Genomic DNA, 123,993 nt, shown 5'->3' on the forward strand with positions numbered 1-123,993 from the left:
TGACGGAGCTCATAGACTTATTGGGGGCTATCGATACAAATCCCACAACACGTCACAAGCCACACCGGGAAAGTAGAAGTTCTTACATAATTAAAACGCCATGCAACGAAGTTAGATTATATATACTGAAATCAGGTAGTCCGTCCGTCGGTGCACATATAATTGTTATGAACGGGTTTACCGTTCACTGTCACGGCCTTTTACTCTTTACGGCCACTGCGTCTCAATTTCACCGAGCGTTCCTTACTACTCGTGGGCACAGGTACTTGGGGTAAGAAATTATATATTGTATATATATACTATATAGCCTCGTATTCCATAAAGTATATATATACAATATATAATTTCTTACCTCAAGTACCTGTGCTCGTGGGTCGTATGCCCAGCTATCGCACATCCTTCTTACTACTTATACATGTAAATCTCAGGAGAATGACACCCGACACACAAACGCCTACTCTCACCTTACGAACTACACTTCTTTTTTTCTGCTTGTACGACTCTCGCCTACGGCAAACAACGCTCAGTGCATGTTCTTACTACGACCAAAAACATCTTTTTACATGTGCACCAAACACCTACCATGTTCTCATTCATCTTCGCTAGCCAAGGCTTCTGATTACGTTACACTCCACGAGTGGCTAGCAAAGATGGTTCTCATTGCGGTCGTCAACTTTCAAATGCAGTAAATACTGCTTGATGTGCCGCTTTCTCTCTCCCATTAGTAGATATTTAGGGCCAAATTAAGCTTACAAAGGCGAACCCAACAAAGTTGTCTTTATTATTCCTTCTTCCCAGCATTTGAGTTCAGCTCAGGTGTGCATTGCGCATCAAGAAGAATCTGTTGTCCTTGAATCAGAAAGAAGTGCAGAAGGATTTCTGGATTTTGCGTTGTCATCTTCTATGGTGGTTGGAGTGAAAGCCATAGAGGAATTTGACTTGAATTCGTTTCTCTTAACGTCGCACAGTGAGAAACTGCTGCGAACGTGTCATAACCTCAGTAAACAGCGCTTGAAAGTATTAAAACCAAGGTGTGACATTCTTCTTTTTCTTCTGCCTCTGGTTCTGCTCGGGAACAAACATTAACACTACTCAACATGGTTTTGAGAGACCCTCTTCAGCTCGGCCCATGTCATACTGGCTGCCTTCATTTCAGCGTCTGTGCTCCCTCGACAGCGTCTGTGCTCCCTCGACAGGTCTGTCTGGTTCTGCCAGCTTTCCTTCTTCCTTAGGGGTTCCAGTCCAATACCTGCCCAGTGACGATTGCCGGAGCTTTACGCATTGTGTGGCCAATCAACCCCTATTTTCCCTTCTTGATGTCTTCTCCGACCGGTGTTTGTTTAGTTCTATTCCAAAGGTCCTCGTTAAAGATGACCTCTGCTCACCTTATATTTAAGATATTGCGCAGGCATCTGTTTACGAATGATTGTAGTTTGTTCATGTTGGTTTTGGTTGTACGCCAAGTCTCCGAGCCATAAAGAAGGACTTATTTGACATTGGTGTTAACAATTCTAATCTTGTTGTGAGGTGAGATGGCTGAAGATTTCCAGATGGGTTGAAGGGTTTTGAAAACGTATATCTCGCTTTGTTGATGCGGCTCTTAATGTCCTCGTCTGCTCCGCCGTCCTTGCTTACTATGCTGCCCAGATAGAGAATTTCTCTACTTCTTTAACACCCTCCTGCTGAAGTCGGACTGGGTCTCGCTGTTGGTTGTTAATGCGTAGGATCTCTGTCTTTCAAGTGTTGATTCTGAGGCCGGTCTTCTTGGCTTCCACCGAGACTCGCTCTAGCTTTTCTTCAGCATGTTTTTGTCTGTGGAGAGGAGGCCGATATTGTCTGCAAAGTCAAGGTCTTCTAGCTGTTTGCTGAGTGTCCACTGGATTCCGGTCTTCTGGCCTGCTGCATTGATCAAGTCTACCACCACAAGAAAAATTGTCGGTGACAATAGGTATCTTTGGCGTACGCCTGTCTGTACCTGGAAGGGGTCGGACAATTTTCCCTGAGTATAACTTGGCAGATGGCGTCCTAATACAATTGCTGGATGATAGCGATGTATTTTGGGGGAAAGCTGTAGTGCTGCATCAGTTTCCAGATTACCTCCGTGTCCACACTGTCAAATGCCTTCTGGAAATCCACAAAGACGGTGTACAAGGGAGTCTGCTACTCGAGTGACTGCTTAATGATGATTCTCATCGTGGCGATGTGGTCCGTGCAGGATCTGTCTTGACTGAGGCCTGCCTGTTGGTCTTGCCTAGAGCAGCATTGAGTCTCTCCAAAACTTTTCCATGTATGGATTATATAAGGAGCATAATTCCTCTCTAGTTGGTACACAGTGATATGTCGTCCTTCTTCGGAAGTTTCACAAAGAAGCCTTTCTTCCAGTCTTCTGGCACTGTTTCTGCCAATGTTTGGTATTATATCCCCAAAATTACGAAGACATCTCCCCATATTGCCGAGGTTAAGGTTTGGCATTTGGGGTAACGGAAATGAAAATAACGTATAAAATTCATTTGTTAATTGAATTGTTTGATGTAAACCTTGGATAACTTCCCAACTAAGAGCCAGGTTCATTATCAGAGATCTACTTTGTCCTCGATATTTGGTCCCAAATGACCTTTGACCCAGTGACCTTGACCTTTGGTCAGTCGACTTTTGTTTCCTTATTTAATAACATCATGTTCATCAGTGAAACGATACAAAACTGGAGCTTGACCTCTGACCTGGTAACCCTGACCTTTGGTCAGTTAACTCTTTGTTTAATTCTGACCAACATTGCTTCAGAGTCACACAAGGGCCCAATGGGCCCGAATCACTCACTTGCTATCCAGTGATCCTTTTCATACAAATATATAATTAAGAACAGGTGTATCAACGACCATATATAAGATCTCGGGGCCTGGCAGTTATTTGAAAAAGTGTGTTTTTTAAATATTTTGGCCAATTTAACTCTTTCAAACTTAAATGATGATCAAGGCCATTCATTTGAACAAACTTACTAGCCTTCATCAAAGAACGCTAAAGGTCTCTGGACATTTCAGTTATTGAAAAAAAGTCATGGAAATATTTCAGCATATTTGACTGCTCTCACCTTGAAAGGTCAATGTAATTCATTTGAACAAACTTGGAAGCCCTTCACCCCAGCATGCTTCATACCCAATATCAACTCCCTGGGACTCTTTGTTATGGAGAATTCGTTTAAAGATTTCAGCCTATTAGCTCCCTGTGACCTTGAATGAAGGCCAAGGTCATTCATTTGAACAAAATTAGTAGCCCTTCACCCCAGCATGCTACAGACCCAATATCAACTCCCTGAGACTCTTGGTTATTGAGAAGAATTCGTTTAAAGATTTCAGCCTACTTGATCACGGCATAAGCTCATCACTTGCCCTTTCGGCAGGTGAGCTAACAAAATGGTCATCCACAAAAGGAAACAACATTTAACCTTGACTTTTGGATGTAAAGATCTTGACCTTAGACCTTGAAGTTCAATCTCTGTTTTTGTACACTGAACATTTTGTCCAAATTGCATGTAAATCAGTCAATTAATATTAAAGTTATCAGCTGGGAACAAAATTTATTGACAGACAGAGTATTAACTATAGGGCACCTGTATCTCCAACGAGCAAAATATTACAACATATAACAAGGATCTTCTTAAGATTTCAACAACATTTATTTAGACAGTAAGGAAACAGACCGGCTGTTACCAATAAATAAGATTGTAAGAATACATTACTACATCATTCTTTTACCATACATACAGTACCAGCCTATTACATTGTACATGTACAATACATACATTGTATATATACATACAGTAATAATTCTACCCTATTACACTATATTACATACAGTAATAATTCCACCCTATTACACTGTATATATACATACAGTAATAATTCCACCCTATTACACTGTATATATACATACAGTAATAATTCCACCCTTTTACACTGTATTACATACAGTAATAATTCCACCCTATTACACTGTATATATAGATACAGTAATAATTCCACCCTATTACACTGTATATATAGATACAGTAATAATTCCACCCTATTACACTGTATACATACATACAGTAATAATTCCACCCTATTACACTGTATATATACATACAGTAATAATTCCACCCTATTACACTGTATATATAGATACAGTAATAATTCCACCCTATTACACTGTATATATACATACAGTAATAATTCCACCCTATTACACTGTTTATATAAATACAGTAATAATTCCACCCTATTCCACTGTATATATAGATACAGTAATAATTCCACCCTATTACACTGTATATATAGATACAGTAATAATTCCACCCTATTCCACTGTATATATAGATACAGTAATAATTCCACCCTATTACACTGTATATATACATACCGTAATAATTCCACCCTATTCCACTGTATATATACATAGTAATAATTCCACCCTGTTACACTGTATACATAATTCCACCCTATTACACATTATACAATACTGACACTGATACGGTTGATATTATAATTTTAAACAAGAACTTTTAAATACAAAGTTGATAATTCATGGTAAGCCATCATTAAGTGTTCACCTATAGCCAACTCATCACCAATCAGATAATCAAAGAAGAGATGATCACAAATTAACGAGCATGAGGTAAATGTGGTTCGTCAAATATGACTGATGAATTAATGTCATCTATATATCTTATTGAATCTACAGCAGTATGCAGATGAATATATGAGAACTTTAAGTAAGGTACTGTTTTAAAAATTCATTTCTACCTTCAGAACTCCTTATATTGCAAAAAAAACGTTTCAGATGTATAGCTGGATCTAGAAACACGAGTTTAATTAATAAAACGGTTCAGTAAATTTGTAAACATTTAACACAATATCTCTTTGATTTATTCTGGAAGATATTTTTTCTCCCTGTTGAAATTTGATTTATTCTGAAAGATAATTTTTCTCTCTCTTGAAATGTGTTGTTATGGTAGGGTAATTGTTTTAAACTAAATTCATGTGGGAATCCATCTGGTAGTAGACTACAGTTAGTATAGCTTGTCCATGGGTAATTTTTTGTTGATGAGCAGATAACTCCTGTATTTTGCAGAAAAAAAAATGCACACTATAATTGGTATATTAATTCTGAAGTAGTATATAAAGGCTTTGCATTTGTTAAAAAAATGGATTAAAGATTAGATGTGTTTTTAGACAGGAAATTTAGTTTTAATTGTAGCAAAAAATGGTGTGCAAGATAGTCGAAAATCCAAACATGTGTCAAAACAAAATTAATTATATCTTTACAATTTTCGTTTTGCATCTCAATATTCAGGGAAATTTACATTTAATATATTTTAAGAATAATCAAAAAAATTTCAACAAAAACAAAGTAAACAATTTACTAATTAACAAAAACTAATGGGCAAATTCATGTTTTTTTTAGTTCTCAGAAGTGCACTTCATGACTCATGCTGCAGATTAAAGCAAAATGCAATGAAAATATATCTGGAATTACAGAAAGAAATTGGTTAAAAAATCTAGTTCTATATTTTCATGTGTTTATAATAACCAATGAAACAAACAACCAACAAGTTCTGCTAAAAAGCTTTTGTTTAAATTTAAATATAATGAGTTGAATTTTTTGGACATTTTTCTAACAATACTGCAGATAAAACACACCTTGAACTTGAAGCCATTGGTACTTTTTTTTGTAATATGTAGTAGATGAAGCAAGGAAAACAAGATACTTAACAAGAGGCCAAGGGCCTCGTAGCTCTCTGGACGTTGATACAGTAACGTGCCAATTTTAGTTGTTTTTTTTTTTTTTTAATTTTGCTATATATTCTTTGTATTTTTAACTTTTTCAATGAATTTTCCTGACTTTGTGTATTGATCGTTTTAAATGAAATTTTGTACTCTTATAGAGAATTGTTTCCTGTTTCATCTCATAATATTTTCACTGTTTTCCGATGTATATGACTAGAGAAATCATATATATTTTTTACAATACCTAATTTTTTGAACGCCATTTTGACGTTATTTTAGTAACGTCATATAGAGAAATGGCGTCACACGGAAATTATCAGTGTAGACAATTCTGTATTGCTCCATAAATACTCAACGGAAAAATAAATAAATATTATGAGAAGAAACTATGGACATTTCTTCATAACATGACGAAATATTGTCAAAATTCGTTCACATAGTAATGTTTCATATCAGTGTGTTTGCCAGGGACGTATACGTATACCTCGCGAGACACTCTGTACACTGTAGCAGACGACATAATGTGTATAAAGTAACACGCATAGCAGCATTTTTTTTGCAGCGGCACAGGGATACGTGTGTTGCAGCACATTACTATACACACATTACAGTGGGTTGATATAGGAACTTTGCCTCATAACTCCTCAGAATAACGTTCGGCATGTCCCTGTGACACCGAATATGTCCAAAATGACACCGTAAATTGACGATTACTCGAAAATGAAAACATTTAACAACTCAAATTTCTTGTCAAATCTAGTTCGTGTCGACCCCAATCATGTGTCTTGAAATCCATTCTGACAGTCCCACTGTTTCTGATATCCTCTGTCCACAAAATTTTAATAATTCTACTTCCGGCAAAAACATGAGAATGACTGCGTAAGCTCTCCTGGACTCCGTCCAGAGAGCTAAAAAGTAAAGCTACACAAGGGAGATAACTCATATGGCAAAACTTTTGAAAACATTCAGGTTTGTATTTCATTAAGTAAATCCAATGTTTGTTTGGTGTTTAGGTGCCTACAGTAACTTCAATATCACCTTTGTCAGACAAATAACTGGTAAAGTGTATACAAACTACAAATTAACATTTTTATACCATATTATACTTATCCTGCAATTTAAGCTCAACAAGCCAATTTGGCAAATTACAGCCCTCCATTGGATGTGAAATTATATGCAAAGAACGGAAGATGCTGAATTCATAAAAGTATACACGGAGTAATTTAATATGTCGAATTGTACATCAAAGTGAAAACACCTCACCAAGAGTTCAAAGTATGAAGATCCAGTGAAAAGTAGTGCAGAAGATAGAGCTTGGACGAACTTTTTCTTTTAAGTAGGTCAACGGTCAAAATGAAGTAGCGACCTATTTTTTTTATACATAACACACCAACTCACCTATGTGAACCAATATCCTAAGTATGAAGTTTCAGTGACAGGTAGTGTAGGAGATAGAGTTGGTTTATTTTTGTTTAACGTCCTATTAAGAGCCAGGGTCATTTAAGGACGTGCCAGGTTTTGAGGTGGAGGAAAGCTGGAGTACCCGGAGAAAAACCACCAGCTTAAGGAGATAGAGCCTGGACAAGATAAAGAAGAACACAACACTATAGTCCCCCCCCCCCCCCCCCCCCCCCCTTTCCCAGTGGGGGACCAATAACCGTCAATTCTTCAAGGACTTTTACAAAGCATTTCTACAGCCATAACTAACCTGTTAAACAGTAGCTCTGCATACTAGGTATTTGGTTTGTTCCTCTAGTTTTCATTCATTTGATGTTTTACATCACCCAAGTAAATTCTCATCTATTCCCATTCTACATCACAAGATATTTTCTTTCTATGTAAGACCTAGGATTCCTCTGCTAGGGTTGGGAATAATTGTTTTAGAACATTAACGATACAAATTACCATTAATAAGTGATTTTATCATTTTGTTTTTAAGAAATTGCTTGTGCCATCTTTAAATTACCTTATTAACAGAGAATGCATAACCTTTAACGTTCTTTCAAATGTTAGAAATGTGTTCAGTGATTATGATATTTTAATATTTCAATAACTGAGTTCATGCCAAGAGAGGCAGAGAAGATTCAGAATATCTACTGACCCCCAGTTTCTGAGATCTGATTGGTCAATGTTCGCCCTTTGAACTGTATAATCCCTGATGAGGTGTCCATGTCAGAAGCGATATTTGTAGTATCCTCCTCCATCTGAATACTTTCCTCTGCCCCGTCCTCTACACCATCCTCTATACAGTTATCAGTATTGTTTCTGTATGACACCCTCCATAATGTCCGCTATCTCTTCAGACTTTACCATACTATTTAACGAGGAGTCTTGGTTTGAGCATGTACGAGTCCTCTTCTTGGTCATTTCTGAAACAGACAAACATGAAACTTTTATGTTATTAAGTCAACATTAGAAGAATATCCACTGAATTTCAGGTTCATAATATATAGACAAATCTATACATTGAAGTAAATCTTGATTCTCTGACACTTCCGGATGCTAACAAGAAATCCAAGAAGAATCTTGGCACCACGTGCACCAATGAATGATCTTCATAGGTTCTATGTAAGACTGATCATTTCTCTACTTTAATATCTAGGAAAGATATAAGAAGAACTTTCTGTGAATTAGAAATAGGAATACTAAACTTCAACTGTCAGCCATTTTATCTGGAACAGACTCAGAATTACATGGGTACAATAAGGAACAAAGGGGGAACTACATGTGAAGTTTGAGAAAAACTCTTTCAGTACTTCTCAAGAAATAGCCAAGACAAACTTCAACTGTCAAAACTCAAGATGGCATCCTGTTGGCCATTTTGTTTCTTAATGGGCAAGTTCAGGGACCAAGAGGAGTATACCTGTAAAGTTTGAGAAAAATCCATCCAGTTCTTTTCAAAAGATAGTCATATCAAACTTCAACTATCACAAATCCAAGATGGCAACCTTTTATCTTGTTGGCCATATTTGTTTTCCAGATTAAAATAAAAATTACAAGGACCTGATCTGAGACTAAGGGGAGCCTACCAGTAATGTTTGAGAAAAATCCCTCCAGTACTTTTCAAGAAATATCAATAATAAACTTCTACTGTTAAAATCCAAGATCGCCACCTGTTGGCTATTTTGTTTTCCCAATCAGACTAAAAACTAATGGGCACAATTAGGGATCAAGCATAACCCACATATGAAGCTGGAGGGATACCCTTCCAATACTTGTGATAACAAGGATTGTTTACTGACAGACAACAGACCACAGACGAAGGGCTTTTGAATTGACCACCATTTTAAGACAGTGAGCTATTCAAGACAATGCTTTTTTCAAGTCCTAATTTCAGTCAAAGTTTGTGTGTTAAAGTGATAAATACGGTATTTAACGTCACTCGTCACATTTTGGTAATGGTACATGCATTATTATCTGTATACTGATGCCAATACATAATATGAATTCATCAGTCTACATATAAGGTTGGATGTATGTATTCAGGATTTAGTCAGAATTATGATACATCAGCCCTGTACATTAGCCTACATGACCAGATATACGGAGACTTACTCTGTGTTAGATGTTGTAGTTTTGGTTTTCAGCGTCCTAATGATGATATCCCTATGTCTGGTCTGCATGTGTCGTATGAGTGTGGCCTCCTTCACAAACTGGCGGCTACAGTGACCACAGGTCAACATAGACGTCTGTAGATGGATATTTCTCATATGCCTGTTCAGATCACCTGTCAGAAATCAATATTGTAGTTATGTATATATATCATGCTTACTGTAAATAAGATTTGCAATCTTTACTAAAATTATAGAAATTACATTCATATAGCTATGAATACAATGTGATCAGTATAATTTTGAATCTAATATTTCATGCCTTGCATTTTCAAAGCGAAACAGAGCCAACACAGATATTAAAGATTAGCAGCCAGGATATACTGTTGAAGTAGTCATACCGGATGTTGATAACCACCCCTTACCTGACTGGTAGAAATTTTTGGAGCAGTAAACACATTTGAATGTTTTCTCCTTCTTATGGAACCGCATGTGAACCACCAGGTCACTCCTCCGTATGTAGCCTTCAACACAAGGAACTAGTGAAAACATTTACAACAGTAACACACAGATTAGGGGTCAGATAATATTGTTACCAATTTTCTGGATTAGAACCTCACATTTCTTAACATTTTGATTCAAAAATTCTAAATCTGTTCACTTTGTCCCCAAAATTCTATGATCAACCTTGTTTTTATCAACCTTGTTTTTCTAATTTAAATTCAAAAGTATCTAAATTTAAATTTAACTTAAATTAAGTTCATTTACATCTAAATATCTATGATTTTTTTATCGAAAAAGCCAATTATCTTTAGGTAAGCATAAATGTTGTACTGCAGTTTTTAAATTCAATTAGGTTACTGGTCTCTGAGAATGGTTGACAATTGCAAGTCCTAGTAATTAATTTCAACTACACTGACCTCTTCCACATTCATTACACCTAAATGGCTGCTCATTTGTGTGTATCAACATGTGTCGCTTCATGTCACACCGCTGGAGGAACAGTCGCCCACATTCCTGACACTTGTAGCGGTAGTCATCCTGTCAATAAACATCAAATTAAACAACATGAGGGAAGATATATCAAACTTATTCAATAAAAGTTGCGAAATTAGCTGTGAAATTCAAATTGCTACATTCTAATTTAACTATCCACACACCAACCGCATTGCAGGTGTAGCACTATGAATACACACATTAACAGTAACTATATCTATTCGCCCCAATGATAATTTTTCTGATGTCAATTGTTGTTTTTGATATACCGTAATCATTTTGCAAAAAATGACTCACAGCAATTTGTCATTTTTTGAGAATGAATAAATATAATAATGAAATTGGCATAATTTCTGATCCTCCTACATACCTTAGTATTTACAGTGTGTATCATTCTGTGTCGAGTGTAGTTGTCTAATCCTCCTACATACCTTAGTATTTACAGTGTGAATCATTCTGTGTCGAGTGTAGTTGTCTAATCCTCCTACATACCTTAGTATTTACAGTGTGTATCATTCGGTGTCGAGTGTAGTTGCCATAACGATTGAAGGAGGCGCTACAGAGATCACATCTGTACTCATTTCTAGTACCACCTTGTATAACAGGTGTCTGATCTATAACTGACGTGTCCTTCAACTGTTTCATCTCCACTTGAGGTATAATCTTCACTGCATCATCTGTAGTCTGTGAATTCTCTCCTGCTGAATGACCATCACTCACTCCACCATGCATGGTACCTTGACCTTGGCATGATGCAAGAGATGAATCAAGATTCACCTTGACTGGATTCAACTGCATGATCTTACCGACATCTAACTTGTTTTGAACTTGCACAGGTAGAGATGATGAGTTTGTTGTTTGCACATTATTTGCCTTACTAGGTAATTTAGCTGAAATATTTGGTTCTAATATAGACACATATTTCACCTGTGAAGAGTTCCCAGTAGGGGTGGACTGGACTGTGGATGTCTGGATTTCTTCTGTACTCAAGGTGTCAGCATCTGTTGAACATACTATTGGAGCTGTTACTGTCTCTTGGGGAGAATTTGAACCTCCTGGAACATTTTTATTATTTGGTGATTTATTTCCCTGTAAGGTTGAAGACCCTAATCCATTTTTCATTTCTACAATCAAATGTCATTGATATCGTTTTACCATATATTACAATTTTTGTGTTTTTTCGTCCTGCGATTTTTAAACTGTCTGTTTTGTTTTTGTCTTGTTCCTGGTTACCTTCCTCAGAACGAACTGTTTCTCTATTTTCCTCTTCTTGTTTTTCTCCATCCTTCACAGAATGCATCTGCTGGCCACTTCCTGTTGTATTGACACTGAGCAAGGAATCATGTATAGTTTTGGGCACTTCCTGGGCTGGAAGCTGATTGGATAGAGAGGTCTGAACAGGCATGTTGGTACTGGCTGTCGCTGAAGATGTACAACTACTGGGTCTGGGAACAATCTTTTTTAGCAAATGATCAGAGGTATTCAAATTTGAAGAAGTTGCACAAGATGGCTGCAATGTTGCTGCAGTGTTTGCATACAAGGAGTTACCTGCACTAAGAGAAGCCACAGATGACTGAGTCAAGGACATATTTCCCTGTAGCTGACTAGCAACAGGCTGCAAGACCAAAAGATTTCCTAGTAAAAACGCTGACGTTGAACTCGACTGCAGGTTTATAAGTTCTTGAACAGTCTTGGTAGCATCCGTTGAGCACTGGTTAGAACTAATTGGTAACTTCTGGTTGTCTGTGTTGGACAGACCAAGAACTTGGTGACTACCCTGTTGAACCAAGTTTAATGGTATTATTTTAGGATTGTTGGTCTGTTGCGGCCCTAGCTGAAGAAATTGTCCATTCTTCTGATTAGCAGACAGAAGCTGTGCTACAGTGGAATCACTATTAGTTGGTCTCGCTGATGTCAGAACTTGAAGCTGCTGTAGATTTCCTATAGGAACAACCTGTACTGCCTGGAGATTGGGTAAGATTGAGGCGAGTGGTAGAGCAGGGATGCTATTGATATTGGCACGTGATGGAGTCATCTGTTGCTTTAGGTCTGGATTACCTTCCAGAGCAGCATTCAGTATGCTGTAGCCCTCACTGTTCTCCTCCGTAGCTCCGTCACTTGTGATGTCTGTGACGGAATTTTCAATGGGAAAATCTGCAGCAGATACTAAATCATTCGCAGGACCCAGATCAAGCTTGAAATCTGCTGCAGACAGATGTTTGTCATTGCTGTCATGATCTGTACATGCCCTTGAAGGAGGTGACACCTGATCGAGCACCAGTAAATGATGAACTGCTTCAGTATTTGCACCTAAGTTAAGCTTATCAGACAATTCTGTACTTGAAGACACAAAATCATTCTCCTCAAGATTTGCAGTCTCTGACAAACTTGCACCCGAGGACACAAAGTCACTCTCTTCAAGATTAGATGTCTCAGCAAAATGCAACTCCATCCCGCAGTTGATATCCATGTTTCAGAATATTTCAATCAGCTTCCCTTAATTAACTGTAAAGTTGGACTTGAGTTCATGCCACTCCAAGGTCATCTGTAAAAGAAAGTGAATTTTATTTTTAAATATTTATTATAATATTGCATCTGCACAAATACATCAAACCAAAGGTTGTTTCTAGATGTAGCAAAGGTAATGTTCATGCACTAAGTTTCACATTTCTTTCATCTAGTCCAGTGTTACTTTTTTCTTCTCTCTGCCCAAACCAGACGTTTTCTTACATGCATAATGAGTCAAATGACTAAACCAAATGGAAATCAAGACTTAGCAATAATCAGAATTGACAATTAAGCTGCAGTTCATCCTCAAATAAGAATCCTGTTTAATTTGTGGGGCCTTGTTCCCACAACAATATATACCAGGTAATATTTGGGACATAGATTGGGCCATTTGCAATGTTGCATTACAATAACAGCAGCTTCATCCAAGGATGCTTCGAAATCACACAATGCCGTTTCCATATCAATTGGGTTTTATTTTGCAAAAGTATATATAATCAAGCAGTCCTGAACTGTGATGTGTGAGATTCCTAGAATGATTTATTAGGTGAAGCCTGGAAAAGGTTACAACAACAATTTTGTATTTCTGACTTTTTTCCTGTGGTAACCGATAAATATGTGTACCTAGCTAAAGTGAAATCTTACAAATAACAAGAGGCTGAAGGGCCTTAACTGTCATCTGACTCTAAAGACCCTTGTACTATTGTAGCATACATACTCAATAGCAGGTATAGTGGCACTGTAATGGTCGAGATTATCTCTGGATTATTTCAGGTAAGTTTCAGCTCAATAGCACTGGTGCAACTTGAGAAGAAATGGCGGTTATAGTGGCCATCTTTGATTTTGGATCGGCCCGAAAAATAACAACACTTGGTCGGGATCATCTAGATCTCAGGATCATTTCTGGCAAGTTTCAGCTCAATCCCACTGGTGGAACTTGAGAAGAAGTTAGAAATGTGAAAAGGACGGACGAAGCATGATAGGGTCAGATGACCTAACAAAAGCCAAAACAAAGGCACTATCATGACATGTGCCAAGTTTTGTAGAAAGTAGCTGAAAATTATTCAAGTAGCAGGGCCAGAAAAGCTACCAAACAGTATAATTTGCAATTTGTCTCTCGATTTATTATCTGAAGTTATTGTACAAGTTATTTCTCAAGCACTATTTCTTTGATGTGTGTTTCCCCCTCACTGGACAGAAAAACTATTTGATTATATCTCTATTTTTGGCTTAAACCTTGTTAATGACAAATATGTCTACTTACAGTACTAGTTTATGCATTAATCATCCCATTTAAATGCTCTAATCACTATAAGAAAGCATCTGAATAATTAATTATCAAAAAGAAATTCCCAGGTGCATTCCATGGCTGTGTTGACCCAGTTTAGGTAAAAACGAAACACGAATTTGCGTTTTTTATGAAACGAATGCTAGTAACAAACAAGGGCCCAATGGGCCCAAATCGCTCACCTGCAATGCAGTGATCTTTTCATATATGGATCCTGCAGTTATTTGAAAGCATGCTACAGGACCAATATAATAATGTCTCTCTGCACTTTGGCTTTTCACTAAAAGTCATTTAAAGATTTAAGCATACTTGATTGACGTGACCTTGAATGCGAGTCAGGGTCATTCATTTGAACAAACTTGGTAGCCCTTTACCCCAGCATGCTACAGATCCAATATTAACTCCATGGGACTCTTGGTTATTGAGAAGAAGTCGTTTCAAGATTTTAGCCTTTTTGACTCCTGTGACCTTGAATGAAGGTCAAGGTCATTCATTTCAACAAACTTGGTAGCCCTTTACCCAAGCATGCTACAGACCTAATATCAACTCCCTGGGACTCTTGGTTATTGAAAAGAAGTCGTTTAAAGATTTTAGCCTTTTTGACTCCTGTGACCTTGAATGAAGATCAAGGTCATTCATTTGAACAAACTTGTGAGCCCTTCACCCCAGCATGCTACAGGCCAAATATTAGGTCTCTGGCACTGTTGGTAATTGAGAAGAAGTTGTTAAAATGTTTTAGCCTTTTTGACCGCTGTGACCTTGAATGAAGGTCAAGGTCATTCAATTGAACAAACTTGGTAACCCTTTACCGCAGCATGCTACAGACCCAATATCAACTCCCTGGGACTCTTGGTTATTGAGAAGAAATTGTTTTAAAATGTTAGCTTTTTGACTCCAGTGACCTTGAATGAAGGTCAAGGTCATTCATTTGAACAAACTTGGTAGCCCTTTACCCCAGCATGCTAGAGGCCAAATATTAGGTCTCTGGGACTGTTGGTTATTGAGAAGAAGTCGTTTTAAAGATTTTAGCCTTTTTGACTCCTGTGACCTTGAATGAAGGTCAAGGTCATTCATTTGAACAAATTTGGTAGCCCTTTACCGCAGCATGCTACAAACCCAATATCAACTCCCTGGGACTCTTGGTTATTGAGAAGAAGTCGTTTAAAGATTTCAGCCTTTTTGACTCCTGTGACCTTGAATGAAAATCAAGGTCATTCATTTGAACAAACTTGGGAGCCCTTCACCCCAGCATGCTACAGGCCAAATATTAGGTCTCTGGGACTCTTGGTTATTGAGAAGAAGTTGTTTAAAGATTTTAGCCTTTTTGACTCCTGTGACCTTGAATGAAGGTCAAGGTCATTCATTTGAACAAACTTGGTAGCCCTTTACCCCAGCATGCTACAGACCCAATATCAACTCCCTGGGACTCTTGGTTATTGAGAAGAAGTCATTTAAAGATTTTAGCCTTTTTGACTCCTGTGACCTTGAATGAAGGTCAAGGTCATTCACTTGAACAAACTTGGGAGCCCTTCACCCTAGCATGCTACAGACCCAATATCAACTCCCTGGGCCTCTTGGTTATTGAGAAGAAGTCATTTAAAGATTTTAGCCTTTTTGACTCCTGTGACCTTGAATGAAGGTCAAGGTCATTCATTTGAACAAACTTGGGAGCCCTTCACCCTAGCATGCTGCAGGCCAAATATTAGGTCTCTGGATCTGTTGGTTATTGAGAAGAAGTCGTTTAAAGATTTTAGCCTTTTTGACTCCTGTGACCTTGAATGAAGGTCAAGGTCATTCATTTGAACAAACTTGGTAGCCCTTCACCCCAGCATGCTACAGACCCAATATCAAGTCCCTGGGTCTTTTGGCCATTTAGAAGAAGTCGTTTAATTTTTTGTAGCATATTTGACCCCTGTGACCTTGAATGAAAGTCAAGGTCATTCATTTGAACAAACTTGGTAGCCCTTCACCCCAGCATGCTACAGACCTAATATCAACTCCCTGGGACTCTTGGTTATTGAGAAGAAGTCGTTTAAAGATTTTAGCCTTTTTGACCCCTGTGACCTTGAATGAAGGTCAACGTTATTCATTTGAACAAACTTGGTAGCCCTTCACCCCAGCATGCTACAGGCCCAATATTAGGTCTCAGGGCCTTTTGGTTATTGAGAAGAAGTTGCTTGAATGGAAAAGTTGACGCCGGACGGACGGACGACGGACGCCGCGCCACGGCATAAGCTCACTTGCCCTTCGGGCAGGTGAGCTAAAAAGAAAGCATTCCTGTTTTATTTCAAATACATGTATGGAAGTTTGCATTCTGTTTTTATATTAACCTTTTTGTATATCTTTAGTGAAGAGTGATGATGATCTGTCATCTTAAAGTTGGAAGAGGAAAAAATAATTATTTATCCATTTTTGTGTTTAAGATTTTGTATTTGATTGATAGTGAGGACTTATTCCTTTGACTAAATTGATTATTTATGCAACATATAACATTGTTCAGAGCAATAAAAATAAGAGTCTGAGAATAATCAAAGATGAAGTTTCACCAATAGCAAATGACGCAAAGTACTAAAGCACTATAGCCTTATATAAGTACAAAGTTTTGTAGAGATGGAGTGAACCATTTTCAAGTTGTAGCCCAGAAAATCGGTAGACAGATGGACGCTCTAGTCTAGCTGATTTAATTATTCCCAGCAAATGCGTTTCACAGTATAAAAAGAATATTTATGATCACATAACAACATTTTCAAGTTGTAGCCCAGAAAATCTGTTGACGGATGGACGCTCTAGTCTGATTTAATTATTCCCAGCAAGCATGTTTCAAAGTGGATAAAAAGTATATTTATTACATAACTTGGATATTCTGTCATATCAATTAATATCAGAAGACACATACATGTGTTATAACACGATCATAATGTCATAGAAAATACATGAAACATGTTGTGGTGAAAGTCATGTGACTGATTTGGTGGTGGAAAATTACCGTAGTCAAAATTAGCCAGTCTTGCATGGAAATAAATTTAAACTCATTAGATAATTGATATGTCCTAAAGGTAAGAGGGGGGGGGGGGGGGGGGGGGGGGGGGGGGAATGAGATCGAAAATATGATGAGGAGGTTGGCATCCAGCTCTGGACAAAAAACCATAACAGAGACTGTCACAATGACGTGTCGTATACTTACAGTCTCAGAATGATCATGATGTGACCATCAATTTCATATGCATGTGACAAATGGGGAAAACAATAAAGACAGCAAATTAGGTTTTTTTATTGTATCCGCACAGACTTTTTTTTAGATTGAGGAGTTTTCAATATGCGGAGAACAGAGAATGATATCTTAAATCCACTGTGAAAAGACAAGATTGAAAAAATTAACAGTGCTTTATAGGCATCAATTATTTTATCCCACAGGGTGGGGCCTTGAATTTTGTGACAAGGAACATTATTTTCAATTGTCACAATTATTTGTTTTTAAAATTTACAATTGCGAAACAATAAGGGGGATATGGTCTTGATCATGAGATCCTCCACAGTTTCAACAGAAAGTATTTTTTTCGGCAAAGACAAGGGTTATTTCTTTTAAATATCGACCTTCTGGATCCCCTTGCCCTCAGCAATTAAATGGATGGTGTCTTTTTACTAGAAAGGATGGAAAGCATAATAGGGAGAGAAAAGAGGATGAGGGAGGCAGGAAAGAGGAATGACCTAAGAAGGGGAGAGGCTGTGGTTTATTTTTGTTTAACGTCGTATTAACAGCCAGGGTCATTTATAAGGACACCTTAACCACTGACTTGGCCACCGCGGGGAGAGAGGCGACAGAAATTAAGGGGATATTTGAGGATTTGATTGGGAGAGTTAACCGGGAGAACATTTCTTGTTTTTATTATTCTTTTTTCTTTGAATTGGGAGGTTCGGAGGGAAGGATACACTTCAGTTACGGGAGAGATATGATAAAGCCTATCATACCAGAGACATATATACAGATGTATATATGTCTCTGATCATACTCACTAAAAATCGGAAACAATTTTTTGTTTGTATCATTGTTATTTGTATTTGTTACTCATTAATTGTAAACATCTTTTTTAATGTCACTGAGGATTTGAGTTCTGAATATGACAAGTTAAACTATAGCAGTCACAATCCTTTTCATAAGTTGTTGAAATTTAAAAAAAAAATAAATAAATAAATTACAAGGAAAATATTTTTTCTGGAGAAATGTGTGTCCACAGCTAAAGACACAATCCCAATCCCCCGGGCCTCCTTTTCATTCATTTTTTTTCCCAGAGTGGTAGCCATACCGGGTCCGTCCCCCGCCCCTCGGATCCGCGCCTTGTCATTTTTTGTCCCTTTAATTGCGACATCCTTTTTTTAGTTAGGCCTATAATCCAAACACTGATGTGTATTAGATTTTTTTTTCTAAATGGGCTTGTTTTGCATTTAAACCCTTTGTCATTTTTTCCACATTCTTTCGTGCAATCACAATTCTCTATTGAAAATTTATAATGTTTAGCGACAAGTCCCTGTGTTAAGGGCAGACCCAGTAAGACTCACTACATCGCCAGTCTTGGTAACCGATACAGAGTAAGCTTAGCGATTGTCGGCAGCGTTTTCCGTCCGACATTGAGATAAAAAGGTTACAAAGCATTCATACAAATCGTTCCTTATTAACATACCAGTTCTTATATTATACCATCAATACCACAGCATGGCATCATTATCTTTCCACGTGGGTGACTCCACAGCAGGAACTGGACAGTCTGACAGGTGCATGGCTTTGTTTATGTTTCAACTTCGCGGAGATGGTGTTTGACAGCCGTCCCGGCCATGGCACAGAAATTGAATCGCGTAGGAATATAAATTTTCACATAATTACATTTTCAAATGTGTATTCATTTCCCATAATGATTCATCTTAACAGATGAAACATTTTAATTTATTAATTTTGATGCATTGGTGTACATCCACACTTATTTATTATATATTTTTATTGCCATTTTCTTAAAACTATATACCATAGCGGCTTATTTTATGTAAATTAGTGTGAGGAGGTTTATTAGACTTGCTATAGTCCATTAAATGGAGCTATACGGGCACGCACCTGTCACAAGAATAACTCGTTTACTATAAAGCTCGGAGTAGCCTAGTGTTTTGACAACAGAAAGTAAATTGATGAATTAAACAAAGAAAGAATAGACAAAATTATAGACGAATAATCATTGAAGATTTACTGTTGTAGATAATCCTCTTCATCATACAGTTGTGATTTGACTCATGAACTCGTCCCTGGACTATTCCAAGTCACTAAGTAATTGTAAATTATATGCAACACCTTTATTACTGACAAATCAGCATCATTAATTGTTTATTTAATGATTCTATTACCAAAATAAGTCCGTGATGCAATAGTATTCCAGTAATGTACGAGTTATCTCCCTTATACCAAATCCAAAGGCAATGTGCGTGTAACACTACTGATGATACATTTGCATATATAATAGGTCTCTGCTCGGTATTAAAAAATATATCCATGATGTTAATAGCGCTTGACTTGGACTGCCGTCTCGTTTTCAAATTCTTATTCAAAGTTTACCTGACTGTATCGCTAAAAATTGATGTGTACATGATTGTGAACATCATTTCTTTAATAGACTTTGAGGAGTAAAATGACATCTTCCGAATTTAACTAATTATACGTCATATTTTTCTATCAATTGCCCATGTTTCGCCCGCGAAAGCAGCTCTGATCGAGACACATTCTCACCGAAAAAGAAAGAAAGAAAAAAAAAAGGATATTAACATGCATGCATGGCATGAGCTGGCTGAAAAAAATATCATATGAAAATGTCAATTTTTTTTTTAATTTTGTGATCGGGTTGCGAGATGGACTTTCACCAATGTAAGCGGTCGGGGTTCGATCCCATGGTGTGGGTGTTTTCCACAGCTACTGTCACCCAAATCCCTACTAGTCATAAATCATAAAATCTCAGGAACTGCTGTCAAGTTGCAACGGGGCTCTAGTTTTTTAATTGCATGTTATTTTCCCCAAAAACTCCTAGATTTCGAAGGGGCCGCGGTGGCCGAGTGGTTAAGGTGTCCCGACACGTTAACACTAACCGACCACCTCTGGGTAGCGAGTTCGAAACCTACGTGGGGCAGTTGCCAGGTACTGACCGTAGGCCGGTGGTTTTTCTCCGGGTACTCCGGCTTTCCTCCACCTCCAAACCTGGCACGTCCTTTAATGGCCCTGGCTGTTCATAGGACGTTAACCAAAAACAAACAAACAATCCTAGATTTCGAGAAAATAGCATGGCAATGTATATCATTTCTTGTAGCAACAGAGCTAATGACAAATATCACCCATGCCAATTTTCATGATAATGTACGGGTTCATTATTTCCCGACCGTGTCATATCCCCTTAAATCATATTAATGTTGCAGCCTATCCATGTAAAAAACTTTTACAACTGTTAATTACAGAAAATTCTAACAAATCGTGTAACCTAGGAGCTATATATGTTATCAAAAGTATTCGTCACTATATTTATAGATCTGCTGTCATTGAACAGATTTCTCAGAACTATGTTTTTTTTTACTTACCTGAGTCAGATATATATATATATATACTTAGTTATATAATCTCTGCCTGCTAAATTATATATACTTAGTTATATAATCTCTGCCTGCTAAATTATATATACATATCACCTGTAATCACTTGTAATTACGACGATAAAGAAATTTGAACTGGTGTCAATAACTTTCCCTATAATTACCGACACGTTTTCTTATAATTAACTTCGTTACATCTTTATAACTTTGCCATTTGCAGCATATCAAATAATGATTCACATTCCGTCTGACCTAATTTAGTTACATTTTTTGATGAATCGACATTATTCGTTGATGTTGGGGCTATGAATGACAAACAAGGCGATTTGTCAATGAAATGTTCATCACAAATATCCGCTGGTCATTTTTCGGTGTGGTCATAGCGCCTACATGTTTACATGTATATGAAGTGACCGCTACCCATGGCCCGGGGTCCTTGTCGTAATTTGTGGCTTAAATATAATATGTGGCCTGTCCTTAGCTGACACTCCATAGGGACTGCACAAAATCCCAACACCGCAATTACTACATATACTGCATATAATAATCACATATATATATATATATTATGGAGTACATATATGTGTCCCATACAGTTGAAAACTTGTGTCAAGTACCTGTGTGGTACTACAAAGCACAGTAAGCAAGAAATGGCCGCTATTGTAGTTAGATATAGGTGTAAACTGAAGATGAAGTTATCTTAATTAGAAGGTCGTACGAAAAAGAAAAAAAAAAATAAGTGAAAGTACCAATTAGGAATTCAGTAAAAGTATGCTATATCAGAATAAATGAGCTAAAAGGCAGCATACAACTATTTTCCTTTTATCACGATTTGTCGAAAAAAAAATGAAAAAAAGGTTTTCAATCAATATTTTCATTATAGAAGGCCACATACTTTTATAAATATCGTAATTGGATATTGGATAATTAACTTCATGAGGTTTGAGAGTAATCAGTTAGAGAGCTGTCCCAGTAAATCCAACTCAAATCTATCACCGGCTGTAATATGTGACACGGATAATGATTTATCGCCGGCTGTAAAATGTGACACGGTTAATGACTGTATTTTCAGCTATGTGCGTTTTGATATTTTTGTGTACACGTAATCACCCGGGAGAGATACCGTACATCTTTTAATACACAGTACAAATTAATGACGGCCAGTTTCTAAATTCCAAAGTACAAAACGGCTAGTTCCCAAGGACTAAACCCCAAACATCACATAGTATCCATAAGCACATGTCCTTCGTTAATTCAATTAGGGCGACATTCTATCTATCTGTCACTCAAATTTTATTCATATCGACTGTATACTCGCATCTGGTAACAGCCCTCGGAGGACTAAAACCCAAATATCAAAGTATATATGATATGCTACATTCATACACACCCCTCCCTCCTTGTGTAAAAACACACAAATGTCAAAGTATATATGCTTCATCGTACCCTCCGAGGGTAAAAACACTAATATTAAAGTATATATGCTACACCGTACCCCCCCCCCCCCCCCCCCCTATCCCGAGGGTAAAAACGCTAATATCAAAGTATATATGCTACACCATACCCTCAGAGGGTAAAAACACTAATATCAAAGTATATATACTACACCATACCCTCAGAGAGTAGCTTTGAGACTTTATTTTATTTCTCTTCACATATTTAGATGTACAGGGAAAAAACATATTTACAACAATGTATAGTCCGAACAGTTTGACCTGTCGTGTTGAACTTTGATTAGCATATTGATTACAGACGAGTCTAAAGTCATTAAGGGGGAATATATGCTTTTGTATATATATGTATATATACATGTATATCTGTTAGTTGTTTATAATGTAACAAACCTTATCATCAGCTGCATCATTTGTATTTATACTGGTCTAGATTTTGTGTTAAAACTGTTAAAATGTGAACAATTGATCACATATTGTTACTTGAATATGTGTAAACCAGGCATCAAAAATAAATTATACAATCCCTGTGTTGTCAATATGAAATTGTAATAAAAACGAATGGTCCAAAACAGCACCCTGTTGGACACAGTAGTATTCCTAATCATTATGTTTTGTTAACACACCTGTGCACAAATGGAACTACCTACTTTGAATATTCCACGAAAAGGTCAACGCGACAGGTCATTCTGGTTTGACTATACAAACAAAGCAAATAAGATGCATATGGAAAACAAATTTTAGATACTTTAATTTGGAAACATAATTTTGATAAATTTACATAAATTTCTTAACTTTTTGATTTTTTTTTTGTGTTCATTAATTCTGAAAATTTAATATCATTTGGCAATTCATATACATACTTATCAAAATATCGTTTTCTTTCTGTAATTAAAATAAAAAGACTTTTCAATAGATAGTGGTATTCATCACCGATGTCGTAAATTATAATAAGGACAAATTTTGGTATTCAATGTTATTCCATCTCCCAGTTTCCATTATTAATTTATGTTTACAAGTTCGAAGTTTATTAAAAGCACTAATATCAAAGTATATATGCTACATGGTTGCTTTTCGAGAGCCAAAATAAAAACTAACATCAAACTATACTTGCATGTTCCGGATGCTGATTTACGCATACAGCATTGATACCCGTGAAAAAAAAATTAAAATCAGCATATCAAAGAATTAATATAGGATGGGCTACATGTACCTCTCGGAACCAAAACAGAACTACTGTTACAAGTGTTGACGGATCTTGGTAATGTAGAGGTTAAATTCGTCTGAGTGCAGTCATAAGTTTTACAACATCCAGATAAAAAACATGGTTTATTCCAGAAAGTGTTTGCCGTAGCATGGTCTCAAAACCTCCAGGGTGGATTTTCAAATAAAAATCGCAAGTTATTGATACAGGAAGGAATGAAGAGATTTTTTTTCTTAATCGTCGATTGACAAACCGAATGTGTCCTACGAGCGTAATGACTACCTTGTTATGACGTCACGACAGTAAGAAACTTGTTGTATAAGTTACCACAGAGAACTTTAGCCCCAGACGTTCATGGAGCCGGAGGCAGGACACAGTTCAACCAATAATGTTCAGGTACATCGGAGTAAGCCAAGTCCTCATTTCCGGGTGGAATGGCGTAAACTGAAAATGGCGATTAATCATTGGACAATATTCCACCGATCAATCATTTTCCTGGCCTACCTGACAGGTGAGAGTGCCTTCCTTGCACGAGAAGTCTGAAGTCACCTAGTGGAAATGTTCAACTGACATCATAGGTGTTGGGTGTTGCTTCAGAAACTCTACGTGTACAAAGCCGTATAAAAGGTATGTGTTGACTAGCTTCATTCATTTCGAAATTGTGACTTTTCGACGAGGATAAACCGTTAACTTTTCCCAAGGTAGGGGTTTTTCATTTACCAGCATTGGATTAACATCTTAACATGGACATTTAGAACTGTGTATTACATAATTTTGAATTATATATAGTACCACAGGTGATATTTATACTTATGTCTCCCGTGACACGAAGGAAATATATACTCCTCATGTTAGAAGTATTGGAACTGACCAAGATAGTAACTAATATTCGTCAAAGGCTCAAAATAAGGCATTCGATTTAAATCTCTCTTTGTTAGGAATATCTGGACTTTATTTGACATTTTACATATAAACATTTGTTCAGATATACATGTATTTAAACATATAGAAGTTTTTATAGAAGTTTTTGCCTGAATCATATCAGTATTCATAGTGATATCACACACGTACCTTTATAAGATGTGTGTATTTGAAGGACAGTTCAAAGAGGATTTTAACAAAAACTTCTTAGGCAGACTGCGCCTATGTAATCAATATCATGGATTCACCAGTATAAAAAGGTTCCTTAACGATCGTATGCGTATTCGAACTATTCATATTAAGAATATGTTTAAATAGACTGATCCTGACATCTGTGGAATCTATAAAAGCAAATATATGTCTTGGATATTCACTAAAATTTGACGGCATCCACCATTTTATCAACACAAACAGATCCGTGTCGATCCCCAATGGTCATAAGAATTAATTGGTTAGATTTGGAGAACGGCAACCTCCGCAAAAATAAACATGAAAATTATTTTGGATTTCGTCACCATAAAAAGCTTTTCTACACATTTTGATTTTTATATTTCACGTGCTTTTAACTAATTTAATCTTACAAACGTGTTGACAATGATAACAAGTGTTCATGCCTGGTATCTCGTATCAATTAACAACTCACAATTAGGAATTGATATGGAATTGTTCGATTCTAGAATATGGCGGATTTATAACTGCGATGCAGATTTAATTTCTTTTTAGCCGCGGGGCAGTGGTGACTGTCGGTCACATGATTAATCGTAAGGGACCTGTCAAGTCAAATATAACGGACAAACATCCAAATTTCGAAATAGCAACACGAATAAAATCAAGCGAAACGAAACACATTGGTTTATATAACTCGATCGTATAGAGATTTTAATTGTCAGTGTAACCCATAGATAACTAGTCTTAGAATCTCTGGTCTACATTAAATTACCAAAAATAGATATTCATTATCTTAAAGATATACATCTATTAGATTATGAAACATATTTTTCGGCATAGCCGTATAATATTCTTTTGGCCCCGGATATGACGCGACAGGTGGCGTTACTAGTCAAGATGAAGTAAGTGATTGGTCAATGTAGCGGTAGATGCAAAATGTAGATATGCAGTTAAAAACGAAACAAAGTTAATATTGAATTCAAGCTGAAAAAGTGGGTGTATCTTTTCAAATGACACATTAATAAAATTATATTCCTGATTCAAATGCAGTCTTATTATTACCAAATATGATTCAAACCGATATCATTTTGTTATCCGTGCTGAAATGCATTAGTTCGTTTATTTATTTCAACAGCAGATTTACATTATAATCACCAGCATTAAAACTATGCCGTTTATCTTTTTTAAAGATATTTCTTGTTTTTAATTGAGATATAATTTATAAGCAATAGAGATATACATACATGTACCCCATACAAGTCTGTTTCGATAATGATATATAGTTGTCTTAGAGATATGCCTTCTTCATTTAATGATATCCCCGGTTCTTTTCTTCTGTAAATACAGCGATCTAGTTCGTATTCGATGTTTTAAACCAGTCAGGCACTGTAATAGGCATTAAGTATGATCTATTGGAGTAAAAGAGAGCGAGGCGAATCACTTCAGAAAATCTGGAAAAAACTATTTCAAATATTTTTTCTTCATAATTGACGTACACGCGCCAAAGCTACCATAATCTATTTCAATATTCACGTCGAAGTACATTTCACAGCGATAAACAAAATTGTTACATAAACCAGAGATCTATATATACATGTACTATATAAGTTATATAAGTCTCTGCATAAACACATCCGGCCGTTACCGTGAAGTTTACTGGGTAGACATGAAGGTGAAAAGAAAATCCGTCCCATTTTTCTGTCATGGCGAATTCTCTTATCTCATAGGGACATTTCAGTTAACAGTGTAATTATTGATAGCCGACGTTTAATAACCTTTACCCCATTTTCCCCACAGATAAAAGACATCATGCAGATCCTCGTATTATTGGTGGTCGTTCTGGTCCAGATGGCCGCTGGACAGAACACCGGAAGTGATCCTTTCGCCATGTTCAACGCCAACAGCTTCACCGCAGGAACACAAAACACATTTGATCAGCCAACTTCGCCAGACTCTCCTTCAGCAAATACATTCGGTCAGCAACCAGCCCCGAATCAGTTTGGTCAGCCACCGCCTAGTAATGGTCAACAACAGCCTGCGGCCACACAGTTTGGTCAGCAGAATCAATTTGGCCAGCAGCCCACCGGTACCCAACCCAGCAATCAATTCAATGGCAACAATCCCACCATGGCTTTCCAACAACCCCAGTTCGGCCAGCAAGCAGAACCACGTTCGGAAACCAGCCTAATAACAATATGAACCAAATTGGTGGCCAGCCAGGCAATTTCAACGCCATGGGCAACAACGGAATGAACCCGGCGGGCAACAACGGTATGAACCCGGCCAGCAATGGTATGAACCCGGCTAATAATGGTATGAACCCGGGCAACAACCAACAACAGCTCACACCCGACCAGGCTTTCTTGGCTGGGGGACAATGGAACCAGCAACAACCACAGCAAAATGGTAAGATATCTACTTCTGTAAGCTAGAGAGGTATGACGTACATGGGTCTGATTTGACGTAAACACTTTCGGGGGTTCTTGTGCGGTATATTTCTCGTTCTTTTCCAATGACACATCAATTCATTTATCGCATTTATTTTTAAGATGAACTTATGTTGAGTCATGTTAGGAACGCGGAGAGGAGGTGTACATTTCGACAGAAAGATCGAAATCGTAAATTGAAATGTTATTTTCTTATCTTATAGGTAGAACAATGTTCTCCAGTTTCGACCCAAATAACCCTGTTCCATTCCAACAACGAGGAACCGCACAGAACGGTTTCGCTGGACCACAACAAGGTCCCCAGAGCTTTGTGAGTTTTGGGACATCTGGGAATGATATGAATACTTTCCAAGATAATAATCTTCCTGTCGGAGAAGTAGACAACATCCGGTTTGGGATTGGACCAAATCAACAGCCTTTCCGTATGGACGTCGGATCAGTGAACTTTGGTCAGAACCCGCAACAACCTAGCGCATCTGCTAACAGCTTTTCGCCATTCACCCCCTTCACTGACCAATCGGCATTTGGCGGTATGCCAGGAGGTGCCATGGGTGGAATGCCCGGGGGCGCCAGGGGAGGAATGCCCGGGGGTGCCATTGGAGGTATGCCAGGGGGTGCCATTGGAGGAATGCCCGGGGGTGCCATGGGAGGAATGCCTGGCGGTGTCATGGGAGGCATGCCGATGGGAGGTATGCCAGGCGGTTTTGACACTGGTTTTGGTGGATTCGGAGGTCCGGCATCCCAAGGTTTTGGATCATTTCTTCCACCACCCCCACCTTCCAGCGGAGGAATATTCAGCAGACTGTTTGGAGGAGGTGCAGGCGGAGGCGGTGGCTTTTTCTCGAGTAGTAAGTAGTGTTGTTGGTTTCTTATATACATTCATCCTCTTACTGCGAAAAGGGTTTTATTTAAAATTTTCGCATAGTTTCGAACAGTAGACATGAATCGTGGAAATAAGGAACAAAACCATCATTTTCTCTATTGGATTTTCCTTAGGAACTGCATCGTTTTTTGTTTTTGTTGTTTTTTTGTTGTTGTTATTTTTGCGGATTTCTTCCTCTATCTGAAATAACATGTAGCGAAAATAAAATCCCTTGAAAGTAACGACTTTTACAGTAACCATGTATACTGACCATCTCTAATCGTTTCTATTTCCAGTTTTCGGGAAAAAGAAGTAAGAGGTATACAAGAGAGCAGATACTTGCTGGACGAGAATTCTGCCCTGTCGCCGTCACTTCTTCTGTGGACTCGTTTATGAAATAAATTAATTATTTAAATTCGGGAAACCAGGAATGACAATGTGAATTAAAATCTTTATAAATTTTCTAAATTTCAAAATTAAAATTTATGAAGATAACAAATTTGATTGAATATAGTAATATAGATTTGAGTCGATAAAGTAATGCACTTACACAAAAACGGTTTGAAGATGAAGTTATATCGCTAGTCCCTGTGACGTATTTAATACCTCATCAGGCTATTTGAATATAAAACTTAAACTTTGTTGACATTTAAACATTTTCTGATAAAACTAGTCAAACATTACTCATTTCTGATGAATCCTGTCAAACTTTACACATTTCTGATGAATCTAGTCAAACTGTACACATTTCTAATAAATCTAGTCAAACTTCAAACACTTCTGATAAATGTAGTAAAACTTTACACATTTCTGATAAATCTAGTCAAACTTTACACATTTCTGATAAATCCTGTCAATCTTTACACATTTCTGATAAATCTAGTCAAACTTTACATATTTCTGATAAATCTAGTCAAACTTTACACATTTCTAATAAATCTAGTCAAACTTTACACACCTCTAATACATCAAGTCAAACTTTAAAGTGTCCTTACTTGAAGCAGTTATCGTCGCTAAAGCCTGATATTATAAATCGTTTTGATAATAATTACCTATCGAGCGCTGTGATAAACCGATTTAAAGTCCCGTAAAGTTAGTATTTTCCAGTTGTGACATGGTTGCCATGGCAATATGAATCATTTGAAGATGAATACACATCGTACAAGTCTCTTGCATACAAGGAATATAAATGTATTATGCGTTCTCGTTAAACTGTAACTGGAAAAAATTGTTGTGTATTTTGTTGTAATAAAATGTTTAAACGTTTCACACTCAATGTGATGTATTTTTGAATTCTGCACGAATTAATATGATCCTCAGAACGGTTTCTCACGAGCCCATTATGACTTAGATTCGTAATTGGCGAGGCTTTATTGGAATATATTGCCAAATGTAGATAGCCTCTATCAGATGGTGATTATCGCATATGCCAATTGTTTTACAAATGATCCTCACCGGAAGTTGCTGACTGCAAGAGAACAGGGTTTATATACATAGCATAGTAACACAAATGACGAAGGAAGACAACTTTTTGACTCGTGCCCTTACCGGGCCTCGAACTCATGATCTACGGCACCCAATCGCCGAGTCAGAAATACCCGCAGCTTATACCGCTGCGCCACATCGGCGCTCTTAAGAAAGAACGTTTCAATGGCGTAGTGATGGTCGGCCCGATACCCTGACATGATCATTGTGGAAGTCGTCTATAAGATGATGTAAATACCTGGATCGCAATGTATTTACATACATGGATACGAATTGTACATATATTATATATATTTATCTCGGTACAACTACGACAGGAAATTCAAATCTATATCTGATACATCGTGCTAATAAATAGATATATAACATAGTAACACAAATGACGAAGGAAGACAACTTTTTGACTCGTACCCTGACCGGATATCGAACTCACGATAACCCGGGTAACACTGGATCCTTGCAAAGTTTTGTCTGCAGGATACAAATTACTTGAAATGTTAATTTGGTGCAAAGAAGTAATTCTAACAGTGTGGAAAATGAGGAAAATGTCAAATTTTCGAGACAAATACGGTCATAGCCATCGCTTTCGGCCCACGCCAGCCGAAGGTTTCATGATGGTCGTTATTTCAACTTGTACTACCAAAAATACTAGTCTTACTGTATCTAATTGTATTTTCTAGTACTGTTTGTATATCGTGTGATTGTATTTGTATTCTCTGTGTCTTGATAAAGGGGCGGATTGCCTCGAAAATTTGACAATTTTAGAATTACTTCTTTGCCCCATATATACATTATAATTATATACAATAGTCATGACGGTTCCCCAAAACGTGACAAATCGCGCGCGAGAGGGAGATAACTGGATTATGACAAACACATAAATTGTGATGATGAAATTCATTAAACTTTTGACGAAAAACGTCTAAAACATATTGACTTCTTCTACATGTAGGACGGCGGTAACTTAATTTGTTAAATGTTTTAACTTCAGGTGAGAAGGTTTATGAACGGTCTCCGATATATGCACGTGCAAAACGTTATAAATTTACGAGTAAGGGCTTATAAACGGTCTCTATAGAAGACGATGATATCTGCACGTGTAACTCTGTTATTAATTTTCGTTTAAAGTTTTACGAATAGTCTCTAGAGAACGGAAATAACAACACGTGTAAATATTTCAATTTTACGTGCGAAAAATTACAATTTCACGCGCGAAAAATTACAATTTCACGTGCAAAGGGATACTTACCCTAATCCTGCCCAAAGATCAAGGCCGTACTATTTGTGCAAAGTGTTGATTTTTGGTTTTGATGTGCGTTACCCCAATGACTTGTTGAATGAAAGAGGGCATAACAGACCACCATGTTACACTCCAAACTTGTATTAATCTAATACATATACCCAATCTAATTGTTCTTTTGCCATTACTTTCTACATTTTCTTCATATTAAAAAAAAATAGCTTTTCTGCCCATGATTTGAAATATTATATTATCAAAGTGCTTCTATCCTATTTATAAAATCGTGATTGAGGGGTCTTTAAACACACAATACAGTACTATTCTCACAATGAGAGATAGGTGTGTAGGTGCGGGTTGTGAAGTTATCTTTAGGAGAGACCTCAAAACCAAGAAATCTGCTAGAAACATAACAAAGTAGAGTCTTTCATTAGTTTGCGTTTCTCCTCTCTGGATTATACAGATTGTTAAGCCTGGATAGGTTGGACAAGAACAGTTTCTAGAAATTCTTTCATATTGTTCGTCCTCTATTGACGCTGGTATTTACACTCCAAACCACGAGGATGCACTTCTGTTTTTCTGGGTAAAAGTGAAAACGGACATATGGAAACAGTATTCAACTCTTTTTAACATGTCAGTTCCAGTATATCGGAAACATTTCATTCCAAAGTAAAAGCAACACACATAACTATCGTTCCGTTGTTCTTTGGACGCAACATCTTTCAGGTTAGAGAAAATATTCTGGACCACATCACAGCGGTCTCCAAAGCAATTTTTGGCAAGCGGGCGACTGTCATACTTGACATTACATATATCTTTATTCCTAAGAGTTCTGATCAAAAGCTCCAGAGAATCTCCCACTGTGGCCAGAAGTGGAACTCTTTTATGTTCACGAGCCTGCCTGACGGTTACCTTCTGGACACAGTAGGACCTTTTCTTGGAACGATAATGATGCGAAGATTACCAAAAACATCATGGATAGTTTCTCCTGGCTGGAGAAAAGACATCAATATTGATGGAGAGTTTTGGGATGTTTTGCCAGATTTGAAGTCACGTGGTTTGAAAATAAAGATTACATCTCATCTAAACCCCGGGCAGACTCAACATGACGACCTACAAGCTAACATTGATAGATCCGTAACTAAACCCAGGGCCTAGTTGTTCAAAAGGTGATCAGGCTAATCACAGTTAAACAACAATATTAAAATCATTTCTGGTAAAACTTATTTGACAAAATTTTCTTAAACTATAACACCTACCAGTCTCTTCATACCTGCTGATTTTGAAGAATATACACACATATGATTTGAAGTAAAGGAGAAATGACATTTTCACTAATCAGGTGATTAAGCTAATCGCTTTTTTGAACAACTTGGCCCGGATGGATAGTGGACTCATATCCCGGACGCTTCAAGCATTGGCTGTTTTTCAAAACGCAACTTGCCTCCAACTACACGTATTTCATTAATGTCATCCAGGCACTCTTTAGAAGACGACCGCGGTAACTTTACGTGCAAATATAAATGGCATCTGGAGGTTGGAGATAATTTACGGACTTTTGTGTACTAGGTGCATGTTTGCGGTGAGTATATGTGTTATGTAGTTAGCTGCGGTATGTTTGTGTTTGTCTCCTTGTGATAGCGCAGAGCTGATGCCGACTTTATAGTGCTACCTCACTGAAACATACTGTCCATGGACACACAGAAGGACACACCACACAGTCGCATTTTACTGAAGACGGCTGAACCAGTCGTCCCACTCCCCAAACTTTAAGCAGGAGTTGGAATTGCCATTTAAGAGACTGGTAGGTCTCAGCTAGGGGACACAACCCAAAGCCTTCCTCACAAAAGCGAACACTCAACTAAACACCAAATGTGAGGTAGTGTCAAGGGAGACATTAGGAAAAAGAAAGTCAGAACTCCAGATTTAAATGGCCTTCTCAGAAAGTCCCTGGTATATTGAGGAGCAGGCACACTTATAATGAAAGAAAACAATTCTTAAATACGTATCAATTTATGTAGATTTATTTTCATTAATGAAACATGCAACCTATTTCATTATAAATGTGAAAATAAATAAAACATGATATATCTATAATCAAGCAATCAATCATATACCGGTATATATATAAACAGATCATTTAAATCTGAAAACAAAATCTGTTAAAGTAAATCTGCTGTCAAGCATATAGACAGATGATATGACAATATTATACTTTAAATGATGTGTGGATGATTTTTTTTCTGTCATGAAGATATTGTCCAGAGTTTAATACTGTACGGGTGAAGAGCCTGCTGTCTAACAGGCCAGTGTAGAGTTTGGTAATCTATAGTATACATATTTAACTTTATCAAACATTTTAAATAAGGTATGTATGACAGACCAAGGGAAACCATTTTATGTGTTACATTCTATAACATAATAAAACAAAAGGCCCATGGGTCCTAACAGTCACCTTATATATTTCTGTCAATTTGACCCCTTTTTGCCCTTCCCATCAGCCCCTGGGAGGTCAGTCAAGGTCAATATGCATATATGCACCATCAAACTGCCATCCCATACTGGTAATTCTAACCAGTTTGAATTATTTCCAACAGAAATCAAAGAAATAACGTTCAAAAAAGTGATTTTCTGATTTAAGCTGTAGTAAATTTTACTCCAACCCCAGGGAAATGAAATTCACAATTTTGATAAAACATCTTAGACTTTTCCATCTAAAATGAATATATGATTCTATTGTAGCTAGGTCTTCAAAGATTTTAACTTTAAGTCAATCTGACCCATTTTGGCCCATCAGCCCCTGGGAGTCAGGGCTAACATTTGCAAACCATCAAACTGCCATCCCATGCCGATAATCCTAATAACAGTATTTCCAATGGCAATTCTAGAAATGATACTCAACTATTTTGGTTAACCTTTAGCTATGGAAGGTTTCTGCAAACTTTGATTGAAATTGATACAGGGGTCTCAGAGAATCCCTAAATGTGAATTGTTTACAGACAGACAAAAGGCAATTGCAGAAGGTCATCTCAGGGGAGATAAAAAATGTCACCATGTCAATAAAAATGTGGGAATTTATAATTATGTATAATCTTTGACAGTGTATTTGTATGATGCCACGCTTAATAACAAGACTGAGACGTGTTCAAGAGGAGCCGCGACACCCGTCATTTAGGGCGTCGGCAACGTAACCTCAAGTGAAGATCCAAGGCGAGTGGTTCGACAACCCTTAGCCCAAGTTTCCTCTGGCTCTGACACCATGTCTGGTGTAGGATGGTGTAGGGGCCAGAGGAAACTCGGGCTAGACGCCCCTTACCAGTGTCGGTTTGTGTTTCTTGGGAAGCTAAAAAATGGGCCAGTCTGTGCTCTCATGGCTATGACCTAGGGCAAGACACTTTACCCTAAATTTTTACTAGGATAAAGAGTAAATTTGGTCGGGACTGACGAAGTACTTTGAGTTAAGTGGGGTATTAGAGTTTTCCGAGTTAGAGTTAACGAAGTTCCACTGTAATTCAAAAAGATTACCAGGTAGTAGAGGATTCTCAGAGGACAAGGCTTATGATGGATAATGTCAGACCAAGGTACTCCAGAAATGCTTTTTAAAATTAAAATCACAAGACGATAAACGTGCAAGCCGTTTAATTCACTACTTCACGGCTCCTTTAGGAGGAATGTTCAAGTTTAGTTTTAAATTGAAAATGACCTCATTTTACAACACCGTTCTTCTTGGAAGCTATGAAAGAATGAATGGCCATAGGCATTTATCTGTGAATAAGTCATCATCATTAACATTATACATGTAGAAATATTTTTGGTGTCTAAAATGTAATATTAAATTTGGATTGATTTTTTAAGATTAGTGAAATATTTGAAAGTTTGAAATAAAATCTAGGCCTTTAGGAATAATTCAGATTGGCTGAAACTTAACTTTTAAAACAAAATATACTCTCAAGGTCAATATACATGTACAGCACAAATCACAGCTTTAAAAATGTAAGGCTTTTGTATATGTAGCATACAAAAGTTACCTTCTTTCTACATAGCTTCTCACTTTCTACTTTTTCTTATCTTTCAATATTTTCCCCAAGTTTTTTATAGAATTTTTTATATTCACTTTTTCCTTCCTCGGATGTTTACCTATTTGTGATGCTGGTACACTATAAGTTACATCAATGTCAAGTTTCTTACTAAGTTTTTTCAAACGTTTTTCTGAAATTCCTCCTTTTTTCAAAAATGTGATCATTCCTGATATAGATTGTGACTGATTGGTTGAGTTTTCATCTGTACTTAATGGCAGTTCTGTCTCTTCAATTTCAAGTTTTTCATGTTTCAATTTATCAGACTTATCAGTTAGTTCTCTTCTTTCTAGAGGATGTGTTTCAAGTTGTATTTTCTCAGCGTTATTTAATTTTCTCAGCAAACACAAAACTAATCCATCTTCAATCCAAATCTCAAGCTCTTTTTGGATCGCAAGGACTCTCTTATCGCCCTGGTAGATGTCTGGATAGTATTTGCTGAAAAAAGAAAGAGAAAAAAAGTTTAATATGTACTGTATGTATAAATATTAACTTTGGACAGTCTGTGATATCATAAAAACTTATTTTTAGTTTTTGTTTTTGGTAAGATTCTGCATGTTATTGTATTTATTCTAAAGACCTGCAGGGTTAGGCAGTTATTGTCTTACCTACCTATACAGGTAATCTGTGATTGTCATACCTACCTGTACAGGTAATCTGTGATTGTCATACCTACCTGTACAGGTAATCTGTTATTGTCATACCTACCTATACAGGTAATCTGTTATTGTCATACCTACCTGTACAGGTAATCTGTGATTGTCATACTTACCTATACAGATAATCTGTGATTGTCATACCTACCTGTACAGGTAATCTGTGATTGTCTTACCTACCTGTACAGGTAATCTGTGATTGTCATACCTACCTGTACAGGTAATCTGTTATTGTCATACCTACCTGTACAGGTAATCTGTGATTGTCATACCTACCTATACAGGTAATTTGTGATTGTCATACCTACCTATACAGGTAATCTGTGATTGTCATACCTACCTATACAGGTAATCTGTGATTGTCATACCTACCTATACAGGTAATCTGTTATTGTCATACCTACCTGTACAGGTAATCTGTGATTGTCATACTTACCTATACAGATAATCTGTGATTGTCATACCTACCTGTACAGGTAATCTGTGATTGTCTTACCTACCTGTACAGGTAATCTGTGATTGTCATACCTACCTGTACAGGTAATCTGTTATTGTCATACCTACCTGTACAGGTAATCTGTGATTGTCATACCTACCTATACAGGTATTTGTGATTGTCATACCTACCTATACAGGTAATCTGTGATTGTCATACCTACCTATACAGGTAATCTGTGATTGTCATACCTACCTATACAGGTAATCTGTGATTGTCATACCTACCTATACAGGTAATCTGTGATTGTCATACCTACCTGTACAGGTAATTTTTGTTATCCCTAGTCTATTGTGTTTTGTTCCTACCTGAACCATAAATAATTATCAAGGCAGCCGAAGATGCTCTCCAGGTCCCTGAGAGCTGAAGGAGTTTTTGGCATCTTGAGTGGCCAACCTAGAAGATTAGTTAGCCAGGTCAGACTGATAGGTTCCTCATTGTAGTGCTTCTTGGCACACTGTGGAATAAACACATATTGTTAAAAAAACGAATGTCTTTAAACAACAATGATTTATAACCTGCTGATACACAAATACAGTAACAATTATGTACTGGCTATAAAACACTGTTTTAGATATACTTCAGATAACAAATCAGGTAATTGTATCCATTTCTCTGGGGAAAAGATACATAATATAAGTTTGGAGCATTAAATGGGCATAACTGCAAGAAAACCACCGATTCAGAAAAACAAGAGGCCCAGAGTACCTGTATTGTCACTTTGTGAGTTCAATAATACAGGCTTGCGGCATATAAAATATTTTAACAATTAATTCCACATCACATAAGTACTAGTGGAAGATTCTGTTTATCACAGTACTTGTATTGACGACAACATAAGTAAAAACCTTCACTATATCAGTCAGACAAATTATAATTTGGATGGTACATTCTTTTCTCTGAAGAGACAATCGTGCAACATCACAGATTTATTGTGACATCATAAAGTGTTTGTGATATCCAGTATAGTGTTATTACTCATATGTCATACAATATTAATGACACAGTGGTGTGAAATGCTAGAACGGGTTAGTTACTTGATAAACTTTATTGACAGTGAACCAATATCATGTTTTCCTGTTTTCCTGTTCAGTTTTGGCCTATCACTAGAGTCCTATTGAACATAAATTGCTCAAAAAATATTTTTTGAGACATAAGTATGATATCACTGTATTAGCTGTCAAAAGACATTCATAAACAGAAATTCAGAGATCGTATGTTTGAACTGTCGTTATGATCCTATAACACTCCTTGCCAGAAGACCAAACTCAAAGCTCTGGACATCGCTGGAGCTGCGACATTGTTAGATTGTTACTGGATATGACAGTGCTGGAATATTATTGTATTTCAGTCCAGGCCTGGTTATAAACCCAGCCATACCTACTGCAGTTCATCGAAATGCTAGTTTCCTTCTGGACCAATGACAGGATTAATATATTGTCATGTGACCTACCTCTACAAACACTTCACATTGCAGTTCGTTTTCAATATCAATTGGTGCGGTTGAGTAGTGGAAGCGATCCCTCATGGGCAGACCGATGTCGTCGATCATGCCCGCTAGTACCTTCATCTGATGTAACTCACACATAAAGAAGTTTTTCTCGTCATGTTTAGCCATCTCTTCAAACGTATTCTAGAAAACAAGATGTCACAACCTCACAGCTTTCATGTGCTACTGTAAACGTGGAAATTTACGCGAGGGGGAAATTTACTCTAATCACACGGAGGCCTTTCGATTGCAAAAATTTCCCCCACGCGTATTATTTTGATATCAATTTGCGTAATCTTGAACTACAAACGAATGTGGATCGATCGCGAAAATTACCCAACACTTATAGTTTACACATGGAAATTGCGAAATTAACCCCCTCGCAAAAATAACCACTTTTACAGTATATTGATGAATGAAAATGAAAAATATGAAAATAACCTTTATTTATCGTCGTGTACATGGAAACAAGCAACATAGCCCTGTAGAGCTTTTATTACGACGCCGCTGAGGGAACAAATATTGTTTTGAATGTTGGAGGAAAACCCACGGGCCATCGGTGGGGAAACAACAAACCGAACAGACATCATCCCTGCCAACAGCATGGCTCGAACAACGTTCTAGGGAGAGTGGTCTGATGCTCACGCATGACTGCACCGACGACGGTCAGTTCAATACGATCATGGCTACCGAGGCACCAATGAAGAATTAAGACAACATAATCGTGATGCATTTTTTAAAGTTCCTAGTATATAATAATATTTGCTCAAGATCAACTCAGGATAAATACGATTGTGTATCTTCCACTATAAAAATTGAACTTGAGAACAATTAAAATTGATCTGATTTGAAGCAATTATCACACCAGCTGCAAACAAACTGAAAGTACTTCGATCTACTGCCAACACATTATAACAGGTGTTGTTATTTGAGAAAAGATTATCTGTTTGGTAATATAAGAGTGTTAGAAACTAATTTTATTATTACTTATCAATAAAACCTCAAAGTTGTATTTTAAGTTTTGTAATGTGAGGTCAACATTTTTTAATGCCTTTTTTTAAAATCAATATAAAATTTTTTCTGATATTCCAAGTTCAGTTCATTCACTGGAACCCGCCAGAGTAAATCTGACTTGGTTACCAAAGCCCGGGTATAATTTCCAGTTGATAATAAGTAAGAATTAACACATTAAAACATTATGTACTGGAGTGTCTAACACTGCCCCTGACTTACCAACAGTTCTTCCAGAGTGGCATTAGGTAGCTGATAGGAGAACATCTCCATCTGTTCTGTGGTGGGTTTCAGCCCAGCAGACTACGGAGACAAAAAATGAGTTCTTAAAGTTTTGATGATTGGACATCTACTCCCTTCCAGTTACCAAGTGACGACATTTTCAAACTTTATTTCAGCATACAATTCATTTAACTACATCAACCAATACTGAAGTTAGAATTGATGTCATGGTCCTATTTCAATGCCATGGTGTTGATTTGAACAAAGTTCAATCTTCATAAAGCTACAATATAGTTTGCTTCTTTTCAATAGTAGATTCAGAGGTGACAATTCCCCATCATATCAAGCCATTTTAGCGATTTCACCAAAACCCAATTAATACATGGTATAGTAGGAACGGTACTGACAAGGTTTCAGACAAGGCCATTCCTAAATAACTAGACTTTCCCTCTCCAAATTTGAGGGAGTATAAAAAAAGGCACACAACGAAGTTCCATTCTGGGCAAGTTCTCAAGTTTTGTATAAATAATCTGTAACACAATAGAAACAAGAATTTTTGACAGATTAAGGGGGACAGACTATGAGACAATGGACAGGTGACATCACACCATGACATAATGATAGCTGTGACAGACAATGGACAGGTGACATCACACCATGACAGATGATAGCTGTAACAATGGACAGGTGACATCACACCATGATAATGGACAGGTGACATCACATCATGACATAATGATAGCTGTAACAATGGACAGGTGACATCACACCACGACAATGGACAGGTGACATCACACCATGACATAATGATAGCTGTAACAATGGACAGGTGACATCACACCATGACAGATGATAGCTGTAACAATGGACAGGTGACATCACACCATGACAATGGACAGGTGACATCACACCACGACATTATGATAGTTGTAATAGACAATGGACAGGTGACATCACACCATGACATAATGATAGCTGTAACAATGGACATGTGACATCACACCATGACATAATGATAGCTGTAACAATGGACAGGTGACATCACACCATGACAATGGACAGGTGACATCACACCATGACATAATGATAGCTGTAACAGACAATGGACAGGTCACATCACACCATGACATAATGATAGCAGTAACAATGGACAGGTGACATCACACCATGACAATGGACAGGTGACATCACACCATGACAATGGACAGGTGACATCACACCATGACATAATGATAGCTGTAACAATGGACAGGTGACATCACACCATGACATAATCAGTGTTCCAGCTAAGTCGGGTTAGCAGGGCGCGACGCCCTGCCCCTAATTCAAAGTTAGAAATGCGCCCCGCCCCTTTTCCTGAAGTACTGCCCTTTTTCTAAGTGTCATTGATGCTCATTTTGCCTCGTATATTCTATATCCGATTTGCTGAAGCCATGCAATATACAGTCAGTCACTAATTGGCCTCCTGTGACACTAGTCCCCTTACCTGTGGACCCTTATCCACGGGGGTCGATCCACAGTACTGACGCTGCCCGAGGCAGATCGGTCAGCTGGGGATCGAGCTGGTGTTTTAATAGATTCATTTAACCGTGACGAGTCGATAGGATCGGTTGGTAATCCAATTAAATCATAATCACGAAGGCTTTTTGAAGATGGACACAGTAATGATAATGGATGGAAATTAAATGTTGTTTTACTTATGTAAACAACTTTTGACAAGACCGAAAAGAGCCGCACGTTTGTCGTTAAGTTATCCCATGAGCACGTGTGCATATATTGGCGATCGATCTATATATATCTTTAAAATTTTCTTCACATGACAACACAAAATCCTTCTGGTTTTTACCAAGCAACTTTTAAGTAGATATCTAAATGATCATGAGACCACTTTCCAGTGATTTTCCAGTGATCCAAATTAGCTTTCGGTTGATTTTTTTGATGAAGTTTGGCGGGACGCCGGAAATGGTTCGTTGTAAATGCAGATGTCGCAAATTCCTTGTTGGATTGACGGATTTCTATACAAAATGTTTATTTTTCATAAATAAATAAAGGACACGTAAAAATATCTGCTTATGTGAATAATGGTTGCAAAAGTTTAGTTTATATTGTGTTATTTTCGTATCTGAAATGCCCACTCAGCATTAACTGCGGGTCATGTGATAGCCAAGTGATTACATTTCTGCAACACGCGGGACTGTTTGTTTACGAGAGCAACGGAACAAATGTTTGATCAGAAACTTGCGAATCATGATCGGCCCCAATTTGCTTACCATTTCTTATAATTAATTCAAGAAAATGTGAACTTGCTATAATTTCCTGATTTTAGTTTACCGTTATTTCTAAAGTGAAAGTAGAAATTTACCGCCGCTTACAAGATACATCATAGTTATATTCAGATAGATATTCTATTAAATAATAGAATTTCTTTTAATTAATCATTTTTTTCTCGTATATGCTTTACCAACTTTTCTCTTTTGCTCCATCATATTTTCACCTACAATTAGTCGTCTTACAATCACAACGGACAGACCAGAGACCTATATTAATTAGTTAGTATATAGGTCTCTGGTCAGACTAGCTTCTGGTTGAAAATATCGCTCTGTTGACTATAACTGATAGTAACATTTTGATTGAACGTAATTATCATATATGGATTCTCTCAATACACCCTTAAATTGAAATAATGCTAATATCAATTTATTTTTGAATTACTCTAGGTCATAACTTTTACCATCCAAATTTAAAACAATATTTGAAGAATAAAGAGAAGAAAGAAGATATCCTTTTTACACACAAACGAAATAATAATAAAAAAAATCAACAGATTTCTATTTGTCTCCTATGAATTAGGTCACATGTAATACATGGATGTACTTGAATTGTCCTGTAAAATAAGGTAGAAGATAGATAGGCCCGGAAAAAATGTCGCGCACAAAAATGCCCCTTTTTTAGGCAGCGCCCTGCCCTTTTCAAATCCTAGCTGGAACACTGATAATGATAGCCGTAACAATGGACAGGTGACATCACACCATGACAATGGACAGGTGACATCACACCATGACAATGGACAGGTGACATCACACCATGACATAATGATAGTTGTAACAATGGACAGGTGACATCACACCATGACAATGGACAGGTGACATCACACCATGACAATGGACAGGTGACATCACACCATGACAATGGACAGGTGACATCACACCATGACAATGGACAGCTGACATCACACCATGACATAATGATAGCTGTAACAATGGACAGGTGACATCACACCATGACAATGGACAGGTGACATCACACCATGACATAATGATAGCTGTAACAATGGATAGGTGACATCACACCATGACAATGGACAGGTGACATCACACCATGATAATGGACAGGTGACATCACATCATGACATAATGATAGCTGTAACGATGGACAGGTGACATCACACCACGACAATGGACAGGTGACATCACACCATGACATAATGATAGCTGTAACAATGGACAGGTGACATCACACCATGACAACAGACAGGTGACATCACACCATGACATAATGATAGCTGTAACAATGGACAGGTGACATCACACCATGACATAATGATAGCTGTAACAGACAATGGACAGGTGACATCACACCATGACATAATGATAGCTGTAACAATGGACAGGTGACATCACACCATGACAATGGACAGGTGACATCACACCATGACATAATGATAGCTGTAACAGACAATGGACAGGTGACATCACACCATGACAATGGACAGGTGACATCACACCATGACAATGGACAGGTGACATCACACCATGACATAATGATAGCTGTAACAGGCACTGGAGAGTATGTTACCTGTATAGGTGGGACTTTTGCCCCGACTGTATTGTGTAGTAAAGGTATATCAGATTTGAGGAAGGTCGTCACCTCTCCGTCGGGATAAATGGTCTTAAATCTGCCGGCGCGTCCTGCTATATGTTTGGCCATGGAGGCACTGATGGCCCGGAATGCTGTTTGGCCATTTTTTATCGATACCTTTTTATGTAATTGGTGGAATACAATTCTTCTGATGTTCCTAAACAAAGAGAAAACAAAACAAGGGCATGTGTAACTATTTAAAGAGAGCTTGGCTGTATTACCTGCCTACAAGGCTTTTCATTCTTATCATCAACAAAATCACATTTAACCCTTTCAACCCTAAGAAATTTTGTTGGACAAGATGATTAATTAGTCTATCAATGTAAAGAATGAAAACAGAAGTACCCTCTTCTATTTATCACATTACTACTATTTATGAGAATATAAGCAAAAATCTTCAAATTATGTTTCTATATAAGATAGACGAAATCCTGCTTGGATGGGACATTTCCGTCTACCCAGACAACCTTGCGACATCACATATTGATTAAAACGTCACAATAGTGTTATTATACATGTGTCTTATGATATTTATGACATAGCAGTATGACGTGGCAGAACAGGCCAGTTACGGGACAAACAAATTAACTTATGAAGCTTTATAATCACATCTAGCGGTAAAGGTGGATCACATCCGCTCTAGAAATTACTACTTACAGATTGACACCCATTCCTACAGCATCTGTCGCGACCAAAACTTTACACGGGTCCAGAGGGTCATTGAATTTGTTGGCCATGGCAATCTTTGTTGCTATCAAAATAATAAGGATGATAATTGTTTTTATACATAAAGACAATGACCCTGACCTTGACCTTGGCACTCTGAAACATAGAATTGCTTTGAGATATCCCCATACTCATCGTCGGAAACCCACGGTTGATTGCACTTCGCTACGCTTTTAACCCACGGTATATTGCACTACGCTACGCTTCACTAAGCATAGCATAGTGCAATCACCTGTGGGTTTCTGATGATGCCGCATGCTTGACCATTACATGTATGATTATGAAGTCTGATAAAAATCCATTTTAAAAATGAAGTTGGTAGAGTGATGGGTAAAGTTAAGCAAACAAAACACCATATCCCTCCATGACATCATCACAAGGGGATAATCAAAGTGTGTTATAGGGCGAACTTGATTCTAGCTTGCCGTCAGTGCCGTTTGCCGGTTTTGAGCTTGCCGTCGGCACGTACATTCAAGCAAAGCGGCTCATTTGCAATATGGTCGACATAGACCAAAACATATTTTTTTTTATTTTATACATTTATATATGAATAAACTATTTCAAAAGCATTGTAAACATCGAATGCTGCAGAACATTCAAAATCAGCTTATTTTGCAATATATATATGACTAAAATAGCCCGACCAGATCAAAATAAGTTGAAATTCTTAAACTTCTCACTTAATCTAATCTTTCGGTTGAACACGTCGCCATCTTGTTTGCCGGTGTGCCTGTGGTTTCAAACCGGCAGGAATTTACGCCGATCGGCACGTGCCGAAATTGCTCGCACATATTCGGGACATAATCAAGTAATTTTACTGCCTTCCCACCTTGCCGCTGACACATCGGCACGTCAGAATCAAGTTCACCCATAGACAGCAAGACAATCGTAGTATGCTTGTGGAGATTAAATACACTTGTGGAGATTAAATACACTGATAAATGTTATGTATAAAGGCGGGCCATGTACAGATATGTTTACCTGGAGGTAGATGTCCGTAGATGATGGCGGTTTGGATTCCTAGTTTGTTAAGTATAGTCGACACTTTAAATATACTCTCCTTGCTAAAACAAATAATGCAGTCTCCAGGCAGGATATTTTCCCATCTCTCTGAAACATATATTGAACTGTTACAACATTATCATCTCAATGATGTGGACAAATATAAAATCCTTGTAAGTTGTTTAGCTTTATTTTGTTTAACGTCCTATTAACAGCCAGGGTCATTTAAGGACGTGACAGATTTTGAAGGTGGAGGAAAGCCGGAGTACCCGGAGAAAAACCACCGGCCTACGGTCAGAACCTGACAACTGCCCCAAATGGGTTTCGAACTTGCAACCAAGAGGTGGAGGGCTAGTGATAAAGTGTTGGGACACCTTAGCCACTTGGCCACAGCGGCCCCACTAAAATCCATGTGTACGTCAGTAGAGGGCTACAACAATTTTTACAGATCACTTCAAGGTCTAACCGAATCTATAACTTACCCACAGCCTCATCCAGGATCTTCAACGACGTTAATCTTTCATATTCTTTAACCTACAAATATGTAATTAAGAATCATCTTTGATAACTCCTATTGAATTAAATTGTCAGAAATGAATATTATTTGTGATCGTCAAAATGTCTGATATATATATGTAGTAAGTTTGTGTGTAACAGGTTATCTGTGTGCCATTTTTTCCATACTGCATTACCATTGATGAATTTTTGTTAATGCAGAAACAGAAGTGTATCTTAGTGAAAAGGGAAACGATAAGATTGTTGATTTAGTGTGCTTACCTCTACGTTATCACCGGTCAACTTAGCCAGGTTTTTTATTAGAGGAATTGCAGATTCCTCCCCACAAAGGTGGATTTCATCAGCATTCAAACCAAGGAAAGCTCTCGTCCATGCCCACCCTCGATCAATATCTCGTATCAATTGGACCTCGTCGATCACCGCTACATTGTCTGGAACAAAACAATAAAAAGGCTACATATATGTATTGGTATTTATATTAAAACATGTCAATAGATGAATTAATTTCATTATTTTAAACGTTTTTAAGGAGTATATTGCATATAACTTGTTCGTTACATGTCGGGGATGCATAACTTATTCGTTTGGTAAAGGCCACAACATTTAAAAGAATTGAATTGAATCAAATGTAGTTCCACAACAACAGCTAAACTGATCATGTAGGGGATAAATTCTAGTACTGAATTTCTTTTTAGCCAAACTGTATTGGAAATATGATGCTGGTTTAGCATCCTGAGTTTACAAAGTTCCATGTAACTGTACACATATACCAGGCATAACAATGAAAAGACAAAGCTTCAAGCAAGGTTTGAGAAAAGAGCTTTATCCATTTTTTATGATTTGAAGTATCTTTACTATTTTGTGATGCACCACACCACTCTACACCGGTTTTACTTACAGTGATCTTCGACGATGGCCATTTCTACAGTACAAACCATGTGACTTCCAGGTTTGTTGCTCTCGTTAGCAAATGTAATGAGTTCACCTGTTCTCAAGTCACATGGGATACCCTAGAAAATAAAAGTCATTGATTACAAGCAAAATATCATAAATTATACATGACATCTAATTATACAACACGAAGGATGCATGCATTTGAGTATACCTAAAATATTCAATGTGTATGATTAAAATAATTAATTGATTGAAAATGTTCATCATATAGGAATCCAAACATTGTCATCCTGAATAACAGTCAGCTAATTGTTTTAACAGGAATATTTGACCTTGACCTTTAACCTGATGACCTGGTCGTACAGCTAAATGAAAGAAGTATAAGGCTGGCGTTTTTCATTCCTTAGTTATGCATACTTTACACTGTGCACAAACAGGTACTGACATTTATACTGGAAAACTTGTTATATCTAATATCAAATTTGTATATTGTAAGTTTAATTGCATTAGTAGCAAAATTATTGTTATTAATGACATACTGAACAGTAGCAGAGTTATAATCCTGATTTAACAGACTGATACCCGTTATCCAATGATATACCCTCAAACTACTGGGCAGGTGAGGTAAAAATTACTCATTTACTGTCATGAATCCATTATCTTTCCCATCAGTTTTTATAAAAATGAATCATATAAATAATCAATAATTCCTAACGATTACCAGAAAAAGTTTGGAATTTCCATCATATTTACAAAGAATACATACCTGATCATTGGATCTGTTGCATATTTCAATGGCCAGCAAACGTAACGGACAACAATATATAGCTGACTCAGCTTCTAAAAACTTGTTCATAGCCTGGTGGGTTTTACCACTATTGGTTGGGCCGGTATGTATGATGATGTTACGAGTCTTTTTTCTTGCATCTGGATACCTGTGTTTATATACATATCTAATTACATCAGGTGAAAATCACATTCTAACTTAATTACCAGGTATTTTTCCTTTGACCCCCTACTTTTCCTGTACCCTCTACTAAATTAGATCTTTTCCTGTACCCTCTACTAAAATAGACTTTTCCTGTACCCTCTACTAAAATAGACTTTTCCTGTACCCTCTACTAAAATAGACTTTTCCTGTACCCTCTACTGAAATAGACTTTTCCTGTACCCTCTACTAAAATAGACTTTTCCTGTACCCACTACTGCAATAGACTTGTCCCTGTGACCCCCTAATGAAATAGACATTTTTATGACCCCTACTGAAATAGACTTTTCCTGTGACCTCTAGACTGTCCTTTGACCTCTAGATTGTCCTTTGTCCTCTCGATTGTCCCCTCCAACTTCTACTGAAGTAGTCTGTCTTTTGACCCCTACTGAAGAAGATGTTCCTTCGACCCCTACTTAAGTAGACTGTTCCTTTAACCCCTACTGAAGTAGACTCCTTTGACCCCTACTGAAGTAGACTGTTCCTTTAACCCCTACTGAAGTAGACTCCTTTGACCCCTACTGAAGTAGACTGTTCCTTTGACCCCTACTGAAGTAGACCCCTACTGAGGTAGACCGTCCTGGTTACTTTCTTTAGGTTGAGGATACAGAAGACTGTATGACAAAAGGTGATCTGATCTATACTTTCATTCAGTGATAACAAGTAATTAAGGGTAATCCCACTGTCGTCATTTATAACATTAGACACGACTTGTATCATTACTTACCATTTTGCTGGAGAAGTGAGGTCTGCGATGCTTTTCAGCTCATCCATACAACCAAGGTGTGGGTATAATTCAAGTGAGAATTTTAGAAAGTGTGGAAAAAGACTGACTACATCTCCTGTCAACAAAACGTCACATACAAGAAACATGAGATTTTCAAAAGAAGAGTTTTTTTCTTAGTGAGCTCTGAACAGAATTGGGAATGTTTAACATGTTATTAAAGGAATAAAAAATTTCTCAATACACAGGGTCAATTATGGGCCCATTCTCGATAGAAAAGCCAAAAGCCTTTTTTATCCCCATCCAAACATTATTATTCATGAAATTATGAATGTTGCTTTTCCATGCACAAATTTTTGAGAGTCGGCTCTAGCTTCAGTGAAGCATGTGGGCAAAACTAGATATAATTCAACCTATTAATTATGATTAAATTAATTTTGTTGTGGTACCTTTCCTAAATTCAAAGTCCTTAGTGTACTCCATTCCCAAAGTATGGAAAAAAGCGCTGAACAAATATAGCAAACAAGTAGAAAGAATACTTGAACATATATATTGAATATCATCTAGTAAGATTCAGTTAGAATTGTAATTTAAACTTTATGTACCTGATCCGTCGATGAGATCCAGCAGTAATAGGTGAAGATCGGGAGACAGCTTCTCGTTCAAACACATGGCACTGAAAGACCGATGTGTCACCCTGTACATCCCATCTGGAATGAGAAGCATATAACAGTACTTCAGAAAGATATGATTAATATTTATAAGTCATCACTATGTTATTTTACAGTTTTAAAGTAAGATCAGATTTGCTAATGAAAAGCGTAAAAACTTTTAACAGTATAAATTTAACAGATTAATTTGAAATATTAACTTACAGATGATATTTACAGTAAAGATATTTTTATCATGTATCATCCATCAACCTTAAGCTTTGAATCATTTTCATTTTTACAAAATTTGTGTTGTTTTGTAACAGTAGAAGGCCGTGTATATATAGCTACCCACACTTCAATTTGGACTAATGTATCATACTTGTCGGTCATCCTTATGATTATCTATTGAGGGAGACAACTCCTGTTTTTTTATCCTCATTTTTTAATTATTAGTAAAACTTATTTATTGTTCGTACAGTATAAAATTCAATAATCCAGCAATTGCAATGCAGTAAAAAATATTCAGTTCTGAGGTATTAGCTTGTCAAAAGGAAATCAATATATTTTCTTTTGTCAGAAAATTTGAATATGCTTGACATTTAATCTGTTTCGATTTTGCTTTACTAATTTCAATACTTTACCTCCGGAGGGCAAGTCAGCATCAGCCACATTTGTCTTTTGCATCAATTGCAAGCTCAACAGTACAATGCTGTCACAATTGATTCATGTCCAATTTTGTGCCAAAATTTGTACCCAGAGGAGTGGGCACTTTTGCCTCATTTTGCCCATGTGTGTAGCCAATGGAAGTCAATTCATGATCAATATGCTTTCATTTATGACGTACTAACAATACTTACTTTCTATATAATTGTGGGTCTGCAATTTTGTGCAAATGAATGCTTGCTGACAATGTGAAGTTAAAAGTATATTTGGGCATCCCAAGGATATTTTAGTATCAACCATTCAATCCAAATTTAAATACAGCTGCTCCGTACTTGTCTGTTTGAAGCGTAATAAAGCCAAGAGTAATGAAACTACAACAGTATAATTCATCTAATACAATATTGAAAATGAACTGTGTTCTTAGTTAATATATTACATCAAACTTACAAGCAATGTCGTGTTCTACACATAACTTCCAGACTTCAGAATTAGAGGTAAATTGTGCCAGGATCTTTTTCAGAGCATCTGAAATACAATGTACAGATAATTAGTGATAGGGGAGGCCATCGGCCAAATAACAAGAGGCCCAATAGGGTAGAAGTAACGCAATGATCACACAATTAACCAAACTCGTCTGTTGATAAAAGACTTGGTAATTTTAATAGGCTGATCATTGCGAGCTCGAGCTTCCTATGGAATTTTCAAACGCGCGAAAATATCCACTTTTTCAGTAAGTTGTTTAATGTACAGTATTTGTCCCATTGCAAGTTGTTTTAGAGTTTATAGTTAGGCTGATGTATTTATTTGATTGTATGAACACATGTTCTAGGAGGATGTACAGTTAATAAGAAAAACGTGTGGTGTATTGTGTTGCATTTGGGTGAAATAATGATGTTGTTGCATTTTTCAGGATGAAACATAAACAATTTTGGGGAAGAAATTGTCCAGTGAAGTGAGGTCATACCACCTTGTGTATATATTGTAAATTATTAATATAATTGTAAATTATTCATATAATTGTAAATTATTCATATAATTGTAAATTATTCATATATATACAACGATAAAAGTATTCTTTCATAAATGGTACCGTGAAGCAGAATACACTGTAACTAAATCCCATTCAATGGCAATTTTGTCATAACCTATAAAACATAATTATATATATACTATTCAGTATATTAAATTGTAGCTACATCTGAAGTAACCGTACAATGTTCTTGTAGACTAACCCTGGTCAAGCTCTTCCAAGTCACCTAGGCCTTTTTCACGTTCATCCTCCGTCCATTCAATTGGGCTACTTGTTGGATAAAGTTGGGGAATTTTGTAAGGTTTACGGCTGACGTTTGGCCTAGTGTCGGATTGAGGTTTTCTTATTTCGTTGCCATTTTCAGCACCTCTAGACGTCCCTGTTTTGTAAGTTGAACATACAAAAGCATATTTCCTTTTACACCAAGTTGTCGTCAGCTGTTTAGAAACAGATAAAGTTCGAAGTGTCGCCATTGTTCTTCCAAAAGGTTTTGTTTTAGTATTTTGTTTTGACACTCCTACACGCGATCGTTTGAAAGTTCAACGAAAATATGACTTTCACCTCGTGCGAGGCTACAGGTCGCCTCCATCTTTGTTTTGGTTGTCACTTAAAACAAAACGGAATCCGGGGTCTAAGTTCCGGCGTTGTTAACAAAATTAATATTGTTTGCATATTTTAAATTCCATACTCCTAGATAAAATCACATCATAAGAAAATATCAAAACAAATAAAATATTTCATGAATTAAAAACCTCCGCAATATTTGTGAAAACCTTTTCATTACAGTACATATTTATTCCAAAAACACAAATTTTTCATTCTAGTCTAGTCAAAGAGCTTATTTCAGGTCTCTTTAAATAGGTTTTCATAACATATGAGGCATAACGATAATCTATATCTATCTTATACGTTGTAGTAGCCGTTTCCGGTTTTACGGTAGAGAGATTCAGAGGGTGGACTTAGGATTGGTGTGTGAATGCGTTCATGAAAGCCTCCAATGATGGGGCACACACTATTTCATTGTCCATATGGTTCCAGTCTATCTGTACAAAGAATGAATTGTATTGGTCATAGTTGTGTGTTGGTATTGTAAGTGTTTTAGGATTTTTTATGACATTGCTTTCATTATGTTCGAAGACATGTACAATAGTTTTCAAAATACCTACAGTATAGCTTTGATACTTAATTCTCTTTGGCCGTTGCCTTGTTAAGTACGGATGGTAACCTTCTCTCAACTATTTTGTATATGAAGGCCACTCTTTTGTTGCACATGCTAAGTCTGAATAGTTGGGAGTTTCAGGTCCTATAGAATCCGGGCACGGTATCCATCCTCCCCGGTCCTATATACATTGTACGTGTAGCTATTGATGGTGATCTGGCTGCCAGCCGCTGGACTCTATCAAGTTTGTCAATTTCTTTTTTGGTGTACCGGGGATATATGTTGTTTTCTTGCACAAGGATGGACAGTGTTTCACGTTTCTATTTAGGAAGCCAAGTGTTTAACTAGCTTTTTTGTAATGTTTAAAATGTGGGTGTTCCATTTCAAATCATCCGAGATAGTTAGTCCGAGGTATGGGTTTGTTTTCACTTGTTCTAATATGTGTCCATTCAAATTATAGAATTTATGGGTTTTCTCCTTGATGTTCAGGATGTAGCATTTTTTGGTGTTGAATTTCATACTCAAATTTATTGCCCATTGTTTTAGATTATACAAGTCTTCTTGTAGTAGTTGGTGGCCACTAGCTTACACTCACGGCTAGGTCCGCTAGTCGTTGATGCAACCTAGGAATAAAGGGATCCGAGTACTGCCCCTTGACATACTCCACAATGTACAGACGTCTTGCGAGAATTCTCCTTCAAGGGCCACTCTCATCTGACACTTTGCCAAGAAGGTAGAGAGTCAGTTGTAAAGAGTTCCTTTTATGGCGAGGTCAATTTTTTTTATTATAAGATTTCGGGGCCTTTCATTGTTACCGCTAGTTGTGTTTCACAGGAGAACTATGAACGAAATCCGTTATTTAACCATGTTTTTTTTTCTAGATGATTCAACATGTGCTTATATATGATGTGTTCTTACAGTTTCCATGGCAACGATGTTAGTGATACGGGTCTGTAGTTTTCTGCTTCGTGGCGGTCCCCTTTTTGAAGATGCAGGAGATGTTTGCACTGAACCACTCCCCAATGACAATGATCCCGTGTTTACAAAGCTTTGGCATATTGCTGCTAGGCCAGGAGAGATTTGTTCAGTCCTTTAAGATCCTGTTTGGAATATTATCGGGTCCAGATGCTTTGTGTAGGGTTTACTTTCCGGAGTAGTTTTGTTAGGCCATCTTTTGTAATGATTATGTTACCGATTCCAGATGTTGCTTTTTTGGTTGTTTGGTGTGCATTTTGTTCAGTTTCTTCTCTGGTGAACACTGATTTGAATTGTTTTATCAGATTCTCTGCTTTCCCTTTACTATCTGTTGTTAAGGTGCCTTTATGCTTTGGCGGGGAAACTCCATCCAATGTTGTCTTGTCGCTTTGACTGTATGTATTACCAGAATGGCTTGTTGATTTTGTTTTCCAGACCTTCTATGATAGTTTGCTTGATGTGATTCCATTCTGCTTCTCCTAAGTTGTCATTTGTATTCTTTTCGTACGTATCTATAATTATCTTTTATTTTAACATAAACTTTAACATCATCTGACATGTTTGGCTATGAACCTAACTTTAAAATATGTCTACTGTATGTGGATATAAGTGTTACTTTAGATCCCTTCATGTTGTTAAGAATCGTAATTGACAGTCTATGTAAGCATAGCTCATAGGTCATAGTATTTGACGTCCATGTAAGCTTGTGGCTTCTGTTGACGCATCTTCATGGTTGTACACTCATTTGCAGGTTGCGCAGAGGACACGTATACAACTTTTATATATATACATTAGTAGCAAGAAGGTAAAAACTTTACTGGATGATTGACCCAATGCTTATTGAACCTAGATTTAAAAGTATTAAGGGACGGGGAATCTACTACTGGTGTGGGAAGTTGATTCAATGTATTTACAATCCTATTTTTAAAAGCTTGGCCCCTAATATTAGTGTTGTACCTAATCTTTTTCAGTTTTTTTGGAATTCCCTCTAGTATTGAGGTTATCAAGTGTATGAATTACTTGTTGGTTAGATATGTCCAAATTGTTAATCAGTTTATAGGTTTGAACCATGTCTGCTCTTAATCTCTTATATTCAAGTGATGGAAGTCCCAGATGACGCAGGCGTTCTGGATATGAGAGATCTTTTAGTGATGGAACTAATTTTGTGGCCCTTCTCTGGATGTTTTCTAGTGACATTTTGTCTTTCTTTAACATAGGAGACCATGTAGTGATATTTGTTTCTAAATAGGGGCATACTAGTGACTTGAAAAGGTTCAGAAACATTTCTACATTTATACAACTAAAGGTCTTGAATATTAGGCCAAAATTTCTGTTTGCCTTTTTGACTACTGTGTTTACTTGCTCACTGAATTTTAAATTTTTGTTTACAAGTACACCGAGATCTCTTTCGCATGTTACTAGATCTATTTCATGTCTAACACCTAGTTGTGTTGTTTCATATTTATTTTCGTTTTTTTCTTGGCCCAAAAATAGTCGCAGATGCTTGCACTTATCCGAGTTTAGCTCCATTAGCCACTTATCTGTCCATTCACAGACTTTATCGATATCACTCTGCATGGAGAGATGTTCCATTATCACCTTGAATTGATGGTTTAAACAGCTTGGCATCGTCGGCGAACATTTTGATCTTGTTGCATAGTGAATCCTGTACGTCGTTGATATATATTAGAAAAAGTAAGGGCCCCAGTACACACCCTTGTGGAACTCCACTGGTAACCTTTCTGGTGGTTGAGTGCTGTCCGCTTACAATTACTTCCTGCGTCATATCCTTGACGAAATCTTGTATCCACTCCAAAAGTTCTCCTTTAATACCGTACACTTCTACTTTTGTTAACAGCCTTTTATATGGGACCTTGTCCAAAGCTTTTTTTAAAATCTAGATAAATGGCATCAATTTGTTGGTTTTTGTCCAGGGCTTCTGTCCAGTCTTCCAAAGTTTCTAAAAGTTGTGTTGTACAAGATCGCCCACTTCTGAATCCGTGTTGGTTAGTCGATAGTAGTTTGTTGTCTTCAAGATGTTTTACAATTTCATCTCTGATAATTGATTGTAGAAGTTTACCAACGACTGATGTTAAGCTGATGGGTCTATAATTTCCTGGATTTTTTTACTACCTTTTTTGAAAATTGGTGTGACTAATGCATGTTTCCATTCAGCTGGCAATTTCCGTGCTTGTATTGACTTCCAAAAAATAATTTCCAATGGTTTGATAATCTCATTAGCTGTTTCTTTGATAAGGCGGGGATGAATTTGGTCTGCGCCTGGAGATTTGTTGGCTTTAAGTTTATTTACGGCTTTTCGTATTTTGTTTCCTGTGATGACAAGGGAACTGATGGTGTTTTGTGTCCGGGTGAGAAATTCAGGAGGTTTGTTTGGGCCTTCGTCGACAAATACACTGGCAAATTGATAATTCAGAGTCTCTGCCTTTTCTTTGTCATTAGTTGTCAATTCTCCATTTGTTTTTTCTAGCTGTGTAACTTTATCTTTTGTTTTTGCTCTTTTGCGGACGTAATTCCAGAATAATTTGGGATCGGACTTGATTTTACTGGCCATTTGCTTTTCGTAGTGATGCTGTTGGCTTCTGATCGCTTTGGTTGCTTTGTTCCTAGCATCTTTATACTTTTTGAAGTTTTCAGGAGATTTGAAATGTTGATATTTTTTCCAAAGAGTTCTTTTTTTTTCTTATCACTTCTAGCGTTGTTCTGTCTAGCACATGGGTACCTTTCATGTTGCCTGGTCGTTCTTTGCTCACTGGTATATGGTGTTCAGTAACTATTGATAATGTATCAGCAAAATTTTCCAGGCTTCATCCAGGCCCATGTTGTCCATAACATCCCAAGTTACTGCTCGGAGATTGTGGCGTATAGCATTGTAGTTTCCTCTGTTATAATTTTTCTTTGAGTTTGGGGGTGGTGGTTCTTCACTAAAACAGGTGAGTTTAAAACATAATGACAGATGGTCACTGGGACCGAGGCCGGCATTGTACGAGATGTTTTCTATCATATTTTCCTCGTTGGTAAAAACAAGGTCGAGTAATGAGAAGCATCTGTTGTTTTGAATTATTTTTGTAAGGCGATGGCTTCGTATAACTTGTAATTACTTGTACAAAATGTTATCCTATTTTCCAAGTTAGTAAATAAAATATTAGTTATTAAAAATTTCGTTCTCTAGTTACAAATGGAAATCAAATGAAAATAAAATCAAAAGCCCGAGACGTCACAAAGGCAAAAATTACATTTGAATCTGCTCCGTAGGCTTTGTTTTGGCCTAATCAAATGGTCAAAATTATGAAAAATGCGGAAGTTTTATTGATTTTGTCTAAATTAGTGTAAGTAGGGAGTCTCCCTCCTATAAAAATTATGTTCAACATAAATCAATATCACTACATGGAAACTGAACAGAATTTTTAATGATGTATAACTGTGCTTGAAAACTAACTTTTATAACCGCCTATATACTGTACCGCAACGACTTCGACAGCTGCTTCAGTTTGTACCGGACAAAGTGAATTTTTGGTCTGGAAGAATTATTTTTGTTTTATTTTAAGTAACAGAAAATACACGTGCAACCCACCTTTATTTTGCCTATATTAAGTTGGTTTCCGAGTACGTATTCGGAAATCAATTCAATAAAGGCAATATAAAGGTGCATGGTTACTTCAGAGACATATCATAAAAAATGTTTTTTTTTTAAATAAATCATGTAAAAATACCCGTTATTTAATGTACGATGATTAAAGATATAAGCTTTTTGTTTATGACGATCGGTATATTAATATAATTCTATAAATATCCATAACGGTGTCATTGTGAAATATATTCCGGGTATTACACATCGTAGTACGGGTTATAATATTGTATGACGTTACCTTGAGGTCTCTCAAACGCTTAAATGAAAGGGTGGGAAATCAGTATCAAAGCGTCTTCAAAATCGAGATTTATTGTTGTCTTTTGCCATGGCATTTCGTAACATCGTGGTATAATTTTGGAACATACTTTTAGCGTATTTAAATATGTTGGATAGAGGCCAACTTTCGCATATTGTCTGCTATTATTATAACGATTACTCAATCGGATTCTATATAAGCTTTGAGGATGAGTCGAATCCACCACAAATCAAATATGACGAGAAAAAGTTTGAGACCGAAAGGTGAAGAAAAAGAAGACCGAGACGAGCACGGGAGCTCTCTCGACTGTCTGCCCGACGATGTATTGTACGTTATCCTGCTGAAACTGGATATACAATCTCTAGGTAGAGTATGTCGCACGTGCCGAAGACTGCGGAGCTTGGCGGAAGCGGATTTTGTGTGGACCAGACATGGAGAACAGAATACTTTGATTCAAGAGTCAAGCTGGTGTGATCAGAAACAGAAAATTGTGTATGTTTTTTTTTTCTGTTACAGTGTTCAACAGACAAACATTTGTTTGTGTGTGTGTTGTTTTTTTACTTTGTTTTGTTTGTTATTTAAAGGGGCATTCCTTGGTTCGAATAAAGTTTAGATCGTCAAAATGAAACTTACTGGAAAATATAATCTTTACATTAATAAGTTTAAGGCAGTTTTACTCTCAAGGTAAATCAGAGTTCTTCGAACATAAAGTCCTGAAAATTCTTAATTCGACCCGAAGTATCACTAATTAGTAATTACCACAAAGACATACAATATTTGTATACGAATTTTCGATGGAGATCCCAACCTAATTATACAATATACAAGTATAAAGATAGCAATATTTTACCTTCTGAGGGTCATATAGGGGACTCTATACTTCCTTAATTTCAATTTAAGTTACAGAAGGTACTTTTAAACCCATATATCAACCAATTGCAAGCAACAAAATAGAATTATGCTGGAATTCACTAATACATCCTTTCAGCTTAAATGTTTTGGGAAAACTGGAGAAAAAAAAACAAAAATCTCTCTGAGAAAAAAATGCAATTTTCACTGTAATATGATGTGATAATAATTGTTACCATATTGTTCTTTTACTACAGGTCAAAACATACTGAATGTTCATATAAGGAAAAGATACGTCTCTCATATAATTGGGAAGCTGGAGTTTTCCAGAGCACAGTGATTACACAGAATCCTGTAAAGTAAGTACCATATATATTATGTATGATAATATCTCCCATTAGTCCAAGTTTCTTCTGGCCCTAACACCAGACTGGGCCATTCTTTTCTGACATATCAAAGTCTTGCGTAGGGCCCAATACATCAAACCTTTATCTGTCAGGATGATTGTGCAAGCTATTTTCGTATAAAGGCCAGAGGAAATTCGGGCTAATATTTTATTATCTTTCGATGAATTCATAGGACCAGAATGTAAAAAAAAAAAAACACAAAAAAAAACAACAAATTTTCAGATGTGTTTTAAGACTTAATCAAACAATTAAACCAGAAAAAGTCATCAGTTTACTTGTGTTTCCTGTATTTGTCTCTTTCATTAATTATACATCAAGCAAATAAACAGTATTCTAGTCATGAGGATTCTTCAAAAAGAGCCACCTTGCTTTGGACTTTTGAAATAAGTCAATATTCATGGTGGAGAAAATGGTAAAGACTGTCCAAAATTCCTTTTCAAAAACTTAAAAACATACAGATCACCATTGTTGCACGTTAGCTAGGAGAAAAAAAATCATCAAGGAATGTTTTTATCTGACATTAAGTGTATACCTGGAAGAGGTAGGGCCGATGATGGAAAATGATAAAAAATGAGTTGAAAAAAAAAAAAAAAATTATGACGATACTTTGAAGACGCAATTAATCATAAATTTCTGGAGGTGTTCTTAAATCTTCGGCTTGGCGTATTTTTGTAATGTAATATTTTTAATGGTTTATTCTCTGTTTATTTACAAGTGATTAAGGAGATTTAGAAATGTTAACAACTGTTTAATATTTTTTTTTTTGTGTTCAGTATCAAAAATATTGATAACAAAGGCTAAGATGTGTAATAAATGTACTTGAGATGTACATAAATTTTATACAAAAGGGCAATAACTTCTGTGCTAAATTTAGAAAACAGATTATAATCAATAATCAATCAATTTCGAGTTTCCAATTATCGATTCTGAAAGTGAAACCTATTCCTATCAGGAATACCTGGTTATAAGCTCACCCATGTCCATATCAGTTTAGTAGAATTATTATTCCATTGTCTTGAATTTCAATAAGCCCAGCATTTACTTTGAGTGACGTTTTTTTGCGATGGGCCCTTGGACTTATTACAGAATGAATACAATAGAGATTCCTGTGGTAGTGTTTTTAATCACTGATGGTTGGTACTGTTTTGACTGTTAGACAGATGCCATGGCTGCGGTTTGACGAGACAGGACTGTGGGTATCTTCTGAGCAGCACATCAAATGTTTCAGCACCAGGCGACACCGAGGCCCCAAGCACCACCTTCATACACTTGGCGGAGTAAAACATGATGTAACACACTTCACACTTCAGGGGGAGTCTGTCATAGCAGGTTGTAGGTGTGTGTTCATCAAATAGCTTAATAAGTAGTTTGCTGGTCAACATATCGTCATCTTAATTAAACTTTGTAAAGGAGCAATATGCTGTGACTTGTATTGTCTCTGTCGCGTAACTGATGGAACATACACATGCTTCCTTAGCTGAATTCCTAGATAGTGTGTCCAATATCTGGGACCTTCCTTAGCTGAATTCCTAGATAGTGTGTCCAATATCTGGGACCTTCCTTAGCTGAGTGGGTAGAGCTGTAGAGTGTGTAGATTATCATATCCGATATCTAGGGCCTGTTCAGTCATGCAGACAAATTAAATCAGTTTGTCAATTTTCAATCATAACTTTATATCCAGGCTTAAATCTTGATGGAACTTCAGATATAAATGCAGACAGGCCTTGAAAGTCTTTTCCATGACTTGTCCAAAAGCTAAGAGAATATAAAACCTCTAGGTCCATCATTATTTCATAAACAAACAACTCTTGGTCCAACTAGTTTTTAAAAATGTTTTTACAATGATAAATGAAAATGGCCCTGGGTTTGAAGAAATTGTCATGAATGTATTTCCTTGTGTATTCCTTTCACACAGCAGTTGTGTGAAGACCCAGATTACTTAGTAAGGATTCAAAAGTTTTTAGCCTGTGAACATGTAAACTCATTATAGTTTTTGTATTTACAGCGATGGTAGTATAGTTAGGTGGAATAAGACATCAGAGAAACCCACATTCACATACAAAGTCCACGATGACCACATACATAAGGTGGATGTCAGAGAAAACCTTATCTTCTCGGGCTCTGCAGATAACACAATCAGAGTAAGTAAGAGTTATCCCCCCTGGATTGTCAGATAGAGCCCTATCTTTCATATAGTTGTATACAGAGCCCCAATCGATTTGCACTCTTCTCCTTCTTGAATATTACTTCCGGTGACTTGATTTGTAGCTCTTCTGCTTCTGGAAGATCTTCTTCCTCTTTCATCTTGAAGCTGGAAGATTTATCTTTCAAGATGGAGGCGACCATGTTTTAAGTGTGTGAGTGATGAGTTTCACTAGAGATGGATTTATAACACATACATGCACATGTTTGTGTCATAGTGTTTGAGAAAACTTAAAAACTTGTTTGTTTTGGGTTATATTCTTCCGGTTAACTCAATTTACATATAACGGAATTTGATCTTCTTAGAAGGCTTCTCTTCCGAGAAGAGTGCAAATCGAGTGGGGCTCTGGACCGATGTACAAATTAAATTTACATACACCACAATGGTGTTATAAAATCATTCTTTCATCTTACCTTTGTATGAATTTACTCATTAAAAGAAATAATTAGATATTGAATATTTAGGATACACTTTGTATATGATACCATTTAATATATGAAATTCAAACAGATCTAGCAACAGGAAAAAACATTTTCATTACATACAAATTCTGCCCCACAGATCACAGACACAGACCAATTGGCAGCAAAATCCAGAGTTGTGAAAGTGATTGAAGTAGAGGAGCGAGTGTGGTCAGTGGCCGTGTCTCCAGATGGCAGGTCAGTATCGAAACATTTCTCAAGGAAACAATTATATTTCAGTTATTCCATACAAATACATCTGGGTTTTTCTCCGGGTACTCCGGCTTTCCTCCACCTCCAAAACCTGGCACGTCTTTAAATGACCCTGGCTGTTAATAGGACGTTAAACAAGATAAGCCCTACAATGTGATTCAGCAATGCATCAATGAATTATATCACCTCTCTTACAGATATTCTATACCATTTCCTGAAACATAGCTAATACATAACAGTAAATATGAAAGTTAGAATTAGTTATTTTGCTATTACACTCCTAATTGGCCATGCGAGTGATTCAGGCCCTGTGTGCCTCTTGTTTATTAAATGAAATTACTAGGATATTGATGTTGGATTACACCTGGGTAAATCATAATTAACTTGATTTGTCAGAGCTAGTTCCCTTATACAAACATTTGAATATCATGTATATTGAGCACTACTTCAAATTTTGATTATGAATGACAGATTTTTATTTCAAATTGTGACAGAAATGGTCTTGAAAATCTAAATATTAAAAAATGATATGTTGCCACTCCAAATAACCATGTCATGAAAGTTGGATACAGATTTGTCCAGCAATATAAAGAAAGAAATGATTTTGTTTCCAGATGGTGTGTGGGTGGCACGGCCGCTAGTACAGATGAGACACCACCTTTGATAGTTTGGGATGTGGAGAGGTGAGTTCGTTAATGAATGATTACTTTGTGTGTGTGATTTATCAGCCCATGAATAGCCAGCATCATTTACAGGCAGAGTCTCTATGTAGTAGCTGGTGCCTACCTCACGGACCAACATGCTGTAGACCTATTATATATTATCGTATATATTGCTCAAACACATTACTACAATAGCAGGATAGTCTGTAATCTCTTAAGTTAAGCGATCCCCTCCTACCCCATATGAAAGTCAACCAATGATAAATTAAAATATTGATGCTAATTTTGATTTGGCAGGATAAATGTGGCCAACTTTCCTATAGAGGGGTCACTTTACCATTCAGGGGATCAAACCACAGTCTGTATCTACATTTTTTTCCATGCTTTTCAAACACGTGATGTAACATCTCAAAATTATGAATATCTTAAGTAAAACGTTCTTTCTTTCTTTTCTTTTTAAGTTTGACTAAGTTTTGTAACCTTGGAACACAGCATAAGAAAGGTGCCGGAGTGTTTGACATGAAGTTTGAGTCCCCGAACCTCCTTCTCACAAGTGGCTACGACACAGTTATACGACTATGGGACATGAGAACTCATACTTGGTGAGTATGACACGGTTATACACTTTGGGACATGAGAACTCATACTTGGTGAGTAAAGAATTATATAATATATTATATGCTTCATATTTTTATAGTTAATTGTGAAAAAAATCTTTATACCCCGTGCCACAGATAGAGAGAGGGGAATATACTATGATTAGGGTGCCTGGTGTCCTAGACAGTCCATCTGTCGGTTGGTGGTAGTTTGTCTGGAGCAAAAACACTCCTTACAATTTTTTATAAACTTTGGTACACATGATCTTTACCCTTTTAAGGCAATTGTGATTTTTTTTTCAGAATGCTATGCATGCCCCTTAATGCTATCAACACACAAACACAATTTATATCATTTATTCATAACATTTTCACAACATATCTTTAGTTTTGTAGATGTACCCAAGACTCGCGTAAATGACAATGTGTCTGTTTTGATAATATATACAGGGAGTTATGCCCCCTTCCACTGAAATCTTCTGGCTATTCCTACTTCTAACAGTCCAACATTTCAATAATAAATTTGTCCACAGAAGCTAAGTCAGTAGGAAGTTCAAGCCCCTTGATTATAAATATTTTGAATTTTGTATTTACAGTGTATGTACTGCATTTTGAATATTATATTTACAGCATTTACAGTATATGTACTGTATTTTGAATTTTATATTTACAATATATGTACTGTATTTTGAATTTTGTATTTACAGCGTATGTACTGTATTTTGAATTTTGTATTTACAGCATTAGACTATTTTGGATTTTGTATTTACAGCGTATGTAATTGGGTGGAGCCCTTTGATTATGCAAACTACTGTATCCAGTCGGACAACAACATGGCCATGTTCACGGGTACGGCTCGCAGCAGTATGACGCGGCTTTGGGACAAACGAAAGTCAAAACCTGTTGGCGTAAGTTATCAGACAAATAGTATATGTATATATTTCTGTTATACCTGTATATACCTAAATGTGAAGCATTAAAAAAAATCAAACATTATACAGTAATTATCTTTGACTGAGGTGTATATTGATATTTATTAACCCAAAGATTGTGCTATAAACATATACAAAACATTGATCCTTTGGGATATTTTCGCAGTACTTTTTGATAAATTTCTTAGGATCTTTTAGGACACATTGTCAGTCATACACTTGTATTCCTTTGGGATATTTGTACAATTTTTTTGGTAAATTTAATTAATTCTGTTTGGATATGCTGTCATAACTTGCATTCCTTTTTAAGATTTTAGGACATTTTGTTTTATCCTTGGGATATCAATACATTATTTTCTAGTAAGCTTGTGTTCTTTAGGATGTTTTAGATATACATGTATGTATGTGTTGTATTTGACAGATATACCACCCACCTGGCCGGAGACGAGATAGTCCAGTGTACTCAATCGCTTATGACACTTCAAAACTGTTTGTAGCTCTCGACCTCAGCATCCACATGCTGGATTTCTCTGTGAACCGATGAGGAAGTCATCAAAGTGATTTCTCTGTGAACCGATGAGGAATTCATCAAACTGATTTCTCTGTGAACCGATGAGGAAGTCATCAAACTGATTTCTCTGTGAACCGATGAGGAAGTCATCAAACTGATTTCTCTGTGAACCGATGAGGAAGTCATCAAACCGATTTCTCTGTGAACTGATGCTGAAGTCATCAAACCAATTTCTCTGTGAACCGATGAGAAAGTCATCAAAGTGATTTCTCTGTGAACCGATGAGAAAGTCATCAAAGTGATATTGTTCAGAGGTACACCATAATACAAGCCAGACTACTGTGAACTGATGACCTCAAATTGATATTCCGTAGCTACATCACACATGCCAGAGATTTCAGTTCAGGTAAACTGATTAAGAGGGCTTCTATCTGACATTTCATAGGTACAAGACATAATCTCAGACGTTGAAACCGAATCCTTGGAGAAAAGTATATAACGGAGCAAATATAGAGTGTATGTGTCATTTTTTGAAAACTCTGAATTTAAAATTACCGTAGACAAGATTTCAGAAATCGTATGCGCCAAAACATAGAAAATTAAAGAAATTTGTGAGTTTTGGTGGGTAATTTTGGAAAATATGGGGCAAATGGCCCCATGACCCCCTCCAGAGTTAACTCTGATTATGTCATTGTATTTTTTGTTTGCCATGCATGATGTCATTGTATTGTTGACGTGACCTCATTGTATTGTTGCAAGCACATGCTATCTGTGATACCCAAGTAGTTGACAGAGAAATCTTCAACAGGTCAAACAAGAGACAAATCTGTAAATGATATTTTTGTCAGTGTTATCTTTGTGAAGCGAGAATGTCAGCTTGTATCCTCTGGTAAATTATACTTTAATATTTATGAAATCTGTTAATAAATTATTTTACTGACTTACCTTTGTTTTGTTTTTTTCAGTATTACATATTTTTTATAGTTTACAGTGTGACAGAGTATTATAGTATTGTATTTTCCTGTCTCTGATTTGAAAGAGTTATTGCCCTTTATAGGTAACCTGAGACAAGTTCTCAAGGAACATGATTTAATAGAGTTATTGCCCTTTTTAGGTTACCTGAGACAAGGTCTCAAGTGACATGATTTAAAAGAGTTACATGTATTACCCTTTTAAGGTTACCTGATACAAGGTCTCAAGTGACATGATTTAAAAGAGTTATTACCCTTTTAAGGTTACCTGAGACAAGGTCTCAAGTGACATGATTTAAAAGAGTTATTGCCCTTTTTAGGTTACCTGAGACAAGGTCCCAAGGGACATGATTTGAAACAGTTATTGCCCTTTTTAGGTTACCTGAGACAAGGTCTCAAGGGACATGATTTAAAATTGTTATTGCCCTTTTTAGGTTACCTGAGACGAGGTCTCATGTGACAGGTCTATTCAAATTTCTCTTTTCTGTCATCCTACTGTGTCTGTCTGTAAACAATCTACATTTGTGACTTCTCAATTACCAAGAAGCCTAGTAGCATGCTGGAATGAAGGTTATAGCTACCAACTTTGTTCAAATGAATGACCTTGACATACTTTTAAGGTCAAATGATTCAAATGTGTTCATATGTTTAAACAATTTCTCAATAACCATGTTGCTCAGGGTAATAGTATAAGGCTACTAGGGATAATGGGATGAAGGGCTTCCAAGTTTGTACAAAGTAATGACCTTGACCTACATTCAAGGTCAAAAGGACCAAGTGTGTTAAAATAATTAGATGTCTCCTTCCCAATTAAGTCAAGAAACTTAGGGTCATGGCATTGGATTAGCATGCAGGCATGGATGAATAGCAATAACAAAATTGTTTAAAAGAATAAACTTGACATACTTTCAAGGTCACAGGAATGAAATATATTAAAATCTTTAAAAAACAGTTTCTTCTGAATAACAAGAGGCCCAGGGTCATGATACTGGGCCAATAACATGCTTTGATTTACTATCAAGGTCATACGGGTCAAATATGTTAAATCCCTGCTTAAAAGCAAAACATCATTTTTCAGTATAGTTCAGAGCTCTGGAGAGAGATAAGGTCCAATGACCTCTTGTAATCCTCTGTTAAGATTTCTCTCAGATTTTAATCAATTTTCGACATCTTGGTTCCCTAGCTATTAGGAATGATCTGTGTTGCATTACAGGGTGTCATGCAAAAATGAAAATTTTACGTAATTTCCGGTCTCTCACTGCATTCATAGTTGAAACCTCACAAGTTGGATATACAAGTTCTCCATTAAAACACAATACACAAATTAAATTTACAACAAAGATGTCCTAAACTGTCCGGGAGCATTGTCATCTTTAGAGCCCCACCTTAGTAAGGCGGTATTATATAGTAACAATTTGTGTTTCTGTGTGTGTGTCCATCCATCCATCCACCTGTCCATCCATCCACCTGTCCATCCATCCACCTGTCCATCCATCCACCTGTCCATCCATCCACCTGTCCCTCCAGGATGACATTGTGTTTCTGTGTGTGTGTTCATCCATCCATCCATCCATCCATCCATCCATCCATCTTTCTGTCCATCCAAGATGACATCGTGTATACAATATTTCATGAATCCCTTGACAGGTTTAGTATATTATTACACCATCGGTAACAGTATGATTCTACAGCTGATTAGATTTTGGTGGTTATTGAGCAAGGTTAAAGGTCAAAGGCCACACTTCACCTCTACACATTTAAACCACAGTAACAAAAATCTCCTAAAAGCGGTTTATTCATTAAAAAAAAATGTTTGAATTCTCATTATCTGCAGGAGTTAATGTATTGTAACTAAATGCTCGCATTTTGGAAATTTTCTTCCATCTTGTTCTGACAACTTGTTAAATACGAGCAGTGTACAAGACGTTAGGTTTGTAAAAAACCGTATTAGTATTGACTGATAAAACATGTACAAGGTAAATTCTGTTACCAACTTAAAGTATTGTATTCTTCAGGTACCTCGAAATTCACACTGTACTGTTAATCACCTATATTTCGCGTGGGATTTATTTTCGCGTTAATACTCGAAGAGAGTCAATCGCGAATTAAAATCCTTCGCGATGATGGGTGTCCAAGCTATGGTTTAACGATATAGGAGGCTTGCAGAGTCCTTCGTGAATTAAAAGTCATTTCTAGATCAGCGTTCGCTAAATAATGTATTCGCGAATATGTCTGAAGAGGTAAGTACGCGAAATAAAGTATTCGCGAAATTTAAGTGACTTGCAGTATTTAGAAGTAGGAGTTCAGTTCTTTTCACTGAACACATCCAAAAGTAATATTGGAGAAGAACGCCATGTGCTCATAATTTACAATAAATACAAACACATAGACCTATATCTTTAAATAATCTTCCACGCACTTCCAAAGACTACCATGCACGTTCACGCATAATCACACACTACCACGCATTTCCACGGACCGCCATGAACTTTCACGCATAATCACGCACTACCATCAATTCAATTTGATAACCACGGAGGAAAACAGTTGTTCTTAAAGGCAACTTAATTCTGCTATTAGCGCATTTGCTTTTGAAATACATTTAAATTATAATACTGCAAATGCAGAAGTTTGAATTTACTGGGAAGGAGGCTGACTAAGCGAAAATTTAACGCGCGAAAATATCCAATTTTACAGTAAATGGCTTGGCACAAAATCCCAACCCACCGTCCGTACATGTATTCATATCATCATGTTGGCTGGATTGGGGCCTTCGTTCTGTAAAATTTAATGTATCAATATGACTTGAAGGGTTCTGCTATTAGTTCTTGTCAAGGAGAGACAAAACAAAATAATAATGATAAAGATAATAGCAATAACAATGAAAAAAGACAAAACAAAATATCGATCGGCAATGAAATAAAAACTATATTCATTGAATGAATGCTGCAAATCACTGTTTGTACAAAGCATATCACAGGCTTCCTAGATGCAGTGATTAAAAATTGAGTTCTCGATATGTCTAAAAGATTTAATTTTAACAAGTGCATAGTTATATGGCATCTTATCTTATCATGGAAATCATATTAAATATTCAGTGGCGTAGGAAGCGGGGGGGCAGGGGGGGGGGGGGGCAATTGCCCCCCACTTTTTTCAGTGGGGGGCAAACATATCTTTTTGCCCCCCCCACTATTTGACATCCAAAATCTAAAAAAGGGGAAAAAACACGAATTTATATATTCATTTCGATAAATATCTGTATATTTTCGAACCGATAATGTTTTCTTGAAGGCAACGATAAAAACTGTATCTTGTACATCCGGAACATTCCGACCTTTATACTAGTATATCAATCCTCAGACCTGTGTGTCGGTCGTCTGCAATAGCCTGGTAAGTCAATATTTATATCTTAATACGAAATTTTGCTTAACTTCATCACATAGATTCAATAAGTTGATGGTAATTTGTGAAGTTAATTGAGTTCATAATGAGAACAAGACAGGTTGAGTTCATAATGAGAACAAGACAGAAACACAACATGAATAAAAATGCGCGGTTTTAACGTGAATAGAGTGATACTAATTACCGACAGGTACGAGGAAATACAAAAAAAAATTAGGCTCGCACCTACGGCGCTCGCTTTATCACTAAATTACTGCACCCCCCTTTCGATTGCTGATCCACAGGGGGGCTTCGCCACCCTGGGACCCGCTGGGCGGCCCCCAGACCTCTCGCAAAAAGGGGAAAAAAATCGGTTCGCGCCTACGGCGCTCGCATGATCACTTAATTACTGGACCCCCCCTTTCGAAAACTCCTGGATCCGCGCCTGATCCCGAATTATTGGAAATGTGCTATATTCATTTTCCGCGGAGGGCTTAGACCCCCTTGAACCCCCTATCAGGGCGCTGCCCTGGACCCGCTGGGCGGCCCCTCAGACCCCTCGTAAAAAAAAAAAAAAAAAAAAATCGGCTCGCGCCTACGGCGCTCGCATTATTACTAAATTACTGGACCACCCGCCCTTTCGAAAATCCTGGCCGGGCCTGGTGATTCATGATTTGCGTAAATAACTTATTTTGTACTACATCAATTATCAAAATTATCATGGGATGTTGAAATGATAATTATTGCCTAATTTTGCGGAAATGGCATACGATTTGTATAGTGCGTAAAATTTAGGGTTAAAAAAAATTTTGCCCCCCACTTTTTGACGACTTCCTACGCCACTGATATTGTAATCCCATTCGATAGCGGGATCCAGTTCTGAATTATTATCAGTCATTTACAGACATGCGCTCTCAACATTTGAAAAGATAATACCTCTTGTCCATGTAGATAATTATTTTGATCTACCTGTATAATCAAGAAGCGTTAATCATAATTTGAGCCTCCGTTTCGGCGCAATTTTCATCATGCAATTTTCCCGCCACTTTGAATTCCGAACGTCAGTAATATCGAGTTACAGATGCTGGTCTCCAGACTGTTAGTGTTGACATTATCGATTGTTCGCGACAAACAAGAAGGCTTATATATAGTAGCCATGGCGACCACGGGGATTTGATCAGCGAGTCTGTTTCTATATCTAGCGAATAAATGGAGAGTTATAAGACAGACAGGCAGGTGACAGCAAATTACAGGTAGAAGCAAACAGCTCATGGATTTTGATTCCGAACTCTGTGAAAACCATTTAGGTAAGTTTCATATTCCGTTGACTTGGATTATCGAATCTGCAATCGCCTTGTCATCATGTAAGACACTTTCGTTTTCATATTGTCACAATGTTATATAACACTCGAAGTTGGATTTATAAGCAGGCGTGTATCAGCTGCGTGAATGATTTTTGTGACGTCTTTACAAGATAGCATACCGCACCTGTGATAGTAAAATAAAAATTAATTCAAATACAAAATGTAATTCTGCCTTAAAATCGATAAAACGAGGCAAACTATGAACTAAAATATAGATTTGAATTGAAAACCTTGGAAAAATACGAAAATACAAAAATGCAAAATTAAAACCAGGTGCTACGGAGGAATTAACGTCTTGTGATTTATTGCCGACGCCCGCCATACAAATCTAGTCTAATCCTGGTTAAGTCATATTTTTAATATGAGAACAATGGTGTGACAACAGAACTGCGAGGCATGTCACCAAGAATCAAATACGTCTGACTTAATATCGCGTAAGGGAATAAAATTATTCCAGATACAATCATAATATCGGCCATGAAACTTTCCAATGGTTGATACCCAGGTCTAAACAATGGTATGACAGATCTATGACGTCATATCACAAAAATTACACGTTACCGAGTATGTCACGTCACATCAGATTACACGAAACACATGGGCTGCGGTTGCCGAGTGGTTGAGGTGTCCCGACACTTTAACGCTAGTTTATCACTAGCCCTCCACCTCTGGGTTGCGAGTTCGAAACCTACGTGGGGCATTTGCCAGGTACTGACCGTAGGCCGGTGGTTTTTCTCCGGGTACTCCGGCTTTCCTTCACCTCCAAAACCTGGCACGTCCTTAAACGACCCTGTATGTTAATAAAAAACAAACAAACACGAAACACTATATTCCTATGTACTTTCCATTCGTCGTTCGGGAGTCAAAAACGCTGTCACTGCAAAACACAAACTGTAGAAGGAAAAAAAACTGTATTTTCACTGAAACTCTAAAGTAAGATGGCATGTGATTTATAGCAAAAATGTTGTTTTCATACTGTTACTGTTATTTAGGTACCAGGTAGTGCTGATATCGAAGCAATGAACAGCGATTTTAATGTTGTTATAGTCGGTATGACAGCACGATGTAATGGTGGGCAAATGCCATGGAACCCGTTAGGGTTCCCATGCTACATTTGCCCACCATACATCTTGCTGCCATATCGACTATAACAACATTAAAACGACTGTTCATCATATACACTTGTATTTACATTTTTCTTGTCTTACCATTTTCGTCAACTTAACCGATGCATCTAATGGCCAATGAAAATTCGTGTTTTTGATCACATGATGAAAATGCAACTTTCCACTGGCTGATATATACAAACTTTTGAAAGGTGATGCAGCAGGGCAGGAAGACGGGTCAGGAAGACACGCAAAACTTTATTTTCATAAAAAGTGTAGCTACAAGGTTTTGACTTCCGAACGACGATATGTAGATGATTTCGGTTGTAAGCCAAGTATTTTCCAAAGTATAGCTTGTCGAACGAGTATTGGAGTTTGTTTGTTTTTTTTTTTTTTGTTTAGATCAAATACACGTCATATAGAAGTCTCTTTGATTTTAATAAAGTTTTTAAAGTGGTTTATGAAACGAACCACACAAGTGAGTACCACTTCAAGTGTGAAATCAGTCACAGATGTGCCCAATCAGGTCTATACGGCTTCTAGAACTCACTAGTGATGTATACAGCTGTTTTGTCCTTGTAAGATTCAGTGATGTTAGGGACATCATACAATTATTTAGTCCTAGAAGGACTTACCAGTGATGTGGGGGACATCATACAGCTGTTCAGCCATTCTAAGACTCATCAGTGATGTTAGGGACACCATATAGCTGTTCTGTCATTCCAGAATTCGTCAGTGATGTTAGGGATATCATACAGCTGTGTTGTCCTTTCAGGACACACGGTACTTATATATACGATGCGTCTTTTTCTTGTACATTTCGTCATTTATTTCATTACATATATGCTAAGATACTGATATAATCATCGTTCGGACATATATTTCATCAATAGAAATCATGCATGTTTCTGATGTCCGAACGAAGGAATGTCCCTTTAAAAGGTCTATGCGTATAAGCAGTATAATATGTTGGGATAAGCGTAAAAACACTTAATTTGGCGCAGTCAAATTTTAGCGAATTTCCAAATTTTAACAGATTAATGCAGTGATGATTTTTTTTAAAGAAACGTTTTCTTCAGATTGGAAAGTACGGTTTATGTAAAGATTTTTGTTACAATACTAATTAATGTTTATACGTGACGTCTTCATGACTAGTTATATATTCAATATAATAAATTCCCGGGTTGTGTTCACTTACAGTCTGTGCATACGAGATATATAAAGACTAAAGGCATTCGTTATCCTAACACTTCGAAGATGTTTTGTGATGTAATTCATGAAAATGTTTTCGATAATGTTCGCTAGGATGCTTTGTGATTTAATTTCACTACCCCGTATTTCACATTGAGAACGTTAAATTACAGGGTTTGGCTAACATTGTATTACATGAAATGTGTCGCCGGCAAGGCATGGAAAGCTTATCATTCCGAAACGCCTGGTCCCTATTTTACGGACATTTCCAACTTCAGGGAATCCAGATGTCCCATAGAAAGTCATAACAGAATTTTTAAAAGGATTTTTTTTCTTAAATTGTGATTGCCCCCGTTACGTCAATAATCGACAAACATAAATTCTTGTCTAGAACGTTTGCAATGTATTACAATACCAATTCTTCTGGTTCTCACAAAGATTTGTACTCTTGCGACCTGGACCACAAGGTCAAAGCATGTTCGTGCCAAGTTCCCGTGACGATGACCGCCATATTGAAACCCTCCAGGGATCAGTCCACTTGTTTCTGCTGAGCAGGGAATATATTGAGAACCAATAAATGTCTACTGCGCCATCTGGCGTCGAAATAGACTTCCGCATTCATCTTTGGGATTCATGCTAGCTGGTTTTCTGCCTTTTTTTTCTAAACGTGCTTCATTAATACATATTCACAGAAGGTTGGCTGTTTGTTGGTTAGTTTGAACTGTTAAAGCGGCTAATTAACACATTTTAGTTATAATTACGATGGTTGTTCGGAAATGGAAAAGTCTGATACAGGCGATAATTGTTGTTTCATTCGTGATAGGGGGCATTAGACGAGATGACGTCATTAATGGTCTACTCGGGACAATGTTCTCGCTTGATTATGTGGGTACAATATGTACATCCAGTGTTTGAGAACCTGCTACAAATTTACATCGTAAGTGACCTATCTATCTATCTATCACATCCGATCTCTGATCGGCTGGTCGATAAGTTTCCAGCAAATATTGGCGTTGATAGCGAGACTCAGGTGACCTGGACGTAGAATTGATTTCATAGGACAATGCTAATTTATCATCATTTACGGATTTTTTTAATGTTTCGAATTTGTTTATTATAACATCTCACGACTTCTGAATCATCTGTCTGTTTGCAGCCAAACTGGATATTATGGGGCGCCGTTTACGATTTATTCCCATTTAGTGATATCACAGTGAAGTTTGAAAATATATCACTTAGTCGTTTAAGGGACATCACTATATGAAGGGGCCGTGGTGGCCGGGTGGTTAAGGTGTCCCGACACTTTATCACTAGCCCTCCACCTCTTGGTTGCGAGTTCGAAACCTACTTTGGGCTGTTAACTGGTACTGACCGTAGGTCGGTGGTTTTTCTCCGCCTCCAAATTATGAAACGTCCTGAAATGACCCTGGCTGTCAATAGGACGTTAAACAAATTGTACGACACCAAACTAATCACTAAATGAGAATTAAAAGTAAAATGGCGCCCCATATACATTAATTAGCCCCCGAGCTCTATATGGTTTCTGTTTGTATATGTGTTTGCCAGTTTAAGTTAGAAGGTAACTGATTTTTCATTGATTTTTGAATAGGAAACCAATCAATGTCACGTTCTCAAAAAGAGAACAGGGGTAGTGTCAGACATGAAAAGAGTGCCCACGAAAATATAAAAACACCCCGAATAATTTATGAGTTTACAGTTATTGACCTCTGTATAACATTTGATTTACACAGTAATCACGTTTAATTCTCTGATCTCTTCCAGTATTTACCGCCAAACAAATTAGTATTATACAGTAGTTGAACGCCAGATGGCCTGATCTTTGACGATCATTCTAATTAAATCTATATCCTCATCGGTAACGTAAGTGACACGTGAGGACATTAATGATTAATTAATGGTTTTATGACACACCATCCAGTACTTAACCCCAGAGCCAGGGAACCAAGTACGACACAAACGGCTTTATCGGTAAGCGTTTACGAGCTCTTGTTTAAATATATAATTACGCTGTGGAATGGATTTGTGTTCATTAAATACACGACAAAACTAAAAGTGTCGTTTTTTCCTTCAAAAAGAAACGTTGTCGCCGTAAAAAGCGAAAACGCGCCACTTTTAGTCTCTAAAAGAGATATTTTGTTCATGAAAAATGTGCCAGTTTAGCTTTTATCGCGGAAAAACAGCAATTTTGTCTTTGTCGCCGCGAAAAATTGACGTTTAGCCCAGTAAAATGCACTAGCGACCTGTTTTAGAGTGTATAAAGGTCTAGAAATTCACTCAAGACTTGTGAAAAAAATGAACCTTTTTTCACTTTATCGCAGAGAAACAGCACCCTTTGTGTTTGTCGTCGCGAAAAATTCACCAGCGACCTGTTTTAGAGTTTACAAAGTTCCAGAAATTTACTCCGAGACTTGCATCATATACTAATACCTGGGAGGTTTTCCAAATAGACACGGAGTTAAACAATGCTATGAATTAATAAATGTTTTATAAAAACGTCCTATGGTCTATAACAATGCGTGTGTTGAGGTGTGTGTAACAGGCTAACTGTGAACAAGGTGTCCGGCTATAGATCACAACCAATTAGCTTATTATATATGCGCCAGGCGATTTGATCGTTTAGCAGGAACTGCTTGTAGATTTTAGAAAATGGTTTGTGGATTTTTGTATTGGTAGTTTATATTGGAGGTACTTTTCATGTCGGCCGATCGAGAGAGATCTTTTCTAACTGTTGTTAGGCCTCGCCATGGTAAGTATTTTTTTTATATATATAATTCAAATCTTGTGTGTTATGATATAAGAATATCTCCTTTCACAGTTATAGATATCGGGATCTTTCTAGACACCTCTATACAGGTTCAGACAATTACAATGGCGACATTAGTTACAAAACTACTGAAAACTCCTTCTCATTATTATTTGATCCAAATGACTCAAAATCATCCGTCATTTGTCTCTCCCTTTTAGATTACCAAATGTTCTCTCCGTCCCCAATCGCTGTATCTGCCATTTCCTACAGATGTGTTCATCGTCTTCCTATAATATTCACATCCTTTTCCTCCTCTGAACCCCTCCTCCACCATTCTCGTTATCCATATAAGTTTCCTCCCTTTTCCTCCCCTGAACCTCTCCTCCACCCGTTCTCGTTATCCCTATAATTTTCCTCCCTTTTCCTCCCCTGAACCCCTCCCCACCCGTTCTTGTTAACCCTATAATTTTCCCTAAATCACTCACTCACTCTTTCTCACACGACAAATCTCTACTCATCCAGAACTCACACCGTCTGTCACTTCTGATCTACACTATTCTTCCCTCACTCCGTCTGTCACTTCTGTTCTACGCTATTCTTCCTTCACTCCGTCTGTCACTCCTGTTCTACACTATTCTTCCCTCACTCCGTCTGTCACTTCTGTTATACACTATTCTTCCCTCACTCCGTCTGTCACTTCTGTTCTACACTATTCTTCCCTCACTCCGTCTATCACTCCTGTTCTACACTATTCTTCCCTCACTCCGTCTGTCACTCCTGTTCTACACTATTCTTCCCTCACCCCGTCTGTCACTTCTGTTCTAAACTAATCTTCCCTCACTCCGTCTGTCACTTCTGATCTACACTATTCTTCCCTCACTCAGTCTGTCACTTCTGTTCTACACTATTCTTCCCTCACTCCGTCTGTCACTTCTGTTCTACACTATTCTTCCCTCACTCCGTCTATCACTTCTGTTCTACACTATTCTTCCCTCACTCCGTCTGTCACTTCTGTTCTACACTATTCTTCCCTCACTCCGTCTGTCACTTCTGTTCTACACTATTCTTCCCTCACTCCGTCTGTCACTTCTGTTCTACACTATTCTTCCCTCACTCCGTCTGTCACTTCTGTTCTACACTATTCTTCCCTCACTCCGTCTATCACTTCTGTTTCTACACTATTCTTCCCTCACTCCGTCTGTCACTTCTGTTCTACACTATTCTTCCCTCACTCCGTCTGTCACTTCTGTTCTACACTATTCTTCCCTCACTCCGTCTATCACTTCTGTTCTACACTATTCTTCCCTCACTCCGTCTGTCACTTCTGTTCTACACTATTCTTCCCTCACTCCGTCTGTCACTTCTGTTCTACACTATCTTCCCTCACTCCGTCTGCCACTTCTGTTCTACACTATTCTTCCCTCACTCAGTCTATCACTTCTGTTCTACACTATTCTTCCCTCACTCCGTCTATCACTCCTGTTCTACACTATTCTTCCCTCACTCCGTCTGTCACTTCTGTTCTACACTATTCTTCCCTCACTCCGTCTATCACTTCTGTTCTACATTATTCTTCCCTAACTCCGTCTGTCACTTCTGTTCTACACTATTCTTCCCTCACTTCGTCTGTCACTTTTGTTCTACACTATTTTCCCCTCACTCCGTCTATCACTTCTGTTCTACACTATTCTTCCCTCACCCCGTCTGTCACTTCTGTTTTACATTATTCTTCCCTAACTCCGTCTATCACTTCTGTTCTACACTATTATTCCCTTACTCCGTCTATCACTCCTGTTCTACACTATTCTTCCCTCACTCCGTCTGTCACTTCTGTTCTACACTATTCTTCCCTCACTCCGTCTGTCACTTCTGTTCTACACTATTCCTCCCTCACTCCGTCTGTCACTTCTGTTCTACACTATTCTTCCCTCACTCCGTCTGTCACTTCTGTTCTACACTATTCTTCCCTCACTCCGTCTGTCACTTCTGTTCTACACTATTCTTTCCCTCACTCCGTCTATCACTTCTGTTCTACACTATTCCTCCCTCACTCCGTCTGTCACTTCTGTTCTACACTATTCTTCCCTCACTTCGTCTGTCACTTCTGTTCTACACTATTCTTCCCTCACTTCGTCTGTCACTTATGTTCCACACTATCCTTCCCTCACTCCGTCTATTACTTCTGTTCTACACTATTCCTCCCTTACTCCGTCTATCACTTCTGTTCTACACTATTCTTCCCTCACTCCGTCTATCACTTCTGTTCTACACTATCTTCCCTCACTTCGTCTGTCCCTTCTGTTCTACACTATTCTTCCCTAACTCCGTCTATCACTTCTGTTCTACACTCTCCTTCCCTCACTCCGTCTGTCACTTCTGTTCTACACTATTCTTCTCTCACTCCGTCTATCACTTCTGTTCTACACTATCCTTCCCTCACTCCGTCTATTACTTCTGTTCTACACTATTCTTCCCTCACTCAGTCTGTCACTTCTGTTCTACACTATTCTTCCCTCCCCCCGTCTGTAACTTCTGTTCTACACTATTCTTCCCTCACTCCGTCTGTCACTTCTGTTCTACACACTCCTTCCCTCACTCCGTCTATCACTTCTGTTCTACACTATCCTTCCCTCACTTCGTCTGTCACTTCTGTTCTACACTATTCTTCCCTCACTCCGTCTGTCATTTCTGTTCTACACTATTCTTCCCTCACTCCGTCTATCACTTCTGTTCTACACTATTCTTCCCTCACTCCGTCTGTCACTCCTGTTCTACACTATCCTTCCTTCACTGCGTCTATCACTTCTGTTCTACACTATTCTTCCCTCACTCCGTCTGTCACTTCTGTTCTACACTATTCTTCCGTCTTTATACAATCATCATTTACCCCTATTCTGATCAAATGTCTCTAAGAGAACAATGCCCACTATTTACCTAGTTGACAGGTATATACATACTCAATACGTACGCCTACGACTTTCAATCAATGACGTTTTCAGATTGCTTTACGCCAATATTCAAATGTCAGTCTAAACTTGAAATAAATTTACTATTGATAGGGTTGCCATCTTGGCAGTGTTAGGGTATACTGTTTCACAGAATATGATCAGGGAACAAAAGAAAATTGGAGAGTTCATTTTACTGAACAAATATCCTCCCACGCACCAATGACAAAACATCTCTTTTAAATTACTTTTATCTAAATTATTTGTTCTATCGCCGGTCGGATTTTTATTCAAGTCACCCAACATGTACATGTGCGTCCGCGGTCAAACCCATCGTTGTCACTATTTCTTGAGAATTACTGGAGGGATATTTCTCTATGTGATGGTTCCCCTTGATACGTCCTTGTGCCGATTCAATTTTGAGTCTGTTCAGGAAAATAAAATGGCCGACAGACGGCCATCTTGTATTTTGACATTTGCAAATGCATGTAGTAATCGTCTATTTCTTGAGAGGTCCCCTAGTCCCTAGTTGTGGCAATTTAATTTTCAGTCCTGATTGGGAGAACAAAATGGCCGGTAGTTTGCCATCTTGGATTTCAAAAGTTGAGATTTGTTAATGATATATTTCAGAAAGTTCTTCTTAGAATTAATTTGTAGGTTTTCCGTGTTATCAAATGATTAGGAGGAACAAGGAAAAGAAGGGGGGGGGGGGGGTGGGGGGGGGGGGGGGGGGGGGGGGGGCATACAGAAAAGATCAGTATTTCACAGGAGCGATACCGACAATTCAGTGGTGGGAGCAAAGATATCTCATGAATCTCTTGTTTTAAAAGCCTACTCTGAATTTCTTCTGAAAGCTCAAACTCGGGAAGCAAGTATCATCGGACCACAGGCACATGAAACCTCTTTACATATATAACTACATTGCCCCTCTCTCATATACTCAAGAAGAACCTCGATTTCCCTTCGATTGTATCGTATGCCTGTATCATTGCACAATTGAACCAAAGGTTTGAAAGTACTTGTAGTAGCTGGTGGCTACCTCACTGCGTACGGGAGGTCCGTCGCATGCCACCCAGAGCAATTATCGTAAAGTGTCTTGCAGAAGGACATAACCACGTTAGCGCAGACTGATCCGTTTATCAGCTTCTCGAGAAAAACAAACCGTTGCGGGTTGTGACTCGAACCACGCACCACAGATCTTCACCTGAGGTTACGTAGGCCAACGTCTTCAGCGGCTGAACTATCGCGGGCTAAAGTAGGTCAATGTTATTCAGTATCGAACCATAGGCACTTGCATGTGGTAACTAACACCATCCTCGGTATGTATACAATATAAAGTACTTATCGAGGATAAGTTTAACTCTGGTGTTAATTACCACATGCAAGTGCCTATGTTATAACCTTAAAGGGGCATTTATTCGTTTGAATAAAGTTTAGGTCGTCAAAATTAAACTTACTGTGAAATATGCATTTTTCCGAGTAGTAAAAATAATAATCTTTACATTAAAACGGGAGTTTTATTCTCAAGATAAACCAAAGTTATCGTATATTAAGTCCTGAAAATTCTTAATTCGACCCGAAATATCACTAATTACCACAAAGACAGGCGGTATTTTGATACGATACATATTTTTCTTGTACATTTCGGTGTTAATTTCATTACTTGTAGGCACACACACTCATATTATCATCGTTCGGACATAGAGTACATCAACAGATATTGTGCATGTTTGTGATGTCCGAACGAAGGAATGCTCCTTTAAAAAAAACACCCACGTTCAGCCTGGATGAAGACATTCGAATCTATTAAATGATTTGTATCAAATCTACATAATTTAAACTCGATAAGGTAATTCAGGAAATGTGACAGGGAGTAGTTCGAATAATTCTGACTATCTATCTGGTTTAATATACTACTACAGGCGCATAAAGCAATATACAGAATAAATAGGAATTCAAGATTCAATATTGATTTATTCACTCGGTCACGCGTATAGCGTGAAACAAGAGGTCGGTTTACAAAGTAGATAATGGGTCATGACTGACAAAGATATTACATGCATGATGTAGTGATGCCGTACGAGATAAATCTAGTATCATATTTTATGAATTGAATTAGATTGCTGCCGTTCAATTAAGCAATACTGATACTTCTAGAAAGCTATAACAGCATAAGAGAGGCGATTGAAATATCTCGTTGAAACAGAGGAATAGTAAATAAATAATAATAAATAAATAATAAATAAATAAATAAATAAAGTCCTTAAAACACCGAATCAAAGGTTTCACTAAATGCATAGAGGAATTCGAACCCAATGCGGTCCTTAGTTTTTTAAGCAAGATTGGGTGAAAAACGCTTCCTTTGGGGGTATGGCGATTTTTGACCCGGATAGATGGATTTAAACTACTACTGGTTTGAAGCATGGCTATTCTAATGTCGATCAAACTGGTGAAATTCAAGCCAATCTTTTGAGTAATCAAGTTTTATTTTCAATCAAGCGACTATCAAAAAAGGCCACGTGTGTCATTATAACTTTCAGTCAGTTCTAAATTTTGGGGTTAATTCGAAATCCAAAATGGTCTGAATTACTCGCTGTCCACCGATTCCTTTTATCATTGTTATTTACAAGTGAGTTTAATTCAAGCCTTTGTGTCAATACGAAATCGATATAAAAATGTATGAACGTCTAGTCTAGAAACTTGTATTGAGGTTAGACCGTTTCTCGGACAGTATAAATAAAGGATGTGTCGACCTGCTTATGACATCACCAAATAAAACAAAATAGCTTTAAATGTCCATTCAGACCTGATTAAACACACGCATGCCTTGTTCGGCGTTATGAAGTCTTATTACCATTGACCAATCGTGGCTCGACGAGGCGTGAAGTAGGTTCAAAGCTCTGTCAGCTTAACGAGAAGCTACAAAAAAACTTCCAAATACCAGTTTTCAGAATTATGAAATACTTTGCAGATACTTTCCTACGTTTTGTTGCTGTACAGCAAATTTAATTAACAATAACACGTATTATCTGGTTCTTGAATGTTAAATATATCCTGGAAGAACATTTTTTGTTTGTATCCGGAAGTTGACACCGTTTTGAAGAACAGGGTACTGATATCATCAATTGAGTCGGTTTATTTACTGGTAACGGGTTTATTTGTACCCTATGATCAAATGGTTGAGTATCGAACTGGTGTCTGAGGTCGGCATATAGGATTAACCTTACCACACCTGGCTGTTGTCTGTTACAAACATTCTTGTCACCAGGTTAACCTTGCCACGCTTGTTACAAACATTCTTGTCACCAGGTTAACATAATTGCCACTCTTGGCTACTTCGCTCCTAATATAGAGTAGATTCCTGCAGCCGATTGCTAAAACGGTATATCAATATATATTTGTATCATAACCGTAACTAATAGTTCCGTTTAGACATGGTGTGAGGGCCAGAGGAAACTCGGGCTAGTTCCGATTATGACGATATCACCAATATTTTTTGGTATCTGTGTCGGTGGGAAAATGCATTTCCGTATAAGAGATATAACATGTTTTCTCCTGCCATTCGACAAGACTTTTATGGCATAACGCCGTCCTTCCATGGGCCTTCCGGCGCAAACTATTTTGTCCGAAGATCTCTTTTCTCAATTTTCAAGCAATCTCTATGGAACTTGAAGTTTTTCTTTTCATAATCATGGTGTTTTGGTTGGACAAGATTGGCATTGATTCATCGTAACCATTTCCGGAGATCTTCCTAAGTTTCTGACAAATCTCTTGGATACTAATTATGCTGTATCACATATCGTTGTTCTTTGCCGAGCGACTTTTTAGTTTGTCGATTTCAAATTTAAAGAGTTATTGCCCTTGATTTTGCCAAGATCTGTTCATCCAGCTTTCAAGAGATCGCTATGAAACTCGGCTGGATTTCTTATCACGACATGTAGAACTTTCAGTAGCATTTCATTTAAGAATTCTCCTTGTCAAATTCCGCTTTTGAAAACATTCTGATACATGATGATATCGAAAAGGATACAACCAGATATGTAGATTCATATGGATACCACCAGATATGTATATTTATATGGATACCACCAGATATGTAGATTTAGATGGATACCACCAGATATGTAGATTTAGATGGATACCACCAGATATGTAGATTTATATGGATACCACCAGATATGTAGATTTAGATGGATACCACCAGATATGTCGATTTAGATGGATACCACCAGATATGTAGATTTATAAGGATACAACCAGATATGTAGATTTATATGGATACCACCAGATATGTAGATTTAGATGGATACCACCAGATATATAGATTTACATGGATACCACCAGATATGTAGATTTATATGGATACCACCATATATGTAGATTTATATGGATACCACCAGATATGTAGATGATACCACCAGATATGTAGATTTATATGGATACCACCAGATATGTAGATTTATATGGATACCACCAGATATGTAGATTTAGATGGATACTACCAGATATGTAGATTTAGATGGATACCACCAGATATGTAGATGGATACCACCAGATATGTAGTTTTAGATGGATACCACCAGATATGTAGATTTATATGGATACCACCAGATATGTAGATTTATATGGATACCACCAGATATGTAGATTTAGATGGATACCACCAGATATGTAGATTTAGATGGATACCACCAGATATGTAGATTTATATGGATACCACCAGATATGTAGATAGATACCACCAGATATGTAGATTTAGATGGATACCACCAGATATGTAGATTTATATGGATACCACCATATATGTAGATTTATATGGATACCACCAGATATGTAGATTTAGATGGATACCACCAGATATGTAGATTTATATGGATACCACCAGATATGTAGATTTATATGGATACCACCAGATATGTAGATTTATATGGATACCACCAGATATGTAGTTTTAGATGGATACCACCAGATATGTAGATTTAGATGGATACCACCAGATATGTAGATAGATACCACCAGATATGTAGATTTAGATGGATACCACCAGATATGTAGACGGATACCACCAGATATGTAGATTTATATGGATACCACCAGATATGTAGATTTATATGGATACCACCAGATATGTAGATTTAGATGGACACCACCAGATATGTAGATTTAGATGGATACCACCAAATATGTAGATAGATACCACCAGATATGTAGATGGATACCACCAGATATGTAGATGGATACCACCAGATATGTAGATAGATACCACCAGATATGTAGATTTAGATGGATACCACCAAATATGTAGATAGATACCACCAGATATGTAGATGGATACCACCAGATATGTAGATTTAGATGGATACCACCAGATATGTAGATTTAGATGGATACCACCAGATATGTAGATTTAGATGGATACCACCAAATATGTAGATGGATACCACCAGATATGTAGATAGATACCACCAGATATGTAGATTTATATGGATACCACCAGATATGTAGATTTAGATGGATACCACAGATATGTAGATTTATATGGATACCACCAGATATGTAGATTTATATGGATACCACCAGATATGTAGATTTATATGGATACCACCAGATATGTAGATTTATATGGATACCACCAGATATGTAGATTTATATGGATACCACCAGATATGTAGACAGATACCACCAGATATGTAGATTTATATGGATACCACCAGATATGTAGATATATACCACCAGATATGTAGATTTATATGGATACCACCAGATATGTAGATTTAGATGGATACCACCAGATATGTAGATGGATACCACCAGATATGTAGATTTATATGGATACCACCAGATATGTAGATTTATATGGATACCACCAGATATGTAGATTTATATGGATACCACCAGATATGTAGATTTAGATGGATACCACCAGATATGTAGATTTATATGGATACCACCAGATATGTAGATTTAGATGGATACCACCAGATATGTAGATTTATATGGATACCACCAGATATGTAGATAGATACAACCAGATATGTAGATTTATATGGATACCACCAGATATGTAGATTTATATGGATACCACCAGATATGTAGATTTATATGGATATTACCAGATATGTAGATTTAGATGGATACCACCAGATATGTAGATAGATACAACCAGATATGTAGATAGATACAACCAGATATGTAGATTTATATGGATACCACCAGATATGTAGATTTATATGGATACCACCAGATATGTAGATAGATACAACCAGATATGTAGATTTATATGGATACCACCAGATATGTAGATAGATACAACCAGATATGTAGATTTATATGGATACCACCAGATATGTAGATTTATATGGATACCACCAGATATGTAGATTTAGATGGATACCACCAGATATGTAAATGGACACCACCAGATATGTAGATTTAGATAGATACCACCAGATATGTAGATGGATACCACCAGATATGTAGATGGGTAACACCAAACTTGTACAGTAGATGTAGGGTATCGAACACGGCAGATTTCATATCATACAAACTGATCGATCGTTTTCCCTCAAAGTCGACATTTATCATCATAGAAATCATAAAATTGCAGTTTTACTACGTACAATATGTAAATATTGTAAGTTTGAGAAATACGTCTCTTAAAATGTACATTTCAGTTGTTAAATATGTTGTTTGGTTACTTTGTAAATGAATATAGATCTATACCTTCCTCTAAATACCTGTACATATATTAATAACTGCTATTTTAATAGTATATTAGCTAGTCATTGATAGAACGTCCGGCCTGTCTTTATTAGTACTATATGTCATAATTGTAGCGATCCATTAAAGCTCACACCAAACTGAACAGAGCAAACAAGCAAGACCGTCAGCTTTCGGCTGCTAACCCATTTACTAGATTTTGGAATCAACCATCAAACAACCGATTATTAACTGCTATATGTATATATTAAGGCCAGAAGTCATCGTTGGCTGATTGGTGTTGTCGTGTGTTCAATATTACTGTATATACAAGCTTTATGTCAGCAACTAATCATTGGAACGGAACGAGTGTGTGACCCAGAACGATTGACAATTAGTAGACGTACGTTTATCAACTACCCGTATACACACATCAAACCTCAGTGTCTTCGTCGTAAAACGTTCATGACTTATCACAGATCATCATCAGGACAGATTTCATTGTGTTTCGAGCTAACCTTTTTAATGGATGAAATATCATGGCAGTGTTCACGGGCTGTGATAGTTATGTCGGCATAAACAGCTCAAGAAGTAAACAAAATCGTGTCAGATCAGACTGATGTTTGTGAATGTGCTGACCATGGATTTGTGGATATGACGCGAACAAAATGTTATGGGTATGTAAAATTATAGACTTGTTAGTCTAACAGTGATCAGGTACAGGTGATCAACAGTCGGGGTAAACTTTTAAGGTAAACAAGTTATTAATAAATAGGTACGAGACGAGTATCTTACACTGCTAATACATGTCATATATAGCACAGGGGTTCAACTGTGTATTGATTGTGGGGGAGGGGTTGTGTGGGGTGCGAGATTAATGTTTGTCTGAAGTGTTATGTACAGACAGGTGTTATCTGAGGTGTTATGTATACAGACAGGTGTTATCTGAGGTGTTATGTATACAGACAGGTGTTATCTGAGGTGTTATGTATAGACAGGTGTTATCGGAGGTGTTATGTATACAGACAGGTGTTATCTGAGGTGTTATGTATACAGACAGGTGTTATCTGAGGTGTTATGTATAGACAGGTGTTATCTGAGGTGTTATGTACAGACAGGTGTTATCTGAGGTGTTATGTACAGACAGGTGTTATCTGAGGTGTTATGTACAGACAGGTGTTATCTGAGGTGTTATGTATAGACAGGTGTTATCTGAGGTGTTATGTAGAGACAGGTGTTATCTGAGATGTTATGTACAGACAGGTGTTATCTGAGGTGTTATGTATAGACAGGTGTTATCTGAGGTGTTATGTACAGACAGGTGTTATCTGAGGTGTCATGTACAGACAGGTGTTATCTGAGGTGTTATGTACAGACAAGTGTTATCTGAGGTGTTATATAGAGACAGGTGTTATCTGAGGTGTTATGTATACAGACAGGTGTTATCTGAGGTGTTATGTACAGACAGGTTGTTTATGTACAGACAAGTGTTATCTGAGGTGTTATGTACAGACAAGTGTTATCTGAGGTGTCATGTACAGACAGGTGTTATGTGAGGTGTTATGTACAGACAAGTGTTATCTGAGGTGTTATGTATAGACAGGTGTTATCTGAGGTGTTATGTACAGACAGGTGTTATCTGAGGTGTTATGTACAGACAGGTGTTATCTGAGGTGTTATGTACAGACAGGTGTTATCTGAGGTGTTATGTACAGACAGGTGTTATCTGATGTGTTATATACAGACAGGTGTTATCTGAGGTGTTATGTACAGACAGGTGTTATCTGAGGTGTTATGTAGAGACAGGTGTTATCTGAGGTGTTATGTACAGACAGGTGTTATCTGAGGTGTTATGTACAGACAGGTGTTATGTACAGACAGGTGTTATCTGAGGTGTTATGTAGAGACAGGTGTTATCTGAGGTGTTATGTATAGACAGGTGTTATCTGAGGTGTTATGTACAGACAGGTGTTATCTGAGGTGTTATGTACAGACAGGTGTTATCTGAGGTGTTATGTACAGACAAGTGTTATCTGAGGTGTTATGTATAGACAGGTGTTATCTGAGGTGTTATGTACAGACAGGTGTTATCTGAGGTGTTATGTACAGACAGGTGTTATCTGAGGTGTTATGTATAGACAGGTGTTATCTGAGGTGTTATGTAGAGACAGGTGTTATCTGAGGTGTTATGTAAAGACCGGTGTTATCTGAGGTGTTATGTATAGACAGGTGTTATCTGAGGTGTTATGTATAGACAGGTGTTATCTGAGGTGTTATGTACAGACAGGTATTATCTGAGGTGTTATGTATAGACAGGTGTTATCTGAGGTGTTATGTACAGACAGGTATTATCTGAGGTGTTATGTAAAGACCGGTGTTATCTGAGGTGTTATGTACAGACAGGTGTTATCTGAGGTGTTATGTACAGACAGGTGTTATCTGAGATGTTATGTAGAGACAGGTGTTATCTGAGGTGTTATATACAGACAGGTGTTATTTGAGGTGTTATGTACAGACAGGTGTTATCTGAGATGTTATGTAGAGACATGTTATCTGAGGTGTTATGTACAGACAGGTGTTATCTGAGGTGTTATGTACAGACAAGTGTTATCTGAGGTGTTATGTATAGACAGGTGTTATCTGAGGTGTTATGTAGAGACAGGTGTTATCTGAGGTGTTATGTAGAGACAGGTGTTATGTAGAGACAGGTGTTATCTGAGGTGTTATGTATAGACGGTGTTATCTGAGGTGTTATGTAATTAGACAGTGTTATCTGAGGGTGTTATGTAGAGACAGGTGTTATCTGGTGTTATGTACAGACAGGTGTTATCTGAGGTGTTATGTAGAGACAGGTGTTATCTGAGGTGTTATGTATAGACAGGTGTTATCTGAGGTGTTATGTAGAGACAGGTGTTATGTAGAGACAGGTGTTATCTGAGGTGTTATGTAGAGACAAGTGTTATCTGAGGTGTTATGTACAGACATGTGTTATCTGAGGTGTTATGTACGGACAGGTGTTATCTGAGGTGTTATGTACAGACATGTGTTATCTGAGGTGTTATGTACAGACAGGTGTTATCTGAGGTGTTATGTACAGACAGGTGTTATCTGAGGTGTTATGTACAGACAGGTGTTATATGAGGTGTTATGTAGAGACAGGTGTTATCTGAGGTGTTATGTATAGACCAGTGTTATCTGAGGTGTTATGTACAGACATGTGTTATCTGAGGTGTTATGTATAGACAGGTGTTATCTGAGGTGTTATGTAGAGACAGGTGTTATCTGAGGTGTTATGTATAGACAGGTGTTATCTGAGGTGTTATGTACAGACAGGTGTTATCTGATGTGTTATGTACAGACAGGTGTTATCTGAGGTGTTATGTACAGACAGGTGTTATCTGAGGTGTTATCTACAGACAGGTGTTATCTGAGGTGTTATGTATAGACAGGTGTTATCTGAGGTGTTATGTACAGACAGGTGTTATCTGAGGTGTTATGTTCAGACAGGTGTTATCTACAGACAGGTGTTATCTGAGGTGTTATGTACAGACAGGTGTTATCTGAGGTGTTATGTACAGACAAGTGTTATCTGAGGTGTTATGTATAGACAGGTGTTATCTGAGGTGTTATGTACAGACAGGTGTTATCTGAGGTGTTATGTACAGACAGGTGTTATGTACAGACAGGTGTTATCTGAGGTGTTATGTACAGACAGGTGTTATCTGAGGTGTTATGTACACATGTGTTATCTGAGGTGTTATGTATAGACAGGTGTTATCTGAGGTGTTATGTACAGACAGGTGTTATCTGAGGTGTTATGTACAGACAGGTGTTATCTGAGGTGTTATGTACAGACAGGTGTTATCTGAGGTGTTATGTAGAGACAGGTGTTATCTGAGGTGTTATGTACAGACAGGTATCATCTGAGGTGTTATGCATGGTCAGGGTTATATGAGGTTCGATTTAACCTTCACCCCTTTAGAGAACAACCACATCGACACAATTTGTTTTCAGACACATTGATCAAGATCTGAATCCAATTCTGTCAAAAGTCAGAAGCGCTTTTAATTAGAAAATGTTCTAAAAACACATGTTTTTTTATCCTCTCATTGCTGCAATTTGATCATTATGGGCTTAACATAGAATATTCATAACCAAAGTCTGTGTAGCAGGAGATATAGGTCACGGTGACCTAGCCTTTCACCTTGGTGACTGCAGTTTGATTCCAGGGCTGCGATGGTCGAATGGTTTTAAGGTGTCCCAACACTTTTTCACTAGCCCTTCACTTCTGGGTTGCGAGTTCTAAACCCTCGTTGTTGCCAGGTACTGACCGTAGGCCGTTGGTTTTTCTCCGGGTACTCCGGCTTTCCTCCACCTCCAAAACCTGGCACATCCTTAAATGATCCTGGCTGTTAATAGGATGTTAAATAAAGTAAACCTGTTTGATTCGATGATCAGACATGAGTATGCATTGGCATCACCTGCCCAATTATGGCTGAGATTTTCTAGTTATTTCAGTTTCCTCCTAAAGTAAGACACCTCTAGCACCTGCCCTGCAGGTAGGGCGTAAGAATTGTACCTGCTGCCCCCATTGCATGATCGTAAGAGGCGACTAAATTTGGGATCTTATCTTTTCTCTTCTTTCTTAACAACTTTCTTCTTCCTAAGGTCTCCCTTGACAATGCCTCATTTTTGGCCTTTAGTTGAGCGTTTGCCGCTGTGAGGAAGGCTTTGGGTTCTGTCCCCTAGCCGAGACATACCAGAGTCTTTAAAAATGGTAGTTGCTACTCCTGCTTAGCGCTCAGCATATTAGGAGCGGGACGACTGGTTCACCTGTTGTCAGTATTATGTGACCAGGTGGGGTGTGCTGCTGGGTGTCTTCGGCAGTTTGCTTCAGTGAGGTAGCACTATAAATCGGCAAAAGTTCCGGCCTATCACAATGGACTTAACACGAACATACCGCAGCCTCCCAAAACACACATACGCACTCAACACACGCATGCATGTCGCACGCACGGGAGGCCGTCCTTAAATGACCTAAGCTGTTAATAGGATATTAAACTAAATAAACCAAACCTAACCTCTGGCACTCTATCCATGGAGACAAGAGTGATTGGTGTTGATAAGTTGATGTATAAATTACTTTGAAATTGCTGTAAAATAAAATGTAAGTCTTTTAACTTTTTGATTTGATAGTTGTTGGACTTCCATCTTGTGACTTAACAAAAGACAGATCGACAGACAGTGCAAATTAGCAGACTCTTGTTATGTAACCTATTTTTTATTGTATCTAAAGATTTGAGCATTGATTCTGAAAAAAAAGTCAAAATTTTCATTTCAGGGTTCAGGTATTCAATTTTAACACTAATTTTTCTCTCCTTGGAACGCGATACATTATATCCCACGCGTTAAATGTGAGATTCACAATAAGATAATCGCTACCTATTAAGTAAAATGGTTTCAGACACTGCTCGACATTATTGTCACTTTGATAATAGGCTATTGAAATCAAAGCCTGCTGCACGCTGTATATCTATAGGGACGTTTAGGTTAACATGTAAGAATATATTGATCAAATATTTCATATGAATTAAATGGAGTTTCAAGCTCAATGCTCAAGGCATGAAACCAGGATTATCTAATCGACAAAAAAAAAATTCTCATGTTGTAATTAGGCACTTTTTTTAATTGATAGGATTGATCTTAATTAGTTATATTTTGTTAGCTGTATAAACAGATTTTCTGAAATGTACATGTGTACGAGATTTTGGAATTAACTTGAGAGAGGAGGCAGTAGCAGATTTAATTCATATTTATATCATTATTATTACAAAATTGGGATTATATCTCATTTTGAGATTGTGACAATTCTTTCTAGCTTAAAAGTAAACTACCGATATTGTAAACTCCCAAACTACCGATATTGTAAACTCCCAAACTACCGATATTGTAAATTCCCAAACTGCTGATATTGTAAACTCCCAAACTACTGATATTGTAAACTCCCAAACTACTGATATTGTAAATTCCCAAACTACTGATATTGTAAACTCCCAAACTACTGATATTGTAAACTCCCAAACTACTGATATTGTAAACTCCCAAACTACTGATATTGTAAACTCCCAAACTACTGATATTGTAAACTCCCAAACTACAGATATTGTAAACTCCCAAACTACTGATATTGTAAACTCCTAAACTACTGATATTGTAAACTCCCAAACTACTGATATTGTAAACTCCCAAACTACTGATATTGTAAACTCCCAAACTACTGATATTGTAATCTCCCAAAATACTGATATTGTAAACTCCCAAACTACTGATATTGTAATCTCCCAAAATACTGATATTGTAAACTCCCAAACTACAGATATTGTAAACTCCCAAACTACTGATATTGTAAACTCCCAAACTACTGATATTGTAAACTCCCAAACTACTGATATTGTAAACTCCCAAACTACTGATATTGTAAACTCCCAAACTACAGATATTGTAAACTCACAAATTACTGATATTGTAAACTCCCAAACTGCTGATATTGTAAACTCCTAATCTACTGATATTGTAAACTCCCAAACTACCGATATTGTAAACTCCCAAACTACTGATATTGTAAACTCCCAAACTACTGATATTGTAAACTCCCAAACTACTGATATTGTAAACTCCTAAACTACTGATATTGTAAACTCACAAACTACTGATAATGTAAACTCCCAAACTACTGATATTGTAAACTCCCAAACTACTGATATTGTAAACTCCCAAACTACTGATATTGTAAACTCACAAACTAATGATATTGTAAACTCACAAACTACTGATATTGTAAACTCCTAAACTACTGATATTGTAAACTCCAATACTGCTATTGTAAACTCCCAAAATACTGATATTTTAGACCCCCAAGCTACTGATATTGTAAACTCCCAAACTACTGATATTGTAAACTCACAAACTAATGATATTGTAAACTCACAAACTACTGATATTGTAAACTCCTAAACTACTGATATTGTAAACTCCCAAACTACTGATATTGTAAACTTACAAACTACTGATATTGTAAACTCCCAAACTACCGATATTGTAAACTCCCAAACTACTGATAGTCTATACTCCCAAACTACTGATATCATAAACTCCCAAACTACTGATATTGTAAACTCCCAAAATACTGATATCATAAACTCCCAAACTACTGATATTGTAAACTCCTAAACTACTGATATTGTAAACTCCCAAACTGCTGATATTGTAAACTCACAAACTACTGATATTGTAAGCTTCCAAACTACTGATATTTTAGACCCCCAAACTGCTGATATTGTAAACTCCCAAAATACTGCTATTTTAGACCCCCAAACTGCTAGTACTGATATTCTACAGCTCACTGTCAAAAGTTTGTGAAAGGTAGAGTACAGCTAGTGGAGACATAGCTGTTTAGTCAATATTTTGTTTGAAGATTTTTTATCAAATAAAAATACAATGCCACGATTCCAATATATCGGACATATTGTTTTATTATTGACCAAACCCGAACCACACTCCTAGACTTGTGTTTATTTTGTATTAGTTTTTCACAAGAGGGGAATATTAAACATCGGTCTTTATTGATTGTCACTAAACAACTATGTAGATCTATATATACCGCTAATGTTATAACAGTGAGTAATTCAACCTATACACACCAGGCTGTAGATGTGTGTATGCTGCTATACAATAGAAAGTTCTCGTATACCTACAATATTTTATTTACCTATACATAGAAGTGTATTTAATTAAACAGAGGTAATAGATATTTCCCCTATAAACCATTTCAGTATTTTATTTACCTGTGTCCTTATCGGATTACTAATAGATAAATCTTCGTTAATGTCTCATATAGGTCTGGCTGGGTGTCATTTCTTTCAATTTAAATCTTCCATCACTCTTTGCTTTCATGCTTGGTCCTTGAGCAAAACACTTCACTTAGTTTCTCTGGATATATAGAGAATACATGGTCAGTGTCTTAAAATATAAGCTGTATTTTGGCGAGGGTAAAGAAAGACAAAAGTGGCGAGCCACTTTTGTCTTTCTGTCCCGAGCCAAAAATACAGCTTATATTTTAAGACACTGACCATGTATTCTATTTATCCTGCAACAGTCATAAAAACACTTATAAAAAATAATCATTTTGAAGTGAAACAGTGTCGAAAATGATAGAAATATGTTCGCCTTTTAAACATAGTTTCACTTTGAAGTAGGTCAGTCGAACTGACGCACGTGCTAAGATTAAAAAATACAGCTGCATTCCGTCACTGCCATATACAGCAAAAATATATACGGTGGGTGTATTCCGACAATGCGGTGGCAGTTGCAGGATAAAATCCAAAAGGCCTCCCATATGATGTCTATTGAGCTAGCCACCAACTACTACAATGGAACCTTGCTTACTATGAATTTTGCTGTTCATGAGGTTATCAACCCTGCAAACAAACCCTAACAATAATGAGTTGGCAGTGATAAAGGTCTGTTAACATTTGTAGTGATGAATGTATTTGCCAATTATTCTAAGCGTTTGACAATGTTTGAAACTTTCATTAGGGTGATAATATGTTAGAGGAAAAAACCTTATATCTATATACTAATGAAATACCTACAATATGTAACGAAAACATAATTTGTTCTCTCATTTCACATTTTCACATAAATATTCTGTATCTTCACTTATATCTATATAGTAATTTGTATCCTGCAGACAAACCTTTGCAAGGATCCAGTGTTACCCGGATTATTACCATTGGTATTACTTCTTTGACCTATATATACATATGTATATATACATTGTATATATGTCTTATATCTGTCCCTGTTGATTTTTTTTCTCTTTGTGGGGCCGTGGTGGCCGAGTGGTTAAGGTGTCTCGACACTTTATCACTAGCCCTCCACCTCTGGGTTTTTCTCCACATCCAAAACCTGGCATGTCCTTAAATGACCCTGGCTGTTTATATGACGTTAAACAAAAACAAACCAAACAAACCAAATCTTTTCTCTGTAATAATGTAGGAAAGTGTTCAGCGATAGTTCTTTCCTACCACTGGAAATTATGTTTCACGAATAAGTGCTAGCTAGTGGTTTAGGTTTGATTCCAAAATCTGTTGATATAGACTTATTCTATAGGAAAATTTTTATCTCTACAAAGAGTAGCAATTCACAACAACTGGCTGTAGAATGGTTCTTCTATTAAGACACATCAACCAGATTTAACTGAAATTGGGCTTCTTTAGGACGATTTATAGTTCAAGCGAAACTGATAGAAATTTCAAACAAGAATCCACTTTCCCTGAGCTTTTTTTCAATCGACGACTCTTCTTAGTTTGTCCTAATTAATCTTCAGGGGGCTGCGGTAGCTGAGTGGTTAAGGTGTCTCGACACTTTATCACTAGCCCTCCACCTCTTGGTTACGAGTTCGAAACCTACGTGGGGCAGTTGCCAGGTACTGACCGTAGGTTGGTGGTTTTTCTCTAGGTACTCCAGCTTTCCTCCACTTCCAAAACCTGGCACATCCTTAAATGACCCTGGCTGTTAATAGGATGTTAAACAAAATAAACCAAACCAAACCCAGTATCCTTCAATCACCCGTTAATTGGGTTGTATCCAGGCAACGGATGTCAGGAACCGGCATTAGCTCTTCACTTAGATCTGTAAGATTTTATTCCAAGACAAATTTAAAACCTTGATGAAAATATTGTTTGCTTGGAAATTTACACTTTCAGAAAATCACCAATTATGTGATGGGCATGAAATCAGTTCTGCTGTTTATGGAGAGTTCTCATATATAGCTGATATAACGTCTGTAAAAGTCTTGATTTTACAAAAACTTTCCATGTGTGTTGTAGAGGCAGACTCGGACTCGGAAGAATTGTACCTCGCTCACCAAGCCGCAGCTAACGGCGATAACAGCCTGTTGATTCAGGCTATACAGAAGGATCCCAGTGTTATTGAACAGGAGGACATAGATGGTCAGTAATATTCTATCATGTAACATCCCACTTGGTGCTATAAAGCATATAAAATTATAGACATACAAATTTTCTATCATAAATCTTTTTTCATTGATTCTGTATAACATCTCATATCACTTAATTGTTATAAAAATACAAATTTATTAACCCACATATTTTCTATCATTACTCTTTGTTCATGGATTAGAATGTAAAAATTCGAAATTGTTATATTTAAAAGCATACAAAGTTATTGACCCACACATTTTCTATCATAATCTTTGTTCATGGATCAGAATGTAAAAATTCTGTGTAACATCTCATTGCACTTGGTGTTATAAAGCATACAACACTATTGACAAATCAGGGAGCCATCTCCACCTGTATTGATTGTACAGAAAAATATACTACAATGTACAACAATATAAATTAGAATGTAATTTCTTTGGCCTATTCAAATTTTTACACATTTCCAACTTTTAACACTGGGTTAGTGAATTGATCAATTGGGATACCCAAATAAGTTTCTGTAATAGATAGTATATAGAGTGATGTCCTAATTTATTGCAATGCTTTCAGTGTGCAAAGCATTAAATTAAGACTATACCACTAAAATATGTACAGCTACAGTAATTATCATCAAAATGAGCTGCCGGACTTTACATAGACAAGAGGCACTGTTAACAGCCACATTGTCTGCCCCACCCCCCTTCTGCCCTCCTCCACGTCTTCCCTGCCTCTGCCCCACCCCTTGTCTGCCCTACCCCCACTGGTCCCTGTCTGCCCACACCCCCACCCCTTGTCTTCCCTGCCTCTGCCCCACCCCTTGTCTGCCCTACCCCCACTGGTCCCTGTCTGCCCCCACCCCCCACCCCTTGTGTTCCCTGCCTCTGCCCCACCCCTTGTCTGCCCTAACCCACTGGTCCCTGTCTGCCCACACCCCCACCCCTTGTCTTCCCTGCTTCTGCCCCACCCCTTGTCTGCCCTACCCCACTGGTCCCTGTCTGCCCACACCCCCACCCCTTGTCTTCCCTGCTTCTGCCCCACCCCTTGTCTGCCCTACCCCCACTGGTCCCTGTCTGCCCACACCCCCACCCCTTGTCTTCCCTGCTTCTGCCCCACCCCTTGTCTGCCCTACCCCACTGGTCCCTGTCTGCCCCACCTCTGCCCCACCCCTACCCTACCCCTGCCCCATGTCTACTTAACCCCTACCCAAATCATTTTTGTACCCACTCTCTCTTCATATTTCATTAATATTGTTAAACTCTGCTACAGGATTTACCCCGTTGTCACATGCTGTACGTTCGGAACAGCTGGGTGCAGTTAAGCGCCTTATAAAGATGGGTGCGGATGTGAACTCCCGTGATGGACAAGGCCGCACATGCCTCTCCACTGCTGCATATCAGGTTTGTGTTGGTAACCTGGTTTAGTTGTGTAATACAATCTTCTAATAATCCATCGACTACTGATCAATTATTTCTTTGATCCACTAATCAAACAAAAAATTAATTAATACAATAGATTGAAATTTTCTTCTACACAAAATGTAAGAAACTGTGCCTGTTCGTAAGCCATCTTACATTCCAACCACTTTTACAGAGAACAAAGATGATTGATGTATCGAGTATCCAGTTTAAAATAAATAGGTAACATACTGGGTAGATACAATGTTTTATTACACATCACTGTTTAAGGCTGGGTTTTTTATTGTAAGGTTGTATATGATGGGCTTATGTACAGGCCCACAAAACCTCTTGTTTGTGTTGTAGGGCTGGTATATGATGGTGCTATTTACAGGCCAAATATACCTCTTGTTTATATTGTAAGGCTGGTTTATGGTTGGGTTTTGTACAGGCCCACCAAACCTCTTGTTTGTGTTGTAGGACTGGTATATGATAAGGTTATGTACAGACCCATCCAACCTCTTGTTTGTGTTATAGGGCTGGTATATGATATAGTTATGTACAGGCCCATCGAACCTCATGTTTATAGGACTGGTATATGATAATGTTATGTACATGCCCATTGAACCTCTTGTTTGTGTTGTAGGGCTGGTATATGATGGTGCTATTTACAGGCCCATTGAACCTCTTGTTTGTGTTGTAGGGCTGGTATGATGGGGTTATGTACCTCCTGAGGAAAGGTGCCAAACAGAACATCTCGGACAAGTCTGGGAGGACCCCACTACACGCCTGCACCTATGATAAGGACATAAGGTAAGAACAGATATCCTTTTTGTGAAGATGGAAAGAGAGACAATGCTACATTAGGGACTGTTATGTAAAGGCTTTTTGGTTTTCATTTTTTAACCTTATACAAATAAAACATGGTATTGAACTAACATTTAACTCTCAAATAGTACTTTTTGGGGTATAGTGATGTTAGATCAGAATACGAAATAATTTTTGTGTTACTTTTCTTAAGGTTTTTTCATTTACTATTGTAAGCAAAGGGATTCCTTTAATTCCCACAGGTAAATTATATCTGTCTTATTATAAAAGAATAGAGAAAATTGGTATGTACACCTACAATGTTAAGAAAAATGACAAAATCAAAAGTAAATTATTGCCCCGGTAATGCAATAATTAATCAAAAGGTGAAATATAGTTCTTTATACACCAATTATGGAAACATCATATACTAGTAAGTGTATTGATGTATATCACTTAATAATTCATATTTATATGTCATTTTCTAATTATCCATCATGTTATTCTTAGTGGATTTGGATATACATATGTATTATATGTTGTAACAATTGCATATATGATCAATAAAAATATATATGAGAAAAAAGAATAGATCTCCTTTAGCAGTGGAGACAAAATGTTAGGAATTATCTTATAAGGATAAATAATGTGACGACAAGTATTATAACAACACAATTATAAACACTTTTTTAACATCACTGTTACAGGATTATTGGTGCCTTGCTGCAGACTCTGATAGGGCCGGAAGTCAATCAGCCCGACAACGAGGTATAGTAACACCAAAGATTTCCCTTCCTACCATATTCATTCTGCTTTATACTTGGTATTCATAGTCATATAACTGCCACCTGGAAATCTGGTTCATCCAATGTAAAATGAGTTACCAAGGTAATCAATGACTGATATTCATATTGAACATGAATCTCAAGTGAAAGCAGTTCACAAATTGTTTCATATACAATTTATAAGTATTTTCAACATCACAATGGTCAAAGGGATGAACAAATGTAACTATTTTTCATTTTGGTCAGATAAAATATTCGTAATGAAATCTTGTTCCTTCAATGACCATCATTAAATGCTACATATTACCTCTTGAATCATAAAATATTTTTTCTGTAGAAAATGACCCCTTTACACTGGGCGGCCTTCCACGATAGACCTGAACATGTACAGATGTTGATCATGCACGGGGGCGACATGACGTGTCAGGACGTAGACAATAAAACTGCCCTGCACTGGGCAGCACAGGTCAGGACCACTGTTGATAAAGACCAATGGTCAATACTTGTCATTGTTCTACACTGTATCTGGAGAGAAATCTAATTCTCTCAGTAAAAGTAGAAAACCATTCATAAATAAATAAAAAGATACAAAACACTTTTGATACTGAAACAAGTATATTGGCTTGTCTTTAGTGTTGGGGTATGAAAAATAGTTGCAGAGCAGCTGATTGCAAAAAAAAAAACAAAAAACAAAAATTTGTGTTTCCGAATGAAATAATGGAAATGATTCCTTTAAAAATCAATGACTTTCTTTATGAACAGAGTAAAATTGTATGTATTTTTCTTAGAACTAACAGCAATCACTATTCTTATTTCCAAGTACATCCAAGCATTTGATAATAGAGTGATTTCCTAGTGACATGTCAGAAGTTCTTGTTACCTTTATCAATGATGATTTTCGATATCAACTTAAAGTTAGGGTTGATATATACCAGTAAAAGATATACACTATACTCTATTGTTATATATAGATTTTATTCAATAAAGATTTTCTGATGTTATAATTTACAGAAAGGAAGTATTGAAAGCTGTCGTGTGCTTATACACTGTGCCAAAAACCAGCGGTTTGTCAACATCCCCGACTCCTCAGGAAAGACAGCAGTTCATTATGCTGCTGCTGCTGGAAATGTGAACATCCTACAGGAACTTGCCAAACTGACGGGATGTGAACTGGAGTGTGAGGATCCCGATGATAGGTGATTATCTCCCTTGTATATCGTCATTCATGTCTCCCTCCCCTCAATTATCTCTGGGTTATTCCCTCCCCTCAATTAACACAGGTGTATCCCTCCCCTCAATTGACACAGGTGTTTCCCTCCCCTCAATTATCACAGGGGTGACTCCCTCCCTGCAATTAACACAGGTGTATCCCTTCCCTCAATTATCACAGGTGTGACTCCCTCCCCTCAATTTACACAGGTGTGTCTCCTTCCCCTCAATTATCACAGGGGTGACTCCCTCCCCGCAATTAACACAGGTGTGTCTCCTCCCCTTAATTATCACAGGTGTGACTAACTCCCCTCAATTAACACAGGTGTGACTCCCTTCCCTCAATGAACACAGGTGTGACTCCATCTCCTCAATGATCACAGGTGTGACTCCCTCCCCTCAATTAACACAGGTGTGACTCCCTCCCCTCATTTATCACAGGTGTGTCTCTCTCTCCCCTCAATTATCACAGGTGTGACTCCTTCCCCTCAATTAACACAGGTGTGACTCCTTCCCCTCAATTAACACAGGTGTATCCCTCCCCTCAATTGACACAGGTGTGACTCCTTCCCCTCAATTAACACAGGTGTGACTCCCTCCCCTCATTTATCACAGGTGTGTCTCTCTCTCCCCTCAATTATCACAGGTGTGACTCCTTCCCCTCAATTATCACAGGTGTGACTCCTTCCCCTCAATTAACACAGGTGTATCCCTCCCCTCAATTATCACAGGTGTGACTCCTTCCCCTCAATTATCACAGGTGTGACTCCTTCCCCTCAATTAACACAGGTGTATCCCTCCCCTCAATTGACACAGGTGTGACTCCTTCCCCTCAATTAACACAGGTGTGACTCCCTCCCCTCATTTATCACAGGTGTGTCTCTCTCTCCCCTCAATTATCACAGGTGTGACTCCTTCCCCTCAATTATCACAGGTGTGATTCCTTCCCCTCCATTAACACAGGTGTGTCTCCCTCCTCTCAATTATCACAGTTATGACTCACTCCCCTCAATCATCACAGATGTGACTCATTCCCCTCAATTATTACAGGTGTGACTCAACCCCTCAATTAACACAGGTGTGTCTCCCTCCCCTCAATTATCACAGGTGTGTCTCCCTCACCTCAATTATCACAGGTGCATCTCCCTCTCCTCAATTATCTCCGGAGTTATTCCCTCCCCTTAATTATCACAGGTGTGACTCCCACCCTTCAATTATCACAGGTGCGTCTCCCTCTCCTCAATTATCACATGTTACTTCCTCACCTCTGAGATGTACCTTATCCTCTCAATCACCAATTGTTTTCTTCCCTTAGTGAATACCTTATAACTGTGTGTCTGAATCACCTTGTGTACCCAGTAACTGTTATTGAGTGACTAACTTGACTTTGTTGACAGGACACCTTTGCACTGGGCCACGGCCATGGGTCATGTAAGCTGTGTCTCCCTGCTGCTGCGCCTGAAGGTGATGCCAAACCCTGTTGACATTGAGGGTGGTACGCCACTTGATTATGCCCAGCAATCAGGTCACAAAGGTTGGCAGTATTTACTTGTATGAATAATTGTATTACTATTCCTATTATTTTTCCTGTAATAAGCTTAAGAGTCCCGCATATAGTCTTTCACTCAAAATAGAAGATGGGCTTGTTGTAGGGCAATGAAGTTTATTTTTCTTGTCTGAGCTTAGATAGAATAGATAGAAGGAAAAGGAAGTTCGCATATTATCAGTGGTAGTTACAAAATGTATAAGTGTAACATTTTTTAACCAATGGCAGTAAATCATTGTTTAAGTTAATCACTTGGCAGTTTACTAGAGTTATACATGTATATACACTATATATTGCATTTCTCGGAAACTTATTTGCTATATTAACATACATGTATATGCAAATAAATATCTTAATGGTAGTCTTATTTTTTGCAATTCCTCCACAGTTCACTTGTAATTTTGGACAAAAATGAAATATATGATTATGCTTATTATTTTGTTTTCTATGGCATTTTATATTGGAAGTTTGCCAAATCATCAAGTCCTGACAGTTAATTGTCTTTGAAACAATGAGTTTTTATGTTATGTAAACTACCTGTATAATAATTTCAAATGTTTTGAATAGAAATCATTCAGTTTCATTAAGGCATTTTACTCCTTCAGAAACATATAGTTTACTATTCTGATGTTTAATTTTTAAACAGGAACCTCATTAACCAATATATCACAAGTGAAACACCTTATTAAACTGTTATCATCATATTTCAGAATGCCAAGCTATGCTAGAAAAGGCAATGGGAATAAAACCAAATTCTGTTAAGGAATCCAAAGCAAAACCATGGAAACGAACACTCGACAATAATTCATCTCGGAAGGGAACTGTACGCAATCCAATTTGGAAGTTAAAAGATCTGTTCCGACCCCGTCATAAAAAGAGCACAGGAACTCCAACTTCAGATACAACAAACACCAGTGATTCTATAGAAATGAAAACTTTAGTTCCCGATAGTGCTAGTTCTAGAGACACCAGTGGTAGGTCAAGGGTCAGAAAAAACTCCATTGAACTTCGAACCCAGAGATTAACCCACAGGTCAACGCAGGAAAAGACAATACTCCATCATTCACTTGATCAAAACGAAACAATTTTCAATAATTCTCTAATACAAAGGGAGACAACTCTCCATCGTGGTACCATGCAGAAGCCAGTGGTTAGAAGAACAATGACTATCCCTATTCCTATATTAACTGTCAGTCAACCAGATGACGACGAGAATAGCAATGGACGACCTATAGCAAGTGCAAGGTCACATCTCAGAAGTTCAAGGTCACTGAGATCACCAATGTCCTCACTGGTTGTTGAGCATGCAATGATCCATCGTGAGAAAGACAGCAGTGATAGTGACAATTCTCCCCCTAAGAGCCCCTGGGGCTCTCCTCCCAGGGGCCCTACACCCAGGGGCCCCACACCCAGAGGCTCACCTCCTAAAGACTCTCCTCCGCGGTCATTAGTTGTTCCGAAAATAGTGCTTTCCACAGTAACTGATCTGGATGCAGATCTATCACCAAAACAACGAAGGAAGAATCGGAAATCAGCTCGGAAGGTAAGACAAGGGAAATAAGTAATGAAAACTAACTCAACAGCTTAGGATTGGTTTCTTCTTTGTGGAGGGATGTGGGTGGGGGGGGGGGGGGGGGGGGGGGGGGGGGGGGGGGGGTGCTTGTGTACACCAGTATTAAAATACATTGATGGTGAAATAAAATGTACAGTGATTTTTCAGGCTATTTTTGGGAAAAAAAATTTCATGCAAATTGGGAAATTTTAACGCGGAAACTTACCTTTTTGGGCAATGAAACTTATACATAAAAGCTATTAAATAAACATATTGGATATATTTTGATCACTTTTATTTGTTTGATTTCTTTTTCCTTTTTTCATCATAATGGTGCATCCATATTAAAATAGAGATGTTTTCTCTTGATCCTGTAATCATCTTCATGACATTGATGGTGAAATAAAATGTACAGTGATTTTTCAGGCTATTTTTGGGAAAAAAAATTTCCTGCAAATTGGGAAATTTTAACGCGGAAACTTACCTTTTTGGGCAATGAAACTTATACATAAAAGCTATTAAATAAACATATTGGATATATTTTGATCACTTTTATTTGTTTGATTTCTTTTTCCTTTTTTCATCATAATGGTGCAGCCATTTTTTTGCATTTCATGATCATCCAAGCGCTTTAAAGTGAGTGACATGTAACATAATGGGAAAAAAACGGTCAAGGTCAAAATATCCGGAATGGGAAATAGGCAATTTGTTGGGAATTTCAGCGGGCCAATTGGAATTTTTTTTAATGAAATCTTTTTGGAAATGGGATCAGTGTCCGACCGCATTATATAGGCTGAAAAATCACTGTATGGTGTTTTAAATTATGGATTTGTGTTTGATATAGAGTCCTCGTCCAGAGCCTCTTCACATCCCTCTACCACAGCCGTACATGACAACGCAGCCCATCGGCATGCCTGTGTCACCAAACTTACCCCCTGTTATGACCACACGATTGTCACCTCTCCCTACAAATATGTTGGCCCGGCAACCACTGACTAGGAAGAAACAGGAAGACTTGGCACCTCTCCGTATGCCTCCATCTCCCATACCAGTTCCAATGCGGATGCCAGCTCCCACCTCACCAGGTAAAGTGTGATACATGTGACCTAACAAGTAGATGACATTATATATATATACTTATATATATTATGTGATTGTATTTGTGATTTTTTGTGTTTTGATAAAGGGGCGGATTGCCTCGAAAATTTAACAAACCTTATTGTTTACACTGTTTGAATTACGTCTTTGCCCCATATATATATATATATATATATATAAAAAATAACAAAAAACAGACTTTGCCGCAAGGCCTTTCTGCCCTCTCAGGCTTCTTCAGGCGGAATCAATCAATACATCGACCTTGAAATTTTGCAAAAAAAACAGAGAATACTAACATTAAAGAAAGTAATTCTAACTCAAAATTGATAATATACTGGCAGATATGAAAAAAAATTATAAATTGTAATGAGATCCTTGAAAAAGTACATGGACCAGGAGCTCCTGAAGGTTAAGCACCTTCTACTTCATCAACGACACCCACCATGAAAATCTGAATAAAATCTGGATAAGTCACATTCTCAAAATGAGAACTAGAATGATAACAATGGAACAACTAGGCACGTCAAGTACCAAACATGTCTGACTATTTCCGAGTCAGAATTCTATTTCCCGATGATATCATGTTGTCGGCCATAAAACTTTCCCAGGCAGACTTATTTCAGGAGCAGTCCAACATAATATTGTTTTGAATCAAAAGTCTGAAGCAGATATCCATTAAGAATGGACCTTGTCGAACCAAGTTTTATTAAATGCATGAGCATTTCAGTAATAACTTTCATATTGTCTGTTCTCAGCTGGTTTCCGGGGAAGGCATGGTGACAGGCAAAGGCGGTCTCCTACTCCTCCACCCACCATCAAACTCTGGCCATCCGAGTATGTATCTGTTCACTACACAACCATTAATCCAGTTGATCACAACAGATACCTGAAAATCTTTTATTCAAAATGTCATAAGATGGATATATTATGCATACATGTGTTTTGCTTATGGATTAATTATCATCTGACTCCGTAACTGATAAGTGGTGATCGTCATCTTATTGCAAGGAAAGTCCTTGGAAAAAAAGCACCATCATAATTCATGTCAGGGTTAATTATACCATAATGTCAAGATTATGAAAGATCAAAAACTGCAAAGATAGCTGACCATGTTAATTATAATTTTATTTTTGACAGTGTAGTATTTTCGAACTTTATCAACATGTATTCCTTTATTTTTGACTTAACATCATAATAAAATCAATTTTTCCTGTTTACAGCGAGAATATTCCACAGCAGCCAAGTCCGAATCTCTCATCAAGTCCTTTGGTGTTTGATTCCGAGACATCGGAGAAGATAAAGCGAAGTGTGCAACGCCGATTGAGTGGTTTTAGTGAAAAGAGTGGAATATCTCGTAGATTTAGCGGTCTTAGTGAGGCGTCCCAGTTTTTAACGGTGGATGAGCGTGACCGGTTCGGAGGCAGTGGACCGGATCTTTTGTCTTTATCCTCCGGGTCACGGTTGTCAATGCATTCCGGTTCACAACACTCTGGTTCACGGAGCCCTCTTCCCTCAGAAAGGAGTGATGGAAGAAGCATACAGTTAACTCCTCTCAATAACAGCTTTGGTTCAAACTCAAGTGGAACTCTTCTGTGTGCTTCACCTGTCCCCATGACAACCATGGAGAAGAAAAGCATGGATCGTTCAATACAGAGTTTACTACATTAGCTGATGGAAATCTTTTCTGTGATATTTCATTTGAATTTTAGGGGAGGTTAGAATATAGTCTATACCGTATAACACTGGGGTGAAATGGGGACTAACTAGTATGTCCGACAGTCTGAGACTTAAGGAAAGTAGAATATAAAAAGATTTTAAGTTGGGTGTATTCACATGAAAGGTTAAAAGGGGATTACTATATACAATATTGGTTTGTAGGCAAATCAGATGACTGATATGAGATAGTTTATATAACTAGAGATCATCTTATAAGCTCAGACTAGCAGAAATTTCCTTTTAGCCAAGTGGTAGCTTGCCTTGAGAGCAAGAGGTCTTTAGCACCTGAGCGCATGCAGGCAGGGTATTATCTATTACTTCTTATTATGCTATAACACGTTTGGTTCCGTTAACCGATATAAATGTAAGCTATATACCAGGAATTAGTTTGTTGGAGCTACAGAACAAGTGGGTTGTGGTTGGGGTGAAGACTTTGTGAAGGGTGTATAGTGTAAATATATGTAGAGAATACCTTACAAGCTCACTGACTAGCAGGAATATTAGTACAAATGTAGGATATCTACTCTACTCACAAAGTGAGAGGTTGTTAGTTTTAGCCCCATGATAAGAGAAATGGGATATTCTTATCATTTAGGGTTAAGGGGAAATGTGCAAGACTGTGATAAACCAGTATTCATACAGAAAAATGGGAGTATAAAACAGATCTTGAACAAGATGTGGAAATAAATTGTGATGTTTTAATTTCTGTATTGATAGGGCCCCGCATCAAAGATGTGGGTGCCAACTAGATATCTGGTTGTCTGTCTGTCCGTCCATTTGTCTGTCTGTTTTTTTCCTTTTACACAATATTGATGGAAGTAAATAGAGTATGTTTAATTTTTAAAATATTTACATCATCCTAATTTTGTTCTGTAATTAAGATTTAAAATAGATTCTAATCGGCTATATTGGATTTTAACATTAAAAAATTCATTTTTGTTTTGCTTTTAATGGATAAATTTTTTGGTAAGACATAATGAAGGAAATTTGGTTAAAATACGACAAGAAGTCAACTTATTAAACTGAAAGTCATCGGATAAAAGGTAAGATTTTGTATCTTTTAACTTCTTAACATTTTATTATAGCATTATGAAGCAAAGTTGATCATAATCATACAAGGTTTCAACTGACCAATGATTTAGGTTATTGGGTCAAATGTCAAGGTCAAATTCTAAATATCTTTACTGGTTTCTTTTGTATGTTTTTACAGAGGAACATTTTGTTATGACACTATGAAATAAAAATGATCTGAAAAAAACATTTAATCAAAAGTGAAGGTCACTGGATTAGAGGTCAAGATCAAATATAGTATCTTTTCACTAATAAACATTTCATGATGGCATTACAAAGAAAAAATTGCTTGAAATTAATCAACTGACCTAATTTCCAGGTTAAATGTCAAAGTTACTCGGTCAAAAGATAAAAGGTCAAGGTAAATTTTAAATCATGATTTTAACTGACCAATGATCAAGGTCACGAGGTCAAATTTCAAGGCCAATTGGGTCCTAAGGTCGAGGTCAAACTTGACATCTGACAATGACCCTGGACTAGATAAACCAAATCCAACTTTACGAATGAGTATTATACTGGTAAATAGAAGGAACAAGGGTGATATCATGCTACATATATAATGTATATTTCACATTCTACTTGCGATTGCCTTTGAAGTTCAAATGTCAAACTGAAACTCAGTGATATGGGTTGATGGCTTCTTGATAATTGTGGAGGATATTTTATCATATTTTTATTTCATATGCATGTGTTATTTGAATTAAAGACATTGATTTCTTCTTTTCTGTGATAAGTGTTATGTTGGTAACTTGATAAGATTTGACAGACATTTTTAGATTTTGACAGACATTTTTAGTTTTTGACAAAATTGCTTGTTTTTTTGTTTTTCCTTCACAGCCAATCTTTTTTGTGATATTGTAACGCACAGTTGTGTATATATATTACTGTCAAGTGCCAGAAAAAGAATATTTTGATAATTAATCAGCTGTCATGATCACAGGGAATGGTAGAGAATTACTGACCTTAACATGGTAATCAAACACCAATTTGTATTATAATAATGTCAATAATTTGCTACCATTCCCTGTGTTTAGGATTGTATTACAGCAGAGAAAACAAGAAAGACAAGAAACTGTTGAATAACATGAATCAAATGTCAGATTCCTTCCATAGATTTTTCATAACATTTTAAAATGAGTTTTTGTTGTTAACTTCTCCTTAATATACTTATATATGAGAGTTAATCGATTGAAAATTTACTTCTAACATTCTACCATATTGAAACAATTACTGTACAATTTCACCTATGTGCCTCATTCAGATAATCAAAATCTATTTTTACAATATTGCTGTTCTGTTAAACAGTTAATGTACTTATGTAAAATATTCTAAATAAACACAATTTGAACAATGTCATTTGTTGAATTTAGTTTTAAATATAATCTTATGAATTTAATTTTTTAACATTTTTTTGTCAAGTAAACAATTCTTTTCGTCAAGATTCTTAGAGATTTTATAAAGCCGTCTCATTTTTATAACAATGATTTGGGTATGTACATTGTACATGTTTTGGTTAAATGCTGGATATGATTGTGTTAGTCGAGAGTTTGTTACTATGGAAACATGAATGATTTTTATCTAATGACGAGTTAGTTTCAAATATTGCTGTGATATACAATTGTAGTCATCAAACAGAATCATTGTATTATCAATTTGGGAGTGTGCAATTTTTTCTCGTTTCTAATCTCATTCAATTAATATACTTACATGTAATGTCTTTCTTATATATTTGTAAATGAAGTGTTTTAATCATTGAAAGTTAAAATGACTTCTACTCATCTGCTTTGCTCATTTGCGGTATATATATCTGTTTTGTTTTCTCCCCAATTCAACAGCTATATTTGCATCTCCATAAAAAAAATGGGGATAATATATTTTATTAGAATATGCAGGTATTGTTTGATTATTGATTATCATTGATTCTGAGTGTTTGCAATAAAACTATTTGTAACATTTTATTTTCCATTGAAGTGCTGTTCTGATGTTTTTAATTACCCTGGTTTGGTAAATAATGCACTCATGTCAATTGAAATTCAGTAAAATGCTATAAAATGTTATTCCATTGTCATGTAATAAGCCCCCTGCAGTGTCAAAGTTTACATATTGCCCCCTGATCTTATTGTCAAAGTGGAGAGTATAAGGTCACCTTACTAACTCTGACTAGTGGGAATTTCCCCTTTAACCTAGCGGTAAGATGTTTGCCTTGAGAGCGAGTGCCCTTGTTCAAGCCCCAGTGTGGGTAGGGTATGATTTTTCATTACTTATTCCTATAACAGTCTTACAGGATAAATAGGATAAATACAAACGTAGGTGCAGAGTATCTTATTTAGATGGAAATTAGCCGACAGTTACTTAATTAACAGGGAAATCTTTATGTTTAGGTACATTACAGTCTAAAGCTGGCCTTGACGACTACTCTCTAATTTTGTGTTTTGACCGTCAAGCCACAGAGTTTTTCTTGATGTATTGTAAGTTGAATCAACATTACTGTGCGTGTTTTTATTGAATGATTGGAAGTTTGTATGAATGTATTTAGAAGCTTAAAGTATTACTTTACGATGGATCTTTTATCTGTTGTACTGTCTGAAACAAGATATTTCCAGCATCCATAGTAACCCAATTAATATAATCCTCAGTTATATAGGATGTAGCTTTACAAGTCAGATAAAGTTATGTATCATTTAAGCCTGCAGATAAAGTTCCTGAAGCTGTTTTCATCATTAATGATGTCAATGGTATCTATATATACCACATGATGTTGATGTCTTCTGGAAGGGGCACAGATAGAAGAATAGCAGTTGTGATACAGAAATTATTTACATCAAGGCATATACATGGTCACTGAAAACAGTGTTGCTGCACCTAGTGTCACAGTATCCAGGTTGTTACATGATACAGGTCACAGTGCCAAGGATTCACAGGACCCAGATTGTCACATGACCAAGGTTATCACATGACCCAGATCACAGTGCCAATATTTCACATGATCCAGGTCACATTGGGTTCCACATTACCAGGTCACAATGTCACAGGACCCAGGATGTCGAATGACCAGGTCATGGTGATAAGGTTCCACATTACCCACGCCTCACATGACCCAGGTTACATCACCAGGTTTTCACATGACCTAGGTGTCAGAGTGCCAATTTGTCACAAGATCCAGGTCACAGTGCCAAGCTGCCACATTTCCAATGCCTCACATTACCAGGTCACAGTGTCGAGGTGTCACGTGACACAGGTTGTCACATGATACAGGTCACATTACCAAGGTCACAGCATCAAGGTGTCACATTACCAAGGTCACAGTGCCAAGGTGTCACATTACCAAGGTCACAGTGCCAAGGTTTCACATTACCAAGGTCACAGTGCCAAGGTTTCACATTACCAAGGTCACAGTGCCAGGGTTTCACATTACCAAGGTCACAGTGCCAAGGTGTCACATTACCAAGGTCACAGTGCCAAGGTGTCACATTACCAAGGTCACAGTGCCAAGGTTTCACATTACCAAGGTCACAGTGCCAAGGTTTCACATTACCCAGGTCACATAGTGCACAGTTGTCAGAGTAACAAGGTGACCATGTCACCATACCTACATGTAGGTGTCTCAGTAAGTTGACATTGATTTTCTTCATTACTTCCCCGATTGTTTCCTATCTATGGCGAGTTTCACAGTGCCTGTAACTAGTTCTTAGTGCCTTTAACGAGTGCCTATCCTACTACTACAATGTATTAGCAACATAATCAAATTCGTGTCATCAATCAATAAATATCTACACAACCTCTTTATGTGCCGTTTTTCTCAAGGATGTAATAATAACAATTTTGTAATCAATATTAAAATCTATGCGATGTGTTGAGGCTGTTTAAAGAGCAAAAAAACTCATCAAAACAGAGTACGTATGTATTATGATAATATATTTGAACAGGGTAAAATGACAAAATATGTTGAATATTGCTTAATCATTAATCAAGAAAACAGTTATAATACATGTACAATGTTTAATAACAGCATGGGTTAATAGTATAACTAATCTATGGAGACTGGGGATTGTTGCGAGCATTCTAAGGCTTTCTATACAAAGATGTTTTGATTTCAGTTTCTGGTTCTCCTCTAGTACTTGCAACAATCCCATCACGGTTACCTCCCTTGACTTGTTTTTCTTACCAGCACTAGAAAAAGTCACAATCGAACATTTTATGACAATTTAAAATTTCTTTTTCTTGACGTATCAATTTTGTTACTAAAGACTACAAACTATGTCCATCTTATAGGATATGACTTCTGTTAAGTAGTTATTTAAGTTACAAATTCAATTTCAAATCTTGTGTCAAGATGATTTCCATTCTTTCGACTTCTGCAAGAAATATCTGAAATTGTTTTATTTTCAGTATTTTTCAAACAAATGTTCTGTAATGATTAAATAATGAAAATAAATGAAGTTTACCTAAAAATGTCTGATTTGTTTCTGATTCACTTTGCCCTTATACATCCCGAAGTACAGGCCAATACTTCGTACCTAGTAGTTCAAAACTTACGTATGGATGAAAAAGTGGCACCGTATTATTTATATGAGATGTTCTATGTAGGTTACTGCATGCTATTGTATTCATAGGATGGCACAGAATTACTTTGATGTACAATGTAGTGTCTTCATGTTGGGGGAGGGCCGGGGGGAGGGGGAGGGGGGGGGGGGGGGGGGGGGGGGGGGGGGGGGGGGTACAAACTGGAGAGTTATAACTAAGCGCCCCCCCCCCCCCCCCCCCCCCACCACGTTTTTTTTTCAGAAGAAACTGCTGCATTTGACAGGCTATGTAATTAAAACATCCATATTTAAATAAAAAATTCAGTCATTGAATATACAGTATGTGACAATAAAATATTACTAGTAGTATATATTTTTTCAAGAACGTATCTATACACATCTACCTGTACATAAAAAATCTACACCCACTGATTTATCACACCTAATTACGTAAATATAAAAAAGAAGAAAGAAAGAAAAGAAAAAAAACTAAATGAAATAAATTGTAAAATTCGTTCTTCCGCTCCTCTACGATAGAATTATTTTGCAGTGTTCTAATTAGATTGAGCTAGGACAGTTTCTGGACTACACGTTTAATATTAACGGACTCCAGTAAACATGTGTATACAATATCGTTTCTGCTTGGCATAGTACCCACTTCCCTCTTACTAATACACAGATGATCAGCGATACTAACTTGTTGTGTCAGAATACCACCAGGAGTTCTGACCTTCTCTCTATACATTAATACCCCACCTTTGGTACACGTTACGGTCCGTCTGACTATGTCAATTATTCTTCCTGTTATATCCATTTGTTATTTTCCCCAAGTATCGATCCCGCTTACTGACCCCCTCCTCTCCCTCCCCCCCCCCCCCTTCCCACTCTCCTTCATAAAATCCCACCCTCCTCTTCAGACCCTCCTACATAAAACCCCACCCCTCCCCTTCCCACCTTCTGCATAAAACAGTCCCACCCCTCCGCTTCAGACCCTCCTGCATAAAACAGTCCCACTTCTTACCTAACGATAGTAGTCCGCTCCCCGCAGTATCCATCTCTCCAAGGACCCTCCTCTCTATCGCTCCTAAAGCATACTCGGAAAGAAAGGGTTGCGTATTCAAACCTACGTAAACGCCGCCCCCGGGATTTCTTGGATCATTCGGTAGAGATTCTAATGAATGCCCCATCCTTCTCCTGGGTTCCTATCGAGAGGTCCTCTCTGATTGTCATCGGCCCTCTTATTCATCTTCACTCTCACAAGTTCCCGAATCTGTGAATGTGAATTATGTGATGAATAGAATCTTACACTTGTGTTAAATGTGTAACCTTTCCGTTTTATTCGCAAAGTCAGTTATATATTATACAATGCTTTACATTTTTACCTCTTTTTTCGCAAATTAATTTAAAATCAAAATCATACTAGAACGCGTATACAATGTATATGTAACAGGAGAGGGAAAACGCAACGACCTAAACTGGGACTCGAACCTCGGACCTCCGAACTCCAGATACTCTAACAATTTTTGAGCTACTTGGGCATTAGAATGAAAATTCATACCCTGTCTACATTGCTCAGCTCTGACGACGACCATCTGTCAGAAATTGTCCGTCCGTCTTCCAGAGCTACGTTATTGCAGCTACTTGGCCATCGAGGTTCAGATCGGTTTACATTCCTCCCTCCCGTAACAGTCTTCAACTCGGAAGACACGCACGAGACCCTGTACCGCCAGTTGTCATAGGAACGGTTTGGTTTAGTATTTGTTTGACAGCTAAGGTCATTTGAGGACGGGCTCCCCTGTGTGTGAGATACGTGTGTGTGGTGAGTGCGTATGTGTATGTGTTTTGGACGCTGAGTTAGGATAGTGTTTTGTCTCATTGTGATAGCGCGGAACTGTTGCCAATTAACTGTATAGTGCTGCCTTACTGAAGCATACTGCCGAAGAAACCAAGCAGGACACCCCACCCATTCACATTATACTGACAAAGCCTTCCTAACAGGGGCGTAAGGTAGCGGAATCTGCAGAGGTGTGCCGACGGGAGACATAGGAAGAAGAAAATTGTTAAGAAGAAAAGAATATATATATATATATATATTCCGAATTAAGTCGCCTCTTCTGATCATGCAATAGGTGTGACAGGTACAATTCTGACGCCTTAACTGCAGGACAACCAGGAGCGGAGAATACAACGACAAAACTGGGACTCGAACTCGTGACCTCTGAATTCAGACGGACGTCCTACCTGACCAGTGACCACAGGCATTCAGCCCACCCAAGTTCAATCTCCTGTTACACTAGGCTCACGTAGGGTAGTATAGTTTAATGGTTGCTAAAACTCTGGTCAGTTCTAATAGATAAATAAATTGGCGGCCCAAATATTTTCACAATCACGAAAAATATTTTCCTACGTGAGCCTGATAGTGTTCACGGTATCTTTAACGTACTGTACTCGAACTAAAGAGGAACATTAACATGTTTGTGGTCAGTTACAGAAATATTGACCCTACCGAGTCCCGTAGTTATTTATCACGTATTACTAAACGGAACTGAATGGCCAATTATGTATTAAATCCCTGTTTACATAATACTAGGCGCCAATATGTCATACATTCACAACAGCGCGATAAACCGCGAGGTCCCGTTACAACTTTCACTTTATATGTCACGTGAGAGACCGATATTGACTACATAATGTCACCCGGAAACCGCGCGGATCGATATATAGGGCATATTGACAATGGGGCAAATATTCATAGAGCATTAAAGTACTGGAGTGGTGAGGCGTATGGAGGGGCGATTTCGTGTGGGAGATTTAGTGGAGGAAGCCACACAGCATGTTTTCGTAGTAAATAATGTGTACACATACATACAAAATGTTTATTGTAGTACACGTTTGACGTCCAGCCAAGTATACATGTGTATGTATCATAGGATGAGACAAATTGTACGACTTTAAATGTGGGAATTTTATTTTCCATTTCAAAGAACAGTTGAATCAAAAAACGAGAAGTGTCGTACGTACGGATTCGTGCTCTTTATTGATAGTATTGTATATGGAGGTTAAGTGCGTGTTAATCATGCGCAGTATACAACACCAGCAGATGAGGATATGTTGGATGACAAGTAGAAAGTGACGACGACCTAACACCGGTACATCTCTCCCCCTACCCCGGGGAGTACATACAGGGAAACGACTGTGTATCTCGTCGGTAAAGCGGCAGATTTATTTATAGGACAACACACCAAGGTTGCGATACAGAACTAAACAGTGCCAGGAGAGAAAGAAGAAATGAAAGGAAAACTGAATGAAAAGTGACAAGACTCGTATTATCAGGGGAGAGGAGAGGGACAGGAACGGACGTTTAATTAGCGTGGTAAGCGTTGATGGTATATAAACATTTATCACAGCTTGTCCGAGTATCATTTCACCTCCAACACCTTGAGCACGGGACGTGAACAAATCGAGAAAAGGCAGCCGCTGGCTCATTTCACAGAGACACCTGAAAGAATCGAGGACATTCTACAACGACCAGTGTGTTTTGAACACCGAGCCTGTATTTGTTTACACTGTAGAGGTTGTATCATAATATATATATATATACCCTGTACTGAATAGCTTACATTTGATGACAGTCGAGCGTGAGAGGTATTTGACCAGGTATAGAAGCATTTGACCAAATACAGAGCTGTCTTATCGCCGGTAACGACATACTCGACTGAGGTTTTTATACACCACTGTTTATTCAGCAATCCACACAGTTTAAGGACTGAAGGGGGCTATAAAATACAATATTTGTAAATGATTTACGCTAGCGTGTGATATCGGCTCTATACGGCACCCTACTGTCTTACGTACGGAACTTACATGTAGTGGGAATCCATCAATACCGCATATTGATTATGGATCTGAGACCGTTTCTGGGCCGGTAAGGATCGAGTTGGCCAAAATCCGTCATCATGATGTCGTAGGTACTCAACACTCGCCCAAAGTTTTATTTCCATACGGGAAGTTTTGGTTAAATTGACATCAGTGCTCGAGCCATATCGGAATTATATGGCGATATATCACCGTTCTGGAGGACGTGACCGGGTTTGATTAAGTGTTTTACCTGTGCATGTTCTAAGTTTACCTGCATTCCGTAATTACCTGGGTATATATGTGTGTGTGCTTCGTGTATGTCTAGCTCTATGGAAATGTCTACGGGAAATATCACCGCCCATCTCACCCCTCCCTCTCTCCTTCCTAAGATGAGGATGGAACAGGAGAGAGTTTTGGAAGAAAATTTCCGAAAGAATAGAAATCCTACCGACCTTGATGTCACCCTGATAGCTGCAGAGGCTGGACTTATTGACGATGATGTCAAGGTAACGTATCCAATTCTTACATATCATGCATGCATGCCGTCCGTCTGGCGTCCGTAACTTTGTTTTTACAATTCGGATGGGTTACGTCGGTTTTGCGGAATAAATCATTCTGCCTAATTGCTTCAGATAACGGTCACGTGCATGTGCAATTTACGTCATAAGTTATCCTCGAAAATCGATTTTGATCATAATAGGATTTCTGTTATACTCGCGTTAAAACATGCATTCGTGTTCCTCGAGGACGTCAACATTAGGTTCCAAATTTTACCTCACAAATAAAACAAGAAAGAACTGAAATAAAAACGACAACAGACCTTACTTAGGTGCCAGACGGTAATTAATAAGGCAATTAGTTTATTAACAAATCGATATAACTATGATTAATTAATGGAATCGGACCGAGTCGTTTTTACCTCGGGCCACTTGCCAGTTTCTCACAATCGTCACACCAATACAATCACTGCCATAAGACTTAGTTTCCCCTTGTAGCTTCATATGAAGTCGTGGTTAAGAGTCTTGGGATCCTGTAATTTATATTAATGATCTATGACCAGTTTATAATATTTCTATGTTTTGTAAACCGTCGATGCTGTACAAAACGACCCACAGAAGACTAGTCGGAGTTGTACATACAATCTGTCGACGATACGCACACGACCCACCGACGTTTCACGCAAGACCCGCCGACGTTTTACAAAAGACTCGTTGTACACACGGCCCTTGGACGCTGATACCGGCCGACGTTATATAGACGTACCCACGGCCATTGGTCGCTGTGACCGGCTGACGTTATATAGACGTACCCACGGCCCTTGGACGCTGATACCGGCCGACGTTATATAGACACGACCTCGCCGTACACACGGCCCTTGGACGCTGCGACCGGCCGACGTTATATAGACGTGCCCACGGCCATTGGTCGCTGTGACCGGCTGACGTTATATAGACGTACCCACGGCCCTTGGTCGCTGTGACCGGCCGACGTTATATAGACGTACCCACGGACCTTGGTCGCGGTGAATACCCACGGACCTTGGTCGCTGTGACCGGCCGACGTTATACACAGCACATCCCGTCCCTTGGACGACTATGCGACGACCTTCACAAACACGAATCTTATAACACAAAGAATTATTCAAGAATTTTTGTATTCACTCTTGAGTAAATATAAGCGCGCCCTATTGTAATAAGTCATACTTGTGGACTTGGCGTACCAACCTCCAGAACATTGATGAATGTCAGTGTACCCCCATCAATATTGACATTCGATATGTTCAGCGTTACTCCATGGAGTATATTTACATTTGGTTGTAAGTGCTAGTTACAATACTCGTATCTCCAATGAGAGACATTGTTGACTTTAACGAATTTTACCTGATTTCAATATAACAGTTTATTTCTGAAACCCTTCTTCCGTATATGGCGTTTTATATCAGTGTTGTCAGGATGTCTATAATTCTTAGCAGGAGAAAATAAATATATACCAGTGCCGTATTATGAAACCGCATGTATAAATAATACATCCTTGGTAGAGAAGACCCTTGGATTTAAAATAGGCATTAAACGTCCCCGGGAGACGATGACGCGATCATCTTTAACAACACAATGTATTAATGTTCTCGGAGCCTAAGAAATCCAGCATTCGGTCGAGAACATACCTTTGATATCACACCAAATATTCTACTCGTAAAAAAGACTGCAAACGATTCCGATCCAAAGGGCTTTGTTTGTGAATCCATTGACCTTGTCATTTGTCGGTATGACCCTTAGAAACGGCACGAGTTAATGGTCCTTACCATTGGCGGGTATGACTCCTTGTAACGGTACGATAACCATCGGACCCATTTATCACAGACTTAAATAGTAGACTAGATACTGTTCCACGTTAAATAGGTCTGGTGAATTGAATATCTGATTTTTATCGTAAATATCGATCTCATTGAATCTGTACCAACAAAATGTTCAACCTTTCCACAAATAATTAGAATAGTATAAATTAGTTTGTACCCGACTCACTTACGGTAATCTTTTACGACATGACTTCTAATTATGATATATCATCTTTCTAGACTAGTACAGCCAAGAAACCGTCCGATACGATTCTTGGTAAGTGGTACACGTGTAGTTTATAAGGCGCTCTGGTGACGGACGTACGGACAGACACGGACAGTAACAGGATTGTTTGTTTTTGTTTAACGTCCTATTGACAGCCAGGGTCATTTAAGGACGTGCCAGGTTTTGGGGGTGGAGGAAAGCCGGAGTACCCGGAGAAAAACCACCGGCCTACAGGTCAGTGCCTGGCAACTGCCGCACGTAGGTTTCGAACTCGAAACGCGGAGGCTTTGAGGCTAGGGCTAGTGATAATGTGTTGGGACACCTTAACAACTCGGTTACCGCGGCCCCACTCAGTATCAGGACATGCCAGGCGAAACTGGTATAGATAAGAGACGATAGTTTTGGCGAGTTTCAAATAGAAAGGACCTTTGAAAATCACTTTTACGAAACTTATTTATATAGGGTGAAATTGTCACTTATTACGAGTTATTAGTAAATAAACAGCAGGAAAGCATCGCGAACAATCGGCGATTTATGATAACGATGTAATTACGCAAGAATGTACATGTATACAAAAGTGTAGTCAGACACTCCGGATACAGTAAATTGTGTATTCATGAATGAACATTATGACTCAAGACATTCCTGTGTCCACAACAACTTAAACACAACATGTATCACGTATTAAACATCAATTTGCTTGCATAATGACGAGTATAAAACGTGTCACAAAAGTAGTATGTAACACTATATTGATAAAACAAAAACGACTCTCCGCTGTGGATCGAACCCGTGACCACCGGGTTTCCTAAACTGTCGCTCGAACCGATTGAACTAAAAAACGCAATTATCTCTAGCGAAGCTAAAACTTAACATGATTGTAGGTGGCCTTACCCTTATACAATTATAGCCTGCTATTCAGACTAGTTCGAATCAAAATATTAGATTGTACATTTATGGAAATCAACAGACATTGCAAGAATCTGTCGTTTAAATCCCATTTATTTATATAACGACCTCTTCACTTTGAAGTGAAAATTAGATAATTGAAATAAAATGAAGCGATTCCACCATGTTAACGATTTATAAACTATTTTATTTTCTACTCGGACGATCTAAGCAGTTTTCGAACAAGTGTAAGATATCCCGCTACGTGATACATAGGTATTAGAGTATTGACATAGCAGTTCTTTCCTTGATTTATAATTGAAATGTATAAATTGACTTCTCAGGTCAAAATTAATCAAGGTTTAAACTATTTACAGGAACGCATTTATAAAACCCCACAAGTTATCACATCTAGACTTAAGGTTTATAAAGAACTTGAACCTGAACTCGAGCTATACTTGGTATAAAGTTACTTCGGACCCCTACACGACTTGACAATTGATACATTCGTACCCGATAATAATGATGTTTTTCTTCTGAATTCGACTTCTCTATTACGCCTCAATATAAAATTGAAAGTAAACAGATTATATTGAATACATTCGGTCTCTTTTAAGTTAAAATACCTTAATGAAAATCCATGGTAACACTGTAATACTTAATCTGTAGCCTTTCACGCTACTGACAATGGAAATGAAACCGTAATTCTAACACAAAATTGATAAAATTCAGCGTGGGTGAAGGATTTAACAAAATGATTATTTACACACTTGAAAAAGAGCAAAGAGCTCGAGATGAGTAGCTGCCCTTTGCTTCATTGACGACACCCGCCCCGTAAAGAGAAGCAACACCTGGGGGTACGTTTCGAGTAAATGGACAATAAACGCTAATTGTTTATTAATTGTTTACCTGTCGTAATTATAAAGAGGTGTGAGATTTCTATCGATGTCCTAAGTGCGCCCACCAACTATTCACTATCTGTGTGGTAACAAGCCTACACGTTAGGAGAGAGTCACGAGGGTGGGTATTAATTAACCCAGGTTTGAAATAATTGAAAACCACAAATTCTTCAATTTCCTCGTCTTGTAGTTATAACTCGGTGACAATTAAACGGTGTTGGATATACTTATTGGGCCTCGTTATGCTCTCTCCCATCCTTTCTCCTTTCGTCTTTCACTCCACCATTCTTCTATCTCTCTACATTTCCATGTTGCACGTATACCCCCCCCCCCCCCCCACGGCCCCGATTTTCATGTTGCCCATTTATCCACCCCGTCCTCTCCTCCTGTTACTTCAATCCTACTGATTACCATCTTCCACCCTACTGATTACCCACCTTCCATCCCTACTGATTACCCACCTTCCATCCTACTGATTACCCACCTTCCACCCTACTGATTACCCACCTTCAACCCTACTGATTACCCACCTTCCATCCTACTGATTACCCACCTTCCATCCTACTGATTACCCACCTTCAACCCTACTGATTACCCACCTTCCACCCTACTGATTACCATCTTCTACCCTACTGATTACCCACCTTCCACCCTACTGATTACCCACCTTCAATCCTACTGATTACCCACCTTCCACCCTACTGATTACCCACCTTCAATCCTACTGATTACCATCTTCCACCCTACTGATTACCCACCTTCCACCCTACTGATTACCCACCTTCAATCCTACTGATTACCCACCTTCCACCCTACTGATTACCCACCTTCCTCCCTACTGATTACCCACCTTCCACCCAACTGATTACCCACCTTCCATCCTACTGATTACCCACCTTCCATCCTACTGATTACCCACCTTCCTCCTTACTGATTACCCACCTTCCACCCAACTGATTACCCACCTTCCATCCTACTGATTACCCACCGTCCATACTACTGATTACCCACCTTCCTCTCTACTGATTACCCACCTTCCTCCCTACTGATTACCCACCTTCCATCCTACTGATTACCCACCTTCCATCCTACTGATTACCCACCTTCCATCCTACTGATTACCCACCTTCATCCCTACTGATTACCCACCTTCCATCCTACTGATTACCCACCTTCCACCCTACTGATTACCCACCTTCCACCTACTGATTACCCACCTTCCTCCTACTGATTACCCACCTTCATCCTACTGATTACCCACCTTCCATCCTACTGATTACCCACTTCCATCCTACTGATTACCCACCTTCCATCCTACTGATTACCCACCTTCCATCCTACTGATTACCCACCTTCATCCTACTGATTACCCACCTTCCATCCCTACTGATTACCCACCTTCCATCCTACTGATTACCCACCTTCCACCCTACTGATTACCCACCTTCCTCCTACTGATTACCCACCTTCCTCCTACTGATTACCCACCTTCCTCCCTACTGATTACCCACCTTCCTCCTTACTGATTACCCACCTTCCATCCTACTGATTACCCACCTTCCTCCCTACTGATTACCCACCTTCCTCCCTACTGATTACCCACCTTCCTCCCTACTGATTACCAACCTTCCTCCTTACTGAATACCCACCTTCCATCCTACTGATTACCCACCTTCCTCCCTACTGATAACCCACCTTCCTCCCTACTGATTACCCACCTTCCTCCCTACTGATTACCCACCTTCCTCCTTACTGATTACCCACCTTCCATCCTACTGATTACCCCACCTTCCACCCTACTGATTACCCACCTTCCTCCCTACTGATTACCTACCACCGTCCTCCCTACTGATTCCATACCTTCCTCCTACTGATTACCTACCTTCTCCCGTCTGATTACCCACCTTCCATCCTACTGATTACCCACCTTCCACTCACCCTACTGATTACCCACCTTCCACCCTACTGATTAACCACACCTTTCCTCCCTACTGATTACCCACCTTCCTCCTACTGATTACGCCACCTTCCTCCCTACTGATTACCCACCTTCCTCCTTACTGATCCCACCTTCCTCCTACTGATTACCCACCTTCCACCCTATGATTAAACCCCCCTTTCCCCCTACTGATTACCCAACCCTTCCCCTTTCTTTATTACCCACCTTCCTCCCTACTGATTACCCACCTTCCTCCCTACTGATTACCCACCTTCCATCCTACTGATTACCCCCTTCTCCTACTGATTACCCCCTTTCCCCCTACTGTAATTTTCCCACCTTCCCCCTACGATTACCCACCCTTTCCCCCTACTGATTACCCACCTTCCTCCTACTGATTACCCACCTTCCCCCCTACTGATTTCCCAACCTCCTTACTGATACCCACCCTTCCTCCTACTGATTACCCACCTTCCCTCCCTACTGATTACCCCAAACCTTTCCACCTTACTGATTACCCACCTTTCCTCCCTACTGATTACCCACCTTCCTCCCTACTGATTCCACCTTCCCTTTTGATTACCACCCCTTTCCATCCTTTCTGATTTACCCACCTTCAACCCTACTGATTACCCACCTTCCTCTCTTCTGATTACCCACCTTACACCCTACTGATAACCCACCTTCCACCCTACTGATTACCCATCTTTCACCCTACTGATTACCCACCTTACACCCTACTAATTACCCACCTTCCTCTCTACTGATTACCCACCTTCCTCCCTACTGATTACCCACCTTCCATCCTACTGATTACCCACCTTCCATCCTACTGATTACCCACCTTCCATCCTACTGATTACCCACCTTCCTCTACTGATAAGCCACCTTCCTCCTACTGATTACCCACCTTCAATCCTACTGATTACCCACCTTCCATCCTACTAATTACCCACCTTCCATCCTACTGATTACCCACCTTCCTCCCTACTGATTACCCAACTTCCATCCTACTGATTACTCACCTTCCTCCCTACTGATAACCCACCTTCAATCCTACTGATTACCACCTTCCATCCTACTGATTACCCACCTTTCCATCCTACTGATTACCCACCTTCAACCCTACTGATTACCCACCTTCCATCCTACTGATTACCAACCTTCCATCCTACTGATTACCCACCTTCCATCCTACTGATTTACCGACCTTCCACCCTACTGATTACCCACCTTCTCCCTACTGATTACCCACCTTCAATCCTACTGATTACCCACCTTCCATCCTACTGATTACCCAACTTCCATCCTACTGATTACCCACTTTCCATCCTACTGATTACCCACCTCCCTACTGATTACCCACCTTCCATCCTACTGATTTACCGACCTTCCACCCTACTGATTACCCACCTTCCTCCCTACTGATTACCCCACCTTCCTCCCTACTGATTACCCACCTTCCATCCTACTGATTACCCACCTTCCTCCCTACTGATTACCCACCTTCCATCCTACTGATTTACCCACCTTCCATCCTACTGATTACCCACCTCCCTACTGATTACCCACCTTTCTCCCTACTGATTACCCACCTTCCATCCTACTGATTTACCCGACCTTCCACCCTACTGATTACCTACCTTCCTCCCTACTGATTACCCACCTTCCACCCTACTGATTACCCACCTTCCACCCTACTGATTACCCACCTTCCTCCCTACTGATTACCCACCTTCCACCCTACTGATTACCCACCTTCCTCCCTACTGATTACCCACCTTCCTCCCTACTGATTACCCACCTTCCACCCTACTGATTACCCACTTTCCATCCTACTGATTACCCACCTTCCTCCCTACTGATTACCCACCTTCCTCCCTACTGATTACCCACCTTCCTCCCTACTGATTACCCACCTTCCACCCTACTGATTACCCACCTTCCATCCTACTGATTACCCCACCTTCCTCCCTACTGATTACCCACCTTCCTCTCTACTGATTACCCACCTTCCATCCTACTGATTACCCGCCTTCCTCTCTACTTATTACCAACCTTCCACCCTACTGATTACCCACCTTCCATCCTACTGATTTACCGACCTTCCACCCTACTGATTACCCACCTCCCTACTGATTACCCACCTTCCGCCCTACTGATTACCATCTTCCACCCTACTGATTACCCACCTTCCACCCTACTGATTACCCACCTTCCATCCTACTGATTACCCACCTTCCATCCTACTGATTACCCACCTTCCATCCTACTGATTACCCGCCTTCCTCTCTACTTATTACCAACCTTCCATCCTACTGATTACCCACCTTCCATCCTACTGATTACCCACCTTCCATCCTACTGATTACCCATCTTCCTCCCTACTGATTACCCACCTTTCTCCCTACTGATTACCCACCTTCAATCCTACTGATTACCCACCTTCCATCCTACTGATTACCCAACTTCCATCCTACTGATTACCCACTTTCCATCCTACTGATTACCCACCTCCCTACTGATTACCCACCTTCCTCCCTACTGATTACCCACCTTTCTCCCTACTGATTACCCACCTTCAATCCTACTGATTACCCACCTTCCATCCTACTGATTACCCAACTTCCATCCTACTGATTACCCACTTTCCATCCTACTGATTACCCACCTCCCTACTGATTACCCACCTTCCATCCTACTGATTACCGACCTTCCACCCTACTGATTACCCACCTTCCTCCCTACTGATTACCCACCTTCCTCCCTACTGATTACCCACCTTCCATCCTACTGATTACCCACCTTCCTCCCTACTGATTACCCACCTTCCATCCTACTGATTTACCCACCTTCCATCCTACTGATTACCCACCTCCCTACTGATTACCCACCTTTCTCCCTACTGATTACCCACCTTCCATCCTACTGATTTACCGACCTTCCACCCTACTGATTACCTACCTTCCTCCCTACTGATTACCCACCTTCCACCCTACTGATTACCCACCTTCCTCCCTACTGATTACCCACCTTCCACCCTACTGATTACCCACCTTCCTCCCTACTGATTACCCACCTTCCTCCCTACTGATTACCCACCTTCCACCCTACTGATTACCCACCTTCCATCCTACTGATTACCCACCTTCCTCCCTACTGATTACCCACCTTCCTCCCTACTGATTACCCACCTTCCTCCCTACTGATTACCCACCTTCCTACTGATTACCCACCTTCCACCCTACTGATTACCAACCTTCCATCCTACTGATTACCCACCTTCCATCCTACTGATTACCCACCTTCCATCCTACTGATTACCCACCTTCCATCCTACTGATTACCCGCCTTCCTCTCTACTTATTACCAACCTTCCATCCTACTGATTACCCAATCGTTGTTGCCCAACCGATGTATAAGTGTCGTTGTCAAAGTGACCCGAGAATTTGTGAAAGTCTGTAGTATTTGGACCTTCCCCGGTGTGCCAGTGCACCATTTGAGAGTTTTTTTAGGAGTTCAATATAAGGGCCGCCATTTTTACCGAAATTTGATCCAGTCCCATCAAAACGTCTGAAAATGTGCTATAAACTATATATGTAGGAAAGGTACAAGTACATCTAAACTGTAACACATTCTCAGCTTGTTGTGGTCAGCGTTATAAATCATTACCAAGCTAAAATGTCACAGTAATTAAACATATACGAGTATAGATTTGTAATTACGACCGACCCGTGAGACAAACTGGGAATATATAATATACAAGCTTCAAAGCGGCCACTTTCCCGAGGTATGTCACAGCTTTTTGTGAAAAACTTATCGATCAGCCGATATACACAATCGATTTTTAATCAATACATACCCATTGAAGACTTATGTCGGTCAATATCGAAGTATTAAGTAAACTGCTCCATTTCCTATTTATTTGACTTCAGCCTGGAAACAACACATGCAATTCTGAGCCACCTATAATGGTCTTGCCTCACTTTTAGAGTTTTAAACAGTAATAAATGTTGTCACTTTTTTTTTCGATCCGAATTGCGGGAGTTTTAGGTGTTTTATTCAGTGTCACGGGGACCTGGGTAATGTCACAGTCAATCAGTATTTTAGTCTCTTAAAACATCAAAATATGCTCTATATACATATGAATTGTTAGGCTCATATATATCATGTTGATAGGACGTTAAATAATAATAATAAAAAAAACCGCCGTGCGGCATGTTAAATATTCCGTTTTCAGCAGTGAAAAACTTAATTCTTCTGAGCTAAACAAAAAGACTCATAATGCTTTTTGTTTTTAAAAAATAAGATTTTAGATTTTTTTTCGTTCACTAAGCGCGGTTCTTTTTTTCTCTCCATCAAATATTGTTTCTTCTGTCCAATTATACTCGTGTACTAAAAATCAATTTCTAGGGAACACAAAAAAATCCTTTCTTTATTTTCATAAAAGTTCATGTCGACAACAGTACGTCTGGATATCAATGTTACTGTGATCGATTTTAAAAAGAAATATAAAGGAACACGGATAGTTTAGAATTTGAAAATAAAAAAGCTTACAAGATAGCACCAGAAAACATTACCAAGGTGAAGTTTGAGTCACAAGAAATACGTCCCTATTGTAGAACGACATCGCCATTGAATATGACCTACAATGTGTCGTTTTGTTGGATATTGACGGGATGCAAATCTTGTGAAACAAACTTGTTGAAGATTTTTGTGTTATTCAAAACATGTAACGGACAATTATAAGAATATTTTTTGACTGAAATAACGCAATTTTTGTTTCTATTTCAATCAACAGTTGTTCAAAAGTCAACAAAAATACACATTTGTGCATACCACTGTTTTACAACGACGGTCCAATCTGTAGTCATCCGTTGCGGCGGGATGAAACTCGAAAGCACTGCAATAAGATTCGGGAGAAATTGATTACCTGTGAAACATGATTAATGTCATTTGACGAGTACTTCACAAAACTTTTTAACAGTAGTAAAAAATACAAAACCTGAAATAAGATTTATATAACTTTGAATCATGCATTGGAGTTGATCTTGAGACATCCGGCTGTGACAATTTGAACGATTGGATTCGACGCTCAGCTGGAACAGAGCGTCCGTAATTGTACCGAAGGAGATTTGAGTCACAAGACGGGCATCCCTATTGTAAAACGACATCATTATGGGATACAAACCCTAAATGCGTCGATATGTTGGATATTGGCGGGATAAAAGTCTTGTGGAACACACTCCTTTGGAATTAAATGGTATTACTTAAAGATATTATGATC

General features: G+C 38.0%; 5 protein-coding genes and 1 long non-coding RNA gene across 11 annotated transcripts; 3 read left to right on the plus strand and 3 right to left on the minus strand.

Moving 5' to 3' along the window:
* Positions 1–7,381: 7,381 nt before the first annotated feature.
* Positions 7,382–18,938, minus strand: LOC117340057 (zinc finger protein 792-like). Its single transcript, XM_033901821.1, has 6 exons — positions 18,785–18,938; positions 10,802–12,854; positions 10,234–10,354; positions 9,739–9,837; positions 9,318–9,489; positions 7,382–8,131 (listed from the first exon to the last, which is right to left on the minus strand). Exons 2-6 carry the CDS (start codon positions 11,429–11,431, stop codon positions 8,077–8,079), a joined length of 1,077 nt encoding a protein of 358 aa, XP_033757712.1. The 5' UTR covers positions 11,432–12,854; positions 18,785–18,938; the 3' UTR covers positions 7,382–8,076.
* Positions 18,939–23,871: 4,933 nt separating this feature from the next.
* On the plus strand, positions 23,872–29,049 carry LOC117340058 (keratin, type I cytoskeletal 9-like). Of its 2 annotated transcripts, none has more exons than XM_033901823.1 (4): positions 23,872–24,002; positions 26,262–26,870; positions 27,115–27,759; positions 28,070–29,049. In XM_033901823.1, exons 2-4 carry the CDS (start codon positions 26,660–26,662, stop codon positions 28,087–28,089), a joined length of 876 nt encoding a protein of 291 aa, XP_033757714.1. In that variant the 5' UTR covers positions 23,872–24,002; positions 26,262–26,659; the 3' UTR covers positions 28,090–29,049. The 2 variants fall into 2 exon arrangements, with proteins under 2 accessions (XP_033757714.1, XP_033757713.1); XM_033901822.1 differs by having other exon boundaries at positions 23,946–24,076.
* Positions 29,050–32,503: 3,454 nt separating this feature from the next.
* Positions 32,504–50,147, minus strand: LOC117340059 (ATP-dependent RNA helicase SUV3 homolog, mitochondrial-like). The gene is made up of 15 exons (XM_033901824.1): positions 49,762–50,147; positions 48,977–49,054; positions 47,819–47,923; positions 47,217–47,331; positions 46,268–46,436; positions 45,506–45,617; positions 44,869–45,038; positions 44,574–44,625; positions 44,071–44,199; positions 43,021–43,114; positions 42,301–42,520; positions 38,446–38,526; positions 37,177–37,356; positions 36,032–36,180; positions 32,504–35,009 (listed from the first exon to the last, which is right to left on the minus strand). Exons 1-15 carry the CDS (start codon positions 50,030–50,032, stop codon positions 34,550–34,552), a joined length of 2,385 nt encoding a protein of 794 aa, XP_033757715.1. The 5' UTR covers positions 50,033–50,147; the 3' UTR covers positions 32,504–34,549.
* A 5,501-nt stretch (positions 50,148–55,648) lies between these two features.
* LOC117339628 (F-box/WD repeat-containing protein 4-like) lies at positions 55,649–63,373 on the plus strand. 3 transcript variants are annotated; one of them, XM_033901323.1, is made up of 10 exons: positions 55,649–56,090; positions 56,705–56,806; positions 58,011–58,190; positions 58,860–58,995; positions 59,619–59,716; positions 60,346–60,414; positions 60,855–60,995; positions 61,762–61,897; positions 62,343–62,466; positions 62,503–63,373. In XM_033901323.1, the coding sequence occupies exons 1-9, from the start codon at positions 55,807–55,809 to the stop codon at positions 62,463–62,465; spliced, it is 1,269 nt and encodes a 422-aa protein (XP_033757214.1). In that variant the 5' UTR covers positions 55,649–55,806; the 3' UTR covers position 62,466; positions 62,503–63,373. The 3 variants fall into 3 exon arrangements, with proteins under 3 accessions (XP_033757214.1, XP_033757215.1, XP_033757213.1); XM_033901324.1 differs by having other exon boundaries at positions 62,539–63,373; XM_033901322.1 differs by having other exon boundaries at positions 62,343–63,373.
* A 19,856-nt stretch (positions 63,374–83,229) lies between these two features.
* On the plus strand, positions 83,230–108,490 carry LOC117339424 (synphilin-1-like). 3 transcript variants are annotated; one of them, XR_004535195.1, is made up of 13 exons: positions 83,230–83,533; positions 92,747–92,869; positions 94,127–94,257; positions 94,958–95,067; positions 95,769–95,829; positions 96,184–96,312; positions 96,858–97,042; positions 98,453–98,589; positions 99,312–100,144; positions 100,998–101,238; positions 102,007–102,085; positions 102,472–107,547; positions 107,578–108,490. XR_004535195.1 is itself a non-coding variant. In XM_033900996.1 (12 exons), the coding sequence occupies exons 1-12, from the start codon at positions 83,530–83,532 to the stop codon at positions 102,917–102,919; spliced, it is 2,481 nt and encodes an 826-aa protein (XP_033756887.1). In that variant the 5' UTR covers positions 83,230–83,529; the 3' UTR covers positions 102,920–108,490. The 3 variants fall into 3 exon arrangements, 1 of the variants encoding a protein (XP_033756887.1); XR_004535194.1 differs by having other exon boundaries at positions 102,472–107,321; positions 107,352–108,490; XM_033900996.1 differs by having other exon boundaries at positions 102,472–108,490.
* Positions 102,714–110,270, minus strand: LOC117339425. Its single transcript, XR_004535196.1, has 3 exons — positions 110,120–110,270; positions 109,583–109,831; positions 102,714–102,854 (listed from the first exon to the last, which is right to left on the minus strand). It is a non-coding gene; the product is annotated as an uncharacterized LOC117339425 (long non-coding RNA).
* Positions 110,271–123,993: the final 13,723 nt, after the last annotated feature.

Source organism: Pecten maximus, chromosome 12 (genome assembly GCF_902652985.1).
Source record: "Pecten maximus chromosome 12, xPecMax1.1, whole genome shotgun sequence".
Classification (NCBI taxonomy): domain Eukaryota; kingdom Metazoa; phylum Mollusca; class Bivalvia; order Pectinida; family Pectinidae; genus Pecten; species Pecten maximus.

Coding starts and splice junctions, on each gene's coding strand:
- LOC117340059 (XM_033901824.1), bottom strand. CDS start 50,032: ATGGCGACACTTCGAACTTTATCTGTTTCTAAACAGCTGACGACAACT. Junction 47,332..47,818: donor GGATCTCATCGACGGATCAG/GTACATAAAGTT, acceptor TTTTGTTGACAG/GAGATGTAGTCAGTCTTTTT. Junction 42,521..43,020: donor GTAGGAATGGGTGTCAATCT/GTAAGTAGTAAT, acceptor CTCTTTGTTTAG/GAACATCAGAAGAATTGTAT.
- LOC117339424 (XM_033900996.1), top strand. Junction 95,068..95,768: donor ACCTATGATAAGGACATAAG/GTAAGAACAGAT, acceptor TCACTGTTACAG/GATTATTGGTGCCTTGCTGC. Junction 98,590..99,311: donor CCAGCAATCAGGTCACAAAG/GTTGGCAGTATT, acceptor ATCATATTTCAG/AATGCCAAGCTATGCTAGAA.
- LOC117340058 (XM_033901823.1), top strand. CDS start 26,660: ATGAACCAAATTGGTGGCCAGCCAGGCAATTTCAACGCCATGGGCAAC. Junction 26,871..27,114: donor GCAACAACCACAGCAAAATG/GTAAGATATCTA, acceptor CTTATCTTATAG/GTAGAACAATGTTCTCCAGT. Junction 27,760..28,069: donor CGGTGGCTTTTTCTCGAGTA/GTAAGTAGTGTT, acceptor TTCTATTTCCAG/TTTTCGGGAAAAAGAAGTAA.
- LOC117340057 (XM_033901821.1), bottom strand. CDS start 11,431: ATGAAAAATGGATTAGGGTCTTCAACCTTACAGGGAAATAAATCACCA. Junction 9,838..10,233: donor GTGTAATGAATGTGGAAGAG/GTCAGTGTAGTT, acceptor CTTGTGTTGAAG/GCTACATACGGAGGAGTGAC. Junction 9,490..9,738: donor CAAAAATTTCTACCAGTCAG/GTAAGGGGTGGT, acceptor GATTTCTGACAG/GTGATCTGAACAGGCATATG.
- LOC117339628 (XM_033901322.1), top strand. CDS start 55,807: ATGAGTCGAATCCACCACAAATCAAATATGACGAGAAAAAGTTTGAGA. Junction 56,807..58,010: donor ATTACACAGAATCCTGTAAA/GTAAGTACCATA, acceptor TTTGACTGTTAG/ACAGATGCCATGGCTGCGGT. Junction 58,996..59,618: donor CTGCAGATAACACAATCAGA/GTAAGTAAGAGT, acceptor TCTGCCCCACAG/ATCACAGACACAGACCAATT.